The sequence below is a fragment of the Myodes glareolus genome, chromosome 15 (genome assembly GCF_982192425.1).
Source record: "Myodes glareolus chromosome 15, mMyoGla1.1, whole genome shotgun sequence".
NCBI lineage: Eukaryota > Metazoa > Chordata > Mammalia > Rodentia > Cricetidae > Myodes > Myodes glareolus.
This window is the reverse complement of record NC_142040.1, coordinates 32,115,240-32,256,876: the sequence shown is the minus strand read 5'-3', so window position 1 is coordinate 32,256,876 and position 141,637 is coordinate 32,115,240. Positions and strand designations below refer to the sequence as shown.

General features: G+C 41.6%; 1 protein-coding gene and 1 long non-coding RNA gene across 5 annotated transcripts; one reads left to right on the top strand and one right to left on the bottom strand.

The window, feature by feature from the left end:
• The first annotated feature begins 20,400 nt into the window (after positions 1-20,400).
• On the top strand, positions 20,401-124,168 carry Rgs7bp (regulator of G protein signaling 7 binding protein). 4 transcript variants are annotated; one of them, XM_048442959.3, is made up of 6 exons: positions 20,439-21,704; positions 22,595-22,761; positions 87,165-87,295; positions 103,432-103,579; positions 108,498-108,568; positions 118,705-124,168. In XM_048442959.3, exons 1-6 carry the CDS (start codon positions 21,540-21,542, stop codon positions 118,794-118,796), a joined length of 774 nt encoding a protein of 257 aa, XP_048298916.1. In that variant the 5' UTR covers positions 20,439-21,539; the 3' UTR covers positions 118,797-124,168. The 4 variants fall into 4 exon arrangements, with proteins under 4 accessions (XP_085532879.1, XP_048298917.1, XP_048298916.1 ...); XM_085676754.2 differs by lacking the exon at positions 20,439-21,704 and adding an exon at positions 21,824-21,947; XM_085676753.2 differs by lacking the exon at positions 87,165-87,295 and having other exon boundaries at positions 20,401-21,704.
• LOC146891615 (uncharacterized) lies at positions 47,027-67,583 on the bottom strand. Its single transcript, XR_014997078.2, has 3 exons — positions 67,539-67,583; positions 64,782-64,926; positions 47,027-47,724 (listed from the first exon to the last, which is right to left on the bottom strand). It is a non-coding gene; the product is annotated as an uncharacterized LOC146891615 (long non-coding RNA).
• Positions 124,169-141,637: the final 17,469 nt, after the last annotated feature.

The following is a 141,637-nucleotide window of genomic DNA, read 5'->3' as shown; positions in this document are numbered from 1 at the left end:
TTGGTCTCTGATAATCAATACCTGACTTCACCTGAGGTCCTATTTTGGTTGACTCACATCTTTTCCTGAGAAACGGTCCATCCCTGTTTCTTCGCATGTTTACTAATATTTGGTTGGAAACTAGAGATTTTATTATATGTTGCAGTGACTTAGAATCATCCTGTGTTTATGTAAATGTTGCCCTTTTGTTTTACTGGCTAGTCCATATGGGTTCAAATTGCAAAGCTTGTCTTCCCTCTTGTTAGGTTACCACTGATGTATATACAGTCTTATGATTTGCGATTATCACTAAGTCACTAGCCTTGGTATTGCTGTATACCCTGTACCTGTATAGAGGAGAGCTCATCTAAAAATTTGAGCCATCATTATACTAATACGTGAGGACTTTTTGAACTTTCTCTAAGGACACAGCATCAATTTCCAGATCCTCCACCCTCCTCTGACACTGCCTATCTTATACACTGCAGTTTTCCCATATGAGAAATTCAGAAATTTAGGAACCCTATATAACAGAGACTCGAGATGATACTTTTTGTCATTATTACATCAAGAACGTTCTCTTTAAATTCCCCATTGCATTTCCAGTCATGAAGTTATGGGACACCTCAAATTGATAAGGCTTTGGTTTATAGTTATGACTTTCTAATTAAATGCCCCTGCATCTGGAGAAACCCATCAGGACAAGCCCCTGCTTGAATTAAGCCACAACCTTACAATCTTTAGTCCTTTCTGACATAATTTTTCAAGAAAAAAGAACTTCCCTCTATTTTCTATTTCAAGTGCTTTCTTATATTTTCAATTCTTTGCATTTTAAAATGTCCAGCTATAATTACAATTTATTATATGAGTCATATAACTATTTTACTCCATTTACTAGAAATCTGGCCTCTTATTTAAAATTTCCCATAGTTGGAAGTTCTTTTAAATTCCATTAGTGATCTTATTTTTAAAACATAACACTGATTTCTTGACTCAATAGTAAGTAAAGTACTTAAATTCTCTCATTGAGACGCAGGACACAGGAGAAAATGTCCAATAGGAGCATCTTAAAATGCTTAGGAAATTTAAATCATATGGAGAATATAAAAGTTGGGGAAAAAACTTAAAGTTGGTCTACATTTCAATTACCACGAATGTTTTGGCAGTCTGAGCAATGTCAGCGATGTGTTACTGCTGTTGCTACTGACTTGTATTTACTGTGGCACATTTTAACTCGACCTCCACCTGCTCCCTGTTTCTCTGTTTCATAGCAGTGTCTGAGATTTGAGGACTGGATTATTATCAATTTGCACTATGTAACTTCTCTGAGGACCTGGTAAGAACCAAATCACCACAATTGCTTACATTTGGCTTGGTTTGGCATGGCTTCGGGGCTTATCTCCATTATTTTTGCATTCATAAATTGTCATAAGTTGCTCACATCTCGGTCTTAACATCTACATTTCTTCAATACATTAATATTTCCACTTTCAAGATTAGATACATAACCAGGGTCATCACAATGAATCAGACTTGGATACATTTTTTCATACCTTTGCACTATCTCATGTCTCCTTTGTTTATCAAAAATTTTTATTAACAAGAATATATGTTACTATATTTAAATAACTTTTACTTCATGTATAAAAGGCACCTTACATGAGGATAAATTTGAAAATTTGGTTCAATAAAAAATACTCTTGTCCTTTGGTTTTCTATGTTGCAAGAGAGAAATCAAAAGTCATCTTTTTGTTATTTTGCCATTGGCCTGATTTTCCCATATTTGCATTTATAGGTTTCTTTGTCTTTCTTATAATCCTAGTATTTGAACAATTTTGCCAGCACATGAGTGGGTACAGAATTCTGTTCAATCATATTTACCTGGGAATGCAATGAACTTTTCAATACTTGGACATAGATGACACTTTTGAGAGACCTGTACTAAAGAAACTCCTAACACTGTAGTCGTACAATAGATGCTTAAAGTTGTAGTAGGGATTCTCTGATACTCCTTTGACCTCTGTCTCCAAATGATAGAAATTCCTGCCTTTGATATACAAAAACTGTTTGAAGGCTATTTTGTTACAAGAATAATCGTTGTTATTTTATGAGAATTTTGGTTCCTAAAGAAAAAAGAAAAGGATGTTCCCCCATTCTCTCATGTATACACCCTCTATATCACAGTCAGGAAAATGACTGTTACTGTTGACCAGGCAGAGTGGGATGACTTTTAATTGGTCACTTCCATTTAATGATCACACTACCTAATTAAAGATGTGCGCATACTCATCGTACCAGAGCTACCCTAATTCAGCTAGACATCATGGCTTCTCTTGTGTGATTTTAGTGTTTCCCAGTTCCTTTGAAACAAAATTCAAAAGTGTATTGAAAAGTACAGAAGTGCAGAATAAAATGAAATAATTACTAGAGTGTTTCTTAATGTATATGATAAAAAATACATTATTATTGGACAGAAAGCAAAAGCCCAAACAGGGAACGTTTACAGCAAATACCAAAAGTGATAGCATCCCCGACATATTTTATTCTTTTTAAATCATTAAAATAATTGAACTTCAATAGACAAATGAGAGAGACAATGGAAAATACACATGGAGCAAGCACAAATTCAGCTTTACTAATAATGAAAGAAATAGCAATAAAATAAGTTGCAAACAGCTAACATTTAAGGTTGGTGATGTGAGTAGGGAAGAGGAGGCACGTGGAAGGCAAAGGAGATATGAAATCACTACCCATTTTCCTTTACTTTTGCTGTAAATAAAAAACTGCCAGGAAAAAAAAATGTATTGAGAGGGGAAAACCCTACTGAAAAGTAGTTTAGGGCCAACAGAACTCCACTTTCATCCTTTTGGGTTCCTGACTAAGCCAGAGAATTGCATTGCCATAAAAAGAAATTCATAGGAAAAACACATTCTTGTATTTACTGTAGCATTATGTGACATGAAGCCTCATGAGGAAATGAAGATATGAAAAGCAATGAGAGGCTGCTTCTGGTTGCTTCTAGGTACCAAGATTATAACGGTCATGACTTATTTCCTTCTAATTTTAGCTATACACACCCCTCCTTTTACCTTTAATTTTATTTCTATATTACACAAATGCAGACAGATGCTGATTCCTTTCCAATGTCTATCCTTACTTTAGTGTCATGCTGGCTAGCATCTAACATATGATTCACACACGTTGTAGCAGGTGCTCTTGTAGTTTTATACATCTTAAAGGTAAGGTCTTCGGTGCTTCATCATGATAGGTCTCCTCTAACATTCAGTAGGTGACTTTTACAATAATGGGCAGTTTTTCATTCCTAACTTACTCATAAATGTATTTATATTTAATTTCATGAATGATTTTATTCTGTAAGGCCAGGACTAGAGGTGCAGCACAGTAGTACAGTTCTTGTCTAACTTGTGCCAGACTCTGAGTTTGATTCCTAATATTGAAACAAAAGATTTTAAAAGAACTATCATGCAATTCTTGACTTATTTGAGCTGATAATATGAAAAATGATTTCATTCTTATATTAACCCAACCTTTAAAGCTAGGAATTGTGGTCCATGTCTATAATATAGACACACTGGAAGCTGTTGCAGAAGGATAACAAATTCAAGGCTGACCTGGGAACATAAAACTGAAGGTGACATGCACTGTTCCTAAAAAAGAATAGAATAAAGGAAGGTGTAGGAGAGGGCCCACTTGTTTGTTCCCAGACGCCCAGAACCGAAATAATCACACAGAAACTGTATTCATTAAATCACTGCTTGGCCCACTAGCTCTAGCTTCTTATTAGCTAACTCTTATATTAATTTAGCTCATGTCCATTAATCTGTGTATTATCATGAGGCCGTGGCCTACCAGCAAAGTTTCAGCATGTCTATCTCCAGTGGCAGCTCCATGGTGTCTCCCTGACTCCATCCTTCTTTCTCCAGCATTCAGTTCCATCTTCTCCACCTACCTAAGTTCTGCCCTATCAACAGGCCAAGGCAGTTTCTTTATTCATTAGCCAAGACAGAAGGGCCTCCCACATCAAAAAGGAAGGGAATAAGGGAAAGATGCCAGACATAGTGGTGTGTCCTTGTAATCTCAGAATAAATTCAAAGCAAGTCTGACCTGTCTAGTTAGTTCTTGGTCAGCCAGGACTACAAACAACAAGAACCTACCTCTCAAACAGGGTACAAACCCAGATTGGTAATGCTATAGTGGCATTTCCCTATACAGATTATCATTGCTCGTGTTTGTTTAGGGTTGTGATATATGCTTAAAAATGATATTGAACTTTAATTTTCCTTTTTTAGGCTTTTCTTATCAAAATTAAATTTACTCTATACCTTTAAACTATAAAATAGTTGAGTTAATAGGTCAGGGTTTATCTGTAATTTTCCTGTTTGTGAAAAAAATTGTTTTCTTTTTCCTATTAGATGTTCTGATATAAGTGCAACTAGTTATAAAACCCACTATGCACAATGAAACCCACAAATAAAGAATTTAGAACCCAACAACTTTGTCTTATTTAACTTTCTAGTGCCAGTTTTCTTCTCACTGCATTAGTATCTGTCCAGCATCATTTTACAACACATGCAGTCTATGTAGCTAATCCTATCCTCAAGAAACTGAACAATCCCATCAATAACCATCAGTATAAGATCTGAACAGCCTGGGCCGGAGAGAGAGGCTATCAGTTAAGAGCACTTGTTGCTCATGCAGAGGGCCAGGTTTGGTTCCTAACGCCCACATTACAGCTTCAGGGAGCCATCACCCTCTTCTGGCCTCCATGGGTACTGCACGCACATGGTGCCCATGCAAACACACAGGCACAAACACCCATACACATAAAATAAAAATAAATAAATCTTTTTCTTTAAAAACGATCTAAATAAGAGGGGTAAACATGATGATTTAGTCTGTTTTTGCCAGGCAGCTACAGTCATAGCTCCTCCTTCCTCCAACTCAACCCTTGTATGGCTTGATGGCGTATGGGAGATACATGGAAGGACCAAATTCAGGACTGTCTCATCTTAAGACTTTAAACAATGCTAACATCACTGGAATCTTGTCACTACTTCTTTTGCCTTTTCTTGTCAAGCAGGCTGTCTCTATATGGTAGACAGACTTGAGGCTCCTCCTATCTACCTCATTACTAATTCCAAAGCTAGAACCTCTGCATGTTAAATAACAAGCAGACACTTAGTCATCTCTCTTTATATCTTAGGGATGGAGGCCTTGACTGTGTTTAGACCTTTCTCCATTGTGTCCAAAGTGGCTGTCTTGTTACTGTATTCCCACTGGTCAAAACCACATGAAGAGGAAGAAAGACAGCTCCTACAGCGAAAGGAGCAGGCAACAAGCAGCAAAGCCACCACCACATCCGTGATAGAGATGCACAGACTGCTTAGAGAACTGCGGCTCTCCAGTCTCCTGAGGAAGCTGCACCTTCACTTTCAACAAAGAAGATTCCCAGATACACAGTTTGAGCCCATCCTGTTCCTAAATTTCAGATGTGTTGTGTATAAACTGAAGTCTCACTCTCACGTGTTACTACTACCCTCAGCTAAGCTTTCCTACTAATCCAGCCTCCCTGAATTGTGGATGAAATTTAACCTCCTAAATATAAAACTCCATAGATGTGCACACATCCCCTTTTTTCCCCATCAAAGGCCTGTCAAGTTTTCCTTCATAAAGCCTACACCACCTACCGCACACTTTTCCTCTTTTTATTATTTTTTTAATTCCAGGCCCCTTTGTGTTAGGACAACAATTCTTCCCATTTCAAATTCCACTTTACCCATTTTATATATGGTACTTCTCAAAATGTTGCTAAATTTTCACTTCTAAAATTTCCAATCAATTTTCTCTATTGTTTATAGAAGGCAGTCATCCAAAACACTTGGCCTGATGTTTCAAGATCAATTACAAACTGGCTCCAAAAGACTTTTACAATTTCCTTGATTATTCTTTGATTATGTAAAGCCTCTTATCTAGCCAGACAATACATTTGTCATTTCCCATCCATAGTGCCTGTGTTTGAAACCTTCTTTTGTGCTGTGGTACTTTCCAAATTCCGTTGCCTTGAATGTTTTTGTTATTCTTTTCTCCTTATCTGAGTCCAACCTCCAATCTCCAGGACACTTCAAATTTCCCTATTTTATTTTTATGACTTCAACAACTTGACACATCTCCCCAGGAAGCTTTCTCAGCTCTTTGAGACATTACTCATTCAGTAACCAAATATGAGCCTTTCTATTTTCCAATCCATAGTCAAGAAAGTCCATGTGTGTGTCACAAACCAACCCAGCTCTACTCTCATCCCTCCTAGATAACTATCCTTTAAAAGACATAGTACACGAAGTGCTCCAGACCTAAAACCAGTCTTGTTGCCCAAAACCACGAGCCTGGAGTGGATAAATCTATATACCAATGAGGTCATTTAATTGCAATTGTTCTCTCTTCCCAAAAGTAATTGGCGTGGTCTTTGTCACTGAATTTCTGCTTCAATTTTTTTTCCCCAGATCTTTAGCTCCTTCTGGAAACTGGAGCCCTACTTCAAATTGTAATCCACTCCTCTCTGACCTCAGAACCTTACTGAGTTCTTCTTAGCCTGCTTCCCTGCTACCGGGGGACTCACTCCCAAAAGAATCCTCTCACAGATAGTGTGCATTGCTGCTTGCTGATTCTATTCTTGGACTGGAGTCCTCTTCAGCAAGGACCTGTTTTATTTGTCTTTGCATCCCCAGCAATTAGCACGTAGTAGGTAAATGAATCATGCCATATTTTTGTTTGTTTATTTTACAATGAGCTTTTTATTTTTGAATAACTTTAAATGTGTAAAGAGTTTACAATAATATCACAGAAAATTTTTGTAAACCTTTTGCCTTAACAGTACCATCTTATGCAGCCATAGTATTCTTATTTAAGTGAGGAAAAAAATAGTATTCAGGTAGTGCAGATTTGGAATTCATAGGTCATTCAAACGTGTTCTTTTTCTGAGCTAGGATTCATCCAGAAGTGCTACACTGGGTCCAATTAATGTGTCTCAGAAGCCTCTATCAGTCTGTCATAGTTTCTCAGTCTTTCCTTGCCTTTCCAGAATTTTTGGAAAAAAATCAATAAGGGTTTTGCATAATATACCTAAAGCTTAGTTTTCTGTAAAGCTTTCTTCTTCCCCTATTTTTGTTATTGACAAGTAGAAGTTGTACTTCTTTTCATATGTTTTCTATTGACATATGTTCATATGTCATATATGTCATTATATGTGACATATAATGATGGGTTTCATTATGACGTTTTCAAGTACACATTCTTATTTCAGTCACACTCTGCTCATTACCGCCTCTTGTTCCCCTCCCAGTTCCCTGATCCCCCTCCTCGTCTCAAGCAGTCCTCTTATTCTTATGTCCATTTTGTCTCTCTGTGTGTGAATTCGCATGTGACTTTAATTAGGGCTTGTGGATGTATCATTTATAGGGATAAAGGCAACTTAACAGTGGCTAAACTATTGAAGAAAAAATGCTGTCCCTCCCCCAGCATAAAAGTTGTATATTTCCTTGGGAGGCATAGACAGGTGAATCTGGGTTCGAGGCTAGCACGGACTGCATAGTGAACTCCAGGACAGCCATGGCTTCACAGGGAAACCCTGTTTTAGAAATAAATAAATACATAAAAATAAAAATTGTATATTTCTATTAAGTATAACATGATGTTTTTAACATCTTAAAAATGCCTAAGCCAAACTAATTAACATAAATATCATCTCAAATTTTTATTATTGTTGTATGGTGAGAACACTTAAAAAGTCTGCTTTCTTTCTTAGTACCAAAAAGTGCTCTGTAGGCTTCTGGAGGTCAGAGGTCACCAACAGTCCTCTCCACTGTGACCCCTGTGAACGCAATAATGACCAGTGTGGCAAGATCTGCCCATGGGTACAATAGTGACAAGAATATTATAGGGTAACCAACTGCTTTCTGATTAGATTTATGGCTGGCTTCAAAGGAGAAAATAAATGCCTTGTCCTGTAAATCTGTCTAAGAACTCATGGTTGGGAGCTCACGGGCCTCAGAGGTGAACCTACCACTATTATTCTGTTAAATGTACATGGTTTGACGTTGCCCTATAAATTAATATCTTCGTAGCCACGGATTAGTGCAGGTCTCAGACCTCATTAGAGGTCTTTCTTTGCGTAATGAACAGCTGTGAAAAAAAGAGCAGTGGATCAAAGGGCAGAAAATAAGTGGTGGTGGAATCCGCAGCCATAAATGGAGCATCTGTACCCACCACGCACACATACACGCCTCAGAGACCATCAAGAAAGAGGGAGGAGGAAGGTTACAAGAGCCAGAGGTCGTGTAGAATTGGACTACAGCAGCATTCTGGACATGACAGAAACACTGTAGTCATGAACTGACAGGAGCTGTGGTTGCCTACACAAGACTTGCAAAAGATCACGACAAATGACATTCCAACACAGAGCAGAAAGAACCTCATGAGCCCACACCCCTAACTGAGGAGTTATTGACGGTTGACGTCTTCTAGGGGAAGTAGTGTCATTTTTCTTTAAGAATCTAGTCCCTGGTCGGTTGACCTCACTCAAGCAGTGGTCCCACACCCTTAAGTATACAGACATCACCCACTGAACTGAGTTATTCTAAACAAAATGAAACAAAGAAAAGACATGAGGTGGAGGGGGATGAGACTACAGGGGTAGATCTGAGAGGAGTGGAGGTGAATATGAGCAAAATATGTAAGAAATCTTAAGATAAAAAATTTGTAAAATATACTTTCTTTGAGAATATAATACATTATTATTAATTGTAGTCAACATAAGTGTAAATGGATATCTTGAATTTGTTTTTATTGTCCAGATATTTTGAATCCTTTGACCAACATCTCCCAAATACTTAGCACCTGGAAACAGAAGCAATGTGTTTGAAACTCTCAAACAAAACAATCCCCAACAGGGTGAGAACCTCCCTGCGCATTTGGATCAATCTGAAACTTCCCAGATTTGCAGATTTGCCCAGTGTCTTCAGAAGAAGCATCACAAGGAGCTAGGCACTTTGGCATTAACTGTCGGTTTTTCTCACCCTAGTCCTAGTTTGCCAAGCCTCAGGACACTGCAATCTTAGTTTGGTATTTTTCTGGCCTATAGACGTGAGAAACATGTCTAATTTCTTGGGTCCATTTTTATCATATAACCTAGTCTCCTGGAAATGACAGCTATCAGTTAAGATAAATCAATGATAACCTATCTTTATTACAAAAAAAATTAAACACATTTTATCCCTGAAATTCATTGTAATCTACTTTAGTCTTACAATGAAGAATTGTCTTTCAATATTAATATGTGGTTCTTCAACATATTCACAGACTAAGTCAGATTCAGTTATTTCCTCTAGCTGTGTAGAATTCCCAGTTTATATGGATAAAATTATTTTTGGTAACTTTCATTGTAATTGTAATTATAGAGTAACTTGAAAGCTTAAATATATAAAAAGAAGGAATTATTCCTTTAAAAATACACAAATGATAGTCAAGTATTGATACACCAAAGACATTTTCTTTTGAACATTTCTGTTCATCAATCTTTACTCTGTCTTATTCATTTCTTCTTAGATTTGATCAAAAGCATATTTAACATCATTTCTCTTATGAATGTTGTTGTATAAAGACTATTTTATATCTTTCAGTCAGATAATAAAATCAGCATTGATTATTAAAGCAGCCACCTGACTTTAAATTAGACACCGGAGGTATAAGTTATATATGCTATGAAGGTACACAGTAAACTTATTTTGACTTCATCCGGAATAATATCAGAGATGCCGTTATGGAGATTGACTCTCCAGTATATGGAAAGAACAAAAAGTATTGTGCACATCTTTGAAGAAGACAAAGGCACTGAGTTCCTTTGGACTGAATCAGAAACTTGACTTGATATGAACATTTGAAGATGTAAGAAATACCATTATGAGATAGTGGCCTCAACTACTGTGTCATATGGAACATATTGGAGGGGCTAATGGTGGACTCTGCTCTGGGAACTGAAAAGTGAGAGGCACTGAGGCTGTTTTTGCTGCCAAGATAGAAGTAGACAATCCCTGCTTCTGCCAGACTACTAGAACAGAGGTATCCGATAACTCCTTCCAACTTCCACAGAGTAGTGGGAGGCCAGAATGAGCCCAACAGAAAGGTTTGCACTGTATCCTGGTTTGATACCAAAACTTGCACCTCAAAGTCTCTTAGAAGGTATCTCCTGTTCTCCAGTCCCTTCAGGGGGGGACAGAAACTGAAAGTCCTTCCTACCATGGAGTTAAGAAGACTCTCGCACCCTCCTTGTCTCCCTTTTCCTGTCAGAATTTAAGATAGGACACTTCCATTTTGAAAAAAAAAAATCAGTTTTATTTTTTAATTTATCTGCCTTCAAGTCTTTTAAATGGACAATTTTATTTTAAATGTACACTGACTGCATTTTCTTGATGCTGGAACAGGTGACCAAGAAAAGCTTACTCAGAACCACCTTCAAAGAGAAGGCCCAAGCCAGCCACTGAGCCAGGAACTTCGTGGTGATTCCAAACCTTTCTCATCATCCTCTGAGGCACCAGGATTTCAATAACTAAGCAGAAGTTCAAGAGTTCCACCTCAGTTCAGTGCCAGCTGCTGGCATCATTTTACAACCCTTTATTTAGTCAATGATGCTTTTATTTGAATGTTCTAAAGACGTAGACATTTAAAATGTATTTTAGGAGGAGGCTAACAGTGAACTTGCAATCCGCCTGCCTTAGCATCCCAGGTGCTATGGTTATACCTCAATGTCTGGTAGGATCTAAACACATTAACTCTAGATTTTATTGCAGTGTTCCTTTAAATAATTCTTGGGATGGTTGCTCAAGACTTCTATGCTTGGGGAAAAAAAAAGATCAGTACATTTCCATTCATTTGCATGCGAGATCGCATTATCTTATCTCTAATATCTTTTCTTTTCTCCTATAATTATAAGTTCTTACAGAAGTGTCATTTGTCTTTGCTTTTTCTTTGGCTCTTTCCTTCTTTTCCAAGCATGTTCTTTAAAAAAAAATCAAAGCTGTTGATGAGAGCTTCCTCCAATGACTAGAACTCTTCTTGCCTGCAGACTTGCCGCCTCCTATATTGGTTCATCTCATGCCTCATGTATAGCAAGTTTTGCACTTTGTCATCATAAATACACAAGATTCCACATGAGTGCTTTTAATGCAAATGTGTCCTTCTACTCTTCGAATCCTCTGAGATAGCACACAGTTTTCTCTTCAGAAGTCACCATGCCCTTCCCTTCTGAAATAATGCAAGCACAGTACACATCCTATTTCTCTGGCCTTCCCCTCTCCACGTCTCTGCTCACATTACTTCAGTCCACCCCTTGCTTGTGGACATACATCAGCATGTAGTTTGCATTCTGAACTTTTTTTTCTGTGCACTTACTCCTGCCCAGATACACACACACACACACACACACACACACACACACACACACACACACACACACATTCTCAGGGCTTTATTAACAATGTTGGACTTCTAACTTCTCAATTTTTCTCTCTATCCCTGATCTATTACTAGTCTAATATTTTTCCTGGTCAAATTATATCAGGAAAAGATAAATTTAAAAAACTCTCAGATTAGGAAATTGGAATTCATCACTTTCTTTCCTTTTTTTCTTTTTTCTGTATTCCCTTTTTTTTCTTTCTTCTTTCGTGGTGCTGGGATCTGAATCTGTGAAGACTTTGATGTGCTCTTGGAGTGTTTTAGCACTCAGCTGCATCTCTAATTCTTTTTTCACTGTTTGGTTCGTGACAAGGGTTCACTAAGCTGCTCGGGTTGACCTTGAATTCACTTGAACTTGTAATTCTTCTGCCTCAGCCTCCTAAGCCGCCAGGTCCAGCTTTGAAGCATTCTTCACACTCCTTCTCCTGCCCCACTGTAAGCTGTGCTTTTAGAAGTGGGCTACATCCACACATGATAAATTTGAGCAAAGTCTTGGTGCCACATGAGTTGGAGGTGTGTGTCTGTGTGTGTGTCTGTCTGTCTGTGAACATTAGCACATGCTCATCCATAGCGATTCTCTGTTAAAACCATCTGAAGCCTGGAAAGAGAAGCTGAAGGCTGAGAGGTAGGAATACAGACGTGAAATGGGAAAGTCGTGTTGGAACACATCTAAATGCATGATGGTGCCAAACTGACCAGGATCTTTGCAAACAAATGCTTTCATAAATAGTTAGCCTGCGTGTTGTTTGGTAAGGCCACTCTGGAGGCATCTTTAGCATATAAGTTCAGGCTGGGAATGAAGCCCTATGATAATGAGCAAGTGCTTGCTTAGTATGAGCAAAGCCCTAGGGTCTATCCTCGGCATTTCAAAATAAAAATAAATAAATAATGTGAATCCACCTACTTTACAACCTCATTCCTTCCTATGACTTTCTAAAGTGTTAAATATGTTCTCACATGAAGAAGACCAACTTAAGAATTTCAATAAAGTATTATTAAGGTAGTAGTAAAACATTAGAAATAGTCTAAATATCCCAACTGGGGAAAGGGCTTAGATAAGTATGTCCGTTATTCTAGAATATCAGGCAGAATTACAATATAAAGGAAGATGGACACTGATGCTGATACTTCTTCAAACACAGTGTTGAGAAAGCAAAAGGGCAATTTGAAGAATGATAAACACCCTCTTGTTTCCATATAAAACCTGCATACACACAAGCACCAAAGCACTGTGTGGTCTCTCAGGAAGGTCCATATATACAGTTGCCTACTGGGAGGTGTACAAGACTAAGCATCCAACTCACAAGAACAGAGGATTTTTGAGACTAGGATGGTAGGATGGTAAGGACTTCTTCTTACCTGCAATGCAATTGTGGGCTATGAAAAAGACACACACACACACACACACACACACAGAGAGAGAGAGAGAGAGAGAGAGAGAGAGAGAGAGAATAGTAAACGAATAGCCAGAGTGAGTCAGTGCACACAAATGGGTCAAAGGACAGCTGAGGCTCAGGTTCTGCAGACATCCTGTCCCTACAGGATTGTGCCAGTTTGTTGTAGCATACTTGGCAGGCCCAGAAGTGCCCTTAAAGGAACCTAGTTTTGCTGGAGAAGTGACTGTTCCAGACAAGGTTAGTGAGGCCAAGAGAAGAAAAGAGGCTCAGCAAAGTTGTGGCTGACCAAGGACTGGCACGGTATGGTGCAGACAAGGTGTAGGCTAGAGCTGCGGTTGGCTAGAAAACATTTAGTCAAATGGCCTGGAGGTTTCAGTGGCACCCACAGACAAAACATCCTGGAGAAGCTGACTGATGGATACATATGCAGGGGCCATTTCAAACAGGAAAGCCTCTGTAGCCTCAGAGCTAGATGCAAATCTCAGGGAGAATTGTCAGTGGACTTTTGTTGTTTTCATGAGAGAATGAGATTCCTGTTACCTTGGATAGTTCATATTTTGTTCTATGTTTGCAAACTAATGCTCTTACCTTAAAACTCTTAATTTCTTAGTGGATCTTATTCAACACAGCTGGGTGTCTCCTCCACTTGGATTATTATATGACTTAATAACTGGCTTCACTGCTCTTTTTTTTTCTGATGTATGATAGCCCTCAGTGCCAAATTAAAATTAATTTTCTTTAAATAACACTGGTCTCTTATTAATTCACTTAGTTGAAAAATGGCAACAGTTCTCTTTTCGCGCATGAACTTTCCCAACCCGGGGTCAGGACCAAACTGTTCTGATCTGAAAGTTCTACTGTGAACTATTCCACTCTTAGGTGCCATCAACTTCCACCTATGTAAAAGTCCTGTCCTTGACTTCTCGGCCTTCAAGACCCCTTCAGCAGATGTGCGGGAGGTCAATTGTAGAAGAAAGATTTGTCCTTTGGGTATATCAATTTCCCAGTGTGCCCTCAAATCATGTGTGCTTTGCCATCCAAAGTAAATCATTACAGTTTCTCTGTTGCTCAAATCAAAGGAACCAGACCATTTATCCTGTTCGGGACACCTGGCTCACAATACTCTCACATGAGCCTTTCTACCATTTCTCCATTCAGATTGTTCTTGTCACTCTGGGCCACTCTCTACTATGAGATGTGCCCTCTAAGTGCGCTACTCACCTTATCTGCCTATACTTTGATAACTGTCTCGGGTTGCCCTTTCTAATAACATCATCCAGAGATCTATCTCGTCTCTAAATGCCTGTAGTATTTATACATAACAGAAAGTAATGCTATTAGACATTTTCCTGTTCTTGATGGTCTCATGTATTTGTCTTCTCTTTCAAGTACACATTCCTTGGGAGGAAGAATCCTATCTTACTCTTATTTGACCTTCTTTTGTATATCTACCATTCTTTGCTCATACCCAACAGTCAGAAAGTGTTTCATAGTGGATTAGTCAGAGGTATCCCATGTCTTTGGTGAATGGTTCTTTAAATACTGTATTAGCCCAGACTCTTTTGATTGTTCATGATAGTATCTCAAATCCAACTGACATCATTTAAAATGTGGTTGTTGAACCAGCTGAAGTTGTAAGTGTACCTCTATAGTGCTGGATCTACATACTTAGATTATATTTCAGCAATATGTCTTTATCTATTTGTTCCCCCGGGTTAAATATGAGGCTGCATGGGACCATGAATGACAAAAGCAGCCACTAGCAATTGTAGGCTTTCATCTTAGCAGTCTACCACTCCAATGGAATATTAAAACGTAAAGCTGTCACATATGAAAACCAAACACGATCTTCAAATTTTTACTTTTAATTGTGTAGATATGTGTATAGCTTTTTGTGGGTGCATGCACATGAACATAGACATCTATGAAATCCCAAAGAGAGTTTCAGATCCCTTGGGACTGAATATACATTCAGGCAATTGTGAGCCTCCCAATGTGGGTGCTGGCAACCAAACTCAGGCCCTCTGATAAAGTAATCCTCTCTCTTAATCACTGAGTCATCCTCCAGTCCCCAAAATGGTTTTCAAATATTAACTTCATATATTTTGCTATTTTAGATTAATAAAATAGAACTCACGGCTCAAGTTCTTTGGTTTGCCTGAAAATTCACTCCTATAATTATTAAACCATTGTGCTCAGTAGGGTATAGCACTCTTGTTGAACAAGCTAAAAATGTGGATCCATACTCAAAGCCATATGGGAAAATTAAGAGAAGACAGGTTACACAATGGGAATTTAAGGTTTTGACATCAGAAAAGGGAAAGCAACGACTGTACCAGTGAGCCAAACACCGGATGTCCTTCATGCACGTGAGATATCTCAAAGATGGGAATTAACCATAAAGTTCCTTGTAGGATCGGACCCGTGATTTTGTATTGAGATTTTGAGTTTTTTTCTCTTTAAATATTAAAAAAGTAACTGGAGGACGTGGGGGCTCCCAAATTTATAAGCTTCTGGACCAAGAAAATCTGTATCTGCCCTCTCAAAAACAAAATTTTCATAAAACCAATAGATAAAGGTCTCAATTATTTCTATTCTATTTTTAGTAGAAATAAACCATTTATCATGTAACTTATTCATTAAATTTTTCATAAAGATAATATCAGATCATTGAACACTATCAAAAATAATAATAATAACATGACTATCCCCTACATTTCTTTCCAGCTTCTAGAACCCACACCTTAGTGTTTTGTCTCTATCTCTGTCTCAGATAATTGCCTTTCCACTTCACCTGTTTGACCTCTACTTCCTTTGACTTCCAGGTCAAACCTGCCCTCAGCATCTCCTTCCATGAAAGCCCCGGGGAGTTCGTAGCCAGTTCCTTCCACCTTTCCCTAAAGCCCCAATCGGAAGAATTGTACCAGTTGTTCGTATTCATTCTAAGTGGATATGCTCTGATACTCTTTTTTTTCTGGATCCCAAGTCAAAATGAATTCTCTTAAACTCTAACAGAAAAGATGTGAACTATAAAGTGTGTCTTAGATTTGGGGTGAATCTATCATGTGACCTTTGCCAAAGCCTTATGACCTGTAGGGAACTCGTCATCGGAGAGGCTTCCAACTTAGGTTTAGGAAGCTAAAAAATGTGTCCTTCTTACTGAGGTTTTTTTCAACTGTACTTTACCCTTCTGCTTGGAAGTCAGACAGCCCCAGGAATGTAAATTCATGCTGTTTTGAGTGTGGGGGAAGGTGAGGGAACTAAGCCTGCCTGCTGCTATTCTGATTACAGCATTTGTAGCTGGGAGAGACAGCTCTGGAATTGATGCTATTTTTCCCCCTTTTAGGAAAATGGCTTGTATCAGGGAAGGCAAAGGGCGCATGCAAGTGACAATTTCTGCTTAATCCTCAGCAGGTGTGCAAGTCTGCAGTCCTTAAGAGATGGCACTGGCTTTGACTTTTTAATGCCTCATTTTCCCCCTTTCCCCACCTCCTGCATGGAAACAGGGTAATGCAATTATGTTGCCTATTTTTTTTTCTTTTAATCTGCTGAAATTATCTCTAGGCAAATGGGGAGGGTAGAAACCAGACGGCTGTAGCTGGAGTAGAAAGACACTACTGGGGAGCTTTAAGTACTCAAAGCTGGTGGAAGCCACTATTTTCTTGCAAAGAAAGGTGGTGAAATCCCAGAAGAGTGGCAAAAGATTACCAGCACACTGAGTGCCAGTGCCTGCTCTCCACCCTCTCTCCACGTGCCAGAAGAGGCAGTCCCTATTCCTTTGGTTCTCCTCAACCCTATCTACCACGGGCTACAGTAAGGTCTCTTCGCTGTGTGGAGAAATTGCATGATGGTGTTGATGGTAACAAGTGTGGTTTACTTATAAATGGATATTGCTCAAGTCTTTTTTAGAATTCCTTAGCCCCTCTGTTGCCTTATTCCTTGTCACCTACAGCCTCACCACCCACCAAGCCCAATTATGTGATTTATCAATTCTTCAGTCCTTTCTCCTCACATGCACAAAGCAGAAAGCACACTGAAACTTCAGATGCAGAGAAAGTCCAGAGGTTGGCTGGAGGTTGACCTTGTATCTTCTTGTATCAGGTGCAACAAGGGAGCCTTTCACACTGACGTGCCTGGAGGGAGCTGTACAAAGAGAAGGGGAAGAAGCACTGAAACTTCCTCTCTCTAGTGTCTCATTGTCTTCTTCAGAATAATATGAAAATGAACCTTGATATTCGTTCCGATATCCAAATAAGTAACATCTTTTCCAATACCATTCTGCCTCACTGAAAACAATGAGGTACTCTGCCATTCAAATCATTATGACACCGAATACCTACAGTTGACCCTAGATCCAACAGGTGTGAGGGCTTCACCCCTCAGGACCACCCTTGCCACTATCAGGAGAAAGTGTTTGGTCTGTGGGTTACCCATTCTTCTGGCCAAGTGGGGTTCAAACAGAAATCAACATGAGCCTCCCTCTCAGGTTTGAAATTTTATGACAAGAACTCACAAAACTCAGGAATACATCTCAGTTATTACCAATTTATTAAAGCAGATGTCATCTTGGAACACCCAAATAGAAGAGGGACACATCTGGATTCAGTAAGATGGTTTGGCAAGATTAGTATAGCTACCTGTCACCATGCCTGAGAACCTGAGTTCCATCCATGGGACCCACATGGTGGTAGAAGAGAAGAAAATGTGACCTCCACATGCATCATACACCTCATTCCCCTCATAAATAAATAAAATAAATTTTAAAATTTCAACAATTTTAATTTTAACAAAGATTAAACAATTAATCTTTACTATTAATCAAGGTAACTTAAAACATTGCTTAGAAAGCTCCATATGGAAACTTACTGATGTATACGTTTCCTAAAGTAACTTTTTTAAGAGTTTAAATGGAGTTACCCTAAAATGGGTGAATGTGACCCTTCTAGACAGCCTAGACTATCAATTAAAATGCTTAGTGTCTGAAACAGGCCACTTCCTTTAGAGTTATTAGTCAATGGTGTCCCAAACAAACAATGCTGGCTATTGTCACTGGTTTTGGGTACCGCCCCAAAACTTGATGAGAAGGGCCTATTGCAGACGATACCCCTTCTTAAGCCATAAGACATGGTGAAATCAAACTGGTGCCCTACCTGGCTAGCTTAATAGTACTGAAAGATTCTATCCAAAGTACAAAGGGAGAAACACAATCATTCTTACCTATCTGTGAACCCTGTGGGTTATAATAAAGACTAACCTGGTAGGATATGCAACATGGCGTAAATGAAATGGAAATAATCAAGCATTTTCTGATTGACCTTAACACCAACTTTATAAGATGGAACTCATGTCTGATAATAAAAAGGCCAAGATTCCATGGATAAGTGGGTTGTAGGCCCTAGGGAAGAACCTACTATAATTACTTTTGCTAAATGGACATAATATTAAACAAGCTCTTTATGACTTATCATTATAACCTTAGATAAGTGCATTTACAACCCTCATTAGAGAAACTTCTGTTAAACCCACAGATTTGAAGACAAAGACCACCAACCCATATTGCAGCCAAATTCATTAAAGCAACACATTAGTTAAAGCGTGCTTTTTTATATTCATATATGTGGGCTCAATAGATCAGCGTCAGACATGGGTAAGATAAGGGTTCTAATAGTACATGAGGAGGAGGTTTCCAAATGGGGGATTTGGCAGGCAAATAGGTAGGGTTACAGAAGCAGAAAATAAGCATAACAAGTTGATCATAACACCCTCCTGAAACAAACACATTGCTGCAAGGTGATCAAAACAGGATAGTTATAACACGATAGTCATAGCAAGGTGGTCATAGCAATAGGTAGTCAAAATAACCTTTTGAAACCCAGCCATGGCTGCTGCTTCCAGGAACAGGCAGTATAGATCCATTTGTAGTGAAGGTTACAGGTGGGCATAGCCCAATCCATAGGAAACAGATTCAATCATAAACAGGAATGAACCTAGGTTATCTTTACTATAACGTGGCTTTCAAGCCTATGACGGAGACAGGCTGGTTCATCACTCCTTTTTGCAGTAGATAGTGATTAACTCAGAGACCTACCATTAGTCACTAAACAAAGAATAAGAGACTACAGAGTGTTTAATTCTAAATGGGACATTTGTATTGCATAACCTCCTCTCCAAGGCTAAGGAATCATCGTGGAAGAGAAGAGGGAAAGCCAGAGGGGGGTAGATGATTTCAGAGGAACAATGTTTTCCAGAAACAACATGGCAGTTCCACATATGAACTTATAGTAGTTACAGTAGTGTGAACAAGACCTGAGCAAAGTCAACCTAGACCAGAAAAAAAAAAAACAAAAAAACTCTTTGTGGACAAGGAAGGGGGTCCTGAAGCCCTACTACCCCAGCTTAAGAGATATTGACACTTGATGGCTTCTGGGAAAAGGGAGTAAGTTTCTTCATGGATGTAGTCCCCAGGAGGCTTTCCATGATCCAGAGGATGGCCCTATACCCTTATGCACATATGAAATTCTGCATATATATATATATATATATATATATATATATATATATACACAATTTTTAGAATGACAAGATATTGGGTAGATGATGCTGGTTTTATGTCTGTGCTGGGCATGCCATCCTTCTAGCACCTAGATGATGTTCCCAACATGGAAGTTCCTGGAGCCATCTGGGCAAGGGGTTCCTCACAGGTTTCTTTACATGACTATCTAAGGAAGTGGTCATTGATGGTGAACTCCCTTCACCCCTCTCCCTTGTCTGGAAGCTGGGAGCAGGGTTGAAAGTCCTGAGCTCCTTAAGGATTGGTCTTGCTTGTACCAAGGCATTCCCACCACCCCTTGCACTCAGGCAGTACAAATTTATCAGGAATGCTGTGTCAGGACCAAAGACAACAGCCAAACCTGCTTCTTTACTTTATCCCGCACCACCCCAATGTGCTTATCTGACCATTGAAAGAAAAATATACAAAGGCCATGAATTTAAGGATGATGGGAGTGTGCGAGGGAAGAGTTGGAGAGAGTAAAGAGAAAGGTGAAAATGATGTTATTATATTTTAATTTCAAAAAATTGAAAGGAAAAGGTCTAGAGGTACTTCAAAGACCCACTTCCGTTGCTGTCTCCCTGGCCATTTCCAGTTCCCCTTCCTGGGTACTCTTCTCATTCACCTAAGATAGTCACCAGGAACCTCGGATTTGTTTTTCAAGGGTTGTTCAACACATAACTACTTCCCCTGGGGACCTAGTTTACTTAGCCCTCCTCTACTGGGAGCAAGAGTTCAGTGACTCAGAATTGAAGGGCCTGACCACTCCCTCTTCCTTCCAGGAGGATTTTACAAAGTCAATAGTCAAGGGAAAACTGATTGGCTGAGAACCTAACCCCACCTCTTTCTGGAAATAATCTTTTCTTTCCATTGGTTTTGACGCTGACCTAAGGAGAAAGGGTCATTTTGTGCGTTGGAGAGATTTTGGGGGGAGAGGGGTCTCTTACTTCTTCAAATCTCTGCTGGCAAACTCTCGCAGGTTTGGGTTTGCAACACCACCACTTGAAGTGGGGTGAGGGTGAGCACCAACTTGAGTGGATGCCGCTGTGCCTTCGCCTCATTGCCCCTCCCGGGAACAAAGACCAAACAGAAGCGACCCGGGGAAACAAGGCTGTCCTTTGACGCTAGCAAGAGAGCTTCCTTTCAAAACAAAAAACCTCGCTCCCTCCTGTGGCCCCTAAAAAGTCTCCTCTCAGATGACTGCGGCCTTAAGCCCCAAACGGTTTGTTTGAAATCCATGTTTAGATCCCAGCATGTGGCAATGTTCTCTACTCTGATGACACTTTTCTTTTCTAATAATAGAGCAGATGAAGTAATATTGCAATTGATGTTCCCGAGAATTTGATTGGATAAGTGCATAAACTGTGGAAGGGAAGGAGATTGTATGGACGGATCACATTAGTATTCCTGTCCTATCAATGTGCGGGGCCACGACCAACGTCAGCCGGACCGACTCGGTGCGTCTGCCAGTCCCGCCACGGATTCATCTGGGATCCTCACACAGACCAGCAAGCAGAGACGAGGGATCAAGGCGACCGATTAGCGCCAGTTGCCTGCTGCGGATCAGTTCGCCCCTTCCAGGCCTGGTGACTGTGGAGGGAGGGGAGAGGCGAGCCGCGCACCGCTGCGGGAAGACACCGAAGCAAGAGCGACACCCCCTCCCGCCCCCCACCTTGCAGCGCAGGCTTTTGAACGCCGCTTCCCCCATCTGAATGGAAACTCGGAACCGCCCGGCGGCGCGTTCCTCCTCGCTCAGTCTGTCAATCCATGCCGAGAGGAAGGCGGTGCAAGTCCGCGCCAGCAGCGTCCAGCTCCCGGGACAGGGCCGGCAACGCTGCTGAGCAGAACTTGATCGCGCCTCTTCGTCGCTGCTAGTGGAAGCGATGCTGCACCGCACAGGCAGCGCTTCCCCGGCTCTCCTTCAGGCTGAAGGTTACCCACCCGCGCAGTCAGCCGCAACCTTGTGAGCCGCGCGCTCCTCAGGTCCGGGCTCCGGCTGCTCCGCGGCGGCGTGCAGGGGGCAACCACCGGGCCGCCCGCGCCGGGGCGCACTGCACCAGCGGCTTCGGCTTGGTGGATGTGTATGCATGAGTTCTGCACCGAATGGGCGCAAAAAGCGCCCCAGTCGGTCCACCCGCTCCTCGATCTTCCAGATCAGCAAGCCTCCGCTGCAGAGCGGGGATTGGGAGCGCAGGGGCAGCGGCTCCGAAAGCGCCCAAAAAACCCAACGAGCCCTGGACGACTGCAAGATGGTGGGTGAAAACTGCGCCTTTTCCCTTTTTTCCTTTTTTTTTTTTAAGGGGGGTTGTGGGAGTCGTGTATCTTAATCGTTTGCTTGAGTGCCAGCCACTCCCCACCCTCAGCCTCTCCATGCCGATCACGTGCAAGATGTACTATTTTTAAATCTGCACTCCCCCAGATGCGGGGTGACACCCAGGTCGAAATGGCCCTGCCAAGACAAGAGTGGTCTGGATCCTGGGAGTCAGAGGCTAAAGGTGATGCCTCTACCCTTGGAAAGAACGGTAGATGCGAAAGGGGGTGAACAGGCTGGCTCGTCAGGCAAAGAGGGTGGGGGTGCGGCTGTGTGCTGACACAGTAACAAACAAACCCAAACAGAGCGCAGGAGCGCTGCAGAGGCAATGAAAGGTCCCAGCGCAGAGGACAGGACATGGCCAATGTTTCTGTAAGGGTCCAAGCCAGAAGCTTCAGTGGCTCGGCTGAAGGTGGAAGGTTTGCCTGTTGTGTCCTATTTTTTTCACCCTGTGCCACTCCAAATCCATCTCCTAGCAGTAGTGGAGAGAGTATCTATTTCAGAGCCCCCAGCATCATTCTCCTGTGGCCTGGGAGTGGCTTGATAGCTTTCCAAAGATGTTCTTGCTCTTCAGAAACTGAGTCTATAAGTGGGGGTAATTGGGACCGCAAATGGAGCTCCGATGGCTAGCTTGCTGAGGGAAAACAAACATTGGTTTTTCTTAAAGAGACTTGTCACTCTTGTGCCTTAAGCTTTAAATGGGTTCCTTAGTTACAGATTTGGGGTGCCAGCCCAGACACAGGTCAGTGGAATCTCCGTTTATGTACACGGAAATAGTTAAGGTCAAATGGTAAGTGAATGTTTAGTGAAAGAAATTGGCTTGTTTTCCAGCTTGTCCAAGAGTTCAACACACAAGTGGCCCTGTACCGAGAGTTGGTCATTTCTATCGGGGACGTCTCAGTCAGTTGCCCCTCACTACGGGCGGAAATGCACAAGACAAGAACCAAAGGCTGTGAAATGGCCCGTCAGGCACACCAAAAGCTGGCTGCCATCTCAGGGTAGGAGACTCTTGACTTTATCTGATAATTGGTGTACACGATGCATGGACACACTGGCAGGATTCTGTGGTGCCTGGAACCTCAGAACGATCTCTACAAAGCAAATCTGATTTTTAACCAATCATCACGGGATGAGTGAGTTCTTAATAAGAAAGCTGTGTTATTGGGATGATAGACAGAAAGACGGACAGACAAACACAAATGCATGCACATGTGAGATTTGGTCATGAACTGACTTTTAAAAAGTTAACTTTCAGTTAATTAACTGGAATTGGGAGCTTAGAGTTGGTGAGGGGAGTGAGTGCGTGTTAAAGTTACATTATTCTGTTTGAAGATGATTTTGCAATCTTCTGCTGGACAAAAGGCCTATGCTGGAGAGAGAAAAAAATCTTTGCTAAATCTTAGATTTAGTAAGTTATTTATGTCAGGTGATACATTCCTATGGTGCTGCTTGAAGTGGGTAAAATAAAACCTTGGGTAAAAATTACATTCTTTAACTAGATGTGAAAGGAAGTTTTGACCCAAGTGAAGGTGCTTTGTTGTTGCTACTGCTGATTTGCTTTGTTTTGTTTCCGCACATTGGGGATATTGACAAATTTGAGCTAACATTAGCTAGATTTATCCCCCCACCCCCATTTTATTTGTTTTTATTATATTTATGAATTCTCAAATCCATGGATGATGCTAATAGAGTAAATAAAAACTCCTTTTCTGGGATCCCATCTACTCCATCTGGACCTCAGTTTCGGGAAAGAACCAACGATTTGCCAGCAGTTGTTGTCAAACTAGGTATGCCCAGAGGCATTGTGGGAATTCTTGCAGAGACGCTGTAAATGCTTGATTGTATCCTAATTTAGCCTTCATGCAGGTTTTATTTTGTGAGCATGGCTTTATCATAATACAAGTGTAGATGTGTCTGCTCACCTGATGCTGCTGCAGACTGATCACTTAGGAAACAGAATTAATGTCTCTCTTTCCATCTTCAGTGCCAACAATATACAATAACATTACTGGTATATAAAGCGGAGAAAATCATGTTACATTTTAAAACAACTCATTTATGTTTGACAATAGGAATTTTATTTCATAGAAAAGATAAGTTTCCTCATTTACTTGAAGAGAGGGATATACAAAATACCATGCAACCCTATTTTATTTAGGAGTAATGTGGAGAAACTTTATCCTTTTCTATTGGACTGTATTTAACAGACAGTAAACCTGGGAAGTAATGGGGAAGTAGATATTTCAGGATATCGCTTTAACAAACACCAAGAAACAGTGTGGAGAGAGTGAAGTAGAGTGATGGCCAACTGAAAAGTAGAAAACACTGACTGGGAAGGAGAACAGTTTTGGACAGGAGTTTGGTGCTCATCACTGAAAGTGAACATCTCCACAGATTCAAGATAAGGTCGTATCCAGAGCCCTTTCTAGTCAAAGCTCAAAATGAGAACATATTCCAATCAGAGAGGGTGGCGGGAGGAATGAGCAGGAGCTCGTCAGTTGAGTTTGCTGTATTTGTGAACTGAGTTTGTTCTCCGAATCACTTAGGTAAGAGTCTGAACACACTGGGTAAATGTTGAGAATTGAGGATGCAATGTGTCTTGGATCTACTCTGAGCCTGGCAACCCTTTGCTACTTGCTTATCTGTTAATCTGGATTTGATGCTAATGGAAGCAGTATTATATGAATTGGTGGGGAACAAGAGCGTTCTTAGATCTCTATAAACATAAATTTCCACCGTAGTCTAGCATCGAATTTGACACATTGCTTTTTAAAAAAATAATTAAATGCAATTTAACAATCTTTCTAAGAAGTGACAGCGATATAATCGGAGGAAACCCCTTTAGTTACTTACCGTCTGGGTTCTACTAATGAAGGATGTGATTCTGCTTCTGAGACTGCTTTATTATGTGGCTCTCATTCCAAGCTTGATGTGAAGGCTGGTAGGAAGGCTGTAAGATTCACTGCACAGTTTGAAGCATGGGGTGAGAAGTACACAGATTGCTGGGCAAAGTAGAAAGACCGAGTTTATTGAGTGTCTAGTACCTGTCGTCTGAGAGGAGCATTGCTATTCCTGGACCGCAACTCAGAGATACTGCGTAGTTCTTCAAAGACTCAGCTAAAATTTGCCACCGAGTCGATTGAACTCCACACTTCCTTTCCTCTGAAGCCCTACTCTTTTCTCTAAGTAAAGTGTTATATAAAGGATTTTTTATTATTGCTAAAATATGGGTGAATTTTAAAAAGAATAATCCACATAAAAGAAGTCATAAAGTATTTCACAGTGTATGATTTTATATTAGGTGTCTTTTCCTCAGGGGGAAAAAAAACCCAAATCTATAGAGACAGAAAGTAAATTAGTGGTTACCTGAGACTGGTGGGAATAGAGAGTTCCTCTTTTGAGAATAATAGAATTATTATTTATTATAATAGAATTATTTTAGGATTGGACAATGGTGGCACTTGTAGAACTTTGTGTCTTTACTAAAGCTCATTGAACTTCCCACTAAAAATAAGTTAATTTGAGGTACATAAAGGATACCTCCATAAGTTTTCTTTAAAGATATTGCCACCATCAGTATGATTAACACTGGATTTATTTGTTGACATCATTCTTTTCTACTCATATAGCTTATGATAAAGCAGCATACACTGTAGGAAACAAAGGAAAACAAAACTTGCTCTTTGCATTTGTCAAAATGCCTGTGCAATAACCGTCATCACAACACTAAGGTGTTGTTATTGCTAGGAATACAGAGACAGTTAAGGTAGGACTTAGGAGAATAACTGAACTCCTAAGGCACAGACTACCTCTTCCTAGTCCATGAGCCCAGTTTGGGAGGAGGAAGGAAGGAGGCACAATTAAAAGGAGACGGGGAAAATTAAAGTGAAGCAAGACTGGAAGGCAAAACGACAAAAGTAATTGCAAATGACGCCACAATCACGTTATGACTCCCATCTCTGACTAACTGAAGCCTTCTGGGGATGACAGTGTTCTTGCTGACTAGCTCTGGGTAGCAAAGTCATTTACCAGCATGATCCACATTATCTCATGCTGTGTTTGGGTCAGCGGCTGGTCCAGCACGGCCTTTACTTTCAAAGTACAAGGTTCTTCAGAATTGACCTTAGATAGACGACTGCAAAGTCTTCTCTGATAGGGACGTCAAACCACTGTGTCTTTACAATCCAGATTCTTTTCTAGATGCTACACATGGGGTGGGGGGGGGGTTGGAACGCTTCAAGATCAATATTAAAAAATTTCACAAACTTCTTTACACACAAAACGTAGAAAACTGAGTGAAGACGCAGGGCGATCGGTAATGAAAAGTCCCCAGACTATCTTACAAAAGATACAGCTTTAATAAAACAGAAGGGAAAACTTACATAGAGCCCCACCCGTCTGGAACGCTGGATCCAGGCCAGGTCGAGAGGGAGAGAGAGAGAGGGCAGGGGCTTTCACCCTCCAGGTTTATAGGTAAACTTTTGCCTTAGGGCAACACGCCCCACAAACAGAATGTGATTGGCTGAACTCCCCTATCAACTGAGTTGTTAGACAGGTCAAAATAGCATTACTGTGTGCTGTTTGGTGTGAAAGGCAACAACCTAGACTCTGTCTCATTGGGATTCCTTTTCAAAATGACTTCTGAGACACCTTGAAAGAATTCTTGGTGCTCTTTGTCAGTTTATAGTTAGGATGTTAGGTAGAGTAAAGGGACGTTGGATACAACTTAACACAGTGCAAACAGAGATTTGGGAGTGGGGCAGATTTTGTAAAATCTTCTAAGACTTTTGTGTAATTCATGCTCTGAACCTCACCCAGTTCTTTATCTAAGAGTTTGTTTTCATGCTTGATCTCAGGCGGTTGAGAGGAGTGTGCGGACTCAGCAGACAGAGAAAGAATCATGTGTCCAGCCTGTCTGGTGGCATGTCCCCATCAGAGGCTACTCTGGGCCTAAAACCCAGTCTCTTTTTTCTGTTCTAGTGCTGAAACCAACAACAACAGCCCTTCCTTGGAAAGACAAAAAGGGGGTACCCAGGGAGCCAGCATCCTCCAAAAAGCTCCAGGGCTGTTCTGTGATTAGAGCCCTTATGGTGGGGATCATGTCCCCAGCATTGCCTCTAGGGTGTCTCTGTTGGACTGAGACCTCCTCACACCTTTACCTCATCTTAAAGGCTCTTGGAGAGTCAAAGTGAAGAAGGGAGCAGGACAGATGCTATAAATGGGTGTAAAGAGGGTATTGTGAGAGGCGAGATTAGAAAGAACACTGACTCTAAAGTAAATTAGACCTGGATGAAGTCCTGCCTTCATCCACGGCTTACTAAAGGCACACATGGAGGTCAGTGAGCAGACTGCTTCACAGTATGGCCAGACTGTCAGCACTGCTATTCACAAGTAGTGTGACCTTGGGCAGGATTGTCACCCTCTGCCTCGGGTTCTTAAGACAAACAAAGCCAACATGTAATAGGACGAAATCTCATGGTGTTGTGAAGAAACTGGCTGTCACATAGTGAGGGCTGTCATTACATCCAGGTCAGTATTTTTACAACTATGAAAACACTGAGAACTCAGATCGCCAAGAAAGGCTCGTTTAAGTTTTTATATTAATCCATCAAATACTTTTCAAATAAACGCTTTAGCTGGAATAAATTTTGTTTGCCTTTCTTTCTTACATTATCTTCTGAGGTATTTTCTATATTGAAAATGCCCCTAGAGAGCCATCTAATGTCCTATTCTTGAATACTTTGCAAATGATATGGAGATGTGAAGGGTTGAAAGTCAGAATTATTTTCTTTATGTAAATCAGACTAGATCATTCACAGTCATAGAATGCTTATAGGATCTTTAACTTGGTTCATTATGGTCTTCATGACATTGAACATTTCTGCTGAAATCACTGTACACCTAAATGATGGCGCTGAATTGATTGACTTCTCAACCCCCTGCCTTCATTATTTCTAGATTCTGTATTAGTTAATGTAGAATCACAAAGGTGTTTGTTTGTGGAACTGAACTATGAACATCATAAGCATCACACAAAGGGTTCAGTGATAAAAACCTAAAAATAATGTTGGGCAGTCTGAACATAACTTCAGTCACAAAAACATGCTAATTCTATGATGGCCTTCTTCTGCAATGTGCTGAATATCATAGGGAGCCAAAGCGGCAGGGTCTGGGGTTTTTCCTCTAGCAATGTTTTCCGAACTAGCTAGGCCAGTGTTTTTATTTCCCCTCCCCCTCAGTGTGTTTCAGTTTTGTTTGTTTTCTAGTCTCATTTTTTTTTAAAATTCTACATTTCCCGGTCCCACTTCTTGCTGATTCTGTTTCATTCCTTTGTTCTGTGTGTTCAGAAGTTGAGGTGTGTGTGAGAGAAGGATGAGAACAGTGGCTGATTCACAGTGTCCCTTTGGACAGTCTGGTTGAGACAGCAGCAGTTATGTGGGGTGGGAGATTGATGAGGAGCTAGGTGACCATGGATGCAGTTCCCACAGCTTTCTTTGAGTCTCATGATGGAGGGTGTACTGGCTGGGCAGTGGCAGCCTCAACTGTTAGCAAAAAGACCTGTGATTGGCAGGCATGCCGGGATATCCAGTCTAACCTTCATCTTCCCTTCCTATATATGAGTGTTTTCCTTAAAAATAACTTCACTCTCACTGGTCTAATAGTGAAGGACAAGTTACAGATATGGTACTCAGTAAGATGATGATGGAATTACAATTCTGAATCCAACGCCAAGAGTCGTAATCTAAAAAGTGTAGGTGGCTCAAACAGCAGAAACATTTGACTCAGACCTATGATGTTAAGAAGGCCAAGTCGAACAGCTGAGCAAAGTTGACTGTGAGGAACCCTCCCCCACCTCCCTCTTGTCTTCTGGTGGTTTGCTAGCAGTCTTTGATGCTCTTTGGCTTGTTGAAGCATCTCTGCCTCCACCTTCACTTGGCATTTCCCTGTAAGTATGTCTGTTTCTAAACTTCCCCATTTTGCAAGGATACCCAACTTATTTATTAGGAGTCCACCCTAATCAGGAGTCCAGTGTGATCTTACTCTAGTTTAACTCATACCTGCAGGACATTGTTTCTTCAGACAGGTCACATTCGGAAGCACCCAGGGGTATGAATTCAATGTGTAAAGTTGGAGAGGACACTATTCAACACACCACAAACATTCTTGACCTTGCTTTGTCTAAATGGGGGGAGGACAGTGAAGATAGAATTTTGTCCAGAACTTTCTGGATGCCCTTCACTTTCACAAATAACAGTCCAAGACCTAATGTTTTATATTTGCACAGTTGTAGTTTCTCCTAGGGGCGGAATTTGGGACAACAGAATGAAATGGATATGTTCTAAGTCCCCAATATGGCTAGTACCTTGTTTTACTTGATTTAACTGTTGGTACACGAAGATAAACCAAGAAACCAAACACAAGAGAGTAGGAAAGAGACCACCCAGTGGTATGTGAGGCATCACTGACTCTCCCTTCCTGGTTTTCATGGGAAGATGAGCAAGTACCAGTCCCTTAATGGTGCTAATATTCTACTTAAGAGCCATAAGCATCATCCCCAGCAAGTGACACACAGCAGTGTGAAAAGAGTGCTTGCTTAGTTGGTTTGTTTGTTACTATGGCTGCTCTACAAGTCTCAGGCTGCCTTCAAACTTTTCTATCTTCTTGCCTCAGCCTCCCAAGTTCCAGAATTACAGTCCTGCACCACCACATCCTGCTTATAAGAGACCATGATTAGCAACTCAACCCAATGTGATATGGACTCCTAAAAAGTGATCTTCTATTGCCTGTGATGTTTCCCCTTCTTACTTTTTTGACAGATCAAATGGCTTTCACCTTCTTAGGGTTTTCTTAATAAATGCTCCCATTAGAGAGAAAATTGCTGAATTCTGAAAATTAACGAAGTGCTAGAGAACAAGGTCACGCTTCTTGCATGTCTGTATCCTGAGTGGCAAGTTCAATGGTGCTGTGTCTTATAGTTTCATTAAGTTTACAGGTAGTTTAAAATTGATTCTTGAATTCTTACCTTGACTTTCGTTAAGAATGGAGAGATTAATCATTGTGCACCACTTTGGCCAGAGTTGACTTACTTTTTTTTCTGTGTCATAAGTTTTTAACTAATACACTGATTTGAGGAACACGACAAGGAAGTATTCCCGGGGCTTACTCCTTCATTACTACAGCAAGTCAGTGGTCAATGTGTGGTTTAGAGTTATGGTTAAGGTACCATTTAATTTAGGTCATTGTACAAAACTTGGCTTGTGGCTTCATCTTGGGTAGTGAATAATCACTAGGCACTGAGCTGCCGTTTTAGAATTGTGCTCTAAACCTTTAGTACTTGAAAGCGTGGCTGTGCTGCAGGCTAGGGAGATGCCAGGACATGGCGTGGCCATAGTGGCAACTCGATTGCCTGGCTATTTATTTATTTCTCTACTTCAAAAGATAAGAGTGTGAATGTGCACATATGCCAAGATGAGAGGTTGACAATGGATGTCTGCCTCAATTGCTTTCCACCTTACTTTTAGAAAGACAAAGTTTCTCACTAAGCTTGGAGCTGGCTGATTTGGCAAGCCTGCCTGGCCAGCAAGTCCCAGGATCCCCACCCTAGCAAATACTTCCCCAGCATTGTGATTTTAATGTTGTACCAATCTGCACAGCTCTTTATTTTGAGTTCTGGGGTTTGAACTTGGGTCATCATTTTTACTGACATATTCATCTCTCCAACCTCCACAATACATGCATACATACATGCATGCAGACATACATACATACATATTAAACCTCATGAAAAATGTAGTTTTTTATATACAGTTATATACAGATTTAAACACATACAGAGCAAATTTATTTATGAGATCGGATCTTGTTGGATAAAACATCCAAGCCTTTAAATTGTTTTACAAACAGATGGATCTGAATGACGGAAGACCATAGATACAATCAGATTAACCAAAAGCCCACATTCTCAGCCACAGACACATATTAAGCTATGAATGGGCATTAATATCACAGACTAGAAGGAGTTGCAGCCTAGCAAGTTCTTCAATCATTATGGTTACCCTCACCGACAACCTCCCATAGTATTTTATTGTTTTCAGTGTGTATTGAGCTTCCTGTTTTCAACAAATCTGTAACCATCCTGAGCTCAGAGATGTATCTACCCAGGACATCTCCTTCTTTCTGCCTCGCAGCTGGTCTGCCTGCCTTCAGTCCCTCACCTCTTGTCTTCAGTTTAGTCCCTGGCTCCAGACTAATACCCCTTAAATGTTCTTCTGATCTTGCTACCTCTGTGCTTTAAGACTTACAGAGATTCCCTGTTGCCTCAAGCAGTATTTCTCTGATGTGATCCCTGGACCATCCGCACGGAAATCACCTGCCTTCAGGTCTGAAAATCTAAAAATTCTGGGCATGAGGCCCGAAAGTCCAGACTGTTAACAAGTATCACGGCACTCCCCCTGAGACTCTGGAACATACTATACAGAGACCTGCTGGCCTAAGAGCAGTGGTTCTCAGCCTAAGCCACCCAGGGGAATCACAGATGCGGCTCCAAACATTTGTCGCCCCTGGCTTTCGTGCCTAGAATTTCTGATTCAGTAGGCCTGGAAACAACAGAGGAATTAGATTTTTATTTTTTTTAATCTTCCTACAAGAGCATCAGAAGGGATTTCGTTTGCCTACGTTAAAATAGGAGGAAAAAAAAAACAAACTTCAAAGACACAAGAGGTTCGTCCTCTCGCAGAAAAACCTTAGAATGGGCAAATCAGAATCAAGTTCAGAGGCTCATGAAACCATGATTCTACTTTATTTCTAGTTCATGGTATTTGTCTGCAACCTCATTTCATGATTCAAGACTATGAGAGGAGTTCCAGCCCTGGACCCCAGGAAAAAAAAAAAAGAGGGTCAGGGTTTTTGAGGAGTTCCAACCAGAGCTCTGTCTGGAACTGCATCTAATGGTCACATAGTCCCTGCACACTCTCTGACTAGACAATGTATTCTTTTCTTATTATTTTTATTAAATAAAATATTATTACTAGGAAAAATGGGCTGATGGAGCTTTGAAATTAACTAATAATGTTTGGAACATACATACCTTATTTCTTGGCCTAGTCTTCTACTACTTCTAAACACTTTTTATTCTTTAGGTACATACAGCAGGAGAACCATCTTCCGCTACTTCTCACACATGCTCGCTGTATTCAGTCAAAAGGGAAAGGATTTCTGAATACCGACTGCAAGTCTAGTCTCATTTTGGCCTATCAGACTACTTACATTGAAAACCAAAACAGAAGTATGAGGCTCCCCTCAACTCCTCCCCAAAAATTAAGAATGTGTTTCTGCCTTTTAGTAACATAAAAGACATGAAGTTCAGAAAATGCTTTGGAGGGCATGAAGTTAGGCCAAGTGCCTTTGAATGTCCTGGGGATAATTTTCCCAAGACAGAATGTGAAATGAGAGAAGGCCGGGAAGGAAAATCAAGATTGGCACTTGAGAAGTTCGTTCTTAAAACTCTACCTGACACTGAGTGGGCCTCAGAAGCAGAAGCAGACAAGCAAAAGAATTTTAAATCCCCTTCAGTAAATGGAGATTTATCCAGCAGTTAAACTACGGTGAACTCATATGAATGAAAGGTGGCAGGAACCACACAACACAAGAAGCCAGGTGAGCTAGGGTCAGGATTATAATGAGTTCGTTAAAGGACATTGAAATTAAAGTGCAGTACATTATATAAACAGCATTGTAGAGCTAAGTCATCACCACGTTTACCCCATAATTCCCTAAACTGTGATACGATGTGTGTGGTAATATTGTCTATGGGAAATCATTCCTGTCTAATCCAGAAGTCAGCACCCCCAGAAGCCACACATTCTTCCAGTCACTATGACAAACCAACAGATAAGGGACTAGCAGTCACACTGTGTGACAAGGGTGACCAAGAAATGCAAATTAGAAAGAACATTTCAAATTGTGATAAACACAGTGGCAAAATCCAAACAAGATTGCAACATTAAAGATTTACAGATGAAGGGCACTGAGCTACTTCGAGGCAGTACGGTCAAAGAGCCCCTTTCGATATGATATTCTGTCTTGATAGCTGACTTTTGGAAGGAACCAAAAGTTCCTTGTGATAATCTGAGCAAAAAGCATAATTGTTTTAGGAATGAATTAGCCTTGGCATGTCTGAAAAAGAAAGAAGGGAGAAAGGATTATTATCAGTTCAGAATTGTCTTCAGCTATTAAGTGACATCAACCACACAGTGACTTAGTCCTTCAGGCCTTTCCTTCCACTGTTGTTGTAGCTCCAGAAATTTTAACTATGCCCTTGGAAAGTTAGGCAGAAAATGAAGATGTTAGTCAGTTACATGTGTGCCTGCGTAAAAGACTTTCTCAGGATAACCAAACAGCAACTTACATGAGTACCTCATTGGCCAGGATCATAACAAGGGGGTTCCATGATTCCAAGTCCCATGCATACACCTCTCTTTGTGCTTTATGTCCAGGAAGAATAAAAATTCCTAATTTATCAGCCAAAGGGATTCTCCCCTGAACTCAAGAGCAGGATCTCTCTCTCTCTCTCTCTCTCTCTCTCTCTCTCTGTGTGTGTGTGTGTGTGTGTGTGTGTGTGTGTGTGTGTGTAAGATCTGTGTGTGTCTGTGCGTGTCTGTGATATGGGTGTCTGTGCACATGTGAGGTCAGATGTGTACATATTTTTGGTGCACATATGAAGGTCAAAGAACAACCTCATTCTGGGCCATCATCTTCCCTCTTGTTTGAGAGAAGAGTTGCACACACTAGGCTGGTTGGTCATGAGCTCCTGGGCATTCTTCTGTTTCTGGCACCCATCTTTCCATAGCAACACTGGATACCAGACAAACACTATCACGTTTGACTTTACGTGGGTTCTGGTATCTTAATTCAGGTCTTCACACATGTGTGAGAAGCACTGTAACTGTCTCCCCAACTCTAGGGGAGAAAATCTAGCAAAACTAGTGGAAAGGTGCTTGGGAATTGTGAAGAAAAGTGCTCAGCATGCCCTTCTCCTTCCTTCACATTTCCTCCATTGCGGCCAGATGGTGTCCTGGGCTTCAGAAGCATGAAGGTGAATGAAACATAGCTCTTCTTTGAGGATGGCTGCCCAGCATTTGTATCGAAACTGACTTATAAACAAATCCTTCCGAAATGGTGGGATTGGTGCCGCACTGGCATGAGCAGTGGTCAGAGTCGAGTCTTAAGGGAAGCAGCTGTCAGTTTGGATCAGTGAGGTCTGGCTAAGGGAAGGAAATGATGCTTAGAGAGGCAAATGGAAATGTCCTTTCTCTTTTCTTTGTGTGTCCTTGGGCACTATGCCAGGGAAACCTCAAGAGACGCTATCCGGTCTTGAACTCAGAGGACTTCATTTTTATTTACTTAATTTTTTGAGATGGGAGTCTCAGTATCTTGCAAAGGGTGGCCTGAAGCTCCTGGGCTTAAACAATGCTCAACCTACCAGGCAGCAGAGACTATGTACATAAGCCATCCCACAGGGTCAGTGATAGGAATTTGAATATGTTAAGAGATGTAAAGCTCTTGTTTCTCTCTCAGGGATTCTACTACACAACTTACGCCCCTTTCACACATTGCTTTCTGGTTTAGTGAGTTCAGGTGAAATAATGTCTGCTTACTGTGGTGGTTTGAAAGAAAATGGTCTAGAGTGGCCACGTGGGAGTCACACACATGCAGGGCTGGGGGCAAGCAGCAGAACTGCAGGAACCACAGGAAGCTGTGTTGGACCGTGGGATACCATGTGGGTGCCCTGTGGGGTGGCAGAAAGAACAGGAGCAGAAGGAGAGGAAGCTTCCCCCCCCATTGATTTTATAGAGCTATACATTTTTCTCTGCTCCCCACTCTTCTCTCCTCCCCTTTAACACTCTCCCATGATCCCCATGTTCCCAAATTACTCAGGAGATCTTGCCTTTTTCTACTTCTCATGTATGTCTCTCTCAGAGTCCTCATTGTTGTCTAGGTTTCTGGGATTGTGATTTGTAGGCTGGGTTTCTTTGCTTTATGCTTAAAAACCACTTTGTGAGTGAGTACATGTGGTAATTGTCTTTCTGGGTCTGGGTTACCTCACTTAATATGATGTTTTCTAGCTCCATCCATTTGCCTGCAAATTTCAAGATGTCATTTTTTTTCTGCTGTGTAATACTCTGTTGTGTAAATGTATCACATTTTCCCTATCCATTCTTTGGTCATGGGGCATCTAGATTGCTTCCAGGTTCTGGCTATGATGAACAATGATGCTATGATCATAGTTGAGCACATGCCCTTGTGGTATGATTGAGTATCCTTTGGATATATACCCAAAAGTGGTATTTCTGGGTCTTAAGGAAGGTTGTTTCCTATTTTTCTGAAAAATTGCCATACTGATATCCAAAGGGGCTGTGCTAGCTTGCACTCCCACCAGCAATGCAGAAGTGTTCCCTTCATCCCATAAGGTCTCCAGCATAAGTAAGATCTTCACCAACCCCACGTCAGATCTCCAAAATATTCAAAGAACTCAAGAAATTTGTCATCAAAATAGCAAATAATCCAAAAACAACAACAAAAACAAAACAAAACAAAACAAAACAAAACAAAACAAAACAAAATGAAGTACTGACCTAAACAGAGAACTCTCAACAGAGGAATCTAAAATGGTTAAAAGACACTTAAGGAAATGCTCTGCATCCTTAGTCATCAGAGAAATGCAAATCAAAACAACTCTGAGATTCCATCTTACACCTGTAAGAATGGGCAAGATCGAAAGCTTTCCTCTCTTAAGGAGAGGTTCAACCTTAAGACCCGAAAGGCAAACAGCCAGCCACTGGCTGTCACGTCGACCTCAGTCTGAAATGGTGATCCTGCCTACAGGAATCTCAGAAGGAGACTATGTCTGACAGCTGTTTCCTCCCACTTTATAATCCTCTCTAGTTCTGGGATTGGGATTAAAGGTGCATGTCATTGTGGCTACTGGGATTAAAGGTGTGTGTTACCATTACCTGGTCTATAACGCTGACTAGTGGGGCTGCCTTACTCTCAGGTCTTCAGGCAGACTTTTATTTATTAAAATACAACTGAAATGCCTCTACAATGGTCCCCAAAGGGAGTGGTACTATTAGGAAGTGACCTTGCTGGAGGAAATGCGTCACTGTGGGGGCAGGCATTAAGGTCTCTTTTGCTCATGCTTCCCTCAGTGTGGCAGTCAGTCAGTTTCCTGTTGCCTGCCAGATGAAGCACTCTCAGCTCCAGCACCATGTTCCCCATCATGATGATAATGGACTAAATTCTGAAACTGTAAGCGAGCTCCCTCAATTTAATGTTTTTCTTATAAGAGTTGTGTGATCATGGTGTCTCTTCATGGTACAAAAGATTAATATTTTTCAAGCTTGGCACACTGAGTGGGAAGTGCTTTGACCTATATATGCAGACCAGTTAACCAATTCACAGTGGCCTACCCACAGAACCAACTCTGTAGTGTGCGGGCATTGGGGTTATTTCACCAGCTGGAGAATGCCAGGGTTGCATTCTTTCAGGTTTAATGGAGAGCTTGCCCTGTTACTGTAAGATGGCATCCCTATCCAGGGCAAGTAAAACAGGGCGGAGCTGTCTCCGAATTCTAGGTGAGGCCCATGGACAAGCTTTCATATGTACCGGAAATGTTAGAGACCCTTAAAATCTTCATTTTGTAATAAATTGACATTCTGCAATGTTGAGACATGTGGCCTGCTGGGTCTTGAACACTGGTCTCTCTGGTGCTAGTTCCTCTATTTTTTGTCCTCACAAAACTTTTCTTTCCTGATCCTGGGGTTGCCAGCCTTCTCATCTTCCGCTGCACACTAGTATTTCACAATCTCTCCTGCCCTGGATACACTTCCAATTCCTCAATTGGCTCTTCCTCACCAGGCACATTGCTGATGTGCAGTTTTTAAAGTTTCCTCATAAAGGAAAAACAGAAGGAAAGAAAACTAGCAAAATGATGCCCTGATTGAAGCTGTCAGGAACATGAAAATGGATCTTGGCTCTGCATTCCTGAAGCTTCAGCGCTTTTCTCTGGACCCCAAATTTTCCAGAATTTTTCCCCCTCATAATCATGTTTATTCAGATTGTTCCATCTGGCATCTTCTGTCTTGGCTGATCAACTACACAAGTCCTAAAAATGACCCTGTAGGATGAGACTTTGATCCAATTCGGAATTTTAGGTCATTTGAGAAAGAAGCCTGCTTCATTCCAGTGCAAGGTATTTTAGCTGAAGTTGGACATCCCAGCACCGTAACAATATTGTCCACCCAGCTCCCTTCCAGAACACCAGTGGCCACCGCAATAAAAAGAAAATGGTGCCAAGTGCGGGAGGGGCTCCAGCAATACAGCTTCCTGCTGGTAACAAGAATCCTCATAAGACAGACTCTTCTATTCTTGCCACCCATTCACTGGAGAAGTATAAGACCCCTTTATGTTTTCATTCATATAGTCTTCACTAATAAACATCTAATTTCTCATTTGCATCTTGGGTATCAATTCCTAATTTTTCATTGGCACGAACATTCACATTGATCTTACACAGAGCAAATTATCTGCTTTAGCCTTATGAAAATATTCCTGATGTAGGAATAATTCAAGCACAAAAGGAAATTCAATCATAAAAAAAATGATCCCAATGTACAATAACTTCGTGTCCCTAATAACTTCTTGAGTGGGACATCACAAATATTCAAGGACTTGTGCCATTATGTGTAGTTAATAAAATATATTCTCCTCTAGTCCATCCTACCGATCTGTAACAAGGAGCACTTGAGACATGTGCAGACTAAGTCAATAAGGGGAAAGTGAGGCAAGGATTCACCCATGATATAAATCTCCAGTTCCTGCCTTGCTAGCCCTTTATTATCTGGTACATAACTTCACTTTGCCTGTTCTGAGCCGCACTGTGTTCATACACTGTAGAGGGTGTAGACAGACAGCCCTGCAAGGATGGAGCCCAAGTTCTTCCTTTCTAAATGAGCCAGATGAGGAAAGAACTTGCCGGAATCTTTCTGGGTCGATGATTTGGGGATGGATGCTTGTATGAGGACAGCTGTTGCCTCCCCGGAAGAGAAAAGCGCGCACGGTACTGGAAGATGAGGACCAGTGGAACATACCACTCCTTCTGTGTGGGTTCTTATCACCACAAACGTTGGGAAGCTTGCCTGGACTGTGTGAAAAGCCCCCACTGTGTGCAGCTCTAGGTAGGGGAGGACTGAGGGAGTCCCTGCTCAAATTTGACACTGTGTAGGACACAGTTCGCTCCGCCCCTAAACAACTGCATAGGGAAGACAGGATTTGACAGGCATGGGTCTTCTAAACTAGGTGACTCCTGTAATTCCTCTCCCCACCCCCCAGTCACTTTTTCTCATTGTCTGAGGTTTGCATTCCAATGGGAGCATCTGTTGGAGTCTTGTACCATCGCTGAATCATGAGGAAATTGCTCAGATTATTATAGGCCACAGCATCCACCATCGTGCAGAATGGCTCTACAAATGTTCCTTCCATAAAACAAGCGATATCAACTCTTTTTATATTCATAGATTCAATCTTTTGTTTTCCAAGGCTGAAATATGTTTTAAGCTCCCAAATCTATTCAGACTTAGTGTGGCTTTAAATAATTTCCTGAGTTTTCCTGGTAGTTATTGCTCTCAGTACCGCTGCAGCTCTCGCGTGAGAGTGCAAGGTGAGTTCAAGCATCTATTTAGTGTCTTGTAGAAGCGGTTCTATCCAAGTTCATTCCAGGAGACTCTGGCTCATCGCTTCAGCTTTATAAAGGCGTTCTCCTGCTTCTGAGGAGGAAACTATGTGGGCTGTGAGGGGGAACAAGGCAAAGGAGGAGACTGATTCAGATGAAAAGAAGAGAGAAAACGGGAAGGAGGGCCAGATTTGCTCTCTGGGAATTGTGCTGACTAAAGAGTTGGATTGCCAAGAAAGGAAGGATGGGGCTGAAGGAAAACAAAGGGGCCTGAATAGCTGGGCTAAGGGGAAAGACTGCGGGCACATGGGGTCTCCAAACTCAGGTCTGATATGAATCTGTAAAGATGAGGACAGAGGTGAGATGAGATCATGTGCCATTATACCCAAAGTGGGTGGCAGACCTGGCTGACTGCTAATTTCCACACGAAGTAAGAACAAAATGTGGCATTTTTGTGCTCTCTCTCTCTCTCTCTCTCTCTCTCTCTCTCTCTCTCTGTGTGTGTGTGTGTGTGTGTGTGTGTGTTTTCTCCATCTTTCTTTTTGTATCGTGGTGTATTGACCCTAGGGCCTCACATAGGCTAAGCACAGGTTCTGACTTACATCCTCAGCACTCACATTTTAGTGTAAAACAGGATCTATCTCTGAGCCTGTGTTTTCCAAAACTAATTTAGTGGCCTCAGGAAGGCCTTGAGTTTTTATCTTCGTGCCTCAGCTTCCCACATAGCTGGGATCAACAAGATTGTATTGCCAAGCCTGGCTAGTTAGTTTTTCCTAAGGCACTCTAGGTGCTAGAGGGACACATAGCTCAGTGGTTAAGAGTACTTATGAGTTCATTTTCCAGCACTCAGTTTGGGTTGTTGGCATGCGCCTATAACTCCAGCTTCTGGGGAATCCAGTACCTTCTTCTAACCTTCGTAGAAATCTACATACGCACTGACATAGGTATACAAACACATGTACATGTAAATAAAAATAAAAGAAATATTTTTAAAAGAGTCTCCAAGCTTCAGATCTCTATGTGAGATGTCATGATTTTGGTGCATGTGATTAAAGAAAATCCCCAGAGCAGGAGGTCCTCGGACATCTGTTAGTTATCACCTGGCTGCTTGCTCAGAATATCTGTGAGTTGTTGGGTGTGAAGCACCTGGGACATGCCTGTTTAATACGTTCATTTAATACGTGATTTCTTTTTTATTTTGTTTTTGCTTTTGCTTTTTGAGGCAGGGTTTCTCTGTAGCTTTGGTGCCTGTCCTGGAACTAGCTCTTATAGACCAGGTTGGCCTCAAACTCACAGAGATCCACCTGCCTCTGCCTCCTGAGTGCTGGGATTAAAGTCATGTACCACCACCGCCCAGCTATCACTGTGGCCTTTATCACTATAAATTCTTTATTGCTTTCACAATTGCACATTATAGGGGACAAAACTTGTCAATGTCTGTCACTTCATTAACCCCTGACAAATTCATTTAATAGAGAGGGAGGGATATATTTTTGGGTTTGAGTAATTAGCTAATAAAAGGCAGCCTGTAATTAGTCTTAGAAATGTGTTAAATACTCCTGGAATTGACCCTAAAAGAATAAACAACAGGTATTTAATATCTACCCTAAAGTCAAAAAAGAAAACTATTTAATATCATAGAGACAGTCTCCTGTATTAAACAGGAGCCAAACATTATATTATGATCAAGGTCAAGACATCACAAATAAGCGTCTGGGTTCTGGATATGTGCCAAATACCAGACACATCTATTTTGCCTCGTCTAAATGAGGCCCTCAGAGGAATTTTTTCTCAACCTGATTTCTTGGTATTTATATGACTCAATAGCTAGTAGAATTCAACAGAAAGAGAATACTGCATATGAAATCATGACACATTTCAATCTATACAAAAGGGTCACAGCTGTTTCTGCATACGTATTTCTGCATTTTTAGGAGAGCGTTCACTTACTCCATGAACAGCTTCTTCTGCTAGTAAATGTGAGGCCTGTGTCATCCGTTTCCTTTCCAGGATTCAGTTTTCCCTGAATTCCGTCACTCTAGATTGAATGTGACTTAGGGGCTCATCCATTCTTCTCAGCTTCTGCCCTCCCTCTTCCAATAAAAACTTTTCAGATTGTAGAGCAGTGTGGTTCTCAGCCTTCCTAGTGCTGTGATTCTTTACTACAGTTCCACGTGTTATGGTGACCCCTACTCTGTTGTTGCTACATCATAATTGTAATTTTGTCACTGTTATGAATCGTAATGTTAATATCTATATTTTCCTATGGTCTTAGATGACACCTGTAAAAGGGTCATTCTACACTCACAAAAGGGTCTTGACCCATAGATTGAGAATCGCTGCTCTAGAGAAAGGAACTGGGCCTACAGAGGCCATGTGTGGCCCACAAAGGAGACAATGATTAGAGAAGAAGCTTGTATAGAGAGGAGCTTGGAGAAACGAGTGACCTGTAAGTTTGTGAAACTAATATGCAGCGTACTCCATAAAATTTTACTTTGTCTTGTAGCTCTTTCTAGTTATGAATTCAGTGTTTGTATCTGCAATCAGCATATGTATTTCAAGTGCCAATATTCTATTGCTAATACCCTTATGATTCTAGGCCTTTTAATGTCAGAAAGATCTGCTTCTGCTAAGACTTCCAGTGTTCTTCAGTTGTTCTTATTAGTGTTTGCTATTATATTCGTCACTAAACAAGAGTGCACATGAGCCCCCTTAGCACTCTGCAACCACAGACACTAGACAGCATCTTCAAGGCATAACCTGGCTGTCCTGTTTCAGTTTGGTTTATCTATGTTAAGTGTTCACAAAGTCCCTTGGCTGGGCTTCCATAGTCAATTTCCTGGAAATTGAGATAAATGGGATGTTATCAAGCCTATCCATAGATGCAAATAGTGTTGACTTGGGTAGAGACAGGGATAGCAAAAGAGGTGCAGATAAAGAATTGTGTCCTTGCCTGGGACCATCTCCACCTCACTGCAGCCCAGCTGGGTCAAGGGGATAATAAAGGGCTACTGAGCTCCCATCTCCTCCTAGGCATCTCATGATTTTTTTTAACCCACCCTACCATTATATGGATTGTTTGAACTTACAAAAATGGAGACAAAGTGGATTCTTGATGATACCCTTGGTTTCTCAGAGACCTAAAAGGTCACTTATTCTTAACTGAGTAAATAGACCCCAAGGTAGTAATAGATACCCTACTGCTTTTCTGGAGCAAAGTGCTTCCACAAAACGTTGTCCTTAGTCCTCTCTATGAGCTGGAAATCATCTTCATTTTATTTACGGGGGAACTGGAGCTCAGAGAAGTGAACAAGGACACTTGTCTTCAACTACACCACCTGGGTGTTTGGAATGGGGACGTTGGGTCCTAATGTTCAGCTCACCTCCTTGTCCTCCACTCCACCCTTTCATGACCTTGTCTTTAAGGGATTTCTGAGGTAAGATCAAGCAGATCTTCTGTCACTTGGAACGGATACATGTTTTTTTTTCCCCCTTTCTTTTCCTTCAATTCTTCTAATAGATTATGTAGATCTGACGAACTGTGATTCCCCAAAAGCAAATCCACAGGGGAGAAGAATCTAGCCTTCACTGAGATTTCCAGAGAGGGGATTCCGAGTATAGCATGGTACCTGGATTCCTCCCACTTGGAGTCTTGGAGGGAACACATCTGTATGAACTGAACACTGCATCAGTAAACCCGGGATTTTACAGTCTGTAGTTCTTTGCCTCCAGGCGCTTCGACAAATAAGTGAAAGTCAAGTAGTCCTTTTCCAACTCGCAAACTCAAACTTAGAAAAATGATAGCTCAGTTTTACTTTCCCTAACCTCAGCACACAGTCCCACTGCAGCTAGGAAAGGGGTAACAGTCATGAGGGACAATTATACTCCAATCGACACTTCTGTGGACAATTAGGATGTTAAGGTAAAGATGTTCCAGCCACTTTACTAAGATGCTCAAGGGGTTCATTATACCCATAGCAGTATTGAAAATAAATACAAAAGTTGGGTTTCTGGAAACGTCTAGAGGGGCCACTGGAAGCCAGGCATGAAGGAGGGGTCAGAATTGGTGAGATCTGCATTCTAACGCTGAGGGTTTTGTAGCTTTGGCTATAAATGGAAAATCTAAGACACTCCAGCTTCCCATAGATTGCAGCTCCTCATTTGCCCTCATCTTTCCTCAGTACCAGCTCTAAAGCAAGCATTCAAAGCTCGCTAAAATCTGAACAGTTACAAAATCACACACTGCACACCCAACTTTCAAGCCCAAATGCACCACAAAAATTGATTAATAAGTCACCGAAGAGACATACTTGGGTGCTGTTAGCTTAGGACAGAGCAATTGCAGGGTGCTTTGAGAAGCTCTGTTACCTGGCTTCCTCTTTCGTGTCCAAAAGCTAATGTTGAGAGGGTCCCAATACACCTGCCGGAGAGACCTTGATTCCAACTGTAGCTTGGTACAGAGCAGCGGCTCTTAACCTTGCTGCATACTGTGGCCCACAGGGAAGGTTTTGAAAATAACTGAGCTCCTGACACTCCATCCAGATGAAGGCAGAATGACTTGGGGTGAGGTGAGGACACGGCACGGAGGGAAAAAACCAAAATCTTTGCAGGTGAGTTGAGAATCCACAGTAGGACCTGAGAATCTCTAGTGTAAAGCGAAGACCGCGCTTATAGTATCTGTGAAATTTTTTAACCAAATAAAATCTGATCACTCTGAGCATCAGATTTCATATTGTTTCTAAGTTTGCCCTGGGCCGCAAATATTTACATATACATTACAGAATTGCTTATGCAGTGAAATTGGCAAATGGTCTAAATATGTAATAGGGATTTAATTCAAGGCTCCAACACTAAGTAGACAAACAAATGACATTAAATAAAACATTATAAAACAGCTTTACTCTCTGATTCATGTTCTGAGCAAAATATTGGTGTGTGTAGATGATAACAGATAGATAGATAGATAGATAGATAGATAGATAGATAGATAGATAATAAATAGATATGTTTGTGTGCATGTGTGTGTTTGTAGGGATATATACAAAAATCGTTATAAGTGTCCCTTTCTGGAAACTGACTTTATTTTCTTCTTTTTGGTGTCTATATTTCTAATTCAGTATTAAATATTAAGGGGGAAAGCTCTACTCACAGATGTCAAGACTTGCACATTAGTGTTGACTCAAGTCATAGAAATTTTCAAGACTAATAAGGTCTGTCCATGCAGAGCTTTATCTATGTGTACTTGTGGCGTGTTCTTTCCACGTTAGAGGATCAAACCCAGTCTTACTTGTGCTCAGCCAACATGCCATCACTCAGCTACTTCCCCAGACCCTGAACTTCGGCTCTCATGTGTGTGATACACTAGCTATAAAAACTGCTGCTTTGCTTGTCCTCTGTCTTCTTCCAGAGGTGTCTTAGCCTTAGATGTGGCTCTCTTTCTGGAGACCAAGGGAGAGGTGAGAGGATGGAGGCCTTTCTCCAGCAGTATCCATTCTAGGACCGGGCAGAGCTGCCCTCATTTCATTGGCGAGAATAATGCTGGAGGAAGTAGGGGTGAGAAAGCCACAAGGCCAGACAGGAGAAAGGACTCTCGATCCATTTTCCTTACCTAGAGCATCTTGTCATACTTACTGCCTGGTGTATTAGTGGTTATGAAGATAAAAGGGGAGGCATCGGTGGCAAAGGTTAGGATACATCTACGCAACGTTGCTTGATAAATTTCCATCCCTTCTTGCTCACCTCCAGGAGGTAAATGGCATGCCAGTTATTTAACAAATGCATGACCTAGGAGAATTATCTTCTGCAAGTCCCAGTTTCTTCTGAACAAATGAGGAGAGCAACAGCATCAGCTGCCATGAGAATTGAGTGGCGTGATGCAGTTAGAGGACTGAGCAAGACCTCAAGCACATAACACACTCAGTAGGTACTGCCTACTATTGGTATTCCAGTATTCTGTAGCTAAAACACCAGGGGCATTGAAAACATGTTTACCTGTAAGCCATAAAAGGAGAAATGTACACAAATGATAATAGATAATTTGGGAAATTATTTTTTAATTACAAAAATCTAACTTTTACTATTTCAGTACTTTAAAGTTAAAAAAAAAGGATGGCCTTAAGTCTTAAAAAAAATACTATTCCTTTGAGGTCTGGCACCAAGAATAGAATATTTCATTCTAGAAAGAATGCCTTAGAGAAATGAGGAACTACTGACAAAAGCTACAACACTAGAAAATGACCTCAGGTTAAAGGCAAGTGTTTCTCTGTCATGAAAAGTTATTGACGTGACTGGGCTAGCTGGGGAGATGACTGTCAGCACTGCCCTAACCATGCAAGCTTTAGACTCAACCCTCAGAAAATCCGGGCAAGATATCTCTCTCTCTCTCTCTCTCTCTCTCTCTCTCTCTCTCTCTCTCTCTCTCTCTCTCTCACACACACACACACACACACACACACACACACAGAGAGAGAGAGAGAGAGAGAGAGAGAGAGAGAGAGAGGAGACCTACACACCTATAATTTCAAAGCAATGGGGGAGAAGACAGAATTTCTGGGGCTTTATGGTCACAAGCCCAATTCCATGTTCAGTGAGAAGCCTGCCTCACTGTCTCAAGGCCTTAAGATGGAAAGAAAAATAGCAGGACACTCAAAGTCCTTCTCTGACCTTTACATACAAACAGGAACATGTAACCGCACATACACTGCGTAGACCACGCACATACTCATATACACATAGAAAAAGAAAAGGTTTTATTTTTTTAAAGTTATAAGGCCCCAAGAAATGTTCTCGTAACAACACAATAGATGTATATATTCTAATGACCGTCTTTCTCTTGACCTTAGTGTCGTGCTCAAGGCTCAAGAGCACCAGGACTCAGTGGAGACATGGGGAAAGGGAAACTAGGCTATTGATGGTTCCAGTCCATGGACTTTCACAATAAATAAGTTATGAGAGCAAGTGTAGACCAGTAGTTCTAAAAGTGTAGGCACCCATTAGACCAGACTCGCTTTCTCAGTGAGTGAGTTCCAACTTCAGAGGCTAATTCGCTTAATCTGGGATGAGACCTGGACTCCAGAATCTTTTAAATATCCCCTCAGGAGGTGGTTCTGGTGTGTGGACAAGTCTGAGCATAAGTGACAGGGAGCGAGGATCCATTTGAACAAGCATAATCACCAAGGAGGGTTCTCTCCTTCTTTCCTCAAGAAGTTCCCAGAGAGAGCAGGGATGGAAAGCAGCCTATTCTTCTCTTTCTCCCTCTGTGCCCCTACTCTCTGTGGGAAAAATTACCCCACCTTTCGGGAAACACATTACATCATCCAAAACAATGGCTGTGAGCCTTGCTTTGCCAGCATTATGCCACTTCCTGCTCCTGCATGTCTGTTAAGTGAACCACTAACAGGGCACTTAAAACCCTCCATAAGCAAGGTTTTCATTTTTTATGTTGCATGACATCACCAGACTAAGATGATCACAAAAAAAAAAAAACTTTTAGCTAGAAGTCAACATGTTTGGAAGGCAACTAGGAAAGATCGCCAAGCAAATGAGTTAGGATTTCTTTTAGTCATTGTTTTGTTTGGTGCTAGGAATAAAATCCAGCGCTCTACCACAGAGCTACATGCCTAAGCCCAGAAGGTGGGTTTTGAATGCAGTTCCCTTTGCCTGTAGGTACGAGTCTACCAGTAGGAGAGTTGAGTAAGTTGGGTCAAATACAAATTTCACTTTTGAATTGAGAAATGGGGAAGCCATCTGTTTCCATCTCTTCAACATAGTTGCAGCTCTGTTGCTTACAGTAGAAGCAATGATATCACGTCCCATTTAAAGCTAGTTTGAAGCCAAAGGCATTTTACCCCCCAGGTTTTATCCAAGAAAGGAAGCAAGAACGTATAATGGATGTGTATGATGTGCGAGGGAGAGGCTATAGAAAAGGTCTTGCTGGCCTGAAATGATAAAAAAAAATGTAGCTTCAATGAGTAAAAATCTTTCATGATAAAAATAATCTTACATTGTCCTTGGGACATATCTGCGTGATATTTTTATTCCTGTCTATAAGTGAAGAAGGGAAGCCAATGGGAGATGAACTGTCTTGCCCAAGGTCACATAGTCTATAAACGGTAGAGCCAGTGCTTGAACACATATTCCTCTGATTCAAAGGCCTCCAGACTCTCAATTATGTCACCACTAGAAGAATAGAAGTAGTGTTTGAATATGATTCCAATTTATTATACAACAGTAGACTTTTTTATTTTCTTTGGGTTTTAGATACAACTGCCAGGCACAGGCTTAATCCTGCTTATTGTGCTATAAATGAGGATATGTGTCAGGGTTTTGTTTTTTTTTTTGAAACCAAGAGTAACTGACCGTATTATCTTAAGCAAATAGGAGATCTTATTGGAAGGTAACAGAAGGATCATGGGATTTAGTGAAAAGAGGGCCAGTGTCTTGGAAAACAGACATGAGCCAAGGACCGGCACAGGCTACAGAGCAGAAGTGAGATGAGTATCACCCCGCCCAATGGGAATGGTGAGCACGGCTGCTCCAGATAAATCCTGTAGATCCCTCCCTTTGCGGCCACTCATCCCACCTTCAAACGAAGCGCAGTGGGAATAACCAGTTAGTCTACTGCTGCATCTTACCGTTGGGAATAGGAAGAGATGGGAAAAGAGAGAGAGAGAGAGAGAGAGAGAATGTATCCCACCCAACTTCTATAGCGACAGCGTGGACTCTCAAGGTCACTAGCAGCAAGAAGAGACTTCAGAATGCTGAAAGTTGGAAACTCAACAACAGAACACCTCTTAAGAAAGAGCACCGGTTCAAGGTCTGGTCTCTTCTGTTTTTCTGTAGTGCTAAAAAAAAAAAAAATCTTATCAGAAACAATTCCAACAAAATTTACAAGCTATTATAGAAAGAATACTTCATTAGTTTTTTAATTAAAAATATCAGTGGCTAATAATTAAATCCTTGGAGACATCAGTCGATGTGCATTTTGAGCGGAACACAAAATTCCACCCCAGGAGAATCCGTGTGTCGTCTCCTACACGAGGCAGCCGGTGGGGTTATATCATTAGTTTTCTTGTCCAGCTCCGTCACATAAGTCCCCACACGCAATAGAGTCACAGCTGCTCCGAAAAGAGTCTGGAAACACATTCTTGTCCGTTTGCTCAGTCATTCTTTGTTTAGCCTCATCCGTTATTCTTTGCTCTGTGTTAGCCAAGATGTTTCCGGCACCTGTTTCCTGGAATAGGAAGACAACCATGTGTAGATCCAGATCCCCTCCCAAAAATAAATCTTCAACCTGTATGCATGTGTTGGGCTCATCCACGTATGTTTCAACGTCAAGTTGTCAAAGCACATGGAGAATTTAGGTAATTTAGAAACCGTTCGCTGGAATGCCAGAGACACTAGTGTTTGTAGACAGCGTTCAGATACGTCACTGATGGAAATTCACCCCCTGCTCTATCACCATCGCCCCTTCTCTCTCTGCTGCAGACATGCACACAAGTAAATGGTAAAAATGTGTTTACTGCATAGTAACTGTCATCTTTAAAGAACAACTTAGGTCTTAAGAGAAATCTTGTTTCAAAATCTTTTTTGTTTGCTGACTGTCTTTCAAACACAGACACTGAGAGAAACAATTAATAAATGGGACCTCTTGAAACTGAAAACCTTCTGTAAAGCAAAGGACATGGTCAACAAGACAAAGCAACAGCCTACAGAATGGGGAAAGATCTTCACTAACCCCACATCAGTCAGAGGTCTGATCTCCAAAATATACAAAGAACTCAAGAAATTGGTCATCAAAAGAACAAATAATCCAATTTTAAAAAGTGGAGTACAGACCTAAACAAAGAACTCTCAACCAAGGAATCTAAAATGGCTGAAAGACACTTAAAAAATGCTCAACATCCCTAGATATCAGAGAAATGCAAATCAAAACAACTCTGAGATTCCATCTCACCTATAAGAATGACCAAGATCAAAAACACTGATGACAACTTATGCTGGAGAGGTTGTGGGGAAAAGGTTGGTGGGAATGCAAGCTGGTACAACCCCTTTGGATGTCAGTGTGGTTATTTCTGAGAAAATTAGGAAAAAACTTTCCTCAAGACCCAGTAATACCACAAAGACATGTGCTCAACTATGTTCATACCTTGGGAGAGGATTGAAGGAGAGGGGAGAGGTAGGCGGGAAACAGAGAAAAATGTAGAGCTCAATAAAAATAATAATAATAAAAAAGAAGCTCACCAAGAACAGAGTTATACTCAAAGTTGGCTAATTAAAGTAATAAAAACCGAGCAGGAGCTGTAGACGGGAAGAGTTGAACAATGACCAAATGTCACTCTGCTCTAAACCTTTTCCTAAACAGTGCTAGCACAGGCCCGATCTGTTGCAATATCCTTTTCCCCTGGAGCCAGAGCAGTGCCTGGGTTCCATCAACTCAGTCTATTTTCATAAACCCACACAGAACCAGCTCCTGGAACAATGAGGCTCAATCGCAAAGATTGAAGAGGCAGGATTCACTTCAGAGAAGCGGCCATTCCTGAAAGAAATGGTGTAAAGACCTTCTCAATGTCGAAATAATAACTCTTTGTTTCTGGAAGTTGAATGCAGGCGTGTCATTGTTTGCTCTTTTTTTTAAAGGTGTTTCAAAGGTCATTTCAATTGAAAAGCAAGCAAAAGACTGATCTAGGCTCCTTCTTCATGGAGAAAGAACAGTCACAGGCTGCTCAAATCCCTGTAAATAATAAAAACTTCTTGAAGTTCTCCAGTTACTAGGAGCTATTCTCTCTTTTGTTTGAAAAAAGGTCTCATTCTGCAGCCCAGGCTGGTCTTTAACCCTCGTGCCTCCACCTCCCAGTTGCTGAAATATTTGGTGTAAGCCACTACACCCCAGTGGGGCCTATATTATTATTATTATTATTACTACTACTACTACTACTACTACTATTATTTACTTTTATATATGTGTACTGTATTTACGACATTTTGTCCCCTTCCCCCAACCCTCCAGTGCCACACTGCATCCTGTTTCGTCTGGAATTTATGACCTCTTTTTCATTATTTATTTATCCATCCCCCCCCCACACACACACACAGGACCTGGAAGAGTTCATCTGGTGTCGTAAGTATGACTATGTTCTTAGGACTAACCGCTTGGTATTGGAGAGCCAACCTGAGGCTCATCCCCAGACTGACTCCCTCTCTCAGCATTCAATAACTGCCTGTGGCCCTTCATCTAGGAATGGGGGTCTCATGAGCCTTCCCTGCTTGTGTTGACATTTCATTTGGGTCTTCTCAGTTTTTAGATCCTGTTTAGGAAACCATATTGTTGAGAGTTCATGGGTGCAGCCTCCTTGCCATCTCTAAGTGACGCAATCTTCCAGCAGATACCCTGGTTCTCGGGCTCTTACAATCTTCCCTCTCTTTCCCAAGTGTTCCTTGATCCTTAGGTGCAGGAGCAGTTTTATAGATGTATCTAGTGGATCTAGGGGTTACTCTTATTTGGGGGGAAAACGGTGGTGATTAGACTCAGGGCCTAGCCCATGATCACTCCCAGGAGCTGCTCCAACATTCAGTACTTGAAAATAGCATGAGCCAATGCTCCTCCTTTTGCAGGGAGTCAAGGGTCCCACAAATCCCTTTGTCTTCCATTCTCATGAAGTTGAACTATACTTAGATGTCAGGGGCCTTGCCTCGGGATCACTGTTGAATCTGCTGACACTTCAGTCTGAATCACCGATGTGACGATTCCTGCCCCTTCACTGTTCTTCTTCTCTGTGTCTCTGGCCCTCTCTACTCACATCTTCATCCACTGATGCAAGTATGGATCCCAATATTTTGCCTCCATTCGCCAGGGCACCGATCATATGAGGCTACTATAACCAATTAATTCTTCCTTCTACCAGGAGCCTCTAAGGCAGTGGTTCTCAACCTGTGGGCCGCAACCATTTAGACAAACCTTCACCTCCAGTGATATTTACATTAGGATTCGTAACAGTAGCAAAATTACAGTTATGAAGGAGCAATGAAAACAATTTTGGTTGGGGTCACCACAACATAATGAACTGTATTGAAGGGTTTCAGCATTCAGGGTTTTAGGGAAGTTGAGAAGCACTGATCTAAGTGATAGCCCTGAAAACTGTTCCATCTACTGGTATGGACTAAGGGATAACTATGTTCATTCCTTGACTGAACTTTATAGATGATCCCTTCATTTCTTTCTGTCTCAAGCTTGTACTCAGCTTCTTGTTGCTTCTGAAACATCACCAGCCTCTTTTCTTGGCTAACTCCTTAGAGCCTTCTCAGTTTTGAGGAGATCAGTGTAGTTGGTGGTGATGATGCTGAAATTCAGCCATGATGTTAGGCCTTATTTTTACACTGTCTGCTGTACTGAATAAAGAAACCTATGATACATAGTTCACAGTGACTATGTCTTCCCGATTTCAGCGGATTCAGAAAGTAAGTGTACTTCCTGAGCTCCAAAAATATCCCTACCATAGACACTAGGGATACCCTAGGAAATAAAGCAAATATTATTTTCTATCATGCAATTTATATCTGCCAGAAGAGAGTTAGAGCAAATAAGAAACAAGTAAGAGCAGTGGATGCCTATTAGAGTCACCGGGAAAGCTATTAAAACTCTTGACACTCGGGATACTTCCAGCATCAATGACATCAGCATCTCTGGGGTCAAACACTCTTGGGACTCTAATGGAAGACCACCTTTCATAATGCCTGCCTGAGACAGTGGCAGAACCAGAAATAGACAAAAAAGATCCCCCCCCACCTGATGTTTTTTTCTTCCACAGATGAACTTCCACACTACAAGAGGCCTGAATTTCAAGAACCATTTCATATGCATTCAAAATGTTATGTTGTTTTTTTGTATTTTCAAGTTTTAGGGTTGCTCTAATCTCTTCGTCTACCCTGTGTCTACTTGTGAATCATAATTTTCCACTGAGCGAAGATTTATTGAACATTGGCTATGCACCCGTCTCTGGAAAGGTGCTTCAGGACATAAGTAAATCTGGTGTGGTTTGCTGTGGTGTAGTTCAGATCTCCCACCACAGGCATGATGAGAAAACAAGCCAGCAAGGTAATACAGAAACATTACATGGCGAAAGAAAGTATTATCAAAAGGAGAGTATTTGGGGATAAGAAAGAGCAGATGATTTCGTCAAGCCGGAGAGTCCTCTCACAGGAGTTGTTAGCATTGTAGTGTGAACGCAAAGAAAAAAGAAGCTAGGAGTGAGACAATCTTGGGCAGATCACACCAGCAGGAGGAGCAAATGCAAAGGCCCTGACAGGGGCATGACAGACTGACTTGACTGTGGTAAGATGAGGGAGCAAGGCAAGACAAGGTCAGAGGATGTTAGAAGCCAACCCAGCAGGTCCATGGTAGGTCACAGAGCAGAAAAGATATGATTTTACAGGCAATGAAAAGCCACTAGAGGATGAGATTTGTGTTTTTGAAGTCTGTAGAGTAGCTCGTTGCTTGACTGGTATCAGTTTTTTGTTTGTTTGTTTGTTTGTTTTTTAATAAACATTATTTCAGAGGTAAGACCAGAAGGACTTTCAGATTGGCCAAAGGTTGGAGGAGAGATGGAGCTGGTCATGAGAGAAACAAAGAAATAAAAATGAGTCCTTTGGTTTGACCTGGGTGACTGACTCCCTGGAAACGTCCTGTCATTAAGTTAAATGCGCTAAGTGAAACACACTTGGGAAGATGAGCAAGCTGGACTTGATTACAGTAACCTCGAAACCCTTTAGCCATACAGTATCTATTATGTGCTGATGCCTATTAGGGCAACTTTGAAGCTCATATGAAAAGCTGGGACTATAGATTCAAGTTTGGAAGATGATGGCAAGAAGGTAGCATTTAAAACTTTCAGATCAAATGGCTTTATCCAAGAAAGGAATATGAACCATGAAATGGAACAATACTGAGGAGGGAGCATAGAGGTACTCCCAGGGTTTAAGGAGAGAACCATCTAGTAAAGGAGACTGGGGAGGATCCAGGGATCTAGACTTACAAGACTCTAGGAGTCTTGTATTATGAGTTGTATTATAGTAGAGGGTGTGGGCAGGAATGTGCTCTGTTTATACAGTACTTGCCTAGGATGTACAAAGAAAGCCCTGGTTTTGATCCCCAGTACACAGAAGTGGATCCATTCCACCTTGACTAAAGGTCAGATAGTTCAAGCCTAGTCTTGCTTCTTCAAGATTATTGACAGGAGATTTGACTTAAGGTGTAGCTACTAACAAAGATGTCTTGACTAGGGTGTGGTTATTTGGTGTTTGGGGTATTAAGGTGGTAATCACTTTGTTTTTTCCTTATATCATGAACAAAAAAATCTTTTTCTTTCTTCTTTCTTTTGTGGACTGGCATATTTAAAGATCATAAGAAATAAACACGGACATATTCAGCATTCACCTGATTGTCCTCCCGGTCCTATCCTATGTCTCTGCACTTCTTTTGTATTACTGTTCCTCTTGTCTAATATTCCTAATCCTCATGCCCCTACCCTGGAACCTGCAAACCCCATCGAGGCTGGAAACAGACAGATATCACCCCAATGTGTGGCTTTGACACAGTACCACATCAAAACAGAGCATGATAGTAGACATCTGACCATCAGAAGCTCAAGTTCACCCCTGGCTACATACCAAATTCAAGACTAGCATGGAATACATGAGATCTAGTCTCAAAAAAAAAAAAAATGGAGAGTATAAAAATTATGCCAAAGGCTGCTGAAACGTCCAATAGGATGAGGACCTAGAATATAGTGGGTGTTGTAAAAAGTGTTCTTAGCAAGCATGGCATGATCAGTTACTGTGGACATAAATCCAGATTTGAGAGCTCAGTGATTATGGCAAGTGGTCAATTAGAGGCAGAGGCTGTTGACACGTCTGCAGAGATGTGCTCTTCCTGGATGCCCAAGCTTATTCCTTACCCTGATTTCAAGCCCTGAACCAAGAGCTCTGCTCTGATGTGCAAATTTTTCTTGTGAGAGCACAGATGGATTCCTTAGACGTCTGCTCTCATCTTTAATATCATCTACCTGGCCCCTCAGTGCAACCTTTGCTTTATCTGCCACCAGAAACTTAAATGGATAACTGAGACAGGAATGACTCTGTGCCCTCCACGTACATACATAGCCCCAGGAAGGATACCTCTTAGAAGCTTCTCCTTTTTAGCTAGCCATACGAGTCAAAGAGAAAATAACTTTAAAAGAGCAATAACTGCCAGGCGGTGGTGGTGCACGCCTTTAATCCCAGCACTCGGGAGGCAGAGGCAAGCAGAGCTCTGTGAGTTCAAGGGTCCAGGACAGGCTTTAAAGGTACAGAGAAACTCTGTCTCGAAACACAAAAACAAAAAGAGCAATAATTACCTGTTGGGAAAGACTTTCCCACAGAAAGCATTTCAGTAGTGAGTAGTGTCAAGTCCAGGCTCCTTGCACGCACGTTATTCCTCTGCTCCTACAGCCTGGGTAAATTCACCTGGCTCCTGGCTGAGTGAGAACTTTGCTCTCCTCCAAGGAAAACACATAGATAGTACTGTTCCTCCTTCATGGATAGTTAATGTTCCTATCAGCATCTTTGAGATGACAGCTTCAAGGGGGCAGATGCATGTTTGGCCAGATGGTGTTAGAAGAAAAGTTTCAAAGCTTTCAAAAATATAAAATTTAAAAGACAGAAATTTCTTTTGGAAGAGAGTTTTGGGTACACAAACGGATAACAGAAATCTTAGAAAGAGTTATCCCTTTGGGATACAGAAGTAATTGAAATAAATTACTGTGAAAGTAGCTAGTTAAGGCTGTTTTGCAGGGAAAGAACATTTAAAGCCTTGGAGTCAAACTTGTCTGTATAGCAGGACTCTCAGAACCGGAGTCTTGGAATCTCTTTGGGAAGGAACAGCCAAAGAAAGGCCCATCATTTTGAGGCAGAGATGGGTTTGAAGGCAAAATCCTGTGGCCATGGGGAAAGGAGGATAGCTTTGAGTTCTGCAGGCAAACCTCAGTTAAAAACAAGAAGAGGTAGGCATAGTGAGGAAGTGGGGGAACATAAGAAATTCTGTGACAGACTGTGCAGAAAATACAGCAGGTACCAAATATCCTAGATGGGAGGAACCTGAAGAAAAAGGAAGTGTGCTGCCCAGGATAATTATACTCCTTCCGGCTTCGCTGCCATTGGTATTCACAATGTAAATCCACCCCACCTGTGCCTCAACATTAGCAGTAGCTGTTGTTTCGTGGTGGGATAGAAATCTTGTCCTTAATCATGTTTTCTCATGATCCAGTTTTGTGTGCATACACTTCACTTCTCAAAACATGCCTAAGCATACATGCACTGCCCGTCAGTGGCAGGTCTTCTAGGTGACTGTTTAAAGACCTGCATCCTTCTTAGTCATGGGACTAAATGACACTCCAATCTCTTTGCGAAGCCTATTGAATCATGACCAGGTTAGCAAACGACTTCTAAACCAGGTGTGGATGTAGAACTACAAAATGTTATAAAAATCAATATAAAAGTCAAGAGGGAGTCCATACTTTGTGTACATCACAATGACTGCAAGCTTTTGCTGTACTTGGAGTGAAAGTGGAAATTGGAGCTGATGTACTCTGAGAGCCAGACACAGAACTCCAATAGATGGATCTACACTCGGGAAAGCCTTCAGGCTGTTACCATAAGACATGACTGTGCATTAATCTACTCAGTGAGTGCTAACTTATTAAGCATCCAGTTACCAGTCTCAATGACAACAGGTAAGAAGGCTTCCATTGTCCCCGCTAGAAATGCTCACTTTGGACACCTTAAGCTGTACCTCTTTGCAGAAGTAAAACCATTACTACTCAAGAAAGGTGGCCTGGAAACATGATGAGTTCTTCCAAACTCCATCCCTAGACTGAGACAAAGTTTCAGAAAGCTGTCCCATAGATCAGCTTGCTGTAGATCACAGCGGAAAGCCCATCACAGCATTGTGATGTACGTATGAGACTCTTGACTTTTATAGAGGATCCATCAAAGAGCCAGCCATAGAAACAATATTTGTGCCTGGTCTATTAAGCCACTATCTATGCCTTCCATTATGCTAACCGAGATCCGGTACTTGAAGAACCCTGTGACAGTTGTTCTTAGTGTTAAATGCCACCACAGGCAGTCATAGAGAAACACTGGAAGAATTGGAGGGGGCCTCAGAAAAAAAAGGGGGGGAAGGAGTCACAGGCTTGGGGAAACTAGTGTCTCAACCAATTAAGTATAACGCTCCCTACAGTCTGCTCTGACTTGTTTTCTTAGTGATCTACAGAGTTTTTAAAAGTTGGCAAATGCAATAAATATTCAATTTTTATCTAATTAGCCTAAAACAATAAAGTCAGCTTGAACATTACAAAAACTGAGCATTCCAATAAGGCTTAGTTTCTTCAGAGACAGCAATCATTTTCCAGACTTTTATCTCTGAATCTCTCTCCTGTAATTCTGATTCTTTAAAATCTAACTTTCAGTCAAATTCACATTCATATGTTTCTGACAGTTTGGAAGGCTATTCATAGTCTTTCTACATAGCCCTGTCCTAGAACTCACTACATAGACGACGCTGGCCTGGAACTCAGGGATCCACCTGCCTCTGCCTCCCTAGTGCTGAGATTAAAGGTGTTTGTCACCATTCCTGGCATAAGAGCATTTTTTATGCATTCTTACCATGAGTCCTTGTCAGATACCTAATGTACAAATATTTTTCCCTATCCAAGGTTTGTATTTTTAATTTTCTTAATAGTATTTTTTTACAAATCATTTTTTATTACAATGAATAGCAGTTTGTCAATTTTTGTCTATTATGAATCCTACTTTTGATACCCTAAAATCTCTTTGTCTAACTCGAGCCTGTAAAGACCTTCCCTTTGTATTTTCTTTTGTCATTTTTATCATTTCCAAGAACTTGCTGTTGCCCAGTTACTGTCCCATCTACTCGAAAGGATGAGTCCAGAGGCTACTTGAGCCCTGCTCTGGGTTGTCTAAGAAGTGGGCCAACCCGGGTCAGAAATGCATCATGTCAAAAGTCCCACATTACTTGAGTATATGACCCTCCCTGTGAACAGCCACTACACTGTAGCCTGAACAATATAGCAAAACTGCACAAGAGTACAAAAAGGAAAAAAAAAAGAAGGAAGGAAGGAAGGAAGGAAGGAGAGAGAGAGAGGGAGAGAGAGAGAGGAAGGAAGGAAGGAAAGAAGGAGAGAGAGAGGGAGAGAGAGAGAGGAAGGAAGGAAGGAAAGAAGGAAGAAAGGAAGGAAGGAAGGAAAAAAAACATGGTTATGAAAAAGTGAAAATTTCCCTACTTGCCAACATTATGACTCTATAGTTTAAAGATCCTATGGAGGGCTGGGTGTGGTGCCCATGCCTTTAATCCCAATACTTGAAAAGCCGAGACTGATGCTTCCATGTGAATCTGAGGTCCCATTCCAGTATTGTTGCAGGATACAAGATAAATGTGCCAAAAACCAGTGCCTTTTTCATATACCAATAACCAACTTTCTGAGAAAAAAAAATTAGAAAAGTATCTCCTCAATAGCTTAAAAAAAATGTACCTACAAATTAACTTAATAAGAATAACATTAAAGACCTTTACAAGGAACAACTGAAGGTACTGAAACTGTGGGCTAGAGAGATGGCTCACTGGTTAAGACCAGCTGCTGCTCTTCCAGAGGACCTGGGTTTGAGTCCCATAACCCATAAGGCAGCTCACAACCATCTTCCACTCCAGATCTAGGAATGGAAGCCCTCTTCTTGCCTCCAAGGGCACCAACATGCCTACGGGCAAAATATGCACATCTATAAAATAAAAGTAAAATGAGAAACTATTTTTGAAAACAGTAAGGCAAATGAAATAGAAAAAGATACAAGACAATGGAAAGAATTTCTATTCGTCTACATTGGCAGAATGCTATTATGAAATGAATATATTATCAAAAATAATCTACAGATTAATGTAATCCCTCTCCATCAATATCCCAATGGCATTCTCCACTGAAGTGAGAAAAATCAGTCCTGCAATTCATATGCAAAAATATCACAGATAATCAAAGATATCCTATACAAAAAGAACACTGATAGTAGTATCAGACTACCTGACTTCAAAGTATACTTACAGAGGCATATTCACCAAGAAGTCATAGCACAAACTCAGACACTTAGACCAGTGGAAAAGAAAAGAGGACCCAGAAATAAACCCATGTTCACTTAATATTTGGCAAAAGGTACCAATAGCATACACATGGGGGAAGAGGGGAGGGGATACTTGACAATGGTTTCTGAAAAGCTGGATACCAACATGTAAAAGAATAAGATTATCTCACTCTTCACAAAAGTCAATTCAAAATGAATCAAAGACATTAAATTAAAACCCGAGAAACTGTAACTGCTGTAGAGAAAAACACTTCAAAATATAGACGTAGGCAACAACTCTCTGAATAGGATCCCAAATGCACAGAAAATAGCCTCTGAGATGGATAAACAGGAAAATATGCAATTATAAAACTTCAGCACAGCCGATCGAACAGACAGCCAACAAAATGGAGGAAATTTTATGTTGGTGTGTTACCAAACACATCTCCCTCACATGTCTCCTAAGTATGTTCCCACCTGCTGTCTCTCTGTGCTTTTTCAATTGTTCTTCTGATGTTTGATTGACTTCGTTTTATATTCATTTTTTTGCTTGCTTTTATCTTACTAAAAGTCAGAAATGGCTTCAGACATTTTCTTACCTAATTTTTAAACAATTTTCTCTTTTTAATCTATTTTTTGTTTTAATATGCAATCTTAGATAGGAATCCATTCATTTCTAAGTATTAACTAAAATTTGCAATGCTGCTTTAAAAATATTCTCTCTGTGTGTGATCAAGTATGTCTTACTTTTCAGCTTCTTATTTCCTGTGTATGCTTAGCTATGTTGATTAAGAATTGAAAGCCCCGAGTAGACTCTTTAGGGTCATCATGTTAGACTTTACCAACAAGAGTCTAACACGGATAAGATAGTCCTCTGAGGAGGAGCCAGACTCTATCAGTTAAAAACTGACCTTTTCTTTCATATTAGGATGTGTTTGGGTTTCAGAGTTAACAGCTGAGTGCTGAACAGTTAGTGTGAACATGATGTTCTTTTAAAAAAAAAATACAGTTTGGTTTTGAGGTTCCCATTATTCTTTTCTAGTTAGACAGAAAATGCTAACATGTGCCTCCCAACCTCCAGCCAGTCATGTCCCATAAATCCATACACTGCAGGTTTATTTACAGTACACAGTCTAGACAGAACACACCAGTCCTGCCAAAACCCATCATTTTAGATGGGGACTCTGGTATCTTTCCACTAGTAAATACTATTAGCATGTTTACAAGGAGCCTGTTGAGGTCAATCATCTCCAGCCACAGGGAAGGAGTCTGGTACTGCAGTTAACTCTTTCCTTCCCATGTGGACATGACTTGACCCGTCAATAAATGGGGATATCCATAATTTGGTTCTGTGTCTGCTTTATGTCTCTCTCGGCATCACACACTGAATGAGTTCTGTATCTAATATTCGTCACTGCTTTGACCCCCACATTTTTATAGTAAGAATGGATGAAAAAAATAAATGTAGAAGTTGGGGGTGCAGTTAAGTGATGGTGTTTGCTTCGTATGCAAGGAGCCCTGGGTTCGATGCCAGCACTTAAAAAAAATGAAAGCTAAACATAAAATACTTGAACACATGATACTTGCTTCTTCGACATACATCGCTTCCTACACTGGATCAGTTCATGTAAGAGGGAAACTCATTTGCACTGATCCAGATTGTCTATGAGAAGTATCCTTGCTAGTACTCACAGTCAACTGAACCATAAAGGGAGGCATTTATGTATTTTGTAAGCGATACAGTATTGATCTTTCATATTTAAATGCAAATGTTTAAAGTACATATGCCATATGCAGGAGAGCATATGGAGAAAGTAGACTTAAGAGAAGAAGAGAAACAACAAAAACCATTTTTGTTTAAAACAATAACAATGATTACTAATTCTCTGTATGCTAATGAAAAATTAAAAATAAAGTGTACCAGGCAGTGGTGGCACACACCTTTACTCCCTGCACTCGGGAGATAGAGGCAGGTGGAGCTCTCTGAGTTCAAGAACAGCATGGTCTACACAAGAAACCCTGTCCCAAAAGAGAAACCCTGTCTCAAAAAAAAAAAAGAAAAGAAAAGAAAACCAAAAGAAAAAGAAAAAGGAATGAAAAATACACTTTAAAAATTTAAGCCAAGTATTCTCCATTCTCTTTGCATAAGAAACATTGATATAATCAAATTTGCAAAATAAATTTAATTCAAATAGAAACTTTTCTCTGGCTACACAGTACTGTGGTAATGGGCAGGAAGTGGGGAAAAGCTAAGAGGATTTTGGTGTCATTTATGTGGGCAGTGATGTTAACCTGTACTGTGTAGTGGAATGAGAATGGGAAAAGGTAGAGAAAACCCCGTGTAACTCTGAAGGCAGACTCAGGCAACAACGCATCTAAGGAAAGACATGGGCGAATAAACTAACAATAACTCATAAATTCGTGGTTTGGACATCTGTGTGAATGGCAGTGCCATTCAGTAAGGTAGCATATACATGAGGAGCCGATGTTGGGCAGGCCAGTAATACAGACTTTGGCTATGTGTGGGAAATCAAAGTAGGGATGTTCAGTGGACTGCTGGATAAATAGATCTGGGCTTCAACAAAATTCTCTAGACTGGAAGTAAACCTCCCAAGAATTAACGGAAGTAGAGGGAGCGCATGGCATGGGTGACAACGAAAGTATGTCTGTGCCAGACGAGCGCTACAGCAGACTCCAGAGGTTCGCCAAGAGAGCCAAGCTGCGGAGGGGGCAGGAGGAAACACAAGGAAAGCAGCGGCAGAGAAACAAAGCAGAAGGAGATTTGCAAGGAGGAAGAAGAGGTCAGAAGTATGAAATGCTCCCGACAAGCCATAAAAATGCACCAAAAATTGTTCATTAAATTTAATCGCAGTGGTATTAGGGATCTTGGAACAGCTTGTTTCAGGGAACAAACTGAGGATGACGCTTGAAGCAAGACAAGGTTAGAGAGTAATCAACCACGAAAGAACGTTGTAGTGGGAAGGGTGGAGCAAGCGATGCAATGAGGCCACTGAAGGCTAAGGACAGAGGCAGGTACTGTGATATAGCTAAGGGTTAAGGGTTTTCTATGAATGCAGAGAAGTTCAAATGTATGTATGTATTCCAACTTTCATTAAGCTAAAACCATCAGTAGCAGATTATTTTTTTTCTCTTATAAAATAGGATATGCATTCAGCAAGGAGAGCTTGTGCACTGATTTAAGTGTGCAGTCATTTAATTCTGACACATACATACACACCTGTATAATCAACATCCATTTTCCTATTGAGCGGCATTCAGCAGGTTTGCTCATGCCTTTTCTGATTGAGCCTTAAACTCTAGAGATCAATAACTCTGGTCCCCTTTACTGAAGATCAGTTTGCCAGATTTTCAGCTTCATACAGATGAAATAATTCAGGTTATATGTGAGATTAATTCATGTGTTGCAAATAGAAGCTCTTTCTTTATCACTCCATAGTATTTCATTGTGTAACTATATAGTCCATCCATTCTCCTGTTGAATGACATTAAAGTTGTTTCCAGTTTGGAGCTATTGTGAATGAGCCTGCTAGCATCTGTCTTTTGGTGGGCAAGTTCCTCGGAGGCCTTGGGTAACTGTCTAAGAACAAAGCCCTGGGTCATTGGTTCGGTACCTTCTCTTGAGGAAGTGATGCTGATTTTAAAAGCAGGACTAGCATGAGCTGCACTCTCAGATCAGCTTAGGAAAGTCTTCTCACAAAAGCTTCCCGACACCACTTTATAATTGTGGCTTGCTGGTGAGCAGACCTTTGAAAGCCAGGATGGCTGAGACGCTAAACCATAGCTTCTCACTTGCCACTTTGAAACATTTCAAACCTTTGTACCGTACACAGTTCCCATCATTGGCTGCTGTCCTTTGGTAAACCAAATCTGACATTTTAAAACGCATAAACAAAGCCAGTCATATGTGAAAGAAGTAATTAAATTTTCCTTTGTAGTTAGCTGAATTGAAACATGACGATCAGGGGAGGCCTGTCAGGAGGAGCTGAGCCCCTAATTATCAGTGTGTAGGGAATACTGCCCTCCAACGCATCAGCCGAGAGAGAAACAAATTGGTTTCTGTGGTGTTGGAAACCCTTGCTTGAAACAAATACTCCAACTCACATTTGAGACAACCAGTGAGCTTAGAGATAATGACTCGGTTTCCTCTACTTGGTTTAATTTTAATGAGTTGCATTTAAAAGCATCACTGTCCGTGATCTGTGTTATGGTCTCTAGCATCTTAAAAAATGTTAGTGGTTCTTTGGGGGAAATGATAAAATAGAATAAGGTGTTAATATAGAATTGGGTATGGTTATTTTATATTTTCACCCATGTTCTTTCCCATTTTTGATGCATTTAGTACAATACTCAAAGCCTAATAAAGAAAATACATTATTTATAATGCAATCAATATTATTCATGTTAACATCACACACTAAATTTCAGGTCAACACTATTTTCTTCCCATCTACTCAGAAGTGGTCACTTCAAATACTCAAGAATCTGTTCATTCACTTCACCAAAAGAATTTATTATAAATTTAAATGTAATTCCTTTAAAAATGCACTAAAAATAATGGATTATACATCTCTATAGCTGTACATGAAAGGGACTTCTCAGGATGACGCTGGAACCAGTGAGCATAAAGCGAATGCTTGGTCCGGTTGCCTGTGTAATTTAAGGTTTCTGTTCATACCACATAGAAACCTACGTTCAGAATTTGAAGTATTTTCTTGACCAATTCATCTGCTCTCTTTTAAAATGTCAATGGTGGGCTGAAGAGATGGCTCAGTGGTTAAGGGTACTGACTGCTCTTCCAGAGTACCTGGGTTCAATTCCCAGCACCCACATGGCAGCTCGCAATTGTCTGAAGATCCAGTAGTTGCAGGGGATCTGACACCTTCACACCAATGTACACAAAACAAAATTAAATAAACCACAAAAAATATTTTTTAAAAAATAAAATGTTGATGGTAGGGGAGAGAAAGGCAAGAGCTGTTCTAGATTGAAAGCAGTCAAAAGAAACAAAGCACATGATCCTCAACCATTTTGGTTGGTTGGTTATTGGTTATTGGTTTTGTTTTGTTTGGGGTTTGACTTTGCTTTGTTTTTGTATTTTTGAAGACATTTAGTAATGACTAGGAAATTTAAATCATATATCAGGTGATAGAATACTTTCTATGCCTCTTTAGCAATTTAAAGATAAATGTTAAGAAAAATTATGGAGCATTTCAAAATAAACTAATAGTTTGCCTTACAACCTTTACAAACTACTTTAAAAAAATACTTCAGAAATAAAATAAGAAAAAAGATACAAAATCTCAATTCATTAAAGAAAATGTAAAATAACAGCACATTTACGGAGACTTCTCTGCTCAGCGGTAACCAATGCAATGCAAATAGATTACCAAAAAAAAAAAAAGAGGTGTGAAAATTCACATCTTCTCAGGAATGGTTGGTAGAGAAATTAGTCAAACTTGATGTCTGTTTAGCAAGATCATATCAAAAACTTCACAACATTTCTAGCCAGGCGGTGGTGGTGCATGTCTTTAATCCCAGAACTCAGGAGGCAACGGCAAGCAGATCTCTGTGAGTTCAAGGCCAGCCTGGTCTACAAGAGCTAGTTCCAGGACAGGCTCTAAAAGCTACAGAGACACCCTGTCTTGAAAAAAACAAAAACAAAAACAAAAAAAAACTTTCACAACATTTCTACCTTTGAGTTTGAAATTCCAATTGTAATATTTGTCCTAAGGAAATAATCAGATGGCTGAAAAAATTCATGGAGTTTTCTTCAAAGTGGAATATCAGCAGCCTAGTAATATAAAATATATTCGAGATACAGCACTGTCTAAGAGGTAGTTGCTAACACTATTACAATAAATGATGTCATTTGTCCTGGGATTATCACTTCTAGGCGTCATATAATCATTTGGGAAAACATTTTAAAATAGACTAAGGAAATTTTTACTCTGTAGAATCACAGCTTTGTCCTCAGGTCAAGGGTATTTTCCAACACATACATCGTAGTTCCTTACAGGGGAAAGCAGCACTGGAACAGCAATGGGTCAGGTGGCCTTGCTCGACTTGGAGAAAGTTTGGGTGGTTTTGTTACTGTTTCCCACTTCCTTCCGTGGCACACAAAAAAAAAAGTATTTAGAGACTTCCTGATTTTAGCCGGCTACTCCTGCTGTTTCTGTCTGACTGAAGTCTGCGTCTTGAGATGTGAAGTGAGTGTCCAAGTGTCTAAGATGACTGGTCACTTCAGTCTCTAACAACAGGCAAGGTCCGGGGAATGACCTGGTCCCTTTCTGGCTGTCAGTCAGAGGAGACCGCGGCGAGTTGGAGCCGACTTTTCCCATGGGCCCTCAGGAGTGTTCTCACAGAAGTGGTGTGTGAAGGACACCATGCTAACAAGGACAGGTGTGGTCGCTTTTTCCCCCCCTCAGGGACTAGAGACATCAGAGTGACTGCCCTGTTTTAGGAACATTGGCCTGAGTCCAACTAATCACTGCGTTTTCTTTCTTTTTTCTTCTTAAGGAATTGTCAAACAAAATAATTATTCATTTTTTCTTTAGAGATAACTTTTAAGACTTAAGAAACGTATTGCAGAAACCTAGGACAAAGGTTAAGGGACACCGACCGCACACATGTCACCCTATTTACTTATGTGGCCTTCAGTATGTCTATGATCATCCTCTGAATCACTGGAGATAACCTGTACACGTCACAGGCCTTCACTCTGTAAACTTTAGTATAGACTTGCAGGAATGAGCTTTCCCTTCACTCACACATTCCTCACAGGCTCCCCTCCAGGGCAAGTGCTGCATTTACTCAGCGAGCTCTCTTCAGCTTCCTCTAGACCAGGATGCTTGTGCAGATTTTATCCGCTTTTATGACACTGATGTTTTTAAAGAACACACCCTTCCCTTTTTTATACGGTGGCTCTGTCTTCTTTGGCTGCCATAACAAAGTATCGTAGTATGGCAAACAACACACCCCGAATTTATTTTCTCACTATTCTGAAACCTGGGAAGTCTAAGTGAAACTCACAGTGAGCTGCGGACAGGGCTTCCTTCCTGGTGAAGGCGAACAGATGCTTACTATCTTCAAAGTTCTCTGTTGTCTTACCTTAAAGGGATGCTATTCCCACCAGACCAAAGGCTCTATCTCCTGTTCCAACATGGGGGGTTTTAATTAGGGGTTTCAGCTTCAGAATATGAATGATGGAGGGCTTATACAAGAATCCAGCCCATAGCACAGGATAGTCCTCACTCTGTAAAACAAATGCATTTTGAATACATGAATAACAAAGAAGCCTGTGTTTTAAAAAAAAGTAAATGTTTTCTAAAGCTTTGAAATCTAAAAAAAGCTGTTTTGATTTCCCAAATCAAATGCTTACTGAACTGATAAAATTCACTGAAACCCCAACCACTCAGACCTAGCATCTGAAAGCAGCCCTCTGTCATCCTTGTTCACAACGTAGCCCCTTCTGGGGATGGAAAGAATGGACGAGCCGGAAGACTGGGCAAAGGGCTGTGAAATGTCTTCTGGTCAAGGCCATGCCAAGGCAGTCGTGATCCCATAGAAGCTGTGGCTGCCTGCAGTGGGTTTGTTGACAGTCAGTCCATGGATCGGGCTCACAGGGCCCTACAGCGGCCTTTTAAAGTGACGGACTCTGATGAAAGGGTAGCCATCTTCAGTTGCGTACCTACCACTAAGGCGCCCACCAGGTACCAGTGAACAATTCCAAACCCATTGTCACACAGACAATCCTGGTAAAACTCACTGTGTTAAAAACAAAAAATATGGCTTAGGAAAAAGACTTGTCAAGTGGGGGGATGGAAGGGGGCTGGAGAGGGTGGAAGGCGACAGTAATGAGAATTCTCTCAGCACATGTGTGAAGCAGTCAAAAAACAAACTCAACTAACAAGCTATTTTTAAAGAAATTACCCCTTTCTGTCAACAAAATATCAAAATGGATATATTTGCTCCATACAAAATCATTCCGCCCTAAGGATTTTTACAGTGTCCAACCTACATCAGGCCCTTAAAATGTGTTTCAGTTTATTTTTAGAGATTAAATATTTAGGAAAAGATATTTCAGAGCAGCACTTGAGTAATAAGACTGGAGGGATTTTTCCATGCGGGTTCTGATCCTTTGGGCCAGTAAAGCCTATTCCTTTTTCTAAATTTTATTTTAAGTACTGTATCTTTTAAGTCCTGTGTTTTTAATTATACATGAAACACATATTTAGTTAGTTCCAAAATTACATATATCATATATAATATGTTAAAATTTAGTTCATTGCAAATTAGGTCGTATATTCTTGATAGTCAATCTAAAATTTGTTGCTTACTAAATTTTAAAATAATTTTTCAGTTGCTCTAATTAGACATCATCTGCTTTATATACAGTTTCTCTTAAACGAGTGTCTGTTGGTCAGGGATAGTGGCAAATATCTGTAATCTCTGTATTTAGGAGGCAGGGTCTGAAAGATTGCAGCAAGTTCAATTCCAGCCTGGTACATAGAATGAGTTCTAGACCCCCCAAGACTACATAGCAAGATTTCTCTATCTTCACCAATATTTGGAAACCAAAATCAAACAAGCTAGTTTACTAACTTCACACTTCATAGCTTACACACTTGATTAGCATTTGGATTCACTGTGAACCTGTGACTTTATCAGATCATTTGGAAAAGTCAAAGCCTCTGTTTATGTCTTACATAGTCTAAAGCAAATTCCCTTCACCACTTAGGTAAGTATGACTTTTGAGAATCACCAATGTTTATTATGTATCCTATTACAAACTACCTAGAAAAGCTTATGTCTTCGATAATATTTTTCCAAAATGATATTTTTCAAGTTGATATGAAAAAAAATCCTTTTTTATTGTTTTAAGACATGCTTACTCCTTTTTCTTCTATGATTTCTGACTATTTCTTTCAAAGTCAATGATATTTTCTTCTCAGCTTTCTCATCTTTCACCAGTGTTAGATGACATGAGCTACCTTTGACATTGTCTTCTAAGAGACTAATCATCTTATTCCATTCTCAGGGATTTTTTAATCTCTGGACTAATTTCTCAGCAAAGTATAATTTTTTTTTGATTTACAGAACCAAATGTTTAGATTATAGTTGACTCAATATACTTAACACATTGTTGTTTACAATTGCATCTGCACATGATACAGTTGCCTGACCTGGAATATAATGTTTGTGACGTCAGCTCCTAATACCTGAACAAAAGTTAGATTGCTGCTCTCTGTACTTTTCAGCATTGCTTGTTTTCTTCCTGTGGCATCTATTGAGCATTTTGTCAACTCAAGGGCTTGGGTTCTGTTTTGAAATAACACAACACAGTTGCAAGTGTTCAGACAAAACAAAAGTAGAATATTCTTCTCCAAATAGTCTCATCTGTACAAGATTTTTAAAAGGTCAGGATTCATCTTCTCCCGTCTTTTCCTAACGGCTTCTGTGGAAGAAGTGATGTCGAACTCACACTCATGACCTGCAGCATCTTTTAATGTTAGCCGTGATTAATGCACTCCTGTGATCTTGGTTTTAATCTGTCTTTTTCAGTTTTATGGTTAACCTTTCATATGATTATCATTTATTTATGCAGGATTTCATTTCTCCCATCCTTCCTTTATTTATTTTTTCCCCAGTGGTACCCACTATCATATATGTAACATGAGAGGGCCGGCTTGTTGGGGTTTCCGTCCTGCCCGGTACCCTACAGCCAGCAAATCCCAAAGAGAAAATCACACACAAGACTCCATAAGATTATAAACTGATTGGCCCATTAGGTCAGGCTTCTTATTAGTCCTCGTAACTTATATTAATCCATTATCATTATCTATGTTAGCCATAATGGCTCAGTACCTTTTCCAGCTGGGCAGCTTACATGTTGCTTCTTCAGTGATCTGGGCAGGAATGGAGAAGGAGCTTCCTGCTTTCCAGAATACTCGCAGTCTCTTTGCTCCACCTCTACTTCCTGTCTGGCTTTCCCGCTTATACTGCCTGCCTGGCCAAACAGCGTTTTATTAAAATATGATTGACAGAATACAGACAATTCTCCTGCATCACACTATTCTTCTGACCACATGTCTGGACCCACTGAGTCGTGTAATAGAAAGAGCCTGGGCTCAAGGTCAATGTTCTTGTAATCCTGGCCTTCATCGTTTCTGTGGCTCCTGAGATTTATTCCAATTTCAGGTCCTTCATCTTCAAAATTCCAACATAATAAGATCTACGATTATTAGTCTTCTTTTCGGGAAATTAAAATAATCTACCATGAATCATATAAAGTGCGTGGTTTCTAGAAAAGTACAGGCAATCCTCAAATTCTAACTAAAGAGAGACGCAAGTGGGGAGGCACAGCCTTGGGAACTCAGCCCTCTGGGAGTGGAGGCAGGAGGGTTGTGAGTTCAAGGGCTGCCTAAGCTACACCGTGAAGCCCTTTCAGAGAGAAGGGAAAACAGAAAAGGAGGTCAGGGAGGGGAAAGAGGGTAAGGGAATGTTAGCATAACTTCCTGGAAGAAGTATGCTACCTTGTTAATAAGGGCTGTGTGGTTGGGACAGGAAAAAAATGATATAATTCTAATTTAAATTTTAAAAATTATTTTTAAAAGATTCTAACTCGAGCCAAGACCTTTAAAGTGCTACGTACTTAATAAAAGGAAAGCCCAAGGGGAGAACAAAGCACCAACTGTTATGACTGTCTGATTGACAACTCAACCATATATGATGGCATTCACCTATAGTCACGTCAGTTGGAGGTACAGGTGGAAGGCCTGCAAGTTCAAGGCCTTCCTGGACTATAAAGTAAGATCCAGATACAAATAAAAGACAGACAGACAGACAGACAGATCGACAGACGAAGGAAGGAGGGAACATAACTGCACTCATTGTATTCTGAAACCAACACACGTCAGGCATCTGCAAAGAAACTCCTGCTGGCTGTGAGTTGAGGACACAACAGAATCTTGAAGTACACAGGGGCAGAGTCTAGCAAAGGCCAGAAAAGAACGCACAAAATAAGTGGGAGAATTCAGCCTTCCAAGAGCTTTCCTTGATACCATCACTTGGCAATAACCTAAAGGAAACATGTTTTAAATTATTAAAGACACAAGATTTGAGTTGAAAATGAGGCAAAATGGAGCATGTAAAAATACAAAGCATACTTGGAAGAAGACTCAAGTAAGTTTCAAAAGTGAAAAAAAATGTGATTATTAATATTAGACTGTCATGAATGACTTGTACACAGCTAAATAGAGTGAACTGGACGTGGGCTCTGGAGAAAATGCTCAGACTACAGCAAAGGTAAATGTACAGAAAACATAAATCACAATGGAAGGAGATATTAAGACTAACATGAGACAGTCCAACATGTTCCTAAGATGTTTACGAAACTAAAATAGGGAATGGATACCACAGAACCCCAAAGACAAAGGACGATAGAAAAGGCCTTACCCAATATCAACTGCTATGAAGCCAAAAGCAAGTTTTCCCATGACCAAACAGACGCCAGAAGACAGTAACGTATTCGCAGATCTCTGGTACCCAGTAGATGCTCTACAACCCTTGCTGCATCTCCCACTTGAGTGTTCCTCGTGCGCTAAGCCGGCTATCTTTTCCCTACGCAGCCCAGTAGTCACATTTTGTTTTGCTTCAATAGGAGTTTAGTTTTTATGTTGTTGAAAGTATTGATTTTATTAGCTAAAGTTGCTTCTTAACCTTCAAACAGAGAACTGCAAGGCAGAAGGTTTGAAATAAAAGGAAAAACATGAAGAAAGACAGGACAGATGCATATGGCACAGGAGAATCGGGAGTTTGCATGTGTTTGTACACATGTCCTACAAAAGGCAATGACATTTGAATTTACATATTGCGTTATAAAACTTGGTTGCTTTCTCACACTAGCCACTGAAAGTGTTCAGAAGTATCATAGTGCCTACCAACCGGCTGGGCACAGAAGAATAATTTCACCCTTGGTGGAAATTGTGCTGAACTGCGCTGCTCTGCGGATGGACCGAAGGGGAGAATTCAAGCGCTCTGAGGATTCCCAACTCATTCTACGTGAAACGTCAAAACAGCCTCCAGCCCTTGTGTTGAGTTTGCCTCCCGTTGGTCAGCACCTTGCTTCGCTTTCTCTTTCAGCGTCACTAGCTCATCTTCTTCTGGTCCAGGGGATAGGAAATCCATATCTCACATAATTAAATTTGCACTTTCTTGACAACTGGAGATTGAGAATTTTTAATGCATTAGTATTTCGCACCTCTTATCCTGTGGCTTTCTTGTCTCATCTTTTTTTTTCTGCATTGCCATGTCGAAATAATTTTAAAAGGAAAATGATGTGAAGCACTGAGAAACAGCACAGAACAATTTCCACCCCTCCCTTTAAAAACTGGCCTACAGCGACATTAATTAAGTGAGAGAAAATATCCACATGCTTCAATTCTGAGATGCTATGATAGTTAAACAGTGGGACTTGAACCAATTTATTTTTCTTTTGAAAACGATTTTAATGTTGCCATAATACCATTTTCTCATCTTCAAAGGTCAAAACAAATACAATTATACTTGAGCATTGGGAAATTGTCCTACAACTTCCTACTCTTTGTTTTTCTACGCCTTCCTCTTGGCTCCATGTAGACTGAGTGCTTATTTTTCTTTATCCCTGCTACTATTTTCATTTGACGTTATTCCCTTCTGGTAGAACACTGTGTACTTGACCTTAAAAAGGGGGAAAAAAACCCTCTGTATGTCTCTGTGTATGAAAAGCAGGATAGAGTAATGAGGGGAAAAAACACTTCAAGATTTGTATGTTTAATTAGACTGTGTGTTTGGATTGCAGAAGAGACCATGTTTTGTAACTCATAACAGCAGAAAGGAATTTGTGAATGTTGCTTACTTGTGTTTAGAAAATGAAGTTTAAGTCCACACGGGTGCCTGAACTTAAGTGACAAACCAGAAAAGAAGTAACAATCTTTAAAAATATAAATGTACTAGTGTTTTAGGTCTTGTGTTTTTTTTTTAAGCAGAAATTGTAGTGTTGAAATTAAACAGAAATCTGGACTGGTGTGATTGATTACCAGGTAAAGGCACTTGTCACCTGATGACCTGAGACCCACACAGTGGAAGGAGAAGACTGACGCTTCAATTATGCCCTTTCTCTTCCCTGTATGTATCATAATATGTGTTTGTGCAAATGCACACACACACACACACATACACACACACAGAGACAGAGAGTATGTAATTTCAAAAATTAAACAAAAACTCTAAGTTCTTGGAAAAGAATGGGCTGCATTTTGCAAGACGGTTCACTGCGGTGCCAATAGCCAGCACATGTGGATCCCCACTGGTAAAATGTAGTTAAACTTCTTCATGCAGATCTACTCCCCATTCTGTGTATTGCTAGCTAGTATTCTTGCTATTGTCTCTTCCACTTCCTGCATGGGTCCTCTTATCCAAATTCCCTGGTATACTTCTGAATGATGATTCTCATTCCTGGTACAAGTGTTCTTAGCAGCAGGTACATAAAATGCAGCCAGGAGTTTTACCTTGAACAAAACAGACAGCAGCTATCTTTATACCTTTTCAAGGAGATTGCACGCCCCAGCTGATGCTGAGGCCTGAAATTCTTAGCATTTTCATCAGCTGTGGGCACACCGGCCATGTGCATCTCTGGGATTTTCGTAGAACAAGCCAGAATGTGCCCTCCGCCTTTTCCAGTGGCTTCCAAATGAACACCCCTGCAAATGATTTGTCTCCAGCAGGAGATAGATTGCTTCTGCGTTTGTGATTATTGCCCTTGCCAAGGATGCTGACACTCTCTGGTTACCTCACACTTCAGGCTCCTTATAGTACCTGTACTCATTTGTCGAATAGATTTTGATGAAATATTTTTGATTGACAACATGATGCCAGTTCATAGTAAGATAGTTTTGACATGTGTTCAAGGACAAGAAATGAAAGCATAGGTTTGAAATCAAGACTTTCTTTTTTTGTTGTTGTTTTAATAGAATAAAAGTTTGTTCAGTAAAAGCTGGGGTGCAAACCAAAATGGATTTGCAACCTTCGTCTCCAGTCTCCAGGGTGCCCTGCGTAATAACCTGCCAAGAAATGCTTGGCTTCTCAGGAGTGCTTGTCATGCGGGATGTCATATCACTGTGATCCTGAAGCCTCCTATGGTCCTCCATCTGCTTAAGTTTGAGCTGAGGTGTGGAATCAACTTCGAAGATTTCTGTAATGTGTGTCTCGGGTGGCTTCTGAAAGCATTTTTCTCTGTGTGTTCCCTTTGGAATGCTCGTGCATGTTCACAGAATCCTCTACTGGGTGGAGCAAGCACTAGGATTGTGTTACGCATTGAGAGTCTATAAGTCATCTGTTTTAAACACCAGCTTAACCACTGCCTGCCAACATCACTGCCTCGTCCCCTTGGAGGCTGGGTGTCTTCCGATCCTTAGTAATTCCCTTTTAAGCATAAATGGCTATACTCATACACTGTGTTCTGGACTGGTTTCCTAATGTGATTGGGTAGGAAATAACAAAAACAGAACAAAATGAGAGGGGCATCAGGAGGAAAGGAATGATGGAAGAAAACTGGGAGGAAGAGGGAGAACCATTTTCATGGAAGAGGTGGAAACAGCCAAAACAGACTCTACACAAATAATTATGGAAAACAATGAGCCTCACTCTAGAGTTAAATTTTATTTGACTGCTGTGTTGTCTCATTGGGATACATCTGCCTTCATTTGTTATTTATGCAAATCCAGCATCTAGGTGGGATTTTAAAAAGAAATAATTTGGCAGTTGAAAATAATGCAAGCCCCCTGTCCCTAGCTGGGAAGATGTCCTTTCAGAGAACTGGATGGACAGAAATGCACTGGGAGCAATTGGAGTATTTCAGGCTTCATCATCTGACATTTGAGGTCTAATCTATATAAATTAAGTCACTTACGTAAGAACATTAATCTCATACTAATGCCCTACCAGAAAATCACACAGCCTATTTCACACAAATAATTAGAGGAAGAGAAAACCCCTGAAGGCTGGGGAGATGCCTCCTCAGGAGTAAAACGCCTGCCATACGAACCTGAAGGCCTGGTTTGGATCTTTAGCACCCACAGGAAAAAAAAATGAGGCTCAAGGGTGCCTGTGTATAATTCCAGCATTAAGGAGACTGAGATAGGTGGGTTCCTGGAGCTAACTAGCCAGCTAACTTAGCAGAATCACTGGCCAGCTAGCTTAGCAGAATCGCTGAACTGCAGGGTCAGTGAAAGACTTATCTCAGAAAAATAGATGTAGAGCAATGGTTCTCAACCTTCCTAAGCCGTGACCCTTTAATAGAGTTAGTGCCTCATGTTTTTTAATAGGATTTCTAAAATTATTTTCGTTGCTACTTCATAATTGCAATTTTGCTACCATTATGAATTGTAATGCAAATATCTGTGTTTTCCAATGGTCTTAGGAGACTCAAAGGGGTCGCGTCCCACAGGTTGAGAAACATTGCTACAGCATGGTACCGATACCCAATGTTGACCTCTAGCTTTCACATAAACACACACATGCTTTTGCATCTGCATGAACATGTGTGTATATTTGCACACACATACACAAACACCATGAAATTCTTATCTGTAACATCAAGTTCTGACTACCTAACATTTTAATTTAATGTGTTCACCAAGGGTATGTCTATAATAAGCTAACCCAAAGCTTCTCCAAATAAAGACCCTGAATAAGCTGGAATTTAATAGAGATTTATAATGTTTTCCTTAATAGCTCTAGTATTAATAAAAACTTGGAAGTCAGAAATTGGGATAAAACCTGATAAATCCAAGGAACAGCAGAGGGACAATCCACTGACCCTACTCTCCAAATCCAAAAGCCCACAAAATCTCTTCAAGACCCTCCTTCTCTCTTCCTGTCCCTCTCTATCTGATTTCCTTAGTCCTCCAACATCTCTATGGCTAATTCCGGTCAGCCAACCTCTAACTCTGTCCTTTGATTCAGGTTTAAACTTTATTGGCACCGTGGAATGGCAGTGAGAACAATTCTCCTGCAACAGAGATTGAGTGATCAGTGCCCACCCCCAACCCAGGACTGAAACCCAGGAAGAGGACCTAGCACTCTGTGGCTTGATAAGCCCTCCTGAAAATTAGGTGCAAGCTGAAGTTTGGGAACCTTCAGCAAAAGCCTTTGGACTTCAAAGGGACATAGGCAAAAAGACCTGGCAGATATATTCTAACTTCATATTCCATATTCATTTCTAAACTTCGATTTTTGTATGTTTAAAATATGTCATAGTTAACAAATCCATATTGTATGTCAGAAGTGCGTGTTTATATTTTATTGGTAGGGCCACGTGGAATGTAAAGGTTGGGATACTGTTTCTGTTTAAAACTCTTACTCTACAAACCCGGCTGGACAGTCAGCCACCAACACTGTCTGTGCTTGCACTAACATATTTATTTCACTAGCTGCTTCTATCATGATTTACAAGTCACTTTCAGTACACTTTTCTCTTCTTGTGGAGAGAATTTCTACATTTCCAGCAAAATGGTAAGAAAGGGACACTACACTGCATCCACTCCCTGAGGAAAAAAGGTTTATAGCGGCACTTTTAGCTGCAGTAACGCCATCTTTCTTTTTCCTCCCAATTCATTTCTGTTCAGTGTGCAGAAAAATACCCATACAGTAGAAAGGAGCTTCTCTCCCCAGGCTCACCATGTCCTTTTCTCTTTCTCATGGCTCTTCTTAGATGGGGAGATCCTTGCAGGGTGGAGACCCTGTTCCCATGGTAGCTTCTCCCAGTCCTCCACAGACATCAGCTTGCATTAGCCTAGTGGGTCTCTTATGTCAGACAAAAGACAGACATAAGTGGACAATATTTTACACTTATTCTAAATGGTAAAGTGGGAGTAAAGCTGACTTTTGAGTTCAACTATTTGGGGGTCTAGTAAGGAAAACATAAGAATAAATAATTATTTTCTTCCTAGTTGAATATTTTGCCTAAAGCATGCTGTTAATCTTACCCAGGGTACTAGCATATAAGGGCAGTGCCTTCCTGTGTACCTGTCTCAGTAATATTGTGGAGGAGCTAAAAGCACAAACATAGGCTTCAGTCTTATCTCTGCTTTTACTTCTGGCGCGACCCTCACCAAATCCCTCCTGTCTTCCTGTAGGCCTCACTGTTCATGGAGAATAATGATAGCTTCCACTTCAGAGACTCACTCTGGAAGCCAAAAGGATATACAAGCTTAGGACAATGTCTGGACTGTAGTAAATTCCCCACAAGCATTACTTTGTCTTTTGCTAATGCTGAAGGTTCCCAAAAAGTATCCTATCCACTGTGATATGTCACTACCATCGGGGAAACTCACCAACTTGATGGTTTTTGTTTTGTTTTCCAGAATGAGTGAGTGCTCATGAGTTTGCATAATGCATACTGCTTTAAACATCAAAAGTAACGCCCCCCCGCTGGAGAGACTGACCTACATAAACATTTGCTAGTGTCTCCCTCCTCGTGCTGCTATGTCTGTCTGCATGAAGAGCAATTCCTGTTCTTGAGAAAACCACTGGCAGAGGTGCCTAATGGCACAGTGTGCTTTATCAATAGGAAAATAGGGAAACTCATACGTCGCACTTCATGCTGGAGCTATTTAGTTGGAAATTTGCTGGCAGTAAAATGCTATCAAGGAGGGAAGAAAGGACTTCAAGCTTTTTATAAGTGCTCAAAAGACATCCCTTGGTCTTAGAGGAGATTATGCAACATTCCATCATCAAATAAAAAGACCTTGGAGTGGTCCCACCTCGACATAAGGGGAGGAGCTCAGTCCTGCCTCAACTTGATGTACCATGCTTTGTGCAAGTTCATGGGAGGCTGTCCTCTCTGAATGGAGATGGAGGAGGAGGGGATGGGGAAGGGGGGATGGGAAAGGGGAAGGGCCAGCAGGAGAGAAGAGAGGAGAAACTTGTTGGTATGTATAATAAATGAAAAAAAATGTTATTTAAATTAAAAAAAAACTTAGGGTAATGGTAATCTTCATGAACTCTTAAGAGGAGTTCAGAAAAAGTCACGAATGCCCTTTTACATGCTTTTCCAAATTTGCTCTTTTTTGAGTAGAAGAAACCCACCAAATGCTTTTTGCACCCGTGATTAAGTAAGAGAAATCCTGTAACCCAAGTCTAAGGGTGGCTAAGATAATGGGCAGAATTGCCAGCTAGGAATTTTCCCCTTGTTAATCTGGATTTGCTATGATCTCCTAAGCCCCATGCAGCACTCCATGGGAGTCTTTTCAATCGTGGTATGAAATATGTATGACTGTACTGCTGTGATATCTAAAGTACTCCATACCACTGAGGCTTCATGCGGAGGCTGGGTGTTGAATTTTCTCTTCTTACCTGGTCCCCAAAGGTGGCGTGATTGACTGCAGTGGACCAGAACCCCTCACTGCACCCAGGTTACTATTACTTTTCTTTACCAGTTACCCCTCAAGAGCTCTTTGAGGACACTACGTCCTCAAAGCCCATGGACTCAAGTTTATGGGCTTCCCAGCCCAGTGTCATTCCCACCAGCGGTTTTGTAGCTTTAAGGATACAAATGGCTTAAGACTGCAGTTCCCTTTCAGAAGGGTTTCTGCTTGGGATGGAAATTTTTCAAGCTTGGAATTTGGCTTTTTTGAGTCCTTTGTCTTGCCTGAAGGTTGCCCACTCCCCACTGCTTGTGCAGGCTTGCTGATTAGCCCTGCATTGCTCCTTTCTCCCCCCCCCCCCCCCCCCGCTTCTGGTGGCCCTAAACCAGGACATTTAGCAAGTCGACACATTCTTTCTTCCAAATGTGTTTACAATGGAACCAAATAGAAATTTTGGAATTGGGAAGACAAAAATGCTTCTTTGATGTCTATCATGGGGATATTTGCTCTGATGCAGGGCCTCAAGCTTGTGTCTATGGTCCAGACAGGACTGCTCGCTTCTTGCTTGACTGTGTGTTTGGGCAGTTTACCCAGCTCTTCACCCACAGGGCATCAGAACACCCACGCTGGTGTCTTGGTGAAGCACCAAGCAAGAGAGTTCATTCCCTCACCTTTCAACTTTAAAGTAGAGAATTAAAATAGCTGAAGGTGGAGAGGTTCTTTTAAAGTGAGAGGCTGAGTAATAGCTTCATGTTATAACCCACAGTGCTCTGAGGAAAGTCCACACACCATTTTGTAGCTGCCATGTTCTTCCTCCATACACCCAAAGGGACAATCAGGTCGGTGACACTCATGGACGAATCTCCTTATTTCTGTTCACAGATCTGCTAAAGAAAGACATTGAGCTTCAAAGATCTTATCTTGCTTTCTTTAAAGTATGTACTTCTTTGTCAAGTGTTAAACATTGGTTTTTTTTTCCCCAGGTTTTACCTTGTTATTTCTCAATTATATGGCTTGTTTCATGATTCAGATTCATGATTTAGCTCAAGAGCCTTTGAAGATTTTAAATAATTGCTCCAGCATGATTCATAATTTATTAGGAAAGCACAGATTGTTGTGAAATTTTTATACATCCTTAAATAATTATCATTGCTAGATCTCCGACTCTGTTTCATATCAAGGAAAACAGTTTTGTCTGGGAAATTTGACTCTACCATAACTATTTTTTGACTTCTTCTGAAAGCGTCTTTCTCACAGATGGCCTTCAACTTGCAGTGGAGAGAGTCTTTGTAACAGTAAAAAATAAAACGGTGCTGTTTCCCAAGTGGCTGCAGTGGTACAAAGACCATGGCAGGCCACAAAGGCAGCCATCCCAGGCAGGAAGCCCCCAAGTGTCCCTCAGGCCACAAGGGGCAGTGAGTTCCAGGCTTGGAGCTGCGTGGTGGGTAAGAGACAGAGATGGATAGGCATGCCATGCAGAGTGAGGTTGGATATTTATTTAGTGGGCTATGGGAGAGGGAGGGAGAAGGGGGATGAGGAAAGAAACAGAGAGAGAGGCTGGGGTGGTAGGGGAGAAGGAAGAGAGGAGCCACAATAGCAGCTACCTCTTTGGGAGAGTGACTGAAAGGAAAGGGGCTCCGGCTGAAAGCAGGAAGGAAAATCTGCCTGCCTCAGTGGTGGGAGTAGGCAGAGCTTATCTCCATTACAGTCTTAATAAATCTATCATTAATTGAAAAACTTAAAAAGAACAAATGCCTCGGCACACGTCTTCTGAACATGCTGCCTTGGCAACATAGCACACTGTAAAGTATTTCTTCCCTACCCTCTGGATCTTGGAGCTGATGGTAGCTGAGCTCTCTGCTGCCACCTAACATGGTTAGCCCTGAAAAGGATGAAACATCAGGTTCCTACCTAATGGTCGTCTACACCAGTCTAGTGTTTACTGTTTAATGTTTAATTCAGAAATAGAAGGTTGAGCAGAGTCGGACAAGCAAAGTAAGTTTCTAGGCAGCCTGATCATTCCAGAGAGCACAGTCTCTGCAGTAAATCCTTAGAAGAATTTTGGACAAGTACGTAGATCCACTCATCCTTGGAATTTTTACAAGAGAATGTACTGGGAGTTTACGAGGCTGAGTCTTCTAAGCATAATTCCATTTGCTACACTACCATGTAGTCAAGGTTACCCCAGTGTAATAGATAAGGTAAACTCAAGCTTACCTTATCATCTTTTCTTCATCATACTCTTACAAAATAAAATGTGCGTGCATATGTGTGTGTGTGTGTGTGTGTGTTACAGCAGATCTAACCCAGAGCCTTGTGAACACTAAACAACTCTTTACCGCTGAGCTACAGACAAATTCCAATTATTTTTAAGAAGATGAAGAAGGATACACAATAATAAACCAATCTGTAGTGGTGAAACTGAGTTGGCTATGGCATCACCAACACTGTGAGCCCGACATGTGTCTCCTCACTGCACCAAGCCACCACCTTTGCAAGCTGCCTGCGAAATGTTTCTTTGAGATCTGTTGTTTGGCAAACAGTCTAGGTAATGCTCTGGATTATAGACACACAAAGCAAGCTTCCTGACCTTTATAATCCAGTGAAGAAGCTCATAGTGGAATAATTTTCCCTGTATACAGATACGAGCCTCCTGTATCCTGTATGCATAAGGAATTTGCATTGTTATACAAAATATCCCGCATATCTATCCAGAAATGCACACGTCCATATTGGCATAAAATGCCATCTTTTGACAGTTATGCAAAATGCATAAATTTTAATTGCAGGTCAAAACAAATATTTTATTACGTCTATTTATTGTGTGTGTATGTGTGTGATAGTGGGTTAGGGGGGTGTGTACAGAGGTGAGAGGACAATTTGTGAGAGTCTATTGTCTCCTTCCACTACATGGGTCCCTGGGATGGAACCCAGGTTCTCAGCTTTGGCAGTGAGCACCTATACCCACTGAGCCGTCTTCCTAACTCATCACCCCCAAATCCTACTGAGTATAGTACAGGTTTCTTAGTGCTAGATAGAATCTGAAGCTGGAAACGGAAGCAGAAAATGAAAAAAAAAATCACTGGTTCCCCTCTGCATTTCTTACAGAAATTAAAAGTAGAGCCCCAACACAGGGTAGAAGTCGTGAGTTTCTGCGGCTGTCATTAAATGCGGAGAGTTCCATCCCCTCATCCTAAGCCCTTTCAGATGAGCTTTTCTGGATCAATCCCTCAGTGAGTCTAGAACATGGTATTTCAGTCTGCATGTGATACGTGTTTGGGACCCTTACTGCTCCTTACTGCTCTGTGCCCTTTTAGACCAGCACTCTAGGTGAAATCTCTCACAAAATAACAAGGCCACGAGAACAGGCAACAGAAACAGATTTGATTATTAGCTCTTCCATGACTGTGTAGCTTACAGATCACAATTGGTTACGAAAGTGTTGATTGCTGGTTTGTGCTGTTATCTAAAGCTCTCTTTAACATCAGCAAACTAGGTCAAGCTTGGACAGCCCAGTTCTCAGAGTTCATATGAAAATCGTTCATTGGTTTGGACAATATTGATGAGCTCCATAGCTTTAGTAAGCACTGGCTGACTTAATGACATAGGACACAGCTAAGAATCGAGGCCTACACTGTTTAGATAACCCTCAACAGTTTACTACACTGAGCCCAGACAGCCTGATGGATTAAGATAGGAATTAACTGCACGCTGCAAAGACTGGCCCAGACTTTGGATATGATGCCATTTCATGAGTGAGATTCTTTCCGGGGCAATACATAGGATGATGGCCAGCCTTTAAAGATGGTTGGTGTCTGCTTGAAGACAATAGAAATCAGGAGGGAACAGTGAGCCTCAGAGTTGGAAAACTTGATTTCAGATCCAAAAATATTTTGTGTATTACAATGTAGAAATATATAATACTTCTTTAACTTAAAAAATGTATCTTTTCAAGCAACATGTATGTGCATAAGTTTATTATATCTTTAAAAATAAAACTACCCTAACTGTAAGAAATCATATGATCCAAATATAAAATATGTGCATCTGTGAAAATATGTACATATAAATTAAAATATATATACATATATATGCCTATCTATGTATGTGGGCATATATTTATGGAGTCATATAATTATATATCTTATAGTTAGTATAAGTATATATGTACACACATTTATATACGTATCTTTAATATGTGTGTGTATATGTTTAAAAATAAATCAATTCTGGCTATATTCAGTGAGAAAGTGCTCTGTTCTCGTCATGTGATCTTTGGTGCTATGCTCACCCCAGCAGGTCTTAGGAACGCAAAGTCAGATAGCCTCAGCCACAAGCCTCTGATGGCTGTAAGAATCACAAGACCTAGTAAGACCAGGATCTACAGAGCTATTTTCAGACTCCATATAATTCCTAGCCAGAGACCATAAAGGGGAAAATGCTAAGAAAGTCAGAGGAAAAATAGAGAGGCCAAGAAACTCTCAAGCCAAAAAGGGTATACGGCGAGGAATTAGACCAACACAGAATAAGAAACACATTTTATTTTGAGCCCTAAAGAATGTTGTCTTGTGAACGTCAGAGTGTCCTAGACTCTAAGCCAGAGCTTCAGGAGAGACACTACTGTAACAAGAACCAGAAGCTGGGATTTACCCACCATTAATTCTTGAAACTTCTCAGCCCTTAAGAAATTCCCAGAAGGCCCAGCGGAACCACTCCAGCAGTGATCATGACCCACACAGGGGTCACATATCAGATATTTACATCACAATTCATAACAGTAGCAAAATTACAGTTATAAAGTAATAGTGACATAATTTGATGGTTGGGGGTCACCAGCACATGAGGAACTGTATTAAAGGGTCACAGCATTAGTGGTTAGCAACCACTCTCAACAGTCACCATCAATTCCCAACTCTCTCATTCTTCCCATGAGAGTAACATAGAAGGTAAGTTAAAGATAGGGCACAATTCAATAGGATATTTCGATTTTATTTCACCGTAAGCATCGTCATGTCAGGAAAGTGATGGCTACCTGTTTTAAATGCGGTTTTTGCTTTTTAAATGGAGAAAAGGTGCACAAAGCCTATGGTAACGCCACTGATTATTTACTTGTGAGCTCTTTGAAGCATCACAAAGAAATGGCCAAGATTCTGGCGAGAGGGGAGCAAAAGCAACAAGAAGATGGAGCCTGGGCTGAAGCTGCACAGGGTGCTGTCCCTCTGAACCCCAGTGTTTTCCATAAAGGAGTCCAAAGCTTCTCCCAAAAGAGCTGAATTGCACACCGAGGTCGCTTTTGCCTTTGAAAGTCGAGTCTCATTGCTGACTGACTCGGACCGCTCCAGGGCAGAGGTTGGTCCAGGTTTCATTCACGGTGCAGGAAGTCACCGAGCCGGCCATATGTTGCCCTGTAATAACATGCTGTGCAGTGAGAGAAGATGCTGCAATTGCTTTTCCGAAGGCTCCTGAGGGCACCAAACTTGCAAAGACTCTATGAGGAAAACACAGGTTTCCTCCTAACCTACACATTCATAAGAACTCTTAGGAGGAGGCTGGTGAGCAAAAGAGAGATGATCTGACTTTGGAAAATTTTTCTTGTGTCTTGTCAGTCTCCCATTTGTTTCTTTTGTGGAGGCCTCTGTTGTGTATAAAACGTTCAGTCATTGGATAGGTAGGTATCTGGCATCTATTCTGTGTTTGTGAACTTAGATAGACTCTATAATTACCTTCAGGAACTTGAAACCTAAAGTAATTACTGGATCATGCATATCTGTTAGTGCCTTACAATCTGACCAGCTACCTTTCCATAATGTAGACATAGGCAACCATCTTGGGAAATCGCCTTCACTAAGTATGTAAAGCCTGGGTTTGAGTCGGTATAAAAAATAAGTTATATCCTTGAAGAGAAATCGTTTGTGAGGAACCAGTAGGGATCCTTGGGGATATTCAGAAGAGCATTCTACTTACTTAACTCATTTATTCCCTCTTCCCACTATTTGGAAAATAAAACAAAGAATCGCATCCCCTTCTCTTGTCCCTCTCAGTTTCCTGAGACATTCCTTGCTATTTGCCTTAATAACCAAAGCCAGAATCAATTCCCAAAGGACAGAGTTGGATATATTTGCTACGGTGGAAGCTCTGCTTTCCCTTTGTGCCCGGTGATCCCCAAATGCTTCTTTATTTGTCCTTGCTAAAATCTATGACATGTTGAGTAGTTGTCATTGGGTTGTTACTGTCTCGTCTCATCATCTCTTTTCGGTCTAATGGAACATTTATTTAACCATAGCCCATTATGGTAACTGCGTGTAAATAAAGACTATTATGTAAGGGACTAAGGAATACAGTTAAGCAATCATAACCTTGATGCAAGATGGATCGCAGCCAACTTCTGACAGCATTTCACATTCTTTACTTGTTTTCCCATACACAGCCTCATTGGATCCTCGCAGTGACCTTGAACTGCTTCCTATAGTTGTTACTTTGTTTCACAGTGGTGGCAACAGTCTCAAAGAAATTAGGGTGATTTTCCTAAGATCACAATTTTACTGGCAACAGTATGTGTCAGTCTATGCTTTCAGACTCCAAACTGTTTCTCCTGTCTTTGTCTCTGTGCCTTAGATCCTACATACAAATCATTGCATTACACACACCACCAAAACCACAAACTCTTGGCTTGTTTTTCAAAAGTTATTAACAATTGCAGAGACCACCAATGTCTAGTAACTTCAGTGGAAAGAGCAGATGAATTCATCGCCAAGATGTATCCTCACCCAAATGCCCAGTGTAACTCCTGAGTTTGACCTTGCGGCTTTGAAGCTTCCCAATTGTTTGGCTCCATTTATATCAGGTGACTATTTGGGGACAGGAAAGTCCTCAGCAGAGTAAATGCCCACCCACCAGCTAAAGCCAACAATTAACATTTTATTCTGTATATATTTGCTTTATTGCACACCTATTGGCCTGCGCATCCCTCTTCCCAGTCAGCAGTTCATATAACTTTTCTGAAATTGCAGGCATCAGTCAACTTTACTCCTAACTAAGGTGGCACACATTTCAGGAGCTACCCAATTCAACGTGAAATTAAAAGGCACACATAGTAAATACACAAAGATTAAGTGTGCCGTTCATCAGGTTTTGTCCAATGTAGACACTGTTTCACTCAAACTGTGGTGTGCAGTCTCAGCCTGATTTACACTGCCCTCCCTTCCTAGACCATCATCTACCATTTTAAGATATTTAACCATCTCTTATTTCTTTCATTTCCTACACTTTCAAGTGAAGGGAGACTTATTTTGCTTTTTCATGCAAGGGTTTTCTGTGAAGATAATGTTTCAAAGATATGTTCATGTTGCTTTGAGCATAAGGAGTTAGCTATTTTTAACTGCCAGGTATAATGATATCTTTCAGGAATATACCGATTCCTTTAGCCATTTCCTCTTGGTAGAAAACTAGGTTGTTTCCAGTTTGGGGTTCTTCCAAACAAATCCTACAAGCACTCTTGTAAGGATCTATTTGTGAATGGTTTTATCCATCTTAGGCAAATACTTAAGAATGTAATTGCCATCATAGGGGATAAATGTATACTTAATTTTATAAGACATTTCCAGAGAGTCTTCTCCTAAGCACTTGAGTCATTTCAAGTTCCACTAACAATATACCAGAGTTTCTGCTGCCTCGCTGGTGCTCGCCAACGTTGGGGCTATGAGAATGGTTTTCATTCCTATTATTTTCGTCATTCCAGCAGGCCTGCATCATATCACTTTTATTAATAAGGCAAGGATCATCAATGGTTGAGAGTTTCCATTTTCAGAAGACGCCTTGAGTGGTGTCTGCTTTTAAGTCTTCCTGTAACTGGAACTCTCAAGCTTTCTTCAGTGACCCCGGGAGAGAACAAAAGCAGGTTTATCATTTAGTGTTATTTTAACTGTCCTGGGCTTAACCTGTGCTCCAACAGTTGAATTCTTGGTATTTTGTTGGAACTGAATCTTAGGGACTTTTTCTTCTGTAGCATTGAGGCTTTCAGGTGATTAATCAAAATTGTCAGTTTGGTTCTTAAACTCAGTAAAGGAAAAAAATCACTAGTTTATAAGGTTTCTTTGGATGGATTAAGCAAGCATCATTAGGATGCCTCTCCTGACCTAAACTGTGATAGGAAGTGAGTCATTTGGGGTAAGCACAAGTGGTATTTGGAAAGTTATCACCACGGTAAATCACTTGCAGCCCATGGAGAGGCCACAGGTCGCATTTTTAGTTTAATGTCAGTGTTTCCTTGGGTCTTGCAATTTATCCAAGGATGTGAGTGTGTTTTGTTTGAGTTTTTATTTGTTTTGTTTGGGATATTTATATTTTTGATTTCCCACCATTCTGCACAATTCATAATTTGTTATGAAAAATAACCTAAATACATGTTATGCTTCTTGTGAGATGCCTGTCACCCCTGCACCAGGGAGGCAGAAGCAGAAGGGTAAGGCGGTCATAGTCAACTGTAGCTACAGAGAATCTGAGGCCAGCCTGGGCGACGAAAGACCCTGTTTAGTTGCTGAAGCCGTACTTAACTCACTGTTCGTAAGACTAGTCACATCCTAGCCGCTGGACAAAGTGTCCTTCTGTGCACTTTCAGGAAGAGCAGTAAGCTTAAGGGCTCTAAAACGTAAAGAATAAGGCACTCGTTGCAGAGTCTAATGCACTCTGCTCTGGGCATTGCAGAACACAGACACAAGCGACGCCTTAGCTTCTCCTCTGCTCTTGAGTACGTTCCCTTCTTTCTCTAGGCTTCAGTTTTGTAGTTATAAAAGGATAATATGTGAGAAATCATATACAATTTAAGCAGGAAATTCACAGAACAGTTTTAGTATTGATTAATTTTATCAGGTGTATTGTTTTTCTGCCAGGCTTGCTCAGCTCCTTCCCATAATATCTGTGAGGGGCACATTGATGCCAATTCCTAGAAAGCCTTCAGGAATGTGAGACACTGACAGGTGAGCCCTTGGAAACAATTTTAATCAAACATCCCAGTCTCTGCTCTGACTTGTCTTTTCCCAGAACATAATGCATTGCTTTTCTTCCTGGATGCCAAGCAATAAAATATCCTGGTTCAAAAGATGTGTAATGTAGTAGTACTTTGAGACCTAAGCCCCAGAGGCATATAGTTTGCTCCCTTAAATGTAAGAAGACCCTACAGCTTGGAATGACATGGTATTGACCAATTGTCTCACTCATAAATGTGCAGAATATGTGGCAGATTACTATAAGGCTTGTTTCTTTTCCCAATTTTCTTCAATTTGCATATGAGGCACCAGGGTCATAAATAAAAAAAATAGGGAGGTGTGATTGAGATGAGCTGTGATCGAGACAGTTAACCAGCCCGGAAAAGATCCGTTTGCCATATTTTCCTTCTGTCTCGCATTTGGAATATGCCCTTGCCTTCAGATTTTTCTATGCAGAACTAAGTACTGACAGATAATTCATTGGAATCGCTTTTTTCTTCAATTTGAGGGGACTGTTAATTACAGTATTCCTTCAGAACCTAGCAGGACCATTAAGAAATAAGGCAACAGTCTTATTTTGGTCCTTATTCTAAGGACCAAAGGTGATATAAAATTTTGTGTGTGTGTGTGTGTGTGTGTGTGTGTGTGTGTGTGTGTTTAGATGTAGTGGAGTCATGCGGGATGGGGACACTTCTGGCAACTTGAAGGTGGACAATGCCTGAAGTTTGCACGGAGATTTCTTTTGCTTCAGACCCTGGTCTAAAGCTGGCTTAATGTGAGGCAAATAAAATGGAGGTAAGGTAGTGTTTTAACTTCCAGATAAAGCCAAATTGCACAGCAGTTCTGGGATGTACTTTGTTCTATTTGACCCCAAAAGGCCAGGATAGCTGTGCAGGCGTCACAATATGGAGGCTGAGAATCTTGTGTTTTTCTGAGTTATGTAAGTCCTATGGTTAGTAAAACTCTTGTTCAGTGACAAAATACATATTGAAAATGAAAAACAATTTTCACTGTCAAGTTCTTGGCATATAGTTTTTAAATTGTTGTTTGTTTCTAAACTATGATTCCAGAGCTTAAAAAAGTGAACATTTTTTTTAATTGATTAAATGCCCCTGAAAATTGCCACAAGTCCACTTTGCAAAGAAATTGAGTCTAAGTTTCACAGTACTTAATCAGATTTCATTCCATTTTAAATGAGTGAGGGCAGAAATAAAGATAACTCATTAGGATATTTAACAGAATTTACCTTTAGACTGTCTTTAACTCCAAATCGAGCTGCAAGCTTATCCCTTCCGTTTACATTATTCGATGCGTGCTATTCTGGTTGCATATAAAGTAGTATTATCTTGTCAACAAATGAATCCTCTCCTTTGAAGACCAAAGTGATCACTCCGTGATTTACCATATTTACATATGAATTCTGAAAAGCAAACCTCCGGGACTTTAGGTGATAATTTCAGACATAAATTCAGCCCTCACACAGCTTTCAATTGCCCAGCATAGCTATTGTAACTTTATTACTTTTCTCTTTTATCATAAAATATTTATTTCATCATTAAAAATACTTGGGTTTTCATAAATTAGGCATAGCCAACAATAAAAGACTATATCTTAGATTAAGACAAAAACTTTGATAAAAAATAATTTGAAAATTGGCTCTCTAATCACATTAGGCTGGGGCTCTGATATTAGAGATGTCTTCTACACATTAATTGAATAGACCGCGTTAGTCTTGTCTGGAAACAGGGGTTTTCGATCTCTTTGTAGCTAGGAGATTATTATGCATTAAGTGTATTTTGGAAATTTCTTCCTATGGCTAAATTGAAAATGTCTGATATTCTCAATTACTTCAAGCGTTTATGATTCCAAGCTCCCAGTAGAAACCACTGCCAAGGCGGGGAGGGTGAGAGCAGTTACTCAGAAGGACACTTATGTAAGAGCCGTCAGGGCGGTTACTAGCTTGAAAGCAGGAAACCCTGTATCTCAGACTCCAGGCTTTAAGGGATCGTTACTGAGCCTTTTCCCCTCTCAGAACTGAGACGAATGGCTGATGACTGAATCCTGAGACTGTCCACAGCTCTGCTCTCTCCCTTCTGCTGCAGCCCGGAAGATGGTGAGATCCATCCCGAAATCTGCCGGCTTTACATCCAGCTGCAGTGTTGCCTAGAGATGTACACAACGGAGATGCTGAAATCCATTTGTCTGCTGGGGTCTCTTCAGTTTCATCGAAAAGGTACACACATGCCACAGGATGCCAGACACACAGAGAAACAGACAACTAAGCTAGCTTTTCACCGAGTGTCCACGTGCAGACCCAGGCACCCAAGCGGAAGTATTGAAATGGTCAAAAACTGCAGGACACGTGAATTAATAAAAAAAGCCCATATCACTGCCATCTAAATGCATCAGGACTGAAATCATGGTAGGAAGTGTCCTTAAAAGGTATTGTTTCACCACCTGTGAGTGTGACTTCGTTAAAATCCACAAAGGCTGCAAAGATATACAACAGTCTTAGGAGAGTAGTAAATGATCTCAGAGGGCCTTCTTTCTCTAAATGAAATGGTGCAAGCAGGTAAATTGCATACTGTGTCCCACTGACTTCAAAACAGAAGGGAACTCCATGAAGTGTATGAAGGCACGAGCAATGGCACATCTCACCCCCTGGCCTAACCCGTGCATGGATTATAGTGACGTCAGCAATGGAAGTAGCTGGTAGCTGTGGCTTCAGCATGGCTTGATGATACTTAAGATCCCCGTTCTAAGTGAGGCTCTGTCTTTGAGGTGTCTTTTGGGGTTTTCCTCTCAAGTCGCCTTCTCCCACATTAGGAAACTGACTACCAAGGTCCTGTTTAACATCATTTGACTCATAAAGAAGGGGAAACATCTCCCAACTATAAAACAAAAGACCCAGGCTTCATTCTAACTAAAACAGCTTCTTTCTTGAGTCATGGAGGGCTAGAATTTCACTGATTGGCTTAAGCAATTAAGGTCTGTCCACGAAGCAAGGAGTGGGCTCAGCTCCATCCATTCAGCGCTATACATAACACGATAGGAGGGGTAGAATGGAAGGCTGCTCGGTTTCCGTTCCTAAAGCATTTGACTAATATTTTCTCTTTAGTTCATCAAAGTACTTCTTGGAAACCTCTTGAGTGTGAACTTTCTGTACTTTAGGCCAGGAAAATGGGAGTGGAGAACACACAGAGTGTAGTCTGTGCCTGTGGTTTAAATTCAAAGATAGGGAAGTTCACTAAGCCTCAGGGCGGGGCGGGGCGGGGGGGATGGGGACTTCAGACAACGAAACAGTTAAAGATTTGAAATCAAATGAGTATTGCAATTGGGTGACAACAAAATGGTGTGATAATTTAGTAGTAAACATTAAATTTCACGTGTGCACATATATGTATGGACACACACAGCTAAAGTAAAAGCGGGAGTTTTGTTGCACTCTTCCAAAGACAGGGTAACATTTTTTCAAAAAATGAGCATTACTTCTTTTTCTTTGTCTTCTTAAAGACTGGTCTTCCAGGGTTTACCATTTCATTCCTGTGGTTAACAAGAGAGAGTAGGTTTGGAAAGGTCAGCCTCATGACACTCCTGATGCCTTGTCTAAAGACTGAGTGCCAGACACCTGGCACCAAACAGGGGTCGCCCTCACAGACACACACGCCTGGCAATGCAGTCGCTTATGTGGGATGGTGTCTTAGTCGCTGTTCTAGTGCTCTAAAGAGGCACCATGACCATGGCAACTCTCATAAAGAAAGCATTTAACTGGAAGCTTGTTTATAGTTTTCAAGGCATAGTCTGCTATCATCGCGGCAGGGAGCATGGCAGCAGGCATGGCAGGCATGGTGCTGGAGGAGTAGTTGAGATTTACATCCTGATCTGTGGCCAGAAAGAGAGAGAAAGAGACAGAGACAGAGAGACAGAGACTGGACCTGGCATGAACTTTTGAAACCTCCATATCCACCCACAGTGATATACTTCCTCCAGCAAGGCCACACCTCCCAATCCAGAAGTTCTCAACCCATGGGTCTCAATCCCTCAGGGGAATCAAATAACCCTTTCACAGGGTTCACCTAAGACCATTGGAAAACACAGATACTTATAGTGCCATTCATAACAGTAGCAAAATCACAGTTATGAAGTAGCAACGAACTAATTCTAGGGTTGCAGGTCCCCACACCGTGAGGAACTGAATCAAAGGGCTGCAGTAGTAGGAAGGCTGTGAACCACGGCCCTCATCGTTTTCACATGGTGTCCCTCCCTGCTGCCTAAACACTCGACTATGTGAGCCAATTGGAACCATTCTTTGCTGCCTCTACCCCTGCAGGCATTAGGATTAGAGGGTCACACATCTACCTCTGTTTTATGTGGAGCTGGGGCTTGAACTCAGAGCTTTATGTATGCTGAATGCTCACTCCAACAACTGAGCTACGTGCTCAGCCCCACAGCTAGCTTTTGAAAGGAAACTAGCTCTTCTGTTAGTTCTTTAAATTAGAAGGGATCCCTTACGCTGGTTGTCCTTTGCATGTGTTCTCAAGAACAAATAAAAAGCACATTCTCTCACACTGGAGCAGTTCTTTGCTCTTCATTGCCTCCTGTCTTCATGGTTGTTTAACCTCCCTTTCTGACTTTCTCTTTAAAAAAAATAATAATTAAGGCTGGGTTTGTAGCTCAGTGGTAGAACTCTTGCCTCAGGTTCTAGTTAGAGAACTAAAAATTAATTAATTAATTGATTTAAAAAATTGTACCTTGGGTTGGTTTTGAACTCATAGCAATCCTCTTGCCTAGGTCTCTACAGTGATTACACGCATCAGCCACTTATTCAAGACAGCAGTGAAACTTCTAACACCTGCCGTCAAGCCTGCTTTTAAGAAAGAAAAGGATAGGACTATTCTCTGAAAGTTTACACATAGTCCAAAGGGATCTACAAAAGCAGTCCTAGAAATGACTGTGTTTAGCAGGATCAAAGAGCACAAAGTGAACCTCCGAGAGCAAGAGTATCTCTACATAGTAGCAGTGAACAGACAGGCACCCAAATTAAAGGTACACTGTCATCAATAACCACTAAATTTATTTATTTATCCATTTATATGTATCTAAAATCTCACCAGCATCTGTGGTTGAAATTATAAAATGGAAGAAATAAAATAACACTTAAATTGGTCCCTAGGTCCAATGAACTTTCTATTAATTTAGCAAAAGCAAGGTTAACTCTGAATAAAAACAAGCTTATTTTAAAATTACACATAGGGACTGGTAGCAAGATTTCTCAGTGGTTGGTGGTGCTTGCTGCCAAATCTGCCCTCCTGAGTTAGCTTCCCATAACCCATACAGTGGAAGTAGAGAATCAACTCACAACAGCTGTGACTGTATGCACAAGACCTGTACAGTATCAAACCAGCCAAAATGTCTGCATGAATGGAGGAAGGGCTCATGAATTCCTACCCTAGCTGAAGAGTTATTGGCAACTGAGGACTGCTGGGAGAGAAAGGGTCAGTTTCATTCAGGGATATGGCTGCTGAGAGGCTACCCATGCTCCAGTTAATGGTGCTACAGTCAAGTACATTCTAGCAACACCAAGTGGACTTAGTGACTTTAAAAATAGAGCACATGAGACTGGTAGGGAAAGGTGGTGGAGGACAGGAGGAAGAATTGGGGAGAGAATACATATAATTTATATAAAAATTCTCAAACAATAAAACTACAAAATAAATAGTGGCAAAAGTATTTGGGAGGCAGAAGCAGGAGGGTTACGGCAAGTTCAAGATCATCCTAGTATACATAACAAGTCCTTGGAGAGAGAGAGAGAGACAGACAGAGAGACAGAGAGAGAGCCACTAAGTATATGAAAAAGTGTGATAATATCATTAGCCATCAAAAAAATGCAAGCTAAAGGGCTGGAGAGATGGCTCAGTGGTTAAGAGCACCACCTGCTCTTCCAAAGGTCCTGAGTTCAATTCCAGCAACCACACCGTGGCTCACAACCATCTGTAATGAGATCTGGTGCCCTCTTCTGGCCTGCAGGCAGAGTACTGAGAATACTGTATACATAATAAATGAATAAATCTTTTTAAAAAATGCAAGCTAAAACTGCAATGAGATTCCATCATGCCTATCAGAATAACCAGGACAGCTTAGATACCCATCAGTAGATGAATGGATAATGACAATGCGGCATGCATAGACAATAGGGTATTGAACAGTCATAAAGAATGAAATCATGTTGTTTGCAAAAAAAAAAGATTGAGCTAGAAATCATCATATTACTTGAAATAAACTAGACCCAGAAAGTAAATAATAAATTAATAAATAAATAAACCTACATCTTCTGCCCTAACGCCTAACTGCCTATGCATAAATCCTAAAAAGGGAACATCTGAGAGTGTCTTTGATTTTTTTCATGTAGTATTAAATTTCCTATTGGATTTCTGATTGCTCCAAAGTCATTATTATTTAGAGTTGAACCCTCCTTAAAATCCAGAGTGGTTGGTGCCTTCAGTCAGAACGAGCTGCACAATAATGACTCCAGTGGCCTGGCTGCTCTGTGAACACTTTACATTTAAAGTGGGTAATGGTTCTCACTGTTCAGTCATGGGGCATCAGCATCAGCATCCATGCCATGGTTAAGATGCCAAGTGTCCATTCTCACCCTGAACCTACTAAATCAAAGTTTCCTCTAAAGAAGCAACTCCTGGGAAAACATTAAGAGAACAATTACGAAAGCATTGCTTCAGCTGAGTACACCTGACGGCCACCTGTAATCAGCGGCCCGTGTGCAGCTACTCTTTTTGGAAATACGTCCCGACTTCCTCGCATGATGCAGACATACAGCCTCCCTCTCCTCAAAAGTCTCTTGTGTTCACACATCTAAGAGCTAGCATTGTCTCGGCACCAGTAGAGAATTACAGTAACGCTAAGAGGTAATTTCTTTTTGTTGAGAAAGTCCCAGTTACTCTAGAAGTAAAGAAGATAGAAATATGTGTGATTAAATCCTATGTTGAAGAAAAGTCACTAGTGGTAGGCACCAAGGAACGTGTCATTAAACCAGAGAACAATACAACACTAGAGACATATTTGAGAAATTTCCTAAAAATTTCTAGAATGGGGACTAAAACAGTACCAGCATTTAAATAAAGGATGGAAGGGTTCCATTAAAGAAATCATTATGAATTTTCCCATTCTTTGTTTGTATAATATATCCTTCCTATTTCTTTCTTCTTTCTATTAATCCCCATGTTGAACCTAAGGAGGTGACTCTCTATTGCTATTTTTGACTCCTGTTTTGTTTATATTATGTTTGAAGTCACATTCCCGCTATCAGAATAACACAGAAAATGTCAGCTGGTATCACTAGTTTTTGCTCTTTCTTGCATATCATTGGTAGCTATAGAATAGCTTGCCTCTACTCAGAAAACCTCCATCCAGTGCTATATATATATTATATATATATATATATATATATATATATATATATATCTCAAGTCTTCTGTGGTCTCCCTTGGTGGCATGGATTGAGAAGAGAAATATTTGACTGCAGTGACCAGAAGTGAGTTGAGGAAAAAAAATGGTTCACAGACTGCAGCAAGTGAGTGTTAAACTTGAAGAGAAGAATTGGGTATCCAAATTAAGACATATGATATATTCCTGAAACTTGGAGTAGATTCTGTAAAAGTAAATTGACAGAGGTCAACACGCGTGAGACTCCTAACTGCAGCACCGGACGACAGGAGATAGGAAATGTGGGACAGATGTGAGCTAATCTGCCCTACCAGGGCTTTGAATGGAGATGTACAAGGAGAACTGCAGATAGGCCTGAAGGAGCCATGCAGTAGAAACCAGAGTAGAGATGCTTACAAATGCCAGGTGAGGTGGGGGAAGTCTCAGGAAAAGATCGAGAGCCGTTCTTCTTTCCCATGACTGATACATATTCATAGCATTTTACGTTTAATTTATTCTATGTGTCACATATCAGCAAAGAGGCACCATTTATGCCTCAAATTCTGCTAGTTAAGATGGCAGGTGACTTTTTCAGGACATCATGTTGTTTATGCAAACAATGGTACTCTTGACTGCTGAGCCAGCTGTCCAGCCTCCCCACCAAGTGTCTTCATACCCACCTCACTGTCCTCCTCCACCTACTCCTCCTTTCCCATAATGGGTATTGAGCCCAGGCCCTTTGCTCTGCAAACGCTCTACCACTGAGTTACATTCCTGGGCCCTACTCTTCTTCTCTGTCCTCCTCTCTAGCCCATCTTTATCTCTCTCAGAAGTCAGGTGGTCCCCAGAATCTCCAGGGACTTGTAGTCCTCTCTTCCTGCTCAGGACCTCTACCTGATTTATTTCTTCCAATGTTATGAGAAAAGTTGATGCATTAAAAAAAAAATCTTTGGGCTGGAGAGATGACTCAGTGGTTAAGAGCATTGCCTGCTCTTCCAAAGGTCCTGAGTTCAATTCCCAGCAACCACATAGTGGCTCACAATCATCTGTAATGAGGTCTGGTGTCCTCTTCTGGCCTTCAGGCACACACAGAATATTGTATACATAATAATTAAATAAATAAAAAAATTTTTTTTAAAAAATCTTTAGGTGGGCTCCTTTCTCTTCCCCCTGGGTAGATGCTGAAGGTTGACCATTGCTCTCTTCTTTAGCTTTTCATGTCTGCCAAGGAAAGCAAATATCATTGTAATTGAGTTTCTAGACAGCTTTCCATCAAAGCCTCCTGTTTTTCAGTGTTGGGCTGGGATTAAATAGGGACACCGAACTGCTTCATAGCAAGCCGAACATGCAGTTTATTCTTACCTCTGTGCACCTCCCTAGCTTACCGGAAGCTCATAGACTATCGTATAGCTCGCTTTGTTCTTCTATTGCTGAGTACACATTTACTTTTTAGAGATAAAGGGCATACAAGGTCACCTCAAGAGTTGAGAGTGTGGCTTTTTTTTCTAGGAAAGTATGCCCCAAATCATTTTAAGGCTCCCGTAGTGAGCTTGCATTTAATAACGAAGATTGTCCTCTTCCAATTAAGCAAATTTGTATCCTTGGTCTCAATAGCATTTCAAAGAATCTTCTTGCAAATTCTGTGCTTTGTGTATAGAAATTTTTGCTATCTCATATGTCTGATTGGCACAAGGCATTTGGAAATATTATATGCTTTTTAAGATCATGTTTCTGCCAAAGAAACGGAGAAAAATATTCCTAAAATGGTTTTCTCTTTTTCATGGCCAACAAAATTAAAGCAAATTACAGCTATGTGAGGTAAAACCTAAGTTTAATAAACACTATTGGGTTCTATCAGGTACAGTGTGGCCCCGAAAAGCTGTTTCTAGAGGAAGATGGCAGATGGGAATAATTTTAGTCATTTTATAGTTTGATATTCTAACACTTTTCGGTTGTAAACGAGAGTGCTGATTCATATCATCTCATTTCTGTGTTTATAGTGGAAAATATTTGGTCTCGTCTCGTCACACCAACTTAGGGAAGAAATCTGTCCCTGGTGCTGACTGCATGCATTATGTTGACCTTTGATGCCTGCTTCCTGCCGCTGGATGAAAGAAGCTCTCAGGTTTCCTTCTTTCTGCTGGCAGAAAGTGAGGGCAGGCTGCTGTGGGAACTGGAAAATCCTGCTTTTTGACCACTGTTTTTTCTTGCTTTCTCTGCTGCCATTTACTTATTTATGAGAACTTCCCCATTCCAAAACGGGCTCCTTTTTATCTGAACTTGCTTTCTCTGCCCTTTTCCTCGTCTTGCATTGCTTCCACGCTGCCCTCTCTGACTCTTCTTGCCTCTCAGTCACAGTTTGCAGCAAAAGTGCCCCTTGGTCATTTGAGGGCATGAGACACCCATCCTTTTTGGATTAGATGGATTCTTCCTCTGAAACGTACTATCATGGTAAATTCAGATTTAAAAACATGTAGAGATGTGCTGACTAAAAGGAATAGAAGGAAATGGTAAAGACTGAAAAAAAAAATCTTTCTACAAAACTGGATTGGGAGCCTGGGAACTAATAACTCAAGACTTATTAATGGAAATTAATGGCCCAGATACAATGAAATTTCAAGATGAACTCACGATAAGTATTGGTCATAGGCAAAAAAAAAAAAAAAAAAAAAAAATCCAGTGTATCCAGAATCGTGCTAACTAACGCAAAGGAAACGATTCACATGAACAAAAGAATTGAGAAAAAAGGAAAATGGCAAAAAAAGATTTTTTAGCCATAAGTAAATACTTTATTTTTCCAGTGTAAGAAGGAGCAACTGATACTAAAATAGAACACTGAGTTAGAGAAAAATGAAGCAAACTAAATCCTAAAATAGGAGCTATGTTTGAAATTCTAAGAGAAAACATGAATTCATTCTTTAAGCCAATATGCATTGTTCATCTGTCATATGTGAGGTGGTGCTCTCTGTGCTGAAAGCTGGCAGTGATGGAAGTTGCTAGAGCCCTGTTCTCATGGAGTGCGTAGTCTAGAGGGAGGGCAAGGGTGACAAAATTAGGAAGGAGGAAGAAAGGAGAGGGAGAAGGGGAGGAAAGAAGGAAGTGGGAGGGAGGGGGGGAAGGAAGGAAAAAATGAGGGAGGGGAAAGGCTAGACAATCAAATTTTCTAAAACTCCAAAATATGCAGATGATTGAAATTGATCATACAATGCAATTAAGTGGGATGAAATGGGTACTTTCGACGGGGTAGTCAAAGTTCTCTGAGGACATACCGTTGAATCTGACCTGAATGGCAAGAAGGCAGCATCTTCGCCACAAACACAAAAGACCTTCAACCAAGAAAGCCTGTTCTTTTTAAAATATACACATCACCAGATTTTATAGTCCTAAGGATGACCTAAAAACATCTATTAACTCTATCTCTGTGACTGTCTACACCATATGACAGAACTTCATATAATAAGATATTATAGTAAGGAGGTGGTGGTGTATGCCTTTTATCCCAGTACTCGAGGCAGAGGCAGATGGATCTCTGTGAGTTCGAGACCAGTCTGGTCTACGGAATAAGTTGCAGGACAGGATCCAAAGCTACAGAGAGAAGCCTGTCTTAAGAACACCCCCCCAAACAAAAAGAAAGAAAAGAAAAGAAAAAAACTCTTAGCAAATAAGATACTGTATAGCTTAACCCTGATGCCCATTATAGAAGAGTTGCAATTTAGTTAGCCACATTGGAAATGCATCTTGCACACTGCTCTGCCCTGTTACAGGATTGAGGTAAACCAAAGCCACACACACACACACACACATCTTCAATTGTTTTCTCTCTCAGGTTCTGAGGGAACCTGGTCCTTCTGCTTTCTCACACAGCTTCATAGAGCCAACATGAGAGCGGCTATGGCAGGGTCATTACCGTCTCTCTGGTGCCACAGAAGGACAGAAAGGGACAGGGAACCTTGAGGTTGGGGGTTAGTGCCTCATCACTTCTGGATTGGAAATTATTTATTTCCAGATTCTTCGGAAAATAAGGAGCCCTGTGTTTAGTATAAGCACTATCCTCCGCCACATGCTTTGCGGTCAATACATATCTTCTCATCATCATGTAGAAAAGTCTTGAAACTATTTTTTAACATAAACAACTTACTGAATTAATAGAACCAATTTCCATCTAACGTACATACTTCCTAAAACACAAGAAGGTGCAGGTACGTTACTTAGCGCCTGCCCTGTGTTTCTTCAGGTGTTGGCACAGTGCAGAGTCAGAAAAGCTGAAACACGTGAACGTGAGAGCCACTCTGAACAGACAGCTGGGTATCTAATGTAAACTGTGTCTACTTTGTTTGTTCTTCTCATTCAGTCAGTACAAAAACTGACCTGGAAGTCTCTTCTGTGAGGACTGTCCCTACGGACGATCTGTCAGGAGCAAAGAGGACATAGGAAACTTGCTGCTGCTATTAAAGAAATGTCAGGGCTGTGATACAGTATGACTTGTTGGTTCCTGCACAGAAGTACCCAAATGGTAATATGGACGTGCTGGACCCTAGAGACCAAACTAAGGACCCACAAGGAGACCCTGTCAATGACAGCATCTCCCATGGTGACTGGGTGGCTGAAGAAAGAGGGAAAAAACAAGAATGAAAGAAAAAGGAGGAAGGGGGAATGTATGAAAATTCAGGTGAGGACAAAGGAGTGTAGGACTAAAGGAAGAGAAGAGATCTCTAGAGGTGGGTGTGACCAAAGGATCCCCACCCAGCCTTCTCGCCAGTTGTGGACTTGTAAGGTTGGAAGACTCTGTGGCTCTCCTGGGAGGCCTCATACCTGATGTGGGCTTCTTCCTCCCGAGATATTGACCATTGCTAAGGAGTGTGAGAATATCTAACCTTCCTTTTCATGGTTGGTTTCTCTTGACTTTCCCTCAAACATGCCTCTTAAGTTATCCATAAACAGGCTAAAAATACATGCGAATCCCCAAGGAGCTAAAAGCAAATGGCTTTGCATGACCCTAAGGGACATGGCCACAACTTCAGCGGCCTGGTTGCAAAGAGTGAGGCAACGGTCTTAGCATGATTTCAAGGCCCTCTGCAGGCTCTCGTACTCACCACTACTCCCTCCCCCAAGCAAATATTTGTTCACTGAGGCCTGAAATTGATTTTTCAGGGGACAGAACTTTTCATTTCATAATAGGAAATGATTTTGAATGCACAGTCACTCTTAGGCAAAGCAAAATATGGCTTTGGAAGTCACCATTTGGAAGCATGCTGATCCCTTCGCTAAGAGCAAGGCAGGGGGCCCAACCTGGTCTTAGATAAGTATCCCATTCCAAGGACAGACAGGCAAAGGAGGCAAACTGGGAGCGAAGACCTCAAACTGATTACTGACAGGGTGTGTAGAGTACAATCTTTTCTGCTAAGTCCCATGTAGTTCAAAAAAACGAAGTGACTTTGGGTAACTTCTTTGGTCTCGTAGACCACCAGTAATATCCCATATTTGTCCCCTGCAACCAACTCTGGTACACTCAAAGTATCTTGAACTATGTTGTAGAATCTCAAGAGAAGTGTTTGTTTTTTTTCTGTGTATCCTTCTGCCTGGGATAATATGGATCATTCTACCCAGCTCTGCACCCATTCCCTCTCCCTAGACCATCCTTGAACTTGATTAAAGGTCCTAATTTAGATATGACTTCCTGCAGAAACACAAAATGCTCCTGAAACACTAAATCTAGGCTGGTCCCTGTCCCTCAAGCACGCCCATGGTGCTGCTGATGGCACATTACACAAAGGTTGTCATTTCTAAACTGAATTCCTGGCTGTTGTCCTCTGCAGACTTTGGTGGTCTTGAATGCATTCTCATTATCTAATGCAGTGCATGGAGCAAAGATTCAAGCAATGATTATTGGATAATTATTTGCATTCTTCAGCCTATGTTAACGGAAAGGAAATTTGATTAAAGAAGAAAACTTAACAGAAATGTTGATCTAAACTTGTGGATATTTCCCTTCCTAGCTAAGAAAAAAAATTTTCATCAAAATGACAGAAAAAATATACTGAGAAAATAATAAATCTGTATTAGTTTGTCAGGGTGGGGTAGTTGTTTTGTAAAATAATGCCATATCTCATTCGATGAGAACAGTAAGTTTATTCATTTATGGCATTGTCCAATGATGTCAGAATTAGGGTGCAATATCTACCCAGCTTTCAAAAAGCATGGGAGATCCTACAGGAAAATATTCAGGGTCCAGAAGAGTGCATTGTCACATGGCCCTTTCCAACTGTAAGGAAAAATGGAAAGTAGAGGCTGGCAAACACAGAACATCTCCTATAACTCCGAAAAACAAATGAAGAGCACCCAAGCAAACCAGGAAGTTTAAAGAATTTCTTCAAACAGATAAGCAATTGGGAATTAATCTGCTGAAGTTTAGGAATAAGTGAACAGAGGGAGCCAGGCAGATAAGAAACTCAGGAAGAAACAAGCAAACAAAATAATTCAAATGAGAAGAAATGAAAAAAAAAGAAAAAGAAAAAAGAAAATGCAGGAACACTTCAAACCCAGTCAAGAAACACAAACCACTAACAGGGATTTAAAACTGTCAGAGCTGGTGTTTGAAACTGCACTTCAGAGGGTCACCACTGCCTGCTCGGAAGAAGCTACCAGTGTTGGTCTTGGGAACCAAAGCAGAAAAGAATGTAAAATGATGCTGGGCCTGCACAAGGACAGCAGCCAGAAAAAAGAAAGTGGATTCTGGGTTACAGCCAGCACCAAGTTAAACTTCTTAGCATTTCTCTCTACGGCAGGAATTCCACCCAAGAAACACAAGGCAGGAAACAAGCTGGACAGGGAGCCCAGGACAAATGGTCTTGGGATGGGGACATCTTGCACCCATGAAAAGAGTTTCAAACATGTGTTGTCCAACTACACACCCCATCCTTCTCCACAATTAACAGGACACTGTTGGTCGAAGGACAGACAGACATACTCGAAGGCATCTGAACAGACATCCAGGAATGAAGAGATTGTCAACGGAAAAAAGAAATCAACACTGCTAAAGGGATATAGCAAATGCAGCAAATAATAAATATTGGAAGGTGTGCTATTAAGATGATAAAAAGCTTAAAATGTGTGGAATCATTACATGCAAAGAAAAAAATCATTGTATCTGTAAATCTGCCATATCCACAAGACAGTAATTGTCTATACCAAGTTGGAAATAGCATGAGGCAGGCTCTCTTACTGAACCTAGACTTTAGTGATTGGATGAGCTGGCCTGGCTAAGCATCTTGTCACTGGCATCCTCCATCGACACCTCCCCAGGACTGGGATTACAGGCACCACATTCACCCATCTTTACATGGGCCCTAGGGTGATCCAACCTCCCATCCTCACACTTGAATGACAAATACTTTACCCACTGAGCCCTAGTCCCAGAAATACTTTAATTAAAACTATTGTGCTCTCAATTAATCACCTAATCATTTATAGCAACAAAGAGAAAGTAGTGACTGCCATAATAAAAGTTGCCATTAGTCAGTTTAGCCAAATTAGCATCATTAACAGTACATCAAAGGACATATGCATTTTCCGGTGTGATGAACCAAGAACCCAGTATGGCTTCTGTGATATTCTTGCTGAAAATGTTTACTACACGCTTAGACATGGGGAATCATCAGACAACTCCAGACAGGAAGAAAGGCATTCTATAAATTAACTCTTGTGGACTCCTCTTGAATGAAAGTATTCATGAGATAAAAAGCAAGAGTGCTGCGTTAAATGAAACGAATGCAGGGAAACACGAGAAGCAAATGCTGTACATAGCCTTTAAATTGGGTTCCTCCACTCAGAAATAAAGCCAAAGAGGACACTATTGGAACAACTGGACAAGTTTGAACACAGACTAGATATCAATAATATTGTCTGTATCAAATTTTATTAATTGTATTCAACCAAAGTTTTAGAATTATTTAGTATGATCATTTTGTGGGTAATAAACTAAAACATCCTTATTCTTTTTTTCTCTGTTTTTGTATGTTGGGTGTGTGTGTGTGTGTGTGTGTGTGTGTGTGTGTGTGTGTGTTTCATGCATGTGTATACACACGGTGTGGAAGTGCATGCCTGCATATTCAGAGACCAGGGAAGGGTGTTGAGCACCTTCCTATGTCATTGTCTGCCTTATTCACTTGACACGGAATCTGAAGCTCGCTGTTTACAGCACTCCCAGGATCTTCCTATCTCTTCTTCCCAGAGCAAGGATGACAGCCATGTGCAACCATGCCTGTGTGTGCCCAGGTGTGGGGGATTTGTATGCAGGTCTCCATAGGACACAGCAGAGTCTCTTACCCACTGAGCCATCTTCCATCCGTAATGCCCTAGATACCAAAGTCCTTAGAACTGCGTGAAATAAGGCCTGCAACCTATATTTAAATGATTGATCACAAAATATGTGTAAAAATTTTCTATGTAATTTTAGATACCAACTTCTATGCAGTTTTTCAGAATAAAGGGTGAATCCTAATCAAGTGCCGAGAAAAGTTCACAGGAAGGTGTATTTGGGAGCCGTTTTAGGATTCAAAAGTTGAAAGATTATAGACTAAAACTTTTCAGAGATCCATAAATAGACCACGTACAAAAGCATCTCTGGATATAAATGGAAGATGAGAGAACAATGCCATCCGAGTTCTCAGAGAAGCTTCGTGTGAACACAGATTTCTGCGCACAGCCAACAGAACGCAGGGGTGAGCATGGCAGAAGGGGCGGGAAGGATATGTATTTTCAGGCACATAGAGGCTAAGAACCTTTTTCCACAGATCCCCTTGGAAATTTTCAATCAAAGGTACATCCCATACATGCCTTCATGTTTCTTAGCCTTCAAAGTTTAAAAAACTGAGGGCTTTCCTGGGACGTCCCCCTTGGTCTTCTCCCAAATCAGCTCAGGTTCAAGTCCCAGGAGAATTCTGTCCAGAGGCGGGCGGCAAATGGACACCTGCCTTTGGGCCAGGAGGCAAACGCAAATGGCTCTAAGAGGTCATTGCCCTCCGACTGTGAAATGATACAGTGCTAAATTATGTACTTAATTAATTTCAACCCAGCAGCATGCCTTAAGATTGGAAAAACAATTCCTCAGGCAAGCAACAGCCGCGGGATCCCTGTGCACAAAGTGCACTGCCGAGGACCCAAACTTCCCATCCAATAACTTGTCTTCAAGCTCTGAATGAGTGCTCCAAGTTTCTGCTGTGCTTTGAGGAAGGGTACACAGCTCTTACCTTCTTCCTTCTGTTGCTAGCTTGGGGGACAGAAGAGACAAACTGAGATGTTACCAGTTCCTAGGAATCCTAGATTTTTTCCCATGGTAGCCAGTCTGTTCACACATTTGAGGGGTTTTTCGTTGCTGTTGTTTTCAAAGGATTGGTGAAGCTGAGTTAAAAGGAAATAAGTGAAACTTCTATATCATCCATTTTCAATAATAGCCAACAATTTAAATTTCTCTAGGATTATATTTACATACTGAAAATAAAATTAAGGAAAAGAGAATAAAAACACAAGAGATACCTTTTCTCCAAACTGTCTAATGTTTGAAGCAGCTTTGCAATTATTTGTATAGCTTTTGCTACTATCTACTGATGTCCCAGCAAACTGAGGTCGGAGGATTGCCATGAGTTTGAGGCCAGCCTAGGCTATATAGTGTCAGTACATCCAGGATTAAACAAGATATTGTCTAAAGGAGAAGAGAGGGAGGAAGAGGGAAGGGGAGAGGCAATCTGAAGGACAGAGAGGAGGAGAAAAAGCAGGAGAAGGGAAGAACCAGTCTTTCTTCAATTGCTATTTCTCACAGCAAGCCTAGTGTTTGGTATTTAGCTGACAACCAAGAAATATCTATAGGGAATAAGGAAGCAAATAAATAAACAATGAAGCTGAAGAAGGTTGCAGCCTGGCTCTCTGGCCATTTTCATGGTTCTGTGACTATAAACATCTTCAAAGTAAAATAGGGGAGATTGTGACGTAGTATATACCTAGACCAAGGACTGTGATTCTCTATCCAATTTCATGTCACCTTGTGGTTGACCCAATTTTTAGAGTTGTTTGAGAGTTTATTTGAGGCCAGGGACAGTAAACATAAGTCTTGTGCTTTGCTGTGGATAGCTGCTCAGGATGACAAGGGCCCTGGCATCTCACCCCAGCTGGTGAGTTGTTAGTGTGTCAATAGTTTTACTGCATCCTAGGTCTGGTTTCCTTCATGTCGACTGCTGTGTTGATGGAGACCGGAGAGCCAAGGAATTGGACAGCCAGTCCCTGCTCAGCAGCAGCCTGAAAAAGTCAGTGTCTGGGATCAGAGCGAACAGCAAGGGTCTCCCACACTCCCTGCTGAGCGTCACCTGCTCCCGACCCCCGTTCCTCACTCCTGACTCTAAGACCCAAAATCCAGCCTGTCTGTGTTCACAGGCTAAATCCCTGCTCCCAAGATGGGAATCTAAGTCACTCGTGCCAGGTTACAAAGCAACTCTTCATCAAAGGTAGGGCCCTAAATTTTGTTTTGACTTTTAGGTAATGTTGATCTCGACTATCATTCCAGATTGTCGTAAGAGCCTACTATATACACACACAAACATGCATAGATAATACACACACAAACATACACAATACACACACATACACAGAAGCATATGTATGCAATACGCACACACAAACATGCATACGCAATACACACACAAATACATGCACACACACAAACATGCAAACACAATACACACAGACAGACATGCACATACAAACATGCACACACAACACACACAAGCATGCATGTGCACACTTTATAACTCAGAGAGACATTAGGGTTAACAAGGCACTCCACTCAAAGCATAACTAGTCTTTGCAATGACATGCTGAGGAGAGACACTGTATTACTGATTTCTTACTCCCTTTCCTTATCGAATACCTTTTCCTTAGGAAAGGAAGCTAGTGGGGGAGCGAAGAGTTTGGAGAGCAAAACTGAGGAGAACGCTGAACCACCTGCCCTGGAGGACTCCTCCCTGTCCCCTGTAGACGGCCAGCAGCAGTCCTGGCAGGTTTCCACAGACATCGAGAACACTGAAAGGTAAGTGGGCCATACCCCCGGACAGAAGCTGACCCTCCTTCAGTTTGTGTCATTCAGAACCACTGAGAGTACGGGGCTCTCTGTTTCAGGTTAGGGAGAAACAGAGTTTACTATGGTCTGACAGAGCGGCTAGGCTAGCAGGAACTTGTTAGTCGGGTTTGCTTCTCTGTGACAAAATCACTGAGAAAACAGCTCGAAGGTGAAAGATTTGTCCTGGCTCTTGATTTCAGAGGATGTAGCCTAGGAGTAGTTGGCTCCCTTACATTTAAGCTTGAGACGATACAGGGGAGCCTCTAACAGAAGACACTATTTACCTGGCAACAACCTGGAAGCAGAGAGAAAGCAGAAGGGGCTGGAGGCAAGATGCGACCTTCAAAGGCGTACCCCTGGTGGCATATGACCTACTTCTTCCAAGTGGGTCCCACCTTCTGCTTTGCCCTACCTCCCAATAATAATGTCAAATAATTTAGCCACCAATGCACTAACCTACCAATTAGGTCAGAGCCTTTGTGGTCTAACCACCTCCTAAAAGGGCCTCCAGCTGGGGACCAAGCCTTCAACACATAAACCTTTGGCACCATTTTATGCTAAAATCACAGTAAGTAAGTGGTCCATACCCTATAGAGAGAGAGTAGCAGGGTCTCCAGTGGTTTCGGGCTCCTAGGTCCCTGTCTATTTCCATCCAGCACAACACATCTCCATTGCAAATGGAAACAAACCAGGATTACAGGGTTGTAATCCCAGTACTTGGGAGGTGCTGTCTCAAAAAAGAGAAGAGAAAAAAAAAAAGGAAAAGAAACAGCATACTTCTTAAGAGAAAAGGACAGACCTATTCACCCAATGGCTAGTTCCTAAATCACCGTTCTGTCTGAGGGAAGAGAATCTAAATTAACCAAAGACACTTCTAATAGATTCTTAGATTTGGGATGTTTGGAATGTCCTACTTAGCATTTTGGCCAATTCACAGGTTTCCACAGCCTCCTTCTCCTCTCCTGAAACACAACTGATGGTGTGAAACCACTTAGTTACCAGAATGAGCTACCGCATTGACCCACACGGTTTACTTCTAAAGAGGAACTTTCTCCAGGAAGGAAAAATTCTATGGTGATCCTTTTTATTGAGGAAACAATGATAAAAGAATGGAGACCCAGCCCATCAACATGTTGAAAATGCTGTTCTGTGAAGCAAAAAGACGAGGTCCTTGTGTAACCTTCCCACTAATGCCTTTGCCCTTTGCTATGAATGTTCCCAGAGTTGGTACAGAGACTGAATGAACTTGGGGTAATTCTACTCCGTGTTCCTCTGAGTGTATGACTCACTGACAAGATAATGAACATTTTATTTTTTTTATTTTTAGAAATGGAACACACAATGGCATTTATAGCCATTGTGGTTCTACTTTCAGGTTGTAATATAATTCTACAGCTAATTACCAAATTTCTGTGTTTATAGGAAATTGGAGCATGGGGTAATTGTGTGCTATTAATATAACTTGTATGTACTTCAATATCTGCGCATTCGTACAATAAAACTTGTTTGTCTCAATTTTATAAACTGTGAAGAAATGATGAAAGAATCATGTATCTTAATTTGTAGGAATAAATTATTTTATAGAAATAAGTAGAAAATTATTTGGTCTGTTCCCAGAGAAAGAAAACACATCTGTCAGGATGTCATGGCCAGGGCAGAAGCCATCTGCAAAGCCATTCCTTTTCATACGGTTCAAATAGCAGTTAGAGCCACACCTCACACTTTAAGAAACTTCCGGGCATGGTGGCACACGCTTTTAGTCCCAGTACCCCGGAAGCAGAGGCTTCTTTGGTGTTCCCTTTCTCTCTGCCCAGTGCTCCGTGGGCTGGTATTTAACCCACCAGAAGGGCTCTTTAAAAGTCCCTGGCAATAGGCCACTCTTGAAGTCAACCAAATCAAGTTCTCTTCTTGGGTGCAGGGGAGGCACAGGGATCATCCAGTGAAAGGGGATGGCGGAACTTCGTCCTCGTGGTGCGTGCTTCGTGCTTCCCCTCTCACTGAACATGTCTGGAGATCTTACATGGAAGCGCTTCTGAGGGTGGCCCTGCCTCCTTGTGCATCCTCTTCCTTCTGCTTCATCTGCAGGCTGTGCCCGTGACGCTCCATCAGCCTCACCGCCTTGGATGCCATTCTAAATGGTCCAGGGGTCTTTCTATTCACGCACCACGCCGCTCTTTTCCTTCTCTAGTCAGCGCTGCCTGAGACCTGAACTCCCTTCAGATTTTGCTTCTTTGGTTTTTAATTTATTTACTAATTTCTTTTACAACCCAACCACAGTTTCCCCTCCCTCCCCTCTTCTATTCCCTCCCCCACCTCCCTTCTGCACTGCCCCCAATCCACTCCTCCTCTGTTTCTATTCAGAAAGGTGCAGACCTCCCCATGAGTGTCAACAAAGTAAGGGATATCAAGTTGAGGTAAGACTAAGTACCTCCTCATTGGTAAAGCAATCCAGTATGAGGAATAGGCTCCCAAGAGCCAGCCGAAGCATTAGGGACAGCCCCTGCTTCCATTGTTAGGAGTCCTCTAAGTAGACCAAGCTACACAACTGTAACATACATGTAGAGGGCCTACATTGGTCCCATGCAGGCTCTCTGGTTGTTGGTTTAGATTCCGTGAGTTCCTATGAGCCAGATTAGTTATTTCTGTGGGTTTTCTTGTGATGTCCTTGACCCCTCTGGCTCCTCCAATCCTTCTGCCCTCTCTTCAGCAGGATTCCCTGAGCTCAACGTAATGTTTGGTTGTGGGTCTCTGCAGCTCTTTCCTTAGGTTACTAGATGAAATCTCTCGGATGACAATTAGGGTAGTCGCCAATCTGATCACAGGAAATGGTCTGTTCAGGCTACATACCCACTGTTGCTAAGTCTTAGCTAGTCATCTTGTAGATTTGTAGCCTTCCCTTGCATCAAGTTTCTACCTGACCCCGCAATGGCCCCCTTTCCCATCATCTCTTTCAACATTCTCCCCCTCTATCTATCCCTCAACCCAATTCCTCAAGTTCCCATCCCCACCTGCCCCCCATTCCACCCAGGATATCTCTTCTATTTCCCCTTCCCAAGGAGATCCATGTGTCCCACCTTGGGCCCTCCTTGTTACCTAGCCTCTCTGGGTCTGTGGATTGTAGCCTGGTTCTCCTTAACTTTACAGCTTATGAGTGAGTGCCTACCATGTTTGTCTTTCTGGGTCTGGGTTACCTCACTCAGGATGTTTTTTTTTTTCTAGTTCCATTCATTTGCCTTCAAATTTCTTGATGTCATTATTTTTAACAGTTGAGTAATACTCCATTCTGTAAATGTACCCCGTTTTCTTTATCTGTTTTTCAGTCAAGTGTCATCTAGGTTGTTTCCAGGTTCCGGCTATTTTGAATAGAGCTGCTATGAACGTAATTGCACAAGAGTTCTCTTGGTGTGGTTGGAGCTCCCTTGTGAGCTAGAGAGGGTCAGCTCAGGTCTGCAGTGGTCCTCCAAGGCGAGTCAACACAACAGTGGTGCTTTGTGAAACAGACTGGAAGCTTTTAACCCAAATTGCAAGGTGGTTTTTTTCCTCGACTTAAAACAAAAAGCAGCAGATACAAAACCTCCAATCTGGGTTTCCTTTCTCTCTCTCCTCTTTTGTAGTACTAGATATTAAACTTAAAGCCCCACCCAGGCTAAGTAAATGCTCTGCCCGTGAGTTCTGTCTTCAGTTCCCCCACTCCTTTTTCCCCCCACTTTTTTGTCTTGAGACAAGGTCTCACTAAGATGTTTAGGCTGGCCTTGAGTCACTCTGTAGCCTAGGTGGGTCTTGAACTTTTGATCCTTCTGCCTCTGTCCCATGAGTAAGTACGGGTTTGTGCAACCAACTTTAGCTCAACTTTAGAATTCCCTTCCCCCACAACATTTTTGAAGAAATGTATTTACCTATCTATTTATTTCTTTATGTGCATTTAGGTGTGTGAGCATGTTTGTGTGCGTGCTAGCCTGTACATGTGAGATCAGGAAGATTAGTTTCTCTGTGTGTATGTGTGTGTGTCTGTGTGTGTTCATGTGCATGTGTGTGCTACACTACATATGTGCAGGCCTAAGGACAGGTTACAGGAATCAGTTTTCTTCCTCTAACATATGGATCCTGGGAGTTGACTTCAATGGTCCCTGATGGCCTCTCTCTTCCAATATCTCTACTATAAAGAGGCCTTCTCTGGAAGTCTCAGAATGTATCCCTTGTCAAGTCTGGTGGTATAAGCCCATCCCAACACTCAGGAGGCTGAAACCGAAGAGCCAGAAATTCAAGGCCTTCCTCAAAGAAACAAGGGCTGTGAATGTAGTTCACTGATAGAGACTCCTTGCTATTCACAAAGCCCGGGGTTTGATACCCAGTGCCATACAACAATAACAACAACAATAGTAAGAATAGTAATAATAGTTTGTTGCTCTGCTGTCATTCAGTTCAGTGCATGGCAAGGAGAGACTTCAAACAAGCAGACAGCAAGGAATCCGCACAGAAGCACAGCCATCTGGCCCTAAGTCTCAGAGATGTGTCCCAAGCCTGACTACCCCAGGGACCCGCTGTTCCAGTGTGTGTCCTTGGCCTCTCTCTGTAGATCCATAGTCCTGTCCTCGATCTAAAGGCTCTCCACTGAATTCAGCCAGGTCGGACCAAAGGCAGTGACGCCGAGGGCTGGAGCAGAATTCCTCCTGAGGGAAACATTTGGCAAGAAACTGCGTTTCTTCCGGAGCCCAGCTCCTCTCAGATAGTCTTTCTTGTAAAAGCAAAGTCAATTGAATTTGTGTCGATGAGAAGCTGGAACTGATATGATTCCATGTAGAGTCCCAGCCTGCATTCATCCTGTAGCACACACTGCTTGGGGTCTCATCTGGGAAATGCACAGCTGATTTTTTTCTGTCTTTTACAGAGACATGCGAGAAATGAAAAACCTCCTCAGCAAACTCAGGGAAACCATGCCTTTACCGCTGAAAAATCAAGGTGAGTCCTGGGACGTTTTTTTGAGCCAGAGATTATCTTTAGCACGCTGAACTCCGAGCCTGCTTCTTAGCAAGGTAATGCAAGGGCTTCCAACCAAGAGAGGAAGGCCTTGAACATTTCTCTTCCATAGAGACGACATCATGAGGTCTCGGTGACAGAAGTAGAAAGATACACTCACCTGAAATAGGATGCCCACGTCCCTGCCAGACCTGTCTTGCGCCCTGGAAAGCGCCACCCTGAGTGTGCCTCCACACTAGGACCAAGAACATGTCTCTTGTCTGCACAAAGCTTATAGACTAGTGCAGGAATATCCTTTCATTTATGTGTTTAATTATATAAAAATAATAATAGAAAGAATTAATATATATTAGGAATACACAGTGTGCCACTGTCCTGTGTACTTCATATACATCTGCTTTGTTGTCTTAAATAATTTTTTTCCCATATTAGGGGTAAAAGCAAGGGCCTTGTATGCTAGGCAAGTCGTCTACCATATATAGCCAGTCCCCCATTTAAATCTAATAATGATTGGGGGGTTCTGTTATAATTTTCCTACTCTACAGGGACCTAGGACATGAGGATTAGTCAGTTTTTTCAGCGTCATCTAAATTATTATAGAATGACTGGGTTGTGGACTTGAACTCAGGAAGCCCATCTCCAGAGCTCTGCAAGAGAGTCCAGTCGGACACAGACGCAGAAAGGGATGCTCACTAGAATGAGGGAGGGTCCTGATTGTGGTAACTGATGGGTGCACTGTCCTTGGAGCCTGGCACACACTTAGGAATACCACCTGGTACAAACAGAAAATGTTTGTTCAACCTTCACCCAGCTTTACAGGACTCTAGGAGGAGTAAATACTATGTGCTTTGCATGCAGCATCCTTAGCTAGAGCAGCCGCGCGAAACATTAGCCTCAGAAAGTGGTACCAAGAGAACGGGAAAGGCTCTTTAGAGGCAAGAAAGAAACTCCTCCTGTTTACCCCGAGCAAAGCCTGTTCAGGAGGGAGGACAGTGCACTGTTTGCCGGGGAGCAAGTGAAGCTGAGTGAAGAGGAGGGGAGGAGGAGGACTTGGCAGCCGAGCTGAAGAGCCTCTTGGCTCAGAGAGCATCTCAGCAGAAGGTGGAGAGGAGGAGACGGGAGAGCGCACCAGACAGCGGCTGAGAAGCACCTTAGGCCGCACTGCTCTGGAGGCCTGGGTCAGAAGAGGGTGCAGGTCATTCCAAGTGAGCCCCAAGGCCTGTTCAGGAGGCCAACCACGTCCACCCCCACTCTCAGAGCCAGTCAGTGTGCTTCAGAGTACTGAAGAAAGCAGATGTGCAGGACTCCCCACACAAAGCTCCTGGAAAGTGAGTGTGGGTTTCGGCTGAAGGGCTTCCATGAAAGCTAGTCTTGAGTTCAGATTCTGGCTCTGTCGTTGTCCAACCGTGTGACCTAGAGCAAGCTGTTTGTCATCTGGAAATTTCAGATTTCTTGTCCCTGGTTGGGGGAAGCCTTCAGATAGTGGCTTGAGGATTAAAGAGGCGGCAGACCGCCTGCCTGTCGTCAAAATTTCGAGCAGTCTAAGCGCAGGGACGCTTCGCTGTTGTCGTGTTTGCGGAAACCGTTCTCATCACTCACCGACTGGGCCATCAGACTTGCTCAGAACTCCAAGCTAGCAGCAAGTAGAACTCAGCCTGCAAGGACCAGGGGTCATGTCCTTGTCAAATCCGTCTTGAGCTCCAGGCCAGAGGGCGGGCGGGCCTCTGGGACTTCACATTGGAGCACACGTTAGGATCAATAGGTTCGCCAATCTCCCCTCTGGCCTCTACCCTGGCCTCTTACTGAACCACACATGCAGCTTCCCAGCAGGGTAACTTCCCCCGGTGCCCGGTCTGAATTTTATGAATTCCATGAAGTCTATATTTTAAGTGAACCCATTTTAAGCCTTCCTTCCACAAATGGCGCTAGTTCATACAGCCATTTCGGAACCGTGTGTTGACAGAAAGACTGAAATTTCATTTTTATTGGGTAATTTTGAAAATCATAGGAGGTAGAATATAAATAAATATTTTTATATTCTATGACGAGAAAAATTATTGAACTTTTAAATGTGTTTGTAAAATAATAGAGCAACAGCAATAAGTGTTGATACTGCTGCTGAAGGCATGAAAGGGAATAATCGCCCAAGTAAATAATACCAGGCCTTAAATCATGAATTCAACTGGAAAATGAAAATACAAAAATTTATGCAGGACGTAGTTCATATTCTAACAATAAAAAGAATAGCCGAGGCAAAGGGCTTTTGGGAATCCAGGCATTGCCTTCTGCAGAGAAATGTAAACACTGAGCAAGTTGGCCCCCACTCACAGCGTGCTGTCAGTGGGCAGAGGGGTGTGAGAATCGGAGGAAGAGGCCAGACAGGCCCTGAGGGAAGGATAACCAGTCTCTCGAGACATTTTCTGACAGGCACATATGGCAATGCCACTCAGTTCCTTTCAGAAATCATCCAGATTCTTCCCTCTGACTACATAGACAGAGGTGACCACAGGGGCTCCCCATGCTGGCCACCTGTGGGTCTGGCAGGCCTTAGCTAAGGTGTGCAGGAATGGAGCGATGTGGGGGGACATTATTCCAGTTCTTTTGTGTACAACCTTGCTCTCAAAAGCTGGTTCTAACTGGTTGGAAACCATTATAGCGAGCCATCTGTCTCTTTTCTGGCTTATTTCCTTTCTGTTTTTATTCCATTTGCATGTGTGTTGGAAAAGGGGGGGAATGTCACTCATGGCCCTGGCTTTCTATGCTCGGACGGCTGGCCGTGCGAACCCCTGCAGCTCAGACTCTACTTCTCCACTTAGAAGTGGTCCTGAGTTCATTTCAAGATTTGATTACATCTCCCCAACTCCCTACTCAACAAATGCTCACTTGAAGTTGGTTTTCAGTGGGGAGGAAAGGGAGAGCGAGCAAGGGCAGGGCTTTCAATCAGCCCTGAGGCCCCTTCATCTCATACCTTGCCTTCTCTGTGGGTGTCCTTCTAGCCTGAGCTTGGAGACACAGGTACCCAGAAGGAGAGTGGGCCACCCTTGTTCTGTGGCACCCCCAGGGCCGGCTCCTGGCTCTAGACCTGCTGTGCCTTTCCCTGCTCTAGTGCCCCTCCTACCCTCTATTCTGGCTCATTGGCAGGGCTGCAGGGAGCTTCATTAATTATAATCAGCTTGCTGTGTCAAATGGATTACAAATGGAACCACCTGTGGGGAACCTGCAAGGTTACTGACAAAGGCTCGAAGGAGACTGGGAAGTGAAGGGCAAACCTCTTCGAAATGCCTGCTGTTATAAAACAGATCAGCAGAAATAGATTGAACCTGAAAGACAGTTTCACCTTTGCTGCAGTTCTGACTTAATGAGGTCGGTCTGTGGGATGCGATGGTAACTTTGCTCATGCGTGGAACTCGGTTGTTGACAGCATGCACTAGAATCCGTAGGAACCAAATCTGATCTAGAATGGGATTCAGTTAGTTAGGAGGTGAGTATTTCAGAAGAGACATGCTTCAGATTTTATGTAATGTCAGAGGACTAAGCAGGAAGATTTGAGAGGTCAGATATGACTCATAAGGTAGAAAGCAGAATCAAGGATGAATCTGGGTTCAGTCTTCGATAGCAGAGTGAACAATGGCATCTGTCATTAAATGGAGAGAAGGAAGCCAGAGCCCTCAAGGCAGAACATGACCACTGTTTTGGACACGGAGGTAAGGGTAATGTTCAAGGGTTAGTAGTGTTGAGGGAAGACATGATCCAGGAAAACTGGAAATAGATTTGAGGATCTTCAGAACAGTGGTCCTTGGAGCCCTACAGACAGCTACAACTGTCAATGAGAAATTGGCCTACAGAATGCTCTGGGGTTCAAAAACGTAGTCTTGAAGGAAGAGCAGTTCACAAAGGGATCCTAAGAGGAGAATCAAAAGAACATTGCAAAATGAATCGAAAAAATTTGCAAGGAAGGAATGGCTAATGATGCAGGGTGACTAGGCTAGATAAAAACTGCCGAATCTGAAGGATTTGGCAGAAAGGTAGTCACTGGTGGTGATGGTAAAAGCAGTTAACTTGGAATTTGAGACAGGGAAGCCTGGTTGAGGAGTTATCCAATGAGAAGGGGATATAGAGCTGGGACAGCAAGGATGAATATAGGAAGATTTTCATAATTGTTTTAGCATAGTAAGAAGATGGAATTAGAGGCAGCTAATCTACCCAGGCAATTGTTTATAGAAGGGATGGGAACAGGAAGGCAGACATGGGGCAGTCAGAAAATGCAAATAAGTAAACAGCTGAAAGCTAATCTCAAAAGGGAGATTACCCATCAACCAAAGAAGAAAGAATGTGGGGGAAGGGAAGCGTACCTAAAGGTGGAGAAGTACGAGGCCATGGGCCTAGGTAGGTCATTTTAAGTAGGTTTTGTTTGTACTATCCCCTCCTTCATAAAACTTTCAGTCCATTCTGACTAGACTGTTTATTTGAACCTGAACTAGGCTGCCATGGTGCCTCTATATCTGTGTTTATATTCTGTGTTCATTCAGAATGCCTACCCCCTTGAACAAGTACTCAAGTTCTTTTCATTCTTTGTGGCCAAGAATGGTCGCCAAGGCCTACATGGATCTTCCACAAAAGGTGCTCAAAATGGAAATAACACCTTTGCCCCCTCTTCTTGGAAATTCTCATGACACTATATTTGGGTCTTTCTCATGCCTTGGTAAATGTAGTCTCACAGTGAGAAAAAAGAAAAGTTCCTTACGGCCAGGGTCCATGTTCCTTTTAAATCCCATCTTGGTGTTACCCTCACTGTTCATCACAGGGTGTTTTAGTTACTTAACTCATTGTTGTACTAAAAACACCTGACCAAAACAACTTAAGGGAAGGGCTCTTTCTGGCTTTCAGTTCCAGGGGATACAGTCCATCACAGCAAAGAAGTGTGACAACAGGGCAGACTTTGGGGGAAGGAAAGCACTTGTGAAGGCAGGGAAGTTAGAGGAAGCAGGGGATATTCGGGTAACATTGAAGCATCACGAACCACTGGTCAAATTGTTTTCCTAGAAAAAGATGCAATGAATATGATGCTCTTCTCTCTCTGATTCAGCCCAGAGCCTCATGGAGGACTACTGTCTACCTGCAGGGTAGATCTTCCCACCAAAGCTAATGACACATCTGGAGATTTGTTTGCCTGATAATTCTACATCCCATCAAGTTAACAATCAAAATTAAGCAGCATGTAAAGCCTTGTACTCAGTAGTCTTCTGTTAATTTAGTAGCTCTCAAGTTCTGCTCTTATGACTTGCGATATCTGTTGTTGTAGGATAATCTTTTTGTACACTGTGAAGATGTATCTTTGCCAAAGCACCTTCTGGTTGGTTTAATAAAGAGCTGAGTAGCCAACAGCTAGGCTGGAAGAGGTTAGGTAGGAAAGAGAGGAACTCAGGAAGAATCTAGAAATGTGAGAGAGGCCAACAAGACACAGAGGGGGTCAGACAAACAGAATGAAGGGGAGGTAAAAAGCCATGTGGCAGAATGTATATTAATAGAAACTGGTTAGTTTGAGTTATAAGAGCTAATGGGACAAGCTTAACTAAGGCCAAGCTTTCATAATTAATAATAAGTCTCATTATTTTGGGGGCTGGTGGTCCCAATGAGAAAGTACTACTACAATCAGTAGCTTTAGGAACTTGTAAGAAAATCTGCTTTTCTGGCTCCACAACAGACACACTGTTCTAGAAACAAGCAGGGTGAAGTCAATCTGTGCATTCAAAAGGCTCAGATGACACTAATACATCAGTTGTTTGAGAGTCACTGAGTCCTCTAAAATGTGTTCTCTCTATATATTTGTGTGTGTGTGTATGCATATACACATATATATGAAGAGAAGAGTTTGTACAAAGACTGCTACAGTTACCATCTGACCATGTCTCTTAATTATGTCTGAGAACACAGCTTTAAACTCAGATTATAATTTTAAAATTTCTCAGTTTTATGTCCCTCTTTTTTTCTCAAAATGCCATCTGTATAACAAATATTAGCAAAAGGAAATTGAATAATGGAGAAAGAACATCCCTGTTTCTTAAGAGAGTCAAGGGTCCTTGAACTTACTGATGATTAGAATTCCTAGGCTATCTTTTCATTCACTTTCTCCTAGTTCTTTCTTCCTTCGTTTCCTTTCCCACTTTTTGTTTTTTGTTTTCAATCTGTCTTTAGTTGTGGTTTTGTGAAATTGTGCACTTTGGGAAAAAATAACTAATAGAATTCTTAATACACCCCATCTAACGTGTTTACAGGAAAAATCCAACAATTTCCTAACAAGTTCAACTGGATTTGCCTAATGACTTTAAAATGAGACAGAAAATGTTCCACTTTGCTCACATTCTTTCAGCAGCCCTTCAAAGTCAAAGACAGGATTTTAGTCCATATGGTGAGACATGCTTACCTGGAGCTGAGTTAGCGTCAAAGGGTTTGAGCAACCTTTGCAGCTTAATGAACTGAACTCAATAAAAGCATAGCCTTCCTATGCTGTAGAAAGCTGTTCTGGATTTGTGCCAAAGATTTTCAAGCTCTTATTTCTCCTCTGCCCTAGGCGATGATCAGACAAGCTCTAGGCTAGGCAAAGGTGTGACAGCATACATCAAAGACAGACCCAAGCCAGTCGTCATCCTTAATAGGCAGCAGGACCTTTGCTTAACGCCAGCATTTCCCATTCATCTTAAGACTGTGTCCACTTGTAAGTGAAGCATCAGCCTGTGCACATACATCTGTGCAGCATAGATACCCTGTATATGTTTGTGTGCACACATCAGTGAAGCATAGATATTCTGTATATGTGTACACACACTGTACAGCATAGATACTCTGTATATGTGTGCACACACCCTGTGCAGCATAAATACCCTGCATATATGTGTGTGCGCACACACTGTGCAGCATAGATAACCTGTATATGTGTGTGCACACACACTGTACAGTATAGATACCCTGTGTATGTGTGTGCACACACACTGTGCAGCATAGATACCCTGTATATATGCATGTGCACACACATCTGTGCAGCATAGATAGCCTGTATATGTGTTGCACACATATCTGTACAGCATAATACCCTGTATATGTGTGTGTATACATCAGTTCAGCATAGATACTCTGTATATGTGTACACAAACACTATGCAGCATAGATACACTGTATATGTGTGTGTGTGTGCGTGCACACGCACGCACACTGTGCAGTATAGATACCCTGTATATGTGTGTGCACACATATCAGTGCAGCATAGATACCATGTATATGTGTGTGCACACATGTCATTGCAGCACAGATACCCTGTATATGTGTGTGCACACACGTCATTGCAGCACAGATACCCTGTATATACGTGTGTGTGTGTATGTGTGTGTGTGGGTGTGTGTGTGTGTGTGTGTGTGTGTGTGTGTGCCCACTTGTCTGTCTCATAGTATGCATGAGCGGACAGACACACATACACACTGACATACCTACAAAGAAGGTTGAAGGGAAGAATTGCAATACCATAAAAGGTTCTTCTATAGAAAGAAGTTTTTGTTTACTGTAATGGGTAAGTAAGACAGTCTTAGTGAAACTCTCATATCTGTGTATGATACCTCTGTGCTTTTAACACTAAAAAAAGGAACAAGACACAGCCTGTGGCAACAGAACATGCATAGATACTTCCCTTAATAAATTCACAGTAGACAGTTCTTTTGTGATGAAAGCGATGCACATAAGAAAGGTATTTAAATGGTAGATCTTACAAGTCAGAGATCTTTCTTGTCTATAAATGTCTTTCTACATTTGATGACTCTACTCCCAAAAAGCCCTGAATTGCCAGTGAACTTGAAATTCGAAAAGTATAGCCATTACCTAAAAAGATCCAGAGCTACACTTCAAAGCCCCATCCAGTTAGGTTAAGTTCATTGACCATTTGGTAGTTGAAATAAGAGTCCCAGAACTGATGGAAAAGTGAGTTATGTATGGTTCCTTTCTTTTCTAAAAATACGATTCGCCTCTGGGAGCTCTCCCTGCACAGTGAAGCCCCTGCTCCTGCAGTAGACCTGGCATTTCTTCCAGGGTCTTAACTCATTTGAAACAAGTTAAATATAGATGAAAGAGACTGTAGTCTTAGCTCTCAAAATATTGATGCCTGGATCCTTGCAGTTTATTTTTCACAATTAAAAAGATAAAACTGAAACTAATTTTCTCCACATTTAAAGAACGTGAGTTTCACAGCAGTTTTAGCCACTGGAGACAAGAAGGGGGAGGGTGGGAGAGTCATTTGCTGTACCCAGCTGGCCAACCACTTTCTCCTTTGGCTTAAACATGTTTCTTGGGGTACAGCTAAATTTATCACAAATTAATCCAGTGCCAAGATCCCTATCAGCTTGGGTGGGCAGTATTCGTTTGCTAATAAGTATAACACATTGACACATAAGAGAGTCTTAAGGGAAGATGAGGGAGCTCAGGTACCTGGGTGAAAATGGTCGTATGAGAGGATCAGGAAGCCCGGGTTTATCTTTGTCTGCAACAGTTTCCTAAGCATCCAGGCACGGTAATAAAGAAAAACAACCCTCAACCACAAACCAGTTCCGTTAACATGTGGTGCCTTCCTCCCTGTATCATCTAACATTGGATAATGCCTCTGGTTGAGGTTCAATCTCCTTTAAGGTTCGAAGTGGGAAAGGGGAACCCTTCAACTCTACTCTGAAATGCCACCTGACAGTCCTCAATGCCAACCATCTATTGTGTCGCATGTAAACCTTGCACTAGCTCTGCTCCTGCTTCTGGTTTCCAGCTAATACTTCATAGTCCTCTAGCCCTTGCTTGCAATTCTGCTCTCCCAGGACCTCCTGAATTCCTTTCCTTTTAGACTGCAGTACGTTTTAAGAGTCCAGCTCAGATAAACAAGTTAGCCCCCTGGTTCGTTTCTTCCCCTACCACTTATTATGCTAAAATTTTGATCCCCAAAGTGTTTATTAAATAGTTATCAATCTAACCTAATGCATATGTATGTACATATATGTCTTATAGTATGTATATATTTACAAATATGTCTTTCTACATATAATGCACATATGTATGTGGGAAGACACAGCATAAAATAGCTGAAACTTCTTTCTAAGGCACAAGGGAGTAGAATGGAACCAAGAAAATGGTCCTATATAAAGGAAAATAGTTACTAATTATCGATTTAACTGAGTGCTTCACATAATATAGTCTTTACTTAAGGTAAGTATCATTCACTACCAAACCCAAATTCCCACACGGGGACATCAAAGTTTAGTGATACTGAATGTAAACCGAGACTGCACTTTTGTTTCCTGGCCACCCAGACCCAAATCATCACACAGAAACTGTATTAATTACAACACTGTTTGGTCAATGGTTCAGGAGTATTTCTAACTAGCTCTTACATCTTAAATTGACCCATTTCTATTCATCTGTGTATCAGCACAAGGCTGTGACTTACCAGTAAGGTTCCGGTGTCTTTCTCCTTCTTCAGCTACATGGCATTTGCCTGACTCCACATTCTTTCTCCCCGAATTCAATTTAGTTTTCCCACCTAGCTGTATTCTGACCTGCCATAGACCAAAGCAGCTTCTTTATTAACCAATGGTAATAAAGCATATTTACAGTATACAGAGGGGAATCTCACATCAATTGAGTGATTGATGAGGGTCACAGAAGGCAAGCTTACAAAGCCAAGCTCACTCAGATGTTGGGTTGCTTCTACTAAGGCATGTGCAGCTTCTCCCAACTGGAAGGCTGTCTCCCAGCACTTTCAGTTGAATTATAACCAGTGGTTCTCAGCCTTAGAGTTTCTGTCCCACGGGACAATTGGCCAGATCTGAGGACATTTTTGGTTGTCCCAACTGATAGAGGCATCCTAGTGAGTGAAGGCCAAGGACACTGTTGAAGTCCTTCAGTGCTGGGGATAGCCTCTAACAACAAAGCATTGCTGAGGTCCTTCAGTGCTAGAGATAGCCTCTGGTCCAAAACATTGACATTGCTGGGGTTTAGAGTGTGATGGACGGGGTGATGGATTTTTAAAGCCACTTCATAAAGAAAGGGTGCTTTTGTCTGTGCCTTACTCCTATGTGCATTCTTTCCCATCACAGATGACAGCAGCCTTCTGAATTTAACTCCCTACCCCATGGTCAGAAGACGGAAGAGAAGGTTCTTCGGGTTGTGTTGTCTTGTGTCAAGCTAGGCGGTTTCCCCTGGAAACTCACCGACAAGATCACCTGAAAAACACCCCAGAACTGGAAACCTTTATGCAGCCAAACGCCGAGAATGGTTTTGACCACCTTTTTTATGCTTCCTTCTTACTTTTATCCACCTCTCCCTGCCCTTTTCAATAATTTTACACTTGAAAGCAGCTGCCGTCAAGGAAAAAAAAAAAAAAGAACAGATTGAAAAAAATGCAGCCTGTTTTTAAAGGGATTTTTAAAAGTTGACATTGTGCATGTCTGCTCTGAACCATGCCATGACAGATGCAAGAATTATGATTTTTAAATTATTTAAAGGTTTTTTTAAAATGTATTATACAGAGAAAAATTATTTCACATATAGTAGTATATCTGTAGCTCTTGCTGATCTCATGTTAACCATTTACCAGATATGAAAGATGTCTCTAAACATAGAAATCTATTTTAAACATCAAAACTGTTCAAAAATGCAATCTATGAGTATCATTAGAAATAATACCTTACCCAGACTCGCACCACTTCACGTGTTGTTCTCTCTGCACTCATTTACATTTAGTCTTCCATTCTGTCAGAATCTAAGTGTCAACATAAAAGAATCATAATTTATAATGCAACAAAACCATATCTGAAACATACATTTTGTAAATACTCAATAATCCTAATATCTTCGTACACTGCATATGGGCAACTAACTTTCTTTTAATCCAATGGTGTCTTTTTAAGCTTCTTGGAAAATGAAGTTATCCAGTTAGGAAATGGTGTAGTAACCTATACACTTACCCTCAGATGTAAAATTGAATATTATCATATTTTGTTTGAATTGAAACCTGAAGCATGGAGTCCGCACATCAGCATAGTGTTCAATCTTTTAGGGCATGCCGGAATTAGCTCAGAACATAAACTCTTTAACATTTTACATTATTAATGAAGAAAATGTTTTAGTTAAGCTTAGCTTTTCTCATTTTAGATGACTATGCAGATATGGCTTTTCCAATGTTACTCTGTGTCTTGTCTTAATGTTTAGCATCTTGAGAGCAGGACACACTAAGCAATACTGTATTTTAGAAAAGAGGGAGCCACATACTATGCTTTTACACTCATGGCTCTGTTCTTCCACTGAACTTGTTATATGGTACAAATCCCATTTTATTTTCTTTCAATTTCTTCTGTCCTCCCTTTGGCCCTTTTCCCAAGCAGGATTAACCATGAGTTGGAAGATGAACCACTGCACTTTTTGCCTTGTTCTCCATTCTCTGAACTATCTTCAAGTCAGACAGGAGGTGCTGGTGCCCAACTTTGAGAGAGACAAACTAGCTTCAAGTGGTGGCCAACTGGGTAGGCACTTATTTGTACACTGATATCAATACCCTGGCCTAAAAACAAAATATTGTAAAGCCTTTCACTTTACAGAACATGGAAAACATGGATAATTACTGTATTAGGTTGAATTCTATGAAATGGCTGATATCTGACTGTTTTGACCTATTAAAAATGGCAGTTTCACATAATTCAACCTAATATTTGGAAAGAAAATTGTACGGTACTTTAAATTTTCTCCTATCTTTTTGTATCAAAAGTGAAAGAATTCAGGGATGAAAAAGGCCTCCAAAGTCTCTCAGTGGTCTGCATTTCCATTCCACCAGTTGCTGTGAGCTAATCTCTTGGAACCCCACACTATGTTCCACTGATCCATTAACTAATGCATTCATTGCTACAGATATGAGTGGATTCACTAAAAGAAGTACTTTTGACAACTTACAGGAGAAAATTATAGTTGTTCTGAATTGGAGTGTTCATGAAGCAATGGAAGGAATGTATTATTTAGACTCCTGACAAAGCAAGGAACCACTCATTCCCAGCTCACCTGGCTCCGACATCTTGACTAAAGCTTAGTATTCACTCCAGAATACAGGTCTCTTCAAATGAGATAGACGTTATCTCATTTATGAGCTATCGTTTCTAAATGGCATGTTCTCAGCCTCCATCTCTGTTCTGTCACACACTCTGACTGAACTGAACCCCACACTTCAGCCTCATTCCTAGCAATCCATGCAGACTTGCTGACAGATAAGCCCGCGGGGTGCAGCACGCTCCTGTTGCTGCCTGACCTAAATCACTCCAGTTTTGTTCATTTGCGTTTGCTCTCTCCTTAGTCGCAACGTGATGATAACACCTTTTGTGCAATTGTCCTTTGTACAACTGAAGACTGTTAAAAAAAAAAATCAGGTCTCACCTCCATGTCTGAGAACGCCATGGTAGCTATTCATGGAGATGGGAATATGTCTAATCGCCTAGCCAGACTTCCGTATCTAAGGTAATATAGTCCAAGCACCTTACCTTTTATTGAGTGCCTGTTCTCCAGCCTTTGCTCAGTTTTATAGCTCCCATAGACACACTCTGAGATTTACAGACAACCATGAAGTAGCAGGTCCTAAAGCAACATTTAGTAATCTAAGCTCTGATAACTATGTTGGCTTCTGGTTGCCACGGGTGATTCACCACCTTCCCTTAGATTTGCCAAGTGCATCCGGTAGGAGCTGCCCCTCTCTCCTGTCACCTTGCCAATGGACTATCTCAGGTGTGGTTCCAGGAGATAAAGCTCTGCTGCCTCCCTCCCTGTGGAAGGTTAGCTTTGTGCTTTCAGAAGCACCCAGCCCAGCTGGGGTAGGAGAAAACACTGACTATTGTCTCACAAACAAACCCACATGCTTCAAACAGAAAAGAATGACACGTTTTTTGTGTGTGGCACACACTCATTTTATTACCATACATTTTATATCCTATTTTAGCTTTTCCTGCAAATTGTAAAGAATACATTTGGGGGGGGCAGTGGAAAACCTGTAGAACATCACTATGTATAAAAGTAAGCATCATCTGGTCCCCCTCCCCCACAAATGTATTGTTTAGAACCAAGTTCCTGGGGGGCGGACCCAAAGGCTCCTTCAATGAAATATGAAGTAACGGTAAGGCCAAAGTAACACTTTAATGTCTGACCCCTGATAAAGCCAAAGTATCACTTTAATGTCTGACCCCTGATGTGTGGCGTCTAGATGCAGACCCACAGTGAGCTGCCCTGTTGTACCATTCATTGTTCAGGTACAAAGAAAGCTGTAGATGCAGCAAGAGTCCCAATGCCAGCAAAATTCTCAAGCCTGCCCAACCTTTGTGTTCCTCCTTTCGCCAGTGAAAAGTTAGGATGCTCATAGTTAGGCAATGCTGCCACCTAGTGGAAGGTCAGCTTCAAAATGACACAACGCAAATATTTAAACCCGTCTCATTTATTTTAGAAAACCTGTGAATGGACCAGATTAACAATGAACCCACTAGGACTTCCAAACTGTGAACATCTCAGCATTGAAAGAATTAAGAATTGTCATGCAGCCCAAGTCCCTTCTTCACACATTCGTGCCTAAGAAGCAACATCTCTGTTTTCCTTTTGTTCTAGAATATCACGACAGAAAATGCTTACCTTTCTAGTAACTATAGGTAGGATGAGGAAGAGCAGTGCTACCATATCAGACTCACAATAAATTGCTATAACTAATTCAGCATCCTCAGTGCATCCAATAACATAAAATAACTGAGTACAATACACTTCAAATTTGAGAAAAGTTGGGATAATTATAGTTGTCTGGAATAACTAGTTAACCTCTCCTGGGAGCAATATTAGATCCATAGTTTAATCAAAGTAAACTCTAAATAAAATAAGTATTCAAAATTTGGAACTTATAAATAAATAATAAACATGAAAAAATACTTATAAGTATCCAAGACATTATTTTAATGTGGGGGATAAAAGCCTTTCTCAGCATAATACCAAAGGAAGATGTGATAAAGAAAAGATGGATGAGTTGGACTGACATTATTTTTTAAAAGTAGATAAAAGTTCTATACAGTAAATAATAAACCAAATTAAGAGAACATAATATTTGCAGTTCATGCAAGAAAGAGATTGGACCTTTATAGCACTTTGGGAGTCTCAGTTGTTTACAAGACTTATACTTTTCCCAGTACTGCTTGCATGATTGTTGGTCTATCCCACTAAACTGAAAGTATGAAAGGTAACAATCGTATGCATTTCGTTTAACACTGTTTCTCATCTCCTGTCATAGTGCTGTAAACACACCAAATAATGAAAACAAATCCACTGAATGAGTGAATGGTGAATGAATGACATGAGAGTATTTCCTGAGTCAGAGAAAGAATCAAACTTTCCAGGAGATTCCAGCTGAGCTGAAGAGTCAAGGCAGTAATACACCATGAGCTGCCATAATCCACTGATAGCATTAAACATATCTGAATACACTAGTAACAAAAACTGCATATATGAACAACTCTGAAAGGTATGCATATAAACCATTCAAGTTCCTGGGGACAGGAGAAAATTTCAAATATAAATATTCCCTTGTAGCCGACAAGAGTATAAACTGATCTGACCTTTCCGGAAAGTATTTTGGTACTATGCATTTTTCATGCACGCTCTGTAATTTCACATTAAGGGAGTTCTCCTTTCAAAAGTTCAGCAATGGGCCAGCAAGAAGACTCCACAGGGAAAGACCACTCTTGCCACCAAGCAAGTTAGACCCCTGAACTCACTGGTAGGCGGAGATAACTGACTCTCCAGCAGGTTCACCTCTAATCTACACACACACACTGAATAAATGTTATTATGTTATTTAATGTTCAGCAAAAAAGTGAACTAAGATGCATTTATTCGTTATTTTAAAAGTCATACAAGAAAGGACATTCTGTAAATATGCCTATATTGTATGGTTAAATATGGTATATCCTTTCGATGGATACCGTGCACCAATTAAGAATGCTCACCATGTGTATTTATTGAAATGTTCAGTCTATGTTGTCAGATAGAGAAAGGAAATAATAGGAGACTTCCTAGAAAGTTACCCTCTTACTAACATACCTACATGTGTGTATGTTACAGAATCAGAAAGATGCCAACATTTCTCTCTGGGAGGTGAGATTTGGAGCAATCGTATTTTCTTTCTGCATATCTGTGATTTCTGACTTTTTCACAAAGAGCATGTAGTATCTGTATAATTTTTTCAGGGAATAAACACTGACATTGACAATATATATTAAATGAAAACATGTTATAATACAGTATGTATAGTATGATACAATATTTGTAAAAAAAGAAAATCACATATAAATATATCTATGTATGTATATATATGCATAAGAAAGCTAGAAGGCCATAAAATACAATGTTAATAGCAGTTATCCACGGGCAGTGGGATTATGGGTGATTATTTTTCCTTTTGCTTTTCTGTGTTTTCTAATTTTTCTACAATGAACATGTATTACTTGTGTAATAAAAACTAATAATAAAAGTTTAAAAAATATGTAAAGCAGACATTTTGAGTCATTACGTGTCTCCTCTCCACCCCCCTTTTCCACCCTTGTCAAAATGTGAGCAGTGGGTCGTGGCGAGGGAGAGCCAGGGCAGTATAAGAAGATAGAGGGGAACGGGGTGGGGGTGAAAAGTAAGAGGGCGTGGGGGAAGGAAGGGAAGAAAGGATGAGGGAAAGAAAGCCATCCTGTGGAATCAACAAAGGAAGCATGAAAGGGACTTTGGGAACTGTTTTGCCAATAGCAATCTCTAAACCTACCTCATCTGACAGTCGCAAGAAGACCGAAGGATACAAGTATGTGCTTGGATGCACACACATACTCCTGCAAGTGCCCACACACCCAAAGAAGGATCTACCAAGTCCATCTGGGCAGTGGTGGTGCACACCTTTAATCCCAGCACTTGGGAGGAGGAGGCAAGCAGATCTCTGTGAGTTCAAAGCCAGCTTGGTCTACAAGAGCTAGTTCTAGGACAGCTAGGGCTGTAACACAGAGAAATCCTGTCTTGAAAAACCAAAAAGAAAAAAATCTACACATTCCAACAGGAATGCACCCCAAGAAAGCTTTCAAAGGCAAAGTATTGGGCTCGCTGGTGGACTGTGCTACCCTGCCTAAATCTCAGGATGCTGCCACCAAGAACAATACTGTGACCATTGTTCCAACATCCGTTCTCTCTCTTTCCCTTGGTAACAGAATCCCAAATTTCTGAGAGATATTGACCACCTCGTATAAAGGCTATCTTCCCCAGGTGTTCATGGGTATGAGCATGGTCCCAAAACTGAATGTCAAGCAATAGGATAGAGCAAAAGCATGTCACCTTCTACAGAAGTGATAGCCTTCATTTTGTTGATATGAATCTTGCCTTCCATTCCTAGGGGTTAAGTAACCATCTAGATCCAGAAATGCAATCACACCAGGATCACGGAAGCTTGTTTGTTTATTCTTCTTCCTTTTTGTAGTCCTAGGTTGAAGATAGAAGCTATAAAATAATCCCACACTAGCTCAGAATGAGTATAATAAAGAGTTATTTATTTGGGGGTAGACTCACAGATCATAGTCCTCTGCACAAACAGGGAACAGGAACTGAATCCAGAAGCCAGGGTAGAAAGAGAGTGTGCTCTACATCGGCATTTATGGTATAAGAGGCCATGTATGGTGTAAAAGGCTGGTATCTTAAGGCTATTGGCTAAGGGAGTTCCTTCAGCACTAGGTTTGGGATTTGGGGTTTGTTACTTTCTTTACATTCTGGATGAAGCAGGTGTTCAGCAGATCCCAAGGAAGAGCGTTCCTGGAAAAGGGGGCAACTAGAATGATGGACTGGCCACTGTGCTGTCCTTCTGCATTTGGAGGTTGTTATTTCGGAATGCCTGTCTCCTGGGGGAGCGAAAACAGAAAGACCTCTCTGGTGCGGCTGTTCACAGGGGACAGAGGTCTTGTGATCTAAGTTACTCCACTAGGTGGAGCTTCTGCAAATGCGACCAGTTGCAGAAAACTGGAGCGACAGCCCTCCCTTTCCACTGGGCACACCCTGCGCTGAGGTAGGGGAAGGTCTCCACAGTCCTGTGTAGAGACACTGTGAGTCCCTGAGAGTGAAGTTTGCAGGTGTCCTGCAGACAGTAAAGGCAGAGCCCTTCAGAACACAGGTTAATTCCAGTCAGGGCGGATGTCCTTGTTCCCAAGCTGTTTCTTTGTGTCAAAGACACAATAGTTGATGTCTGTTTGACAACAAGGTAGACATTCTTCAGCCTGGTGACAAATTACCACATACTTAGTGGCTTAAAACAAATCATATTAACTGTTCTAGAGGCCATAAATCCATTTCGATGTCCTTAGACAAGGGATCCGCAGGCCCAAAGTCTGTAGAACTAAATTTATTTCCTTTACAGACTTGCAAAAGCTTCCTACATTCTTTGGCTTATCAGGCTTCGCAGTTTCTCCTTGCTAGCTGGAGGATCAAGGGATGCTAACTTCCTTTTGCTTCCGAGAGAATATCTCAGCACTCCACAAGCCACGAGATGCCTAACGGCATGACTGGTGCAGCATTTACAGTGGTTGCTCCTACCCCGTCCCCTGGAGCTCACCATTCTCATCCCAAAATTCAGAGCACTTCTGGCTCATCTTGTCCACTTAGCAGAGCATCCGGCTGGCAGACAAATGTGGCATTCCCTGAAAAGTCATTCTGATGACGGCCTCTGATGGTGCCGTTAGAAAGCCATGTGAGGCTTCCCAGAGCGGGAGAAGCATTGCCCTGAAAGAGTACCTGAAGACACAGAGTTAGACACCCTCTCTGAGTTTTGCAAACTGTTTTTTTAAAATGTTATACATTTTTATATATCTATGAAATAGAGTGCTGTCAACATGAGGTCAACTAGAGGTAAATAAACCTAGTTCCCAAATGTCCCCTGAGCATTGACTGGTAAGTTCCTTCCTCACTGTCGAGCAAGGACCTATAGTGCTAAGACATGATGTGTGAGAGGGCACACACACTTACCCGTCATTAAATGTCAGTCTGTGCCTTTACGAGTTTCTGGCCCACCTACTTTCTGGAAACCTGCAAAGGACTCTTAATGACCACTTATTTGTTGGTGGGAAGATAAAAGCAGCAATTCTTACTAAGGACCCATGGGACTTCCAGAAATTTGGAGTCTCTTCAAATTTCGCAGATTTGTCCTATAATAATGGCATTATCATTGCAATCAGGAAGGATGTTTGCAGCTGGGTTAGATTTTCATTATATACATTATCTGCTCCTGCCTGATGCTGCTGCTGTTGTTGTTGCTGCTGCTGCTGCTGCAGTCCCCTCCCTCACACAGTCTTTATCATCTGGGAAAATAAAGTGTCCTCTGGAGGCTCCCAAGGAACAGAGCCTGGGCGAGCTTTCCAATATCATATCAAACCCTTTTTCCGCAAGTTCACCTACCTGAACCCTTCAGTCCCTTACTTTGTACTTTGCCAGGGAACTTCTGGGAACCAAGTAGCACTCAGAGCCTATCACTTTTTTCCAGCCTCTAAGCTCTCAACCTGTGGGTTGCAACCCTTTTGTGGGGGTCACATATCAGATATCCTGCATATCAGATATTTCGTCATGATTTGGGGGTCACATATCAGATATCCTGCATATCAGATATTTCGTCATGATTCAACTCAGTAGCAAAATTACAGTTATGAAATAATAACGAAATAATTTTACAGTTGGTGTCAGCACAGCATGAGAAGCTGTATTAGGAAGGTTGAGATGCACTGTTCTAAATGTTATAATAACGGTATATTAGAACCATTTTCCAAGACCTTAGCTAAAGTACTAAATCCTGTGTCACAGAACACTGTCTCCAAATTTCCCCATATATTTTATCACTCTTTCATCTACCTCACTTGGAATGCATTCCTAGATAAGCTTTTCTGGTCACCAGTGGGTGCATGGAAGCCATCTCTTTGGAGAACAACCCAGCACTTCCATTTAAAAGCATAACAGATGCTCATTGTTAGTCTGACCCCAGTTATTGGTCTGGCGGCAGAAAGAAGGGGGCACAGGAATACATTGAGTAAAATGACCTCGGTCTCATTGAACCACCGTATTGCCTTCAAAGGGGTACATGGGGGCTTAGTCTTCCACGAAGTGAGGGGCTGTGTCTACATGTTTAGGAGAAGCTGGAGGCCCAAAATCTTCACCTCAATACCCAGCAGTTCCTTCTCCAGCCCTCTGGCTTTATCTGGACTCCAACTGTGATTGGGAAGTCAGCCTGTTCTGAACTCGGTCACTCTCGCAGTTGAGTACATCGTCTTGCCTTCAGGTGTGAGGGCCTTCCAGCTACAGAAAGTGGTACTCTCTAGTCTTCCCAAGAGGTCCACTGACTCTCACACTTTACTTTCAGTGGTGGATGAATGGACAGGCAGATGGATGGATGGATAGTGGACAAATGACAGATGGACAGACGGACAGGTGAATAGATGGATGGATGGGATCAATTGCCTTGTGTCTATCATTTTTCCCCATCACTATCCACTTTCAGAGCCTTCCTAACTGCTAGTTTTTCCAGGACAAAGTCAAAGCACTTCCTTTTTTTCCCTATCTTTTCCAATTTTATCAGAAAGGAATAACGTGGCCATTCAGTGTTACAACACACCCACTGTCGAGATCTTAGTGCCATTTATCTAGTGAATAATCCAATCCTTGGAATCAGCATCCTAGGATACTTCTGGTACCCAATATGTTGGACTGATTTTTATAAAGGCAGACAATAAGTTAAGGATTGTATCCCAGCTTTGTCTGCTTTGTTTTGTATTAAGCCGACAAACTGCAGATTTATTGCGGAAAAGTGAGAACTCCCAAGAGTGGTAGGGGTTTCAAGAGACGAATGGCCTCAGTGTGTTTTCTAAAGCAATGAAATATAAGTGGGGTACTTAAAAAAGAGATGAGAGTTCAAGACATTCTGTGTGGGCCGCCTACATATGGTATCACCATGAGAATCAGTGTGGCTGGAGGAGACTGGGGACAGGGAGAGAGCCAGAGGGAATCATCTGAGGTTTAAAGTTTAGGGAGAAAGGGGCGAGCTAATGAAGAATGCTGAAAAGTACTAGGAAGGAAGGAAGATGGCAATGAAGCCCTGGCCTGGGGAAAGGCGTTCAGTAAAGAACAATGTGTCAAACGCTCACAAAAGCAGACCAGTCAGCTCTCATAACAGACATGTTAGGCTTTTTTTGATGACTTCAACAACGCTGAACAACAGAGGCACACATAGGCTGATGAGAGACTCTGAGATGCAGAAGCCAGTATACACAAGTACTTAACAGTTTTCCTGGGAGAGGAGCCGTCAAATGGAAGGAGGGGTTAAAGGAAAAACAGCAGAGCGGGTTTGAGAGCTCTTGAGACTGGTTTAGTAAAGAGGAGACATCGTTGGAGAAATTATGGAGAAGTCCCACACAGCTAGGGACGGAGCTTAGTGGTACAGCACTGTCCTCGCATAAAAAGAAAGCGTTGGTTTGATCCAGGGCTTGGGGTGGTAAATGGAACACTGTAGACAGAACAACCTATAAAGATTTTTTTTTTTTTAATGAAAAGGATTGGAAATCAACCTGTCCCACCTAAGAATCATTTAATTAGAATCACTGAGGGTGAGATTTGGTTATCACATTATTTTGTTTTGGCTTTCTACATTCTTGTTTATGTTTTAAGTAGGGTCTTATTCTATTGCTCAGGCTGCTCTGAAACTCATTAGGTCACCAAGCTAAGCTCAAATTCACAGCAGTTCTCCTGCTTCACCCTCTCAAAGGCTGCGATTGCAGGTGCAAGACAGTATGCCTGGCTAGTATTTTTAAAACTGTCTGTAGAGCCAGGTCTAGGAGTTACTAACAGGTCAAGACAGGAGGAACAAAGGCCAGCATGTGAGCAAACATTGCAGATAGTCTGGTCAAGCCTCCAGTGGCATGAAGCAAATCACCCAGTTTTCTTTCTCTCTCTCTCTCTCTTTCTTTCTTTCTTTTTTCTTTCTTTCTTATTCCTTCCTTCCTTCCTTTCTTTCAGTCTTATTTATTTATTATGTATACAGTGCTCTATCTGCATGTATGCCTGCACGCCAGAAGAGGGCACCAGATCTCATCAAAGTTGATTGTGGGACACCATGTGGTTGCTGGGAATTGATTTCAGGACCTCTGGAAAAGCAGCCAGCACTATTAACCTCTGAGCCACCTCTCCAGCCCTCACCCAGTTTGCTTAATGAAAGAAGAAGTAAAGTGCCAGCTGAAGGATGCTCTGGATTTGAAGAGAGAGGCTTACGTGTGAAATAAGCTTCAGAAGTAGAAAATCACATTTCCTCCTAAAATGTAATGGAATTGCAAGGATTGGCAGAAGGCACTTGAGACCGGTGGGGACAGATGTAACGTGACACTATATAGCCCAGCAGTTGTTTGATCCAGTCACACCATCCAGGCACAGACAAGGAGTAGGTGGAGGTATAGTCTTGTGACATTTGAAACAGTATCACTCCTTGCCTCCGGACTAAAGTTACAAAGTGGAGGCAACCGCCTTTGGAAAATTCCTACCTCTTGCCTGTTCCTTTGAACTAAGATGTTCCAGGCTTCTCTAACCCCCAAGGGATAATTTTGAAAAAGGAAGTGTTAGTAAACCCAAATGGAGTTCTAACTGGGAAGGGAGGGAGAGAAAAGGAGATCTAGATAGTGCCTTGTTGAGCCATAATTTACAGAGTGAAAATGTGCAAGGCTTAGCACAGAGCTACATACATTTGTGTACACTAAGGTGTGAACACACTAAATCAGCACATAAGCCTATCCTGTCGCAAAGTTACCCTCATACCCTTTAAAATCAATTCCCCACTTAAAAAAAATCAATATTATCGTTTCTGTGCCCATGGACAATGATTGTACCACCTCACATCCCCAACAGAAAAGTAAGTGTATTTGGGGGCTAACAGTGATAATTTCTGTGGGTTTGACAAAGACTTTTAGAAGCCTCTTGTCCACATTAGACCTAAGCTAAACCATAGTGCAACAATTAAAAAGCAGCGTCTGAGAGGCTCCTGAGCTGTCTGCTGCACAGTACGGCCCACTTAGCAGCTACGACATCTAACGGGCTTTTGTTCGGGGATAGAATGGAGGTTGCCTTAGGAGGATCCGTTACCATAGCACCAGATTTTCTAAAGCTGTCTGTCAAGTACTAGAAGCCTTCTCCAGGTGGGAGGGACATTTTCCATTAGCCAGGCCAGGGGATGAATTGAAATGTCTCCTAGGGTCTAAGTTACAAGAATAAGAAGAATACACATTCCCTTCCACGGCTAAATCTTAGAGATAAGTTTAACTTGGATAACAAGTCCCAAACCAAAGGTCCCAAAGGGTCACACTTGAACCCCATTGACAACTAGGCCCTTCTACCATTCAAACCCTGAGTAGGTAGTGATGCCCTGGATACTCAGCCACGGTCTAAGAGAGCAGAGTCTGAGGACAAGAATGGGCTGGACCTGAGAACCTTTATCCTGAGACTCACAGCCAACTTGTGTGTCTCAAAGAGAGGTGACCCTAAAGAGAGACTTGTGTGTGAGCTGGGAAAAAGAAGAGAGTCAGTGGTAATGTCAGCCATACCCTTTGAGTTTGTTAGAGAAAAAAATGTTCAATAATATTTGCTAAAACATGGTGTTATTCTTTTGGTCTTTGGTCCCTTTAAGGGGCAAGCCACACCCACTCCCAGTGACTTCTGACCTCTTGTCGCCATCTTTCTTTTCTTTCTGTTCCCTCTCTTGGTGTGTGCACACGTGTTTTCTGTCTTTCTCTTTCCCTTTTCCTATTTCTGTCTTTCTTTGTTTTTTAAGTAATAAATGTTCAGCTTTATGTTCAGCCTTATGTCTATTTACTAAGTCCTGTAAGCCTTTTATCCGCCGTCTCCACCCATCCGCTTGGGTGACTCTCCCAGGGGCAGCACCAGTCTGTCCGGGATGAGACACCACTCTGCTGCTCGTTGTGGGGAATCTGCACCGCTCTAGCCATCTCTGCCTGGACTAGCGGCTGTGGTCACCCAGCATTATATTTTTAAGGAATAAAAGTAAGGTCAGCCTTATTCAGGACCTTGAGGTGAGGGTAGAGCCCCTAGAGTAGTACTTTGCATGAGGACAAGAGAATGGCCTCAGTTCTTTTTTTAATTAATTAATTAATTTTTTTTTAAAAATTTCTACCTCCTCCCCTCCCCTCACTCCCCTCCCCCTCCTTCTCCAGGCCAAAGAGCAGTCAGGGTTCCCTACCCTATGGGAAGTCCAAGGTCCTCCCCGCTCCCCCCAGGTCCAGGAAGGTGAGCATCCAAACAGACAAGGCTCCCACAAAGCCCGTCCATGCAGTAGAATCAAAGCCCAGCGCCATTGTCCTTGGCTTCTCAGTCAGTCTCCACTGTCAGCCACATTCAGAGAATCCAGTTTGATCACATGCTCCATCATTCCCATTCCAACTGGCCTTGGTGATCTTCCATTAGATCTGTCCTACCGTCTCAGTGGGTGAACGCATCCCTCGAGGTCCTGACTTCCTTGCTCATGTTCTCCTCCTTCTGCTTCTCATTAGGACCTTGGGAGCTCCGTCCAGTGCTCCAATGTGGGTCTCTGTCTCTATCTCCATCCATCACCAGATGAAGATTCTATGGTGATATGCAAGATATTCATCAATGTGGCTATAGGAGAAGGCCAGTTCAGGCACCCTTTCCTCTGCTGCTCAAGGAACACTCTGGGGACATCTTCTTGGACATCTGGGAACCCCTCTAGAGTCAAGTCTCTTGCCAACCCTAAAATGGCTCCCTTAATTAAGATATATACTTCCCTGCTCCCACATCCACCCCTCCTTCATCCCAACCATCCCATTCCCTCAAGCTCTCCCCATCCTCCCATTCTCCCTTCTCTCCCCCCATCTCCCCTTATCCCCATCTCACCCCCACCCCCTTGCTCCCAACCCCTGCCTGGCAATTTTGTCAACTTCCAATATCCAGGAGGATAACTATATGTTTTTCTTTATGTTCTCCTCCTTATTTAGCTTCTCTAGGATCACGAATTATAGACTCAATGTCCTTTATTTATGGCTAGAATCCACTTATGAGTGAGTACATACTATATTCCTCTTTCTGGGTTGGGTTACCTCACTCAGTAAAGTGTTTTCTATTTCCATCCATTTGCATGAAAAATTCAAGATGTCATTGTTTTTTACCGCTGAGTAGAACTCTAAAGGGTATACGTGCCACACCTTCTTTATCCATTCTTCTATTGAGGGGCACCTAGGTTGTTTCCAGGTTCTGGCTATTACAAATAGTGCTGCTATGAACATAGTTGAACAAATGCTTTTGTAGTATGATTGGGCATCTCTTGAGTATATTCCCAAGAGTGGAATTGCTGGGTCCTGAGGGAGGTTGACTCCCAGTTTCCTGAGAAACCACCACATTGATTTCCAAAGTGGTTGCACAAGTTTGCATTCCCACCAACAATGGATGAGTGTTCCCCTCACTCCACATCCTCTCCAGCATAGGCTATATTGGTGTTTTTGATTTTAGCCATTCTGACAGGTGTAAGATGGTATCTCAGAGTTGTTTTGATTTGCATTTCCCTGATCGCTAAGAAGGTTGAGCATGACCTTAAGTGTCTTTTCGCCATTCGAACTTCTGTTGAGAATTCTCTGTTCAGCTCAGTGCCCCATTTTTTAATTGGGTTAATTAGCATTTTAAAGTCTAGTTTCTTGAGTTCTTTATATATTTTATGGTCTCAGTTGATGGAGGAGGGTTATCTGTCTATTGTGTTATTTTCATTGGTCAATAAAGAGACTGCCTTGGCCCTTTGATAGGACAGAAAATTAGGTAGGCGGAGTAAACAGAACAGAATGCTGGGAAGAGGGCTATGAGGCAGATGCCATGGAGCCACCAGGTCAGACATGCTGAATCTTTTCCGGTAAGCCACCACCTCGTGGTGCTACAGATTATTAGAAATGGGTTAATATCAAGATATGAGAGTTAGTCAGTAACTAACTCTCTAGAGATAATGGGCCAGGCAGTGCTTAAATGAATACAATTTGTGTGTTGTTATTCCTGGGACTAAGCTAGCCGAGCGGGAGCCGGGCAGGATGAAAAGCAGGCCTGCCCGCAGCCCCTCACTACACTCAGTTCTTTACACAATGACAAGCTGTTATCCCTAGCCAAAGAAGGGATGGGGAAGGGAGTCAGTAGACGGAAACTTACTAACAGCCAGCCACAAGACCGAGGGAGATTCTGTTTAATCCAACCTATTGAGATTCTTGCCAGGGACAGGCCATTGTCATCAGACATCAAAGGAGAATGGGGACGTGATTAGCTATTGAAAGCGCTGCCTTATGAACATCAGAAGGTTCTCTTTTGTAAGAGTGGAGTTTTGGTAGAGAGTGTGGGGACAGATATACCGAGGAGAAGGTTCAAAACCTGACTAAAGTTTGACCAGGCAAAGAATCTTCATTGAGCTCCCAGTGCCATTGAAATACCACAAAAGGCAGAGGTAGAAAGCGCTGCTGTTGGCTTTTGCCTTGCAGACTTTCCTTTCTTTTCCCCAGCACACACACACTCCCAACTCAGTACTGATTGTATTACTCAAATCCATCCACAAAACAGCTGCTCAGATTCCTCTGCAGGTACAACTTACACAGCCTGAAGAAGAAGAAAAACAAGATCTTTTTAAGGTTTTCCTCCACTTCCAGTCTTCTGAGTGATCCTGGCCCATGGCAGGATGCATTGTTAAGTGGAGGGTTCCTGGCAAGAGCTCATATTCCTAAGAGAATGGGAAGGAAGCTAGACCGTGTCTCACATTTCTACTTACTGCAGAAACAGAACCAAGGATCAGAATGGAACCGGTTCTGACCCGTTTTCCTGTGTCCGACCACATGTCCACTGACTCACTAAGGATGAGTGAATCTATGCACAACCCAGATGTCTCTGGTCTTTCCATTGTCCCAAGGAAAGATTATCTCTCCTCTCCACACAGCTTCCCGAACTGAAATCTGCTATTCTTCCCATCACCAACTCCTCAGGCGGAATTCCCCTGGGGAGGCAGACGGGAAGCCGTCTGCAAGGACCAGCTTCTAATGTCCCTTCCAGCTTGAACAGAAACCGTTCCAGCCACCAGCCCTTCTGTAAACACAGCCTTTGAGAAGTATTTGTTACTTTAGACTCAATGCCTTCCATTTGAACAACCTGGTAGCATTGTAGTGAGGCCTCCAGATTCTGTGTAGCAGGAGGCATGGTCATAGTACTCAACCATTTAACAAATAAACAACCATCCTGGGGCTTGAAAAATCTGTTTACCTACACACGAGTGTAGTTTACCATTTGGCCAAAAGATGGCAGTACAGTGCTTTGTTCTCTGTTGTATGGCGTCTAATTTATAACCGCAACCATTTCTAATTCTGCAAAATTATATATATTGAGGAGAAACTTGACCAGGAGAGAATGGAAAATACAATTTTTGGTTTCGTTGCTCTGTCGTTTCTACAGGAATGTCTGTACATAAATATCTCATATATTCAAAATATTTTAAAATATGTAAAATAGCCTAACTCATATAACTTAATTCTGTCACAATCTTGTATGATGGCTATTTTCATTTTATATAACAATACATCAAGAAATTAATTATACACTAATTCAAGGCTAGTCATCTAGCAAATAAGTAGAGCCAATTTCCCAAAACACACATTTCTTCCCAACATCCATCTGTTTAGCAGAGAGCAATTATCTACATGCCCATTTTTTAATATTTTATTATGAGCCAACAGGTATTTGGGATTAAAATCACAGAATTTGGAGTTAAAGTTGTCTGATAAGTAAGATGGTTCGCCAAACTTGGCCATTTAGCAACTTTGCAAGCCTTACTTTTGAACATTTTGGGGGAATTTAATTATTTTAGCTCTTAGAGAGCTCCTCAGTCCCAAGTCCAGCAGGACAGCTGGTGATGAGGGTGAGGGACGTGTGCGTTGGTCACATGGCGGGGCCCAGTGGCTTCTGAAAGTTCTATCAAGTGGAGCCAGCGCCTGCCTTTTGCCTTACACTATTGAATATTTCTGACATAGTGACTCAGCTCAGTGTTGCGTTGAAGGGGCGGTGGCAAGTCCCTCTCACTGTTTCCTAGAAAAGACATCATCACGAGACTCTCTTGGTTCCGGGCTCTGGAACTCCACCCATTTGCACGCCATTTCCCAATCGCCTCCGTTGGTTCAAGCTCTTTGGCTTCACAACTCTCTTCAGAAGCAGCTCTCTCAAGGGTAGCAAAGCACAGAAGCTGGAATACAGTGTTTTTGGAAGAGGACCTTTTGCTCCTCAAATCTAACACAGAATAAAACAATGCAAACGTTTTCAAATTTCAGAGACTTCAGTACTGCGCCGGTGTTGGAAGTACGGTGGGCAAATTGGCAGCCCTTCCGCACATCGCCCTGGAAAGATCCTGATATTTGAAGGGGAGTATACTCCTGGACTTGCAGCAGGAAAGCGGGGTCTCTGAGGAACTGAAATAAAAGGAAGAATCATTGGCGTGTACCAATGGGCTTGCCCTGAAGGCATGGACACAGACGTGGGAAAATGGCTCCGGACACAATGATCTATGCGCCACTGTAATTCTACTGCATTCTGCCACACTCCAGAAACAAGATTACTAATTAAATGTGCTGGCAACCCTGATGAAATGCATTAGGTCATCAAAAACCGCAGCAAAAAAAAGGGAGACAAGACTTGAAAGAGAAGACTAATTGGGAAGCAGCAGCCGAACGGCAGGGCAGGGAGAAAACAAGAGAGGGTAATGGGGATGAATATGCCCAAGTACTTATTTACATGTATGAAAATCTCATAATGAGGCCCATTATGCATAATTAATACCTACTGGTAAAAAGGACCAAAAAAAAAAAAAAAAAAGGAGACTAGATGGACAATAAATTGAAATAAAGAACCCAACACCCTCATTAAAAAAAAAAAAACAACTTGATATTTGTGACCTATACAACATCGAAATTAAAATACCTATGAATTACAGTGATTGTTGAGTAGCATCTATGAGGAGTCAGTTAAAGTAGCTGCGATGCACTCAGGTAGTGTTGGTCCAATCTCCATTCGGATGTGTCTTCATTTCTTCAGCTTCAACCATTTCTTTTCAGTGCCACCTTCCAGAAATGCTGCCTCTCAGAGATTTCTCCTCTGTCTCATCCCCAAAATGATGTCACCACACGAACCCCATGGGGAGTTAGTTATAGCAGTTCTGATGCGACCTGTGACTCTCTCGCTCCCACAAGTTCCTTCTCCTACGTTGTACTGCTGCCTCGGATGACGAAGTCTGTGGCTAACGAACTTGTGTGGGATCCTCGTCAGCTTGCCTGGGGACTCAGGTTCCTGGTGTTGATTCAGTCCCATGTTGGCTTTCCCCATGCAACCTCCTAAAATCTAGCTCTCATACCTGCCCCCTCCCTGTAACAAGGCAACCCAGCAAGTTGCACATCCAACCGAGGTGAGGGCAGAAGAGACTGGAAAGGAAACAACCCAAATGAAACTCTGTTTACGTTTTTCTTTCTCCTTCCCAACCAATTAAGCTCTCAGGCAGGGAGCCATTCTGTCATGACAGCCCCACTGAAGGGTGGAGGTGAAGTGAGAAAGTCCTCTCCAGATGAAAGACCAGAGAGCAGGAAGTTCTAACAAGGCGGAACAGCTCAGAGCAGAACAATCTCAGGCTCCAGGAAATTATGAAGAGTGAAAACAAAATTCAAGAAGGCGAGACTTGTGTCTACCCACTGCCTTTTGGACTAAAATCACTAGAGAGAAAGACAAGCAGACAGGGTGGAGGGATAGTTACAGCCTCCCAGAGGGAGCTTCCATTGTACAATTGGTAGGGGAGTGCGGAGAACAACCATCTCTAAACAACCTAGAACACCTACTTCCAAGTTAAACCATAGCAGAGAGAAATACTTGCCTGGAGCTCCCTGGTCCACGTGACTCAGACACACTGGATATGGAAGAGAGGTACCTATAAGAGAGATTACATTCATTGTTTAAAAAAAATTAGTATCTACATTGCATTTGCACTTTAGTTGATAGCATAAATATATGCATCTTTCTGCTACAGTAGTCAACAGAAAGATGTCTTGTGTGTTAAGAATTCGGGGAACAGATCATTTGATAAATTACTTAATCAGCAAATTGCTCATCCAGAATTCACTTTTTGAGTAAGCTAGTGTTTAGCAAATTGGTTTCTCGGCAAACTGGTCTTTTGACAACCTGTTTTTCCACGAATGGATCTACCCCAGTCTACCAATAAGAGAATGCACACTCACTTCCCCCACCATGTTTATTTGGACTCTAGGTAGTCTCCAAAGCACCTTTTTTTGAGAACACTATTTTTAGATCAGCACCTGCAGCTTCTCTTTTGGCAAAAGCATGAAATCTAATAAAGCCACGCATGTTGAAGCCCAAGTCTGAAATGAGTGGCCACACAGGTTTAGTCTTTCCAGAATGCCTCTAGGCACGGCCAGAATGTAAAGGAGGGGGAAAATGAGTAAGATAAAGTTGTGGGGAAGACAGAAGGGGGTGGGAAAAAGCAAATAAGCCCAAGGCAAGCTGAGCTGACTGCAGAAAATTCTCTAGAAGAGTACAAGCCTTGCTCTTTTAAAGATTGCCTGCCTTGAGCTCACTTTGAGATAACCATCTCTGCTTTAAATCACTTTGCATTTTTTTTACGGCACAAAAGGCTTTCTCATGGCTAAACTTTGTTGGCACATGGTACACTTTTGAAGTGTGCTTGTATAATGTAGTCTGTCCTCGGAAACACTGGTCATAGACTGTCCTTATAACCCAAGTCACCCCAGTGCCATAATCCATAGTGTTTCTGTTTGGGTTCATTCAGTTTTATCTTTCGGATCCTGCCTCCCCAGCCCTGTTTTTCAGGCTTCTCTGACCTCCACAACCACATGAAACCAGATATCACATACTTTAGCCCACATTGACGTCTCCATATTCTGGATACTACAAACGCTGATGGCCTTTATCCTTCATTTTTCAACTCCACACAACTCACATCTTACTTATTTCATCTGTGTGTCACTCCCAAAACCAAGGACTTCTGATCCTGAAGCGTCCTCCTTAGGTGTTTCTGTATTCTAGCATCTTGTTTGTGCTGAGTAAACCCACAACCACTCTGACAAAGGTTTATGGAACTGGATGGAATTTTCATCTGTAATTTAAACACTTTGCTCTCATGTAGGAAATAATTTGCTTGCTCATGTGCTTAAAATAGACACCACATCTAACCATTTAGCAGAAAGAATGCTTTCAAAAGGATTTTTGTAATGATGGGGAAATACAGTATTCAGAAATGGAGCTGAACCGGTTTTTTGAAAAACAACTTTGGAACATAATATTCTTGCCAATTTGTTGGACACAGCACACAGACCCAGAGTGGTACATGTTTTTAGAAAAAAATATATTATTACGTTATCGAATATATTTGGGTTCCAAATAAAATATTAAATACAAACACATCCTCCCATCCTTGTTGGGGGAAACAATAATATTCAAGGCAAGAAAACAAGAGTCTCTCCTTGTGGCATGGGAGGTTGTGAGCTAAGGGTGGCTTTTTTAGATTTTGTTTTATTTTGTTGAGAAACTGAATGTGATACTGGGGTGAATGAAAGAATGCAATAATAAATAAATAAATTTTACAAAAATAAATAAAAATCAGAAAATAAAATCTTTCTTTGTGAAATGCCCCTGTGTAGACATGTCTGCTTTGATTCATTCTGTCTCTTGAGATGAGGGTTCACTGTGCACCCCAAGCTGCTCTTGAATTTATGATCTGACTCAGCCTCAGTAATACTGTGATTGCAGGCGTGTGCCCACACACAGTAAGGGCTATCTTAGTAAGTAAGTGCCCAAGGTTTCTTAATAAACTAACAGCATCAGTTAGCACTTTGAGTTGGTGTATACCTCAAGAATATACCTACTACATAACAGGATTTTCCCCTTCAGAGTTATGGAGGCAGAAGTAAAATGTGGTCAGGCTCAGATAAAGGGCCTCTTCTGGATTGCAGACCACAGGGCTGCAGAACAAAGTGAGAGAAGAAGTCATACCCTCTCCTCTCCTCTCCTCCCCTCTCCTTCCCTCACCTCCCCTCTCCTCTCCCCTCTCCTTCTCTTCTTCCTCTTTCCTTCTCCTCTTCCTCCTCCTCCTCCTCCTCCTCCTCTTCTTTCTTCTTCCTCTCTCTCTCTCTCTCTCTCTCTCTCTCTCTCTCTCTCTCTCTCTCTCTTCTCACTGTAGACTAGGCTGGCCTCACACTCACCAAGATTCTTCTGCCTCTACCTCCCAAATGCTGAGATTAAAGGCATGCACCACTATGCCCAGCCCCAAAAGATCTCTTCTTGAAAGGACGCTGATCCCTTTCTTGAAGACTCCATTTCCGCTCCCAGTCATGTGACCTCCTAAGCCATGACACCGAAGTCAGGATTTCAGTAGGAATGCCGAGGGAAGCAAACACATCTTCCCACGGCGCCCATGCCTGGCTTACCACCGTCTCTGAATCCACAAGTTGAGAAGTAGTTCTGTCTTTACATTGCTTCCGGTTATTTATTGATTTTCCTTCCTTTCTGTTCTACTTCCTGCTCATATAGTAACAGATGTGACATGTACCTAATGATCTTAGTCAAGCTAATTCAACAGGTCTTTATAGTACAGGACACCATGCAAAGCAGTGTCAGCTTATGAAAATTAAGTCTTTCCTTTAGTTGCCAAATCCAGGAAGGACAATGAGAAGAAATGCACAAACTTGCATATTTAATATACAGAGGAATTTAGCTCATACTGGAAAAATGTACGCTACTAAATAAAAATGACAAATTCAGAGGCAGCAGACGACTTTCAATTGACCCCTTTCCCATTTCCCGCTGATGTTACTCCTCACGGAAGGACTAGATGCGCTTACGGTTGCTTTACCATTTGTCAAAACTGAGTTATAACAATCAGCTTAATAAATATATTTTTGGATCTGAGACTCAATCCAGCACCCATGTGTAACATGTAGGGCCAGCTTGTTCAGATTTCTGTCCTGTCCGGCCCCCCAGCTGTTTAGTCCCAGAGAAAAATCACACAAAGAAATCTCTATATGTTATAAAGCTGATTGGCCCATTAGGTCAGGCTTCTGACTGGCTAACTCTCACATCTTGATTAACCCATTTTTCTGATCTATGTTAGCCATGTGGCTCAGTACCTTTTTCAGTGGGGCAGCTCACATCCTGCTGCTTCAGTGATCTGGGCAGGAGTGGGAGGAATCAGCTTCCTCCTCCCTAGAATTCCTCCTGCTCTCCTTGCATCATTTCCACTTCCTGTCTGGGTTTCCCACCTACACCTCCTGCCTGGCCAATCAGCGTTTATTTAAAACATGTTTGACAGAATACAGACAATTCACCCACACCACCCATGTGGTGTATATTTAAAGCATTTGAAGCTCCATTATTTTATATTTTACCATGAGACTCGTGGCCTACCGGCAAGATTCCAGTGTCTGTCTCTGGTTACATGGCTTCTCCCTGACTCTGCCTCCTTTCTCCCAGTATTCAGTTTGGTTTTCCCCACCTACCTCTATTTCCTGTGCAGGCACAAGACAGCTTTTTATTAACCAATAGTATTCACAGCATACAGAGGGGAATCCCACACCAACAAGTTAATACTAAGAACTTCAAACAGGAAGCTACAGAAGGCTCAAAGAGCAAAGAGCTCATATGGGCTGGTAGACTAGTAGAATCCTTGTGAAGTAAGCATTGAGATGGGACATGAAAAAGTCAGCAGACCTTAGAGGACAGGGAAGATGGAGGATGTCTGTCCTCCTAGGAAACTGTTTTTAGTTACCAGGATATGCTTGTTCTTTGTTTATCTCAGGGTACACGTTCTAAAAGCACTTAATCTTCCCAAGGCCAGCACTAATAGGCACTGATGTTGTCTGTTATGGAAGGAAA

Coding starts and splice junctions, on each gene's coding strand:
- Rgs7bp (XM_048442959.3), top strand. CDS start 21,540: ATGAGTTCTGCACCGAATGGGCGCAAAAAGCGCCCCAGTCGGTCCACC. Junction 87,296..103,431: donor TCTTCAGTTTCATCGAAAAG/GTACACACATGC, acceptor CCTTTTCCTTAG/GAAAGGAAGCTAGTGGGGGA. Junction 103,580..108,497: donor GACATCGAGAACACTGAAAG/GTAAGTGGGCCA, acceptor TGTCTTTTACAG/AGACATGCGAGAAATGAAAA.